At 40.5% G+C, this 109448-nt stretch overlaps 1 protein-coding gene and 1 long non-coding RNA gene across 2 annotated transcripts; both read right to left on the minus strand.

Moving 5' to 3' along the window:
• Positions 1-1330: 1330 nt before the first annotated feature.
• Positions 1331-4163, minus strand: LOC307036785. Its single transcript, XR_013807452.1, has 2 exons — positions 3633-4163; positions 1331-2928 (listed from the first exon to the last, which is right to left on the minus strand). It is a non-coding gene; the product is annotated as an uncharacterized lncRNA (long non-coding RNA).
• A 7182-nt stretch (positions 4164-11345) lies between these two features.
• LOC307035798 (calpain-9) lies at positions 11346-93164 on the minus strand. Its single transcript, XM_079675500.1, has 20 exons — positions 92743-93164; positions 59268-59337; positions 58529-58647; positions 58063-58196; positions 55208-55379; positions 54031-54102; positions 53450-53541; positions 48330-48404; positions 46741-46898; positions 31023-31180; positions 29945-30153; positions 29063-29105; positions 23851-23925; positions 21448-21508; positions 19232-19296; positions 18521-18589; positions 17854-17932; positions 17073-17189; positions 13199-13257; positions 11346-12166 (listed from the first exon to the last, which is right to left on the minus strand). The coding sequence occupies exons 1-20, from the start codon at positions 92989-92991 to the stop codon at positions 12140-12142; spliced, it is 2103 nt and encodes a 700-aa protein (XP_079531626.1). The 5' UTR covers positions 92992-93164; the 3' UTR covers positions 11346-12139.
• Positions 93165-109448: the final 16284 nt, after the last annotated feature.

The raw sequence follows: 109448 nt of genomic DNA on the forward strand, positions 1-109448 counted from the left end.
CGCAGCACACATTTAAATGTAAGTAGTTGTGTAGAACATGTGTTGGTAAATATGTTACTTTGTTACATTTGTTTGTTATCACCAAAAATGTGTTCCGTGAAAGTAAAGCAAGTTCATAATTAGATAGACATCGTGAGGTATTTCTTTTCGGTACAGTTTATGTTGAAACTGTTAGAGAGAGTGGCACACTTGTTAGCCTGTTCCATTCTTCTTCGTTTTCCGAAGCCGTGGCTTGGAAGCATATTTGCTTCGTTTCTGAAGGAAGTGACTTGGAAGTACGCGACTACCAAGCCAGCATCCTTGCGATTGAGAAACGGGCCGTTTCTCAATCGCGAGGATGCTTGCTTGGTAGCACATGGGCCTTTCTCACTTCGGTTAAATGGATTCCTTGCGTCCCTCACTTGCGTCGTTTCCCTGTGACTAGTCCCTCCCACCAGGGAAGCATGGAGGGACGCAAGGAAACCAGCAGGGAAATTAGTTTTAAGAGCAATAGAGAACCGCAGTGACGCGTCGTAAAACCCGGAACTAAACTTCTTCCGGTTCCTTCTTGAAAAACCAATGCAAATTCTCCATAGGATTTTGGAAAATAGCTTGAAATAAGGTCTGTGGTTGACACACATTTAAGAGAGGGATCATGTTTTGTTCAGCCGGATAATCTCCACATGTCAACCCTACTTTTATAATTTCTGAATCATAAATCTAGTCGCCAAAAGCGAAATGCTAACGTTATCCTAAAACACGAACTACAAGCCAGTACAGCAGCAGGGTCGCACAACTTCAACGTCACGCCAACTTAAGATCGTTTCAACTGACTTGCACTGAAATTGCACTTTGAACACTTTAAATTAAATATATTAACATTTTAAACTGTATACCCCGGTTATCTAGGCCCTTTTTGTTTTGTTTAATGTATACCATGTTTATCTAGGCCCTTTTTGTTTTATGTATACATGTCACACTGTGGGAAACGATATTTCTGGATGTATAACACATGTAGAATTTTTGACAATAAAGCTGAATTTGACTTTCGCGTGCTTGCATATTTAAAAAAAAGCTTTTCATTTTAGCCACACTGAATTTATCTAAAAGTCATGGCTGTGTCAATTACCAGTCTGATATCGTTTTACAAAGATGACAAGAAGAGTGTAGACAGAGGAGAGAACCACTACAAGTCAGGACACGTAACAGTGCAGCCTAGATGAAGGTGTGCTTACCGGTGTTGTCAGGGCTAGCATGAGGGACAAGGTTTATAGTGTCGGTGAGCAGTGATAGCAAGAGTACCGTTAACCTAGAGTTAATTTATTCACATTAATTCCCATCAACAAATCAATTGTATGTGTCACATGAAATCTTTATTAGGCAAGGCAAGGCAAGTTTATTTATATAGCACTTTTCAACACAAGGCAATTCAAAGTGCTTTACAAAAAATGAAAGACATTAAGAAAATGGCATTTAAAATCAGTCATTAAAAAGAAAAGCTAATAAAATAAACATTAAAAGAAAAAATACATTGATAAAAGTTACAGTGCAGTCTAAGATATGAATAGTTTAATTAAAAGCAGCGACAAAAAAAAAAGTCTTCAGCCTGGATTTAAAAGTAGTAAGAGTTGCAGCGGACCTGCAGGTTTCTGGGAGTTTGTTCCAGATATTTGGAGCATAATAACTGAACGCTGCTTTACCATGTTTAGTTCTGACTCTGGGGACAGAAAGCTGACCAGTCCCTGAAGACCTGAGAGATCTTGATGGTTCATCATTTAGCAGGAGGTCAGAAATGCATTTCGGTCCTAAACCATTCAGTGCTTTATAAACAGCAGCAGTATTTTGAAATCTATTCTTTGACACACAGGAAGCCAGTGTAAAGACTTCAGAACTGGAGCGATGTGATCCACTTTCTTAGTGTTAGTGAGGACTCGAGCAGCGGTGTTCTGAATCAGCTGCAGCTTTCTAATAGATTTTTTAGTGAGACCTGTGAAGACACCATTGCAGTAGTCCAGTCTACTGAAGATAAAAGCATGGACATATTTTTCCAAATCCTGCTGTGACATTAGTCTTTCAATCCTAGATATGTTCTTTAGGTGATAGTAAGCTGATTTAGGAACTGTTTTAATGTGACTGTTGAAACCAATAACTAATTTAACCCGCTGACAAGAGAGCCCACCTCCGAAGATGGTGACTGGCTGAGGGACAGACTCGGGGGCAGGTTTTCAGGAATTTCTTGGCTTCTCTCCCCCGAGCCAGAAGAGGAACACTATAGCTTGGAAACACTTACTGTTCCTGAAATGATCAAATCTGTTGGACATCAGGGACCTGAGGAAATTGTGGCAAGCATGGCATTGTCTGAAGAGCAACAGAGGACAATTCAGGTGGCTACCACTGGTCAGCGAACCAACCCAAACTGGCATTTGTTCAGGAAAGGAAGGTTGACTGCCAGCAACTTTGGAGCTGTCCTGAGGTCAAAGCGTGTGACTGCTTCCCTTATTGCCAGGGTGCTAGGGAAACAACAGGCCCTTGATGGTGTTTTGTCTGTACAGTGGGGGACTATGAATGAATGTGAGGGCGTCAGGGCATTCACCACTGCAACCCAGATGCAGGTCCATGAGTCAGATTTGTGGCTCTCCCTATCAGGAATGTTGGGGGCATCTCCAGATGGTCTGGTAGGGTCTTCCGCTGTGCTGGAGGTAAAGTGTCCCTACGGAGCCAGGGAAATGACAATTAGTGAAGCATTGCAAATCAAGGGCTTCTGTGTCAGTAAGGAAGGAGAAACATTCAGCCTGCGTGAGGAACATCCTTACTGGCACCAAGTACAAGGTCAGCTTCACCTCACTGCAAGGAAGAAGAAATAAAAAAATTGTGAATTGTTTTTAATTTACATTTACCCGCCTTTGCAATGTTGTGGTTGTTAGAGTGTTAGGTTTCCTGTCAGCTCGTCTGTTGGGAAGATATAAAATATTAGTTTCATGGAAGTCACATATACTGTAAGAGCATTAAGACATACAGTACATAGGCTAAAACAAAACATCTAAGGATATAACCTTGCACTTTGATAAGTCTCGTGAACATTTTCACTATTTTGAAATTTTTATAGATGAAAATTGAACTAAAGAAATAAATGGCAGATTAATCCATATTGAAAATAGGTGTCAGCTGCTACACTAATTATAATAGTTATATTTCTTAATTAATTAAGATAAGATATTACTGTATTGATCCCAATTTGCGAAATGTTTGTGTTGCAGCAGCATAACAAGAAAAACAAAATATAAGTTATTATAAACAAAAGTATTTGAGGGATGGAATATTAAATTGAATATAAATGTAAAATGTACATGTGATTTTACGTCCAAGAGAAGCTATGGAGCCGAGAGTTCTCTGCCAGCCAGAGGTGATTTGTTATTAGTTCAATATGTCAAACTGATTTCCCTGACTACAATCTTTAGTTACATGGTGAAACGTTATGCTGCGTGTACTAATTAGACTTATCATATAAGCCACACAGGTTTTAATAGGATGTATTCATTATCTTTACTTATGTTGCGGTCTTTTCAGCAGCGCCATCTCTAAAACGTCGATACAGTCACTACCGATCATTTACATTTCACCGTGACATGGACAAAAATGTAACGTCAGCTTACCTCATGGCACGAATCCAGACTCTCCTTTGGAAAACATTGGCCGGGAAACGATAGAACAAGCACGTTTCATGCGAAGACCTATGGCTGCAACCCGGAGCAAAGCAACACACCATTAAGCAGCTAACTAGTAGCGCTAGCTTTAGCTAACGTTAGCTAACGAAACGAACTGCCGAGTAAAATTGGAAAACACTGGTAATTAATTATTCTATAATTTGTAAAACTACTGTGTTAAAAAGGACAATTTCAAAAATACAGATTCTAATGGTCAGATATAGATATACAGATACTAAAGATATGCATGTACTTGCTTTCAAGCAGAACACAGGGGAAAACAAACTTAGCGGGAGTGTTTACGTGTTCTGTGTAATGACGTACAACGGCCTCGACCATTTCTGTAGTCTTATTCAGCCACTCGGTAACAACCATCGTTTTTCAGACACGTACTGTAAACTCTTCAACAATCCCCAGTGGGGTCACTGCTGACGTATTTAATGTCGTAGAACAAAACGTGACTTATCTCTTAAATTTGTGTCAACCACAGACCTTATTTCGAGCTATTTTCCAAAACCCTATGGAAAAAATGCATTGCTTTTTGAGGAAGGAACCGGAAGTGCTAAAAATGCTAACGTACTTCCTGGTTTTACGACGCGTTCCTCCGGAGCGTCACGTGAAGGGTTATGGCTAGAAAGGATCCGTCTAATGTAAATATGACGTCACGTTCTCGTTCTAACTCTCGTTGTAATCGGAGCGGCTCGGCTGTAATCGGAAAGGGTCGGGGTGGGCGGGACGCAGGAAGAGACGTCGTTCTAACTCTCGTTGTAATCAGAGCAGTGGTAACCACTCAAAGTCCTCAAGAGATAGGAAACGACAGCAGTGTGGGACCTTATTGTGGGAAATTACTGAGCACACATACCACCTACAGGATGAGACGTTCATGTGTACAGTGATATAAAGACTAAATGTTCTTTTGGAGGACGTAAAGCAACACACCCCACATGACAGTAGTCTTCCTCTCACCTTCACGCCCCCCAAACACAAAAGGCAGAAGAGGACCATAACACCTCTCAGTACCAGCCATCGTAGACACCCTTGTTCAGGCCGGGTGGGTCATAAAGCTGAGGTCATGAGATCCAACTACAGAGTGGACAGCTTGAACAAGATTTTAAAAGCTAAGTCCCCAGAGTCTAATGCGGGAGGAGCAGGCAGGGGTACGAAGAGGAGGATAGATGCTTTAGGTAAGAACAAAGTATATTTACTTTTGCCATCTCCTCTATATTCACAAAACACAGCCAATCATCCATTCCAATCCTATGTGACATGGCACAGTTCATTTCACTCCAATAGAAACTGGTATAAAAGAGACCATTAGTCTTCTCATTGTGCTTATTGCTGTGGATAGGTGTTAACTATTGTTGTTGTATTGTATCATATCAAAAGTTGTTTTCATCCAAGGCACCACCGCCAGGTGAATGTTGGAAGCTTGGAGATGAATGGAGCTGCAAAGAGGTGGTAAGTAAAACAATGTTTTTAATCCATTGCATGTGATTTATGTAGTTATAAAAAGTATATCATAAGCTGTCATTACAGTCTAAATATCTAACAGCAAAAGGAGGAGAGTCTGAGGAGATGAGGAGAACAGAGGAGAGGAGACAGCAAAAGGAGGAGAGTATGAGGAGAGGAGAACAGGAGAGGAGAGGATACAGCAAAAGGAGGATAGTCTGAGGAGAGGAGAACAGAGGAAACAGGGAAAGCAGAGTAAAGAGCAGAGTTGAAAGAGAACTTGAAAGCAGAGCAAACAGTAGCAGGAGAAGTAGAGCAAATGTAAAAGTAACTTTGAAAAGTATCAGCAAGAAGATCCGAGTTGCATAATGTTATTTTGTTTTATTGGTTACTGTTATATTAATGTTGTATGTTAATTTTTGTACATAGGATAATAAAGATGATCTTAATCTTGAACTCGATTCATGACCTCATTTCATTATTAAAACCTTAATATCAAATTACAGACTGGATTCAAATTAGGATCTCCAAATGTGTTGATGTAATGTTTGTGATAAACTGAAGGATAAAGTGTTCCTTTATGTGTTGAGAAGATTCCCCTCCCTCTTAAGCCAAGTAAGGTGTTTAAAAAGCCTCTTGGATCAGCTGGAAAATGCATCATCACAAAACTGAAAACAGCTGTTTCACTTTACTTTTGAAAGATACGACAGAGACAAAGCTACACATATATGATGATATTATAGAATATGATGCATTGCTGAAGATTAAACTACCCAACGGGATATAAAAGAGGTAAACACATCTACAGCAGTAACATGCAACATACATTTTATTGCACCAGGAGCTATCTTGGGACTTTTACTGCAACAACGTTGACTTGCCTGTGAATACAAAATAAACCATAGTGTTGCTGATCTACAGTGTTGTCATTCTTCTTTCAACAGCAAGACCGCTAACAAGTATTTACATACTTAATATAGTTTAGTTTCTCGCCATCCCAAACGTAAACATTCAGCCACGTGACTGCGCTTCCGAGCCGCTCCGATTACAACCGAGCCGCTCCGATTACAACGAGAGTTAGAACGAGAACGTGACGTCATATTTACATTAGACGGACCCTTTCTAGCCATAACCCACGTGAAGCGACGTCCGTTTGTGATACGCTGCTGATCGTCTGACAGCAGCCAGCTCTGTCCCCGTTATTTCCACACACACCCCCGCCTCTGTTAGTACACATTTACTGACACAAACATTTGTATCATCTGTTGTAGACCCAAATAAATAAAATAAGAACTAATTCTCAAAGATAAACGCCATTCTTAAAATGTATAAACGAACAATAGTTGGATTAATATTGATTAGAGTGCACAAAATAAATAAAAATAATTCAGAGAAGAAAAATAGATGTTATATATCAAAACCCAGTTAGATTAACATTCATTGGATTGCACACTTTGTTTGTTTGTTTGGATATGTAGCAAATTAACATTTTAAATAGCACTTAATGACAGACTGAATGGAAATGATAATAAATGAAAATGTAAAACGAAAAAAGCGATCATGAAAATGTTTCCAAAAAATGAATAAAATGATTTTTGACCACTTTGTTGTTCAGATATATCACATATTTGTAACTAAATGATACATTAATTGACACAAAACACAGTATAAACTGAGGAGTGACTCCCGTGAGGTTCATGTATTTTCTTCACTCCGCTGGGAAACTGCTCTCATGTCAAGAAGCATCACATCAGTGCATGCACTGCATCGTCCAATCAGTGAGCGATACACAGTAAGGGGAGGGGCGAGTGTCTGAGGATTTCATCGGAGGGTGGTCTGGTGGTTCCTCGATTATAGCTCCTCCATTATCGCTCCTCGCTCCTCAGACAAAAATAAGGCCATTGGGATGCTACTCAAGATGGCGCAGACAAATCAACTTCCGGTGAGACCGAGTCCGAGGAGCGAGGAAATGAAAAATAAAAGAAGTGAGAAAGGCCCCATGTCTTCCGAGTCACTTGCTTCAGAAGCTAGGCAAGAATCCTTTTTGGCATTCAGAAAACGAAGAGTGGAAAAGGCTAGCAAGTGTGCGTCATATGAGAGGCCCCGCCTTACATTTTCCACCACAGATTTGGGGAAATTGGTCCGTGCGCAAAGCATTGTGGGGATTTTAAGGACGCGAAGTCTACCCATGTGCAGCCTCGAAATTACCCCCAAACCAAGGACGCGGCCTCTGTGGAATTCCAAGTATACTGGAGATTGGAACAGTCCTTCGGCGGCACTCGATGGCGTAGCATCCTTGAAATATTGTCTTGGAAGCCATTTTCCTCGAGATTGAGAAACGGCCACGACCTCCGACTGCACTTTCACTATCCGACGTATTTATGATGCGCCAGCGGACATCATAAATGTGCGTCTGCTGCTGTGGGGAAACTATGGAAACTACAGTTTTCTATACAGCGGACTACAACATGGATGTATAATAAGAACGAGGGACTACTGTAAACTAATCTAGAGACTCTGCACCGTGCTCTGATGCTGTTGTGTTATGCTTCATGAACGTGGACAACAGAGAAACATATTCTTCATGACCAAAGTTGGAATTGAAATAAAAAAGGAAAGTGAAACGTGTGCTCGTCACCCTCTCCCTCCGGTCCACATTAATACAAATGATCCCAATACGTACGATTGTATGAAAATATCTTAAAATAAATACAAATGTATTTATTATAAACGTTAGTCCTTAACATCTATCACTGTGTATATCACCATTCAAACACCTTTTAAAAGTTGAACAAAAACACAGCTCATTAAAGACTGTGAAATGTTGACTTTGTTTGATCATTTCAGTAAAAACTAACGTTCATATTTCTCTTTTTGATTATAAAACTGATGAACGTTCAAAACAAAGCACTTTGGCAACTTACCACATACGTTTTAAAAAGCTTAATAAGCACCGTAACTTTCATGATGTAATTTCTCGGTCATAATCGGTTGTTTCCGTGAACGGCCGACTGTTGTGTGACGGCAAATGCTGCGGCTGCAAGGCATTGTGGGGCAGTATTTTCTCCTTTCGGTGAGGGAGGTCCAGTGGTTCCTAAACTAAGCTAATCATGGCTACCACTGAGGGACTACTGGGTCATTTCACTCCGTTAGGAAGATTCCTAAGCTAAATGGACTATTCAACTTCAGCCCTGGTTTCTCCAAAATTACCTACCCCACCTTTAACATAGAGATGTCTGCCTTCGCTCCAATATAATGGAACCAGATGGCTCACTGCTTGTAGTGCCCAATGCCTCAAAAATATACATTTGAAACACTCAACAACAATGTCTCTTTCAAGGATTCTGAATCTGGTTCGAAAAGATAATCCACACAACTTGAAGTGAGCAGTTTCATGTCGGAACTATTTTTCTTTCTACCGAACCACACCCACAGATTGTATCACATGCGTAGAAGGAAAATATTTGTATTTTTTTTTTCGAGGTGAACTGTCCCTTTAAGGAGGTAGAATATTTATATAAGAATCGACATAGGACAAATATTTTTAAATGTAACTTAGCTGTAAAGAAACCCAGAAACAGACACAATGTAGTAAAGCATGACTCATGGTTTTAAACATCTGTGCATCACCAGATGATGAAGGGGACAGGAAGTGCTTTTCATTTGCCTTTCAATATGTTGATCTTTACTTCGAAACATCTGTAAATGTATCCAGGTTTTGTAAAGAATGAAACCAGCTTAAAAGGAAGATCAATCCTTAGTGGTTGATTAATGTCTGTCTGGCCTTGAACCTTCATCAGGTAGTGATCCAGCGGTAGAGAGCCACTGACCAGGAGCCTGACTCTCATGAAACAGAGCCAGAGCTGCAGCATCCATCACTGGTGTGGAGGGGACCGTCCCGCCTGCAGGACCACCTTCAGAAGTAGGTCATGCTCAGGCTGTCGGCCTCCATTAGCTTCAGCGGCCGAGCAGCATATAGGCCGCAGCTCCATTTGATGATGTCATGTGATGCTGTATAGTGAAGCTCCACCATTCACAGCTCTGTGATTGGTCGGCATGAGTCTGGGCTCATTAAAGAGGGAAAACTTATGAATGGACTGTTTATTTTTCTTTCTAAAGAGGGGCTGAACAAAGAGAAGTCCCAAATATAGATGTTTACTCAGGAGTCACAGAGACCCTATCACTGCTATGTTTGTGTGTGTACATTCTCAGTCATTAGTTCCAGTTTGCATAACTTTTTATGTAGTCTTACTAAAAAGAGACAACAATATATCCCATTAAAATACTACAAATGTTTGTTTTTGTAGAAGAACCAAACAAAACAAAAGCGTATGTTAAAGAGTTGGTTTTTCCCAAAGTAAGAAATATCATAATATCATGATGTTTTGCATGGCAATATTGTATTGATGCAAAGAGGTCAAGGATCAATCTTTTATTGTATTCATTATTAATAATTGCAAATACAATTTCAACTTTTTTGGTAACAATCGTTTTGTGCAGTTTTTACCTGATGAGGTCAGGGGGATTGGCAGGAAGTTAGTCACAAAATAGATGGAGACGTGGGGTAAGAAATCAGAGAGCTGCCAAAACGTTATCTTATTAGATAAAAACAGAAGTTAGCAAACTACATGATTTGCAGTTGAACAGAAGGTAAAATATTGGAATATACGGAAATGTATTATATCGCATTCATTTGTGACTTTAGTGCCCTGATCAAATCGGATCTTGAGCCTCTGCTAGTCAAACCCACAGCTTCTGTATGATGAAAAAAGTATGGGTTTTATTTGGAATCTGTTTCGGTTTTGTGGAGAGATGTTGCAGCTTCAAATATGGGAATGTCAGTTTCAGAGCTGTGAAATTAAATTAATTTGGCCCTTATAGATCTAATGTGGAAGCAGATATTTCAGAGACAGATATCTCAAACCAAAGCTGTCAGCAGGGACAGACACCATGGAGGAACGTGAGAAAATGTGTTGTACTTGCCTTCACCAAGAGTTTAGTAATCTCCCCCTCAATAAAGCTGGTGGCTGGTGTGTGACTGCCACATGCCACACACACACACACACACACACACACACCTCTGGTATTTGTAGCTCTGACTTAAAAGGCTGGTGCTGGAAGACGGATATTTACACATACCAGACATTCTTAAAATGTCCCCTGTGTTTGTGTGTGTCTTCTCTTTGGTCTCCTTCTCAAGTCTGAACACAAACTTCACCTGGTCCAGAACCGCCCACACCATCAGCGGCCCCCCTAGATACTGTATACAAGGCTCACTCCTCTGCACCTCTCCCACCTCGTGCATTTCAACAATGCAAAATATTGTAACCAAAAGTCTGAAAAGTAAAAGTCTTCATCGGGCAGTAAATGTCCCCTGTTAGTGTTTAACTTTTACATCTGGTGTTTCTGGATTCATGACTGCTGCATTCATGTATGTTTCATTTGACCTCTGTAGTTGTTTAAGGTTATGCTCATTGTAACTCCTGTATATGCTGTTGGGTAGTTTATTCATCACATTTGATTATATCCTAATGTTTGTGGCGTCACTGTCCGGTGAGAAAAACGTACCTTCAGCTTTGTGACCTCACTTATGTTTTCAGATGATCGGGTGTCTCATAACATAAAGGAACACTTCATCCTTCAGTTCATCAAAAACATTCAACACATCTTGAAATTCATCAAGTTCACTGGATAGGAAGCGAAAACAAGATCGTCATTTGTAAAGTAGCTAAGTATAAAGTACAATATTGACCACTGGGAGTAGAAAGGAAGCATAAAGTTACTTCACATGGAAACTCCAGCGAAGTACTTCAAGAACTGTCAGTATATATACATGTCGGGAACAAAGCCCAGACAAGTGGAACCGTATCATGTCCATGGCCTGAAGCAACTCTGATCAAAGGGTCACTTAGTGTTCATGTGACATCATTAAAGATGGCAGTTTATTGTGTTTCAATTGATTTCCTCTTTTGAGACAATTTACATGTAAGCATTCAGAATCTTCCATACTAATAATGGGATGAATGATAGGAAAGAGTGGACCTTAGTGTTGGTCATTACTTTACACCGTGTCACCAGCACAATGAATCACACGCCTGCCCTCAGAGCAGCCCACCTGGATGTGTCCGGACTGGAGAGAGTTCTTAGAAATCCAACTAGTGTTGGACAATATGATTAGGGCATTGGAGGGGAAACATCAATGGCATACTATGGTTTAGTTTTTATACTTTTTTATTAACAATGTCATTATGTACTTTCAGTGTAAAATGATCAGCATTGTTATGCAATATGCTATGCAAAATATATTACAAACACAACTCCCCTATTCTTTATCAAACAAGGTGCAGCTGCTAAAACCTTAGCACTCCTGTTGCCTGCAACATGGCAACATCAATCCATGTATATTCTTTGGTTGTCTGATATAGATCTGTTGGGTACAGGTGTCACAATATCATCTTGGAGAGTAGTTGAAAATTCACGGACACAATTATGAAGGCTTAGTTTGCTACATGTTTCTATCTCTGAACTAACCTGTACATTTAGAGTCTTCAAAGAGTTCCCACAGTAAGGCACTTTTTCAACCAGTCTAAAGCCAACTAAGGTATTTTATTCATGGGAATATTACTCAACTGACTGCAAAATAAAAACACTTTAATCTGACACCCACTTCTCATTGGGGGTCCTTTTCCCATGTGTCATTAATCCCATAATTACAGTAAATAAAAACCTCCATGCAGGAGCAGTGCGGGGGTGGGGTCATAAGCACACAGAAAACATTCAACCTTCATTTTTAACCATAGCGCTTTTCTAAAGCATAATTGTACACAACTATATATAAATCATTTAACCTTTGTATACATTTAACAGACTTTCTCCCAAGTTTAAACTATACCCATAGCCCACAACATTTACTTTCATGCATGTGACCATTTTCTGTAAAAAAATAAAGAAATAGAGAAGGATATTTAACAAAGTTATCCCTGATGCTTGCTTCTGATTGGAGCAGCTCAGTTGTACATGGTCATGTGGAGCCACTGGAACCAATCAGAGAAGAGAAAACATTTAGTCCAACACATCTGCTTTAATGATGACACAATCTTTACAGTTGATGTGTCTCCTGCCTCAAAGCTCGACAGGGTTCAGTTACATATCGGAGAGGACTGCTCTTTATACACTCTGTATTAGCTTGTAGAAAGTCCTCTTAACATAGACCTTATTTGTGTGGAGGTTTGACGGTACATGTCAAATGAAACTGACTGACAGTGCAAAGGACAAAAAGAGACAAAAAGCAACATTTCAATAAGAATATAACAACCAGAAAAACAACCCATTTCTACAGATTTTTAAATTTTTTTTCTTTATTTTTTTTGTCTTTTCTTGTTTATCAACATCTTTATTGTACGATTGATTGCTATTTTTGAGTCACTAAAAAAGATTGAACTGTTAACTGAGCAAAATGCAATATAAATACTGTGTGAACCCAAATAAAGCGTTTAACATTATAACACAGTTAGCTTAGCATCAACATGTGTGCAGATTCAAGAGGAACAGCTTCCTGTTTCACTCAAGTATAGAATAATGTCTCTAACAAGCTGGAAGAGGAACAGAAAGAGAATGTTAGTGGATGCACTGTGTGAATATCAGCTGGACATGTGACTGACAGATTACAGTTTAACACTCAGTCTAACACTGAGTGCAGATTCAGCTCAATATTCAGACTAATTTGCAAATTGGTGGTTCAGTAATGATCGATGGTCACGTAGCTTCTTGGAACTAGAAAACAAGTCCAAATATTTGTCATCAGTATTCTTCCCTGTCATACATTGTGGGGACATAAACTAAATGTACATTTGAATCTTTTAATTATTTTTCTATTTCAGATGTAAATAACGTATTTGTCTGAATTATCATTGGGTATTTGATTTACAATCACATTGTAGCTTATATCTATTGTGGGATTTTCCTTCACTATATGATTTGTTCCTGTTGCATGTTAAGCCCTTTTTCTTGTCTGTTAAAGGTACAAAGTCAGAGCAGATGAAGGGGGAGGAGTGTGTTGTTCCTACCTGTCTGTAGCTGATGGATATGTTGCCTATCCCCACCATGTCGTACCCTTGGAATTTATCTGCAGAAGAGAAGAAATGTGAAGAAGTGAGAAACAGTTGAACTGCGCCTTCAATTCAATTAAATCTTTATTTCAGACTCAAGGTCCATATCACATACAAAAGGACAAGATACACATCAATAAATAAGATTAAAAAAATAAACACAAAAGAAATAAAAACAAACAGATAAAAAACATAAAATCAGTCCAATCACAGCTAGCCACACATGCTCACTGTCTGTATAGGCTATTGCGCCAATGTCTCCAAATCATGGAAGAGAACCGAGTAGAACTCTTCACAGGGTTAATTAAAATCGAGATAACACGATTGTCTGAGTCTACTAGGCGACACATGAATTTGTACATTAACTTTCTTAAAAGGGCTTGACAAGTAGGTACCCCCAAGTTAACAAACAGCTGGCTGGCACTGTGCCATCTTGGTACCCTCAGGAGCAACCGTAAAGCATCATTGTATGCAACTTTTAGTTTTTGTATGCTTCTAGCCTTGTAGTTACTCCACAGGTGAGCCGTGTACAATGGTGTACAGAAAGCTTTCAAAAGTGATACCTTGACATCTACAGAGCACTTGTGAAATGTCCGCATGAATATGTTTGCCTGGGCATACAGTTTGCAGCGTTGTCTATGGATGTCTTTGTCATCTGTGAGATCATCAGAAATATAATGACCAAGGTACTTCATCTCACTGCACACAAGTAGAATGTTGCTACTGAGAATACAATTAGGAAATACAGCCTTTTTATCCTCTTTACTTCGCACAATCATGATGCTACTCTTGTTGGCGTTATACTTAATATTAAAATCAATGCCATACTGGGAACAAGTCCTCAGAAGCTGTTGAAAAGATGATTAAATCATCAGCATACATAAGGTGGTTGACAACAGTAGCACCGATGACACAGCCAGTTTTACAAAAGTTCAGTTTCCTAGACAGATCATCCATGTACAGATTAAACAACAAAGGAGATCAAATCCCACCTTGCTTGACCCCATTACCAACATCAAAATGTTCGGACACAGTATTGCCCCACTTCACCTGCATAGTCTGATGTGCATACCAGAAGGCTAAGATCCTTATTATTACTTGGGTACCCTTCTCAAATGCCCTGAAGCATCAATAAAACACAGAAACATGGTGGAATTATGGCTTCTATATTTTGCTATAATGTCTTTTAAAGCAAAAATACACATATCTGTGCCATGTTTTCTTTTAAAACTAAACTGGTTGTCAGCTGTGGTAATATACCTTTCCAGCCTGTCCAACAGAATGTTCTCCAGCACTTTGAGAGAATGCTAGCTAAAGCAATGGGTCTGTAATTATCAATGCCATTAATCTTGCCAGCTTTATCCTTTATGACTGGCACAAGTAGCACAGATAACATGGAATCTGGTAAGACACCATGATTAAGGAAACCAGTGAGACACAGAGCAAGAAGAGGAGCAAGCTTAAGACTGGCATGTTTTAAGTGTTCAGCTGAGATGAGATCAGGGCCACAAGCTTTGTTCTTTTCTAGATTCATTATAGTGTTGTAGACTTCCTCTGATCTGACTGTCACGTTTTCAGTGGAGTCAACCTTTTCAAACACAAATACATCACTCTTAACACAGTTGAACAACTCATAATAGTGTTGTTGCCACAGTTCTGCGATGTTGCCTGACCCACACACTCCTTCAATGGAAGACGGTAAGGGAGTCTTACAGCTGTTTATGACTTTCACCAATTTCCAGAAATCATAGCAACTATTGTTGCGCAGCTTTCTGGCAAGTGAGTCAGCCCTCATTGTGTCCTCATTTTTTTTAATGAAGCGGACAGCATACTTATATTTGGCATTAGTGGACTGTTATTGTTCAAACAAAGACCCCTGTCTCGGCCTTCCTGATTCGGCCCACAATTTAAAAGCATCTCTAGCAGCAGTGTGTAGCTCAGTCGCATGCTCATTCCATCCAGGTTTTATACCATGCTCCTTTTTCTTACTGTTGTAAAAACCCTTACTTGAGGCATTTAACAAATCAATAAAAAGATCATATGTAAAACATAGATCACTACCATGCTGCACATTGTTACAGTTGGTGTCACTGCACAGCATTGCTTCTCTAAGAATTACATCCCAGTCTAATGATTAGTCAGTGAGTGAGGTGTAGTGATTAATATCCTTCTCACTTAACTTTGACCAATCCAGCCTCCCTGGGTACGTTTTATTGTCATCAACAGATAGAACCGGAATATTTTCAACATTTAGGGTCAATACAAAAGGAATATGATCTGTAGTGGCCAACTCATAATGTCAATGTTGTCCAGAGAAGCGTGTGCATCAGCTGTGCACATACAGTGATCTAGCCATGACACAGTATGCCATGCTTCACTAATATATGTAAAGCTTTTCTCAGGTAGAAGAGATTTACTTGACAGTATGAGATTATCATCATTACAAAAATGCAGTAAAGATTTGCCAAACAGAGATTTATCATCCGAAATGTTAGCATTCAAGTCCCCCACTACATACACACAGGTTGTGGCATTATCCTTAATGAATGAATGAATGCCTTCTGTCTGTACGAGAGAATATAAAGATTTACAGAAGCTTTCTAACTATGTTCAGATTTCAAAATGCTGTTTCCAAGTTGAACACAAGTTCGTTTTGGCACATCATTTGTGATAGATTGATCGAGTTTAGCATCATAGCAGAGGGTGTACAATTGTTTGAATTGGGTGCTAACCTGAGCAGGGTTCACAGTAATAATATGCATTATTGTAATGCATAGTTTATAATATTATTTTAACAAAAACAAGGTCAAATTTTTGTATTTCTCTTTATATTTAATATCTGTATCCTCTATTTATCCATCCATCCATCCATCTTCTCCCGCTTATCCGTGGTCGGGTCGCGGAGGTAGCAGTTCCAGCAGAGAGCCCCAAACTTTCTTTTCCCTGGCCACATCAACCAGCTCTGACTGGGGGATCCCAAGGCGCTCCCAGGCCAGCGAAGAGATATAATCCCTCCACCTGATCTCTTCCCAGCTGGACGTGCCTGGGACACCTCCCTAGGGAGGCGCCCAGGTGGCATCCTAACTAGGTGCCCGAACCACCTCAACTGGCTCCTATCGACGCCAAGGAGGAGCGGTTCAACTCCGAGTCCCTCCCGGATGACCGAACTTCTCACCTTATCCCTAAGGGAGACACCAGCCACCCTGCGGAGAAAACCCATCTCGGCCGCTTGTACCCGCGATCTCGTTCTTTCGGTCATGACCCATCCTTCATGACCATAGGTGAGGGTAGGAACGAAAATGGCCCGGTAGACAGAGAGCTTTGCCTTCTGGCTCAGCTCCCTTTTCGTCACAACGGTGCGGTAAAGTGACTGCAGTAACGCGACTGCAGTAACGCTCCCGCTGCTCCGATTCTCCGACCCATCTCACGCTCCATTGTTCCCTCACTCGAGAACAAGACCCCGAGATACTTGAACTCTTTCACTTGGGGTAAGGACTCATTCCCTACTTGGAGTGGACAGTCCATCGGTTTCCTGCTGAGAACCATGGCCTCAGATTTGGAGGTGCTATCCTCTATTTATTCATTTTTATATTTCTACGTTTAAGCATTATCAGATGATTTGTTATGCCTTCCTTATGACTCCATGATGTTTTTGCCAGCGTGAGATATGTTGACGTCACATCACTGCTGTGAAAACTCCCTCTCTACTGGGGACATCTGGGCATGTTGGCAGTGATCAGCAGAAGGACAGGTTGGATTGGATTATTCTGGATCATTTACTTCAAGCGTTAAAGTGTTTGAAACATCATATTGCCCCCCCCACCCCCCTTACGGATCATGGTCTCCAGCTTCATCAGCAGGAACAGGAAGCCGGGGTAGCTGATGGTCATGTCGGGCTCCGTGTACCTGAGGCCAACCAGCTGCATGATCAGGTCGTCCACCTGGATGCCTGCAGCGCTCACAGAACATCACTTTATTAACATTCATATGTTCAGTATGCCTGGGTTTAAATATATATTTCAATCCACATACGAAAAGGTTGAGGTGGAAGAAAGATTACAAATGTTACTCAAGTAAATGTAAGTATTACAAATATAAAAGTATTTAAAGTATAATTTTTTAATGCTACCGTATCAAACACTATAATGAGATTATTATTGTTATTTTAATTACTATAACATTACTTTCCATGTGAATATATAATAATTACATTTTTAACCATGTATTGTTGTAAAAACTCAAATTTCTATGTGCAATTTTAATCGGAACTAAAGCTGATAAATGTAGTGGACTATAATGAACTATTTATCAGATATGTGGAGGAATACAAGTAGAAGTCAGTCTAAAAATGAAAATACAAATAAATGTATTCTGATAATATAATGGAAAATGTAACTTTATGAAGGCGTTGAATGTAGTCAGAGTATATATGAATGATGTACAGTAATGATGCTGAGCAGAGTTGGAGGGGGTTTGTCTCCCTCTGCTGGTCAGGTGTGGAGCCTGAACATTAAACAGCTGCACGGCTTACAAATGGACTGATAGATGCAGCTGAGGGAAGTGCTAAGGTAAATACACTTTTATTGATTTCTTTGATTTGCTGTGAGTCCCACCTGCTGCCTTGAGAGCGGGGGCCACCTCCTGGTACTCCAGACGATTTGTTTTGTTCTTGCCAAACACCAGGAAGATATCCTGAGGTCAGGTGGAAAGCAAGTGAATAACATCATGTCTGTCACAACATTATTATCATCATTCTGATAGCATCATGCAGAATGATCGACCCAGCTCCTTTTCCAAATATTTGATCTTCTGATAAAACATGTTGTTTTTCATGATAAACAACACCTTGATGGTTTTATGTTTTTATCCAGCATGATACTTTTACATTTAAAATGGCAGTGCTGAAATACACTGCACCACAAAGGACTCAGTGTACAAATAAAGAAAGAGAGGGATAAGAAAAGAAAGAACCCCCACAGTGATTTAAGGAAGGATTCTTCAAATCAGCCTGTGGAAGACATCTCCTTTAATCATTACATGTTAGAGTAAATAGACAAGTGATGTGAACTGTCATCAACATTAAGTCATAGAGCACATCTGTGACAGGACTGTGATTGTGTGTGTGTGTGTGTGTGTGTGTGTGTGTGTGTGTGTGTGTGTGTGTGTGTGTGTGTGTGTGTGTGTGTGTGTGTGTGTGTGTGTGTGTGTGTGTGTGCGTGTGTGTGTGTGTGTGTGTGTGTGTGTGTGTGTGTGGTTGTGTGTGTGTGTTGATGATCTCACCGTCCACCTCCTGATTTTGTCCCACAGACTCTTGAACTCTGACCACTCCAAATTAGCGTTGCCTTGAACCTAAAGTGAAGTCAAGTCAAGGAAACACAAACAATGCTTGACAGTGACAACATGATGACTTCACTCAGTGTGAAATATCTATCATTTTGTATTTGATTTAACTCACAATTTAGCTGTCAAGTGTTTTCCTCTTGTTTGTAGTATTTAAAACTTGTCTCGCCCAAACAGGGACTTGAACCCTGGAACCTCAGATTAAAAGTCTGATGCTCTACCGACTGAGATATCCAGGCTCTGGAAGGGGTATTATACATTGTGATAGAGGAAACAAATGTTTCTACTGTGCTATAGTCTACAGATCTTTCTGATCTCACCTGTATTTTAGTGTTTCCCACATGCTCTTTTCTCTGAAGTTGACATCTACATTGTATTAAGAAATAATGTAAGGTAAAAGTATCAAACCTAAGGATCCAGAGAGAAGCAGGACCCATTCAGCTTATGTTGCTGAACTCACTGAGGATCCTGAATGAAGAGTTATTTACTAACTATCCTGGCTCTCATGGCAGTGATTTACATCAAAGAAAATATCACACTATAAATCTCCACGAGGGTCAAAAACGACACCTCTATAAAAACTATCTTCACTAATACTAACAAACTAACAGATATGACAGAGATATAGATAGAAATGACCGATAAGGATACATCCGTGAGGACCACCAGGCTCTTGCAGTGTTCCAGAGCCAGGTACTTCTCACTGCCAGCCAACACTGAGACAGAGAGCACAGAGGGCATTAGCACATGCATTCAGTACACACAAGTATAAACAGTGTGTTAATGAGAGTGAGACAAGTCATCAGAGAAAGTTGCAGGCTGGGCTGTTTGGAGTGGCACAAAATAATTTCTTAAACAAAAAAAAGAAATGTGATATTATACAGAGGTATAATTAAAATGTGGATTTCCTTATTGCTCTTAGAAAGATCAAAGACAAATAAACGTTTGAAAAATGTTATATAAAATGTATTTAAATGCAAATAGTATATGAAATAAGAGAAGAAAAAATATATATATATATACCGGTATATATATATATATTTTATATATATATATATGTATGGGTGTGTTTAAAATATATATACAGTATACATATATATATTGAAATATATATATTGAAATGCTAACAATATTTTATTTATATATTTCTCTATATATTTGCACAATTATTCATTCTTGAATATGAATGTTGTTATGTTAATGACTCTCAACTAGCAGGTCTCAGTAGAGGTACAGTAGGAGTGGATCCCAGTGAAGCCAAACCCATGCCAGTGTGCTTCATAGTTGTTCAGTCATTATACAAATGAAGTAAAAGACACAAATAGACCTATTTTCAATCTTTCTCTTGTTACTGTGCTGTACATCCTCCTTCCTGCCGTGCCATAAGTTCAGATCTGCTCTGATTGCTTAGCTGGCCGTCTCTGTTTTGACCATGTGTTTTGATTGTTCATCTGTTTGCACTGTGACAGGGATGCACTACAAAATCTCATTGTATACAGTATGTTTGTATAATGACAATAAAGGCTTTCTATTCTATCTATTCTTCCTACTAGTAGCTTTTACAGCAGAATTTAGACTGAGGCCTAAATCCTCTTCCATACTCCATGTTAACATGTAGTAGAAAATGACAGAACATTATCAGAAGAGGAGAATTGTATTATTTTATCTCTAACTTCACTACAGCTAGATGGATACACTACACAGTGTTGATCTGATCTGGCTGTGGAAGACGTTATGGAGCTGGATTATGATGGCAACTAGAAGGAAAGCTATTGGTTCCTATCTAACTTTGAAGAGGAAGCCTGATGGAGTGTCTGCAATTTAAAACAAGTCTCGCCTGAACAGGGACTTGAACCCTGGACCATCAGATTAAAAGTCTGTGCTCTACCGACTGAGCTATCCAGGCTGTGATAGCCCAAATCTATAACAAAGAATAAAACCTTGCTATTGTTTAGTGGTCTCAAGTCCTCTACCACTGCTGGGGGTGATTGTGATTCTTCTTATAGCCTGGCTGCAAACTGGGCCATGTTTAAGTGGGATTCAATCCAGGACTTTGGTGTACGAGCCTCACAGATTGAAGACACCAGACAGCTCATCTTGCTGGAATGAAGCGCGAACAGGTCCTTCTTTTTTAATGAAGCTGCGTTGTAGTACAAGCGAATTTAGGATTGGAGTCATGTCAAATATGCAGGGAGGCCCTTATTGAGACATCTCAAAAAGTCAAAAACGTTGCATGAAACACAAGAAAATTGTAAAAAGATCATACTGCACTGGTGCACTTTACCTTTATACTTCTTCTACTACCTGTTTATATCTGCACACACTGCAGTATACTGTACATACGTTTTATCATTTTTTATATTTCCGATATATACACATTTATAAATGTTACTCTGTCCATATTACTAGCATGTTTTACTTTCATACATTTTGTAGTAGCATTGGTAAAGAGAGCCTGGGAACAATGACTATAAGGACCACTCCATGGTAATGGAGCATATGACAAACACAGAGCAGATCTCGAAATAGAGATTTGAAAAGGCATGTTATGAAATACAGCTTTATTCTGAGCTCAGTAGAATACCAACAGGAACTGACTGCAGCAAACCAACAACCTCTGGGTTCCAGGTTCCCCTCAACAAGAACACCAGTTTGTTTTGTCTTTAAAATTAAAGAAGTTAGCCTTATTTTTAACTAATGTACATGCAGGATTCATTCTTTCTTTGATGGAGTGTCTCCATGGTTGGTTGCACTTATTGTAAGTTGCTTTGTATACATACTTCAGATAAATGAAATATAATGGAATTCTTCTTTCAAACAAGAACAACATCAGTGTTGACGTGTAACACAGTCACAAAGCCACTGACCTCCTCCCTGTATGGCCTCCGTCAGCAGCCTGTACAGGTGCAATGGTTTGCAAACGCGTTTCTGGTGACACAAAGCAACAATCACAACACAAAACATAAGGCTCAGTAAAACACACACAGAGATCATCAAAACATACAGCTCTTTACAGCTGAGCTAGTATTAACTGCCGTGAGTGGCAGAATGGCTTACCACACCACATCTGTGCCAAGGAGCTCAGAAAAAACATTTGAATACATCATTGCTATATTCTAAACTGTCAGGGAACAAATGGGGTTTACAAAGTTGAAAACACACTGTGGTACCTTTAAAGTAGACACATTTGTAGATGTTTCTAAAAGGGGAACTATGTTAATCCTCCATTTTGTATAAATGCTACGTTTATGGTGTTCATGGTCTAAGTGCAAAAACATAGGTTAAACTTGAACAATATCTCTAAAATCCCCCAAACTAGAGCGCTAAAACTCAAATGTGTGATGTCATCCAGTATAACGTTTGGAATCTACCCATAGACATCAAACTCTTAAATATGTTAGAGATGACACTTGAGAGTATATTGGAAAAGGTTATGTTTCATAATTGAGAACACTGCAATAGAAAGATCTTAGACCTCTGACCATTGTCAACCTTTTCAACTCCTCCCTGTCCCAAGGAACCGTTCCCTCTGCCTTCAAAACTGCTGTTGTGACTCCCATCCTCAAGAAACCCGGTCTGGATCCCTCCTCCCTCAGTAATTACCGCCCCATCTCCAACCTCCCCTTTCTCTCTAAAATAATAGAACGCATCATCTCCAAACAACTCCACCGCCATCTCCAAAAAAATGACCTTTTTGAACCCCTTCAGTCTGGTTTTCGTCCTCACCACAGCACAGAAACGGCACTCATCAAAGTCCTCAATTCCCTCCTCACCTCTGCTGACACCGGTTCCCTCAACATCCTCAGCCTCCTTGACCTGAGTGCAGCCTTCGATACCGTGAGCCACACCATCCTGCTTACCCGACTCCGGGATATCGGTATCGAAGGTACTGCACTCAGGTGGCTCCAGTCCTACCTCTCCGACAGATCCCACTTCATCTCCCTCAACAATCACTCCTCTACCACAGCTTCAGTCACCCAAGGTGTTCCCCAAGGTTCAGTACTTGGCCCCCTCCTCTTCATCATCTACATCCTCCCCCTTGGTCAGATTCTCCGCCATCACAACCTGGACTTTCACTGCTATGCTGACGACACACAGATCTACCTCAGCACCAAATCCCCCCACAACCCCCCTCTCACACACATCGAATCCTGTCTGACTGCAATAAAATCCTGGATGCAACACAACTTCCTCAAACTCAACAGCAATAAAACTGAACTCCTCCTCATCGGCTCCAAATCCACCCTCAGCAAAACCCCCAACCTGACACTCACCATCGATGGCACCCCTGTTTCCCCCTCCACCCAGGCACGCAACCTTGGCGTGATATTCGACCCCACCCTCTCCCTCGACCCCCACATCCGCCAAGTTGTAAAAACCTCATTTTTCCACCTCCGCAATATCGCCAAGCTCCGTCCCTCTCTCACCCGCCCCGCAGCTGAGCGACTCATTCACGCCTTCATCTCCTCCCGCCTTGACTATTGCAACTCACTCCTCTTCGGCATCAGCACAACATCCCTCAACAGACTCCAGCGTGTCCAGAACGCAGCCGCCAGACTCCTCACCCACACCAAATCATGGCATCACATCACCCCGGTCCTCAAAGAACTCCACTGGCTTCCCGTCTCACACCGCATTCACTACAAACTCCTGGTCCTCACCTATAAAGCCCTCCACCATCTGGCCCCCCCCTACCTCACTGACCTCCTCATCCTCTACCAACCACCCCAGTCCCTCAGATCCACCTCAGCCGGTTTGCTCTCAATCCCCAAGGCCAAACTCCGGAGCTTCGGGGATAGAGCCTTCTCTGTGGCAGCCCCGAAGCTCTGGAACTCCCTCCCCCAAGACCTACGTGAGTCTGATTTCCTCACCCTGTTCCAGTCCCGTCTCAAAACCCACCTCTTCAACTCTGCTTATCCTTAAACCCGCCCCTCCCCCCTCTGAAGCAACATCCTCCTGACTGCTTTTCTGTTTTTGTTTTGTTTTTGTTTGTGTTTTTGTTCTTGTTTTGTTTGTCGACCTGACTCATAATGTAAAGCGTCTTTGGGTCTAGAAAAGCGCTATATAAATCCCATTTATTATTATTATTATTACCTCCTCCTTGATGACATCACAGGATTGAGACTTCATTGCTGTTTTAGTTTTGAGAGACAGTAGCTCAAGTTGACATATTTTGATGAAGGCCATGGAAATAACATATTGGAGTTTTTTTATTTAGATGGTGCTTCCTTTAACCACGCTCAGGTCTGGAGTTCAGCAGAGGATCTCACCTTGTTGCAGTGCTTCATGAATAGTAGTTCGATATCTTTAAGAGAAGGAAGAGCCGCCTGGTGACGGTATGAAGGCTGCAGACAGAAAACACAGCCTTAACTCAGAAACAAAACTTACACAAACACATCACTACTTTATAAATGATTAGCGAGAAATGCAGTTTTTATGGATCTCATTTACTCAGAGAAATTGACTAAATGTACCTCCAGAGTGTCCATATGTTGCATACATCCATCCCTTAGATCAGGTGTTAGGCATTGTTTTTTTTTTTTACAATATATATATTCAAAATATATTTATCGGTTTAGAAATCAACATTTATCCCTCCATTTCTTCTACCCGGTGCATTCTGGTACATATCCCATCATGTTACAGGCCAGTGATAGACTTAACACAATCTGCGTCTCCTAACAACACTGGCACTATAAAGAATGCACTGACAGGTTTTTACAGCCTCACTGTGGCCCAGAATTCCTCCTTAGTCAGGACGCTCAGTGAGATTTGTATTTATTTATTATCATTATTTTTATATTCTAACCATGATTGTACCAAATTCAGAGCCCGGATAGCTCAGTCGGTAGAGCATCAGACTTTTAATCTGAGGGTCCAGGGTTCAAGTCCCTGTTCGGGCGAGAGTTTTAGAATACTACAAGCAGACGGCGGCAACAACATGACAAAGCAATCAGAAGCGAAGAGGTCTAATTACTAACAGTTATGAATGAAACACAGTATGCACTTCACACTAACATTAATAATAAACACATTTAGAAAAGTAACTGAGGAATCAAATGGAAACCTCCTAAATATAAAACAGTGAAATTTAACCTCTCTATTTAGCCCGTCCTACAACAAGGAGCAGTGAGCAGCTAGTGTAAAGGACAGCAGTAGGGGATCCAGGGCCTTGCTCAAGGGAGGAGGCCTAGGAGGTAAACTGAGTATGAGTTGTTTATATTTTTACACTGCATTTTGGGACAGTGGTGTACTGCTATTATTATATCTAATAGTTGGACAGTTGTGATGTAGATCATGTAATCCAGGTTCAGCATCCTCTGTTTGTTAGCTCCAAGGACATTTGAAACTCACCTCATCTGTAAAACCACATGAACCCTCAGATTAACATCTTAATTGCTGTTTTTATTTTGCAACAATTGTTTTGTTGAAATGTTAGTAGAACATGCCTACTGTATATCATATATATATATCATATATATATATATATATATATATACAGTATATATCATTTAGCACTGTATGTAACCAGACCTGATATTGGTTTCTAAATGAATTCCCAATTGTTAATTTCTGCTTTTTGTATTTAAAACATGTCTCATGTGAACAGGGACTTGAACCCTGGACCCTCAGATTAAAAGTCTGATGCTCTACCGACTGAGCTATCCAGGCTCTGTATGCCAGAGTTCACAGTAAAATTCAGTAGTTGGGACTGTATGAAAGGTGATTATCTTAATAGAGGGTCACATTAGTCTCCTAGAGTCTGGGAATGTATTTCCCTGTGAAAACTGTTCCCTGGTATCAATATGTTTAAACACACAGAGCTGCACAACAGCCCAATACATGTGAGGGGGGATTTACACTGTTTCTTTTCACATAACAATAATTTACAGATTATATTAACACTCATATTAATATAATCACTAAATGTACTAATTTCATCATTGTAACTCTCTGTTACGGCCACCGTCTCCCCGGTCCTGTTAACTCTGCTTCGACTGTGTTTTATGTGAATGAGCTGTGCGGCTGCCCTGATGTCCTTGGCTGCTCACCTCCTGGCATGCCTCCGAAGATGTGATTGGAGCATGCCAGGCCCAACACCCTCCAATCGCACATCCAGCGCACACCTTCCGGAGACAACTACAAAGCCTGTGGACAACTATCAGTCGGGAGGCTGATGAACAGACGCCTCTCGGTACTTGCTGTTAAGTGTGCTTAACTCGTGTGGTCCGTATTTAGTTTAGTGTGCCGGGAAAGTCAGGGGGCCGGGCTCGAGGGCGAAGACCGCGGCTGGGGAACTCAGGGGGCCGGGCACAAGGACGGGCAGGAGCTGGTGGAACCCCTGGCGGGTCAGACGTAGACGAGACCCTGGACGGAACCTGGGCTGGTGTCAGTGAGACCCACGACGGAGCAAGGGCTGCTGTCGATGGGACCCGAAACAGGACAGGACACGGTGTTGGCAGGAAACCCGGCGGAGCAGGTGTTGGCGGGACCCCTAACAGGACAGGATATGGTGTTGGCAGGACCCCCGGCAGAAGAGCAGTCGGCGGGACCCCCAACGGGACAGGACATAGGGTTGGCAGGACCCCCGGCAGAAGAGTCGTCGGTGGGACCCCCAACGGGACAGGACACGGAGTTGGCAGGACCCCCCGGCAGAAGAGTAGTTGGCGGGGCTCCGAACGGGACAGGACATCCCCAGCGGAACCTCCAACGGCACTTGAGTAGGGACTTGAGTAGGGACTGGAGAGGGGACTTGAGATGGAACTCGAGAGGGAACTCGAGAGGGGACTCGAGATGGGCATCAAGAGGGGCATCGAGAGAGGGCTTGAGAGGGAATTTGAGAGGGGACTCGAGAGGGGACTCAAGAGGTGACTCGAGAGGGGACTCAAGAGGTGACTCGAGAGGTGACTCAAGAGGGAGCTTGAGAGGTGACTCGAAGGGAGACTCGAGAGGGGACTCGAGAGGGGACTTGAGAGGAGACTTGAGACGGTCGGTTCGTCGACAGAACAAGGGGGGTTGGAGTCGGCCGAAATGCCTACAGGACACGGGGAGCTGGCGTTGGCCGGAGAGCCAGTAGTGGGGCCGAAACCATGGCTGCTGGGGCCGGTTCTGGAGCCGGAAACATGGCAGCTGGGGCCGGAACTGGGACCAGAACCATGGCTGCTGGGGCCAGAACTAAGGCTGGAACCATGGTTGCTGGTGCCAGAACTGGGGCCGGAACCATGGCTGTTGGGAACGGAGCAGAAGCCTGGACCCTGGCTGTGTAAGCCAGGTAATGGAGCACGGAAGCATGGCTGTGTGGGCCGGTACTGGTGCACGGATCCATGGCTTTGTGGGCCGGTTCTGTAGCCGGAACCATGGCTGCTGGGGCCGGAACCATGGCTGCTGGGGCCAGGACTAAGGCTGGAACCATGGCTGCTGGGGCCAGAACTGGGGCCGGAACTATGGCTGCTCGGGCCTGTACTGGAGCCCAAAGCATGGCTTCTGGGGCTCGGGCTGCTAGCCTGGACTTGCGACTCCTTCTCTTAGGAGCCTTTTGGAGGCTCAGTGGACCTCCAAAAGCCAGACGAGTATCCGAGAACGGCTTCTGGACAGGAGCAGGAAATGGGGAAGAAGCAGGGGTTGACTCCAGACGGAACACACAGAGACGTATGGTGTCAGGTTGGGAATTGGGAGGCAGGGAGCTAGCATGCCTGGGGCTAGCAGGCCGGGAATCACTTGTCTGAAGGAAGTCCATAATCCAGACAGGTAAAAACTTTACTAAACATGGTTTCTCTGTTGCCAACCGGTGCGCCTCTACCAGAGCGGCCCTCTTCTGCCGAACACTGGACGCTCCCTTCCACCAATCAAAGCAGCAAGCCAAAAAAAAGGTAAAATTACTTAATTCCACCTCAAATGGATCATCTGCTGGGTCAATTTCTGGTTGGTTCATTCTGTTAGGGTGAGTGAAGCAGGCAGGGACCAAATGCAGAATAAACAGAAAAAATACCTTTACTTCAATGATTTAAGGAACAAAACAGAACACTACCTCGTAAACACAGTCAACGACAAACAATGAACCAACAATGACAGACAGAAAAACCAGAACTTAAATACACACAAGACTAATCACACAAACAAGACACAGGTGAGGAGGGAGGAGAAAACCCAGGGGCACCAGGTGAACACAATCGGGTAATCAGACAGGAGGGAAAACAGACAGAAAGGAACAGGCAGGACAGGGGGTGAACACTCTTCAAAATAAAACATGAAACCAAAGACAGAAAAAGACAAGACAAAACGCAACATAGACAGATCGTGACAATTATCCTGATATTTAATAAACTCTAACTAATTATTACCAATTCCAACTGGTGTATGTTGCTTTTCCTCATCCACTAGTGGGGACGTAACACTCTCTCTAAATATAATATGGTTAGCTTTGAGAATTAAACATGACAAATTTGCTTCTTGAATGTGTCAGCTTGCACCTTTTTTAAATGAATTCATTAAAAACATAGGATTGACAGGGGTATTGGCAGCGAGGCCCACACTGACAGTTCCACATAGGTGCGTCATATTGGGTCACACTGTCAGTACAGGTTATAAATATGAATTGGCTTACTATGCGCAAAAAGTAAGGGCTTTACATATTCCAATTTTAAAACGTTTCTCAAACACTCCGACGGAACATGACATAAGTATAAATATATAAATAAATGCATAAATAAAAGTATGAATAAATACAGTAATAAATGAATAAATACGGAAATAAATAAATACAGGGAATAAATAAATCAAAGATTAAATACATTTTGAAATAGTATACATGTGGAAATACATACAGGAATAAATAAATGCATAAATAAATATGGGAATAAGTAAATTAATGTATAAATAAATAAATAAAAGTTGAGAATAAAACAGAACATATCAATCAATCAATCAATGTTTATTTATATAGCCCAATATCACAAATGTTACATTTATCTCAGTGGACTTCACAGTTTGTACAGAATATCAGTATGACAATACGACACCCTCTGTCCTTAGACCCTCACATCGTACAAGGAAAAACTTCCAGAGAAAACCCCACAGTTTAAAGGGAAAAATGGGAGAAACCTCAGGGAGAGCAACAGAGGAGGGATCCCTCTCCCAGGACGGACAGACGTGCAATAGATGCCGTGTATAAATTGAAAAGATAATACATTTGCAACATAGGTAGTCCAAATAACATACACACCTTTAATGTACTGTATTTCTACATTTATGTTCACTTCTGAATCTGAAGGTCTGATTTTGTTTTTTTTGGATACACAAACTATATTTGACCCTTGTTGACATTGCAACATAGGGCATTTGTTCTGCATTCATGTGGTGTTAGTATAAAGCTGTAGGTCAGGAACACTTCCAAGGTTCACATGAATGCACCACTGGCCTTGGTGGAGTTCTGTGCTCCCTGGGGGTTGTTATATTTTATTTAGTGATGGATTTGTCTCTTACCTCTGTTGCTGGAGAGATTTCTAGTGGTGGTCTGTGGGATGGACTGGGAAGGAAAGATAAAAACAAGAGTAAACTTTGGTGAGTCATCTCTACTGACCTGCATCTGTTTGCACCTAGTTAGTTACACTACTAGTTACATGCCAAATAACAATATAAAGTTAAACCTCATGTTTGCCCAGATTACATTACATGTTTCTTGTTATACGCTTTTATCCAAAGCGACTTACATACTCAATACTGTGGACAATCCCCACAGGAGCAACTTGGGGTGAAGTGTCTTGCCCAGGGACACAACGACATGCTGACTGCAGTGGGGTTTGAACCTGTGACCCCCTGATCCGAACACCAACGAACAACTCCACTGCGCCACACACCTCAACAAACCCATAATCTGATAAGGATAATACTAAAACAGACCTGTTTATCCACGATGTCTGCTGCAACAGGCCTGTGTATCTCTGCTCTGAGACTCTGACACTTCTGCTCCTTCTCCTTAGCCATGAACTCGCAATGTAGCGGATTTATTTTCATGCAGATAGTCGAAGACCTTAAAGTAACGCTACTAACGAGATCATTTCATGCATAGTAACTGCAATGTTATTACTGCTGAATAGACAGTAACGCGTTACACTAATGCGTTACAGACACATCTAATCTGATTACTGTAACGCGTTACTTGGCAGCGTGTCATCCCGAACACTGGTTATGATTACCTGTTGTACATTTTAATATAGCGATTTAAGTGATTCTGTAATACAGCATGTAGTCTAATGATTTTCCTTTACGGCTCTTTGCACTTGTAACACAGCCAGTTGGTGCCTGGTGGTGGGCTTCTTTCTAACTCTCAGAACTCTACTTGCAACAGACTGATGGATGACTCACGTGGCAGCGTTGCCCTTCTCCGTCAGCACCCGCAGCAGGAACGTTCCCTGCTGATTGGCCTCTTGTGTTGAGGGGATGATGATGTAGCGACCCGGGGGGAGGGTGCCTCGAAGGACCACCTCCCTGCGGCGGGAGTAGCTGGGGCTGCAGAGGACCGGGCGCTGGACACTCAGGTCCTCCGGAGACAGATACGTGTTCTTAGGGTGAGCCTGCAGAGACAGCACACTCTTATAATACGTGGATATACAAAATATAATCTAATAACTCTGGTTCCCTACTGAAACCTGGTCTCAACAGAGCGGAGACTTGAACCCTGGACCTTCACATTAACAGAACCATCCTGTTCACTGTGGTGGAAGAAGTATTCAGATATCAAGTATAATAAACAACACAATATTGTAAAAATATATACATGAAAATATTCCTCTCCATGTAAAACCTTACTAAAGTGACAGAACATAAACATTATGATCAACATATGCATAAAGTTGCAAAAGTAAAAGTATAGAAGCGCACCTTATCTCCTAATAATAATACGATTTATTTGTATAGCACTTTTTTTGCACCCGGCGCAGCTCAAGGTTTTAGACATCAGGCCAGACGTTAAAACCTTTCAGTACATATGTAGCATAAGAACACGATATAACAGTTTCACACATCATTGAAAATGTATGATAATAAAAAATGAAACATAATAAAATAAATAGTGATCCCTGTCGATAAAATAAAGGCTGAAAAAATCAGTACAGACATCTTCAACAGGTCCCTGCTGCAGTCTGTAGTCCCCACATGCTTCAAACACTCCATCATCGTTCCTGTCCCTAAAAAGTTTAAAACCACCAGCCTCAACAACTACCTCCCAGTGGCACTGACCATCACATGATAATGTCATGTATTAAAAACATATACGCCCAGTCCACATATGATAGAGTGGATTTGGAGCGGTTTGATAAGCCTGCCAAAGTCAGAGAGACGGTGGAAGAGAGGGAGAAGTGTGTGTGTGTGTGTGTGTGTGTGTGTGTGTGTGTGTGTGTGTGTGTGTGTGTGTGTGTGTGTGTGTGTGTATGTGTGTGTGTACCGGGAATATATGCAGGGCTATATTCAGGTCAACGCCCCTGCGTCTCTGGTGTTTCTGCATCAGAGCCAACACGAAGGAGCATGTTTTCTGAGTGCTGGCTGTGCTGCTGTCCACCTCCGACAGGGTGAAGTAGAACTGAGGGTTCTGCCAGAAGGAACCTAAAAAAACACAAACACACACACACTCACAACGAACTTCTCTGTAATTGTTGTGCACATGAAAAAACCCGAATTGTGTGCAAATGATCCTGTGCCAAGTGATTAGTTACGATGATGGTGAAATCAGACTACACCTACTGAGTCAGTGTTGCATACTGTTGACACATGCTGTAATGGGCACCACTTTGGTTTTTATAGCTGAGAACAAGTAAAACCTGTCTCAACCTGATGTGTTGACAACTAATCCCAATGTAGAACAGAATATTAACATCGTACAAACAGAGATCAGCAGACAGGGCATGAAAAAAGAAGAAGGATGTTCCTGACATCAGGACTTTAACTAAGTTACTCAGAGGAACATTAAACTGTTTCTGAAGCAGGGTCAGTTAATACTAATGCCTTAATACATTAGCCATATAGCCAAACAAGACAATTAACAAGTTGACTGGCTATATGGCAACAAAATAAATTGTACAAGGATTTTATTTTTGTAATGTTAAATTGTTGAAAATCACATAACTGTAGCTCAATTTGCTGGGGTAGTAGCACAAAAAAAAGAAGAAGATGTATAAGGACATTAGAGTCGGGCGATATGATGGTATAGCAAGAAATGTATCCACCAGTAGAGATTTTTTACCAGTAGAGATTATTTTTTCAGTTTCAAATCTTGTTTTTTCAGGTTTCACATTGCTTTTCACCTTCAGATAGTTTTTCACTTTCAGATATTTTTTTTTCGCTTTCAGACTTTTGGCCCTGATGTTGCTTGGGGGGGCGGGGCTTACCAAAGAGTAGTTTGGCATCCTGAGTGGCAGGCCTCCCTCTGTCATGTTGCCTTCACGGATGTTAGGTAGCACGAGAAATATAAGTCAATACTTTCTATACACAATACTCCCGTGATTGGTGGTAAACTGATACCAGCGTCAAAGTTCCGTTAAGCGAGCTATTGAGCATCGTAGTTGGCAACAATCAAGGTTTAAGAGCAATAAACTGTGCTAGAATGTGAAATTAAGTATCCGCAATCAAGCATTGTCCTTCTCCACTTCCACATAGCTCCATGAACGCAGCATAGTATTGGCTTGGTTTTTGCGATCAGAATCAGAATACCTTTATTAGTCCCACAGGGGATACATTTACATTGTTACAGCAGACAAGAGCCAAAGACAGCTTAATGTTACCTAAAGCATGCATACAAAAAGTATTAAAGATTAAAAAAAGAAATTATATATTTTTTTAAAGTTACACATTTTACATAATACACACCCTGTAACAGTTCTGCGGATTTAGCAGCCAGGTATATATTGCACAGTTTTTAACGGCATATATATATTGCTCATATTGCAAATATTGCACATAGTTGTTATTTATCAACAAGAGGTTTTATAGTCTGTGTTGTTTTGTGCGGGGTCTAGGGGCTGTGCTGGTTCTATAGTCTGACCGCTGCAGGAAGGAAGGACCTGCGGTATCTCCGTGAGACAGCGGGGGGTTGGCGTCAGGTCCACCAGAACAACCTACTGGCTCTTTGCGGATACGTAATTTCACATTCTAGCACAGTTTATTGCGCTTATACCTTGATTGTTGCCAACTACGATGCTCAACAGCTCGCTTAACGGAACTTTGACGTTGGTTTCAGTTTTATTTCCCACCAATCATGTGTGTGTAGAAAGTATTGAGTTATATTTCTCGTGCTACCTAACAGCCATGAAGGCAACATGACAGAGGGAGGCCTGCCACTCAGGAAGCCAAACTACTCTTTGCTAAGCCCCGCCCCCCCAAGCAACATCAGGGCCAAAAGTCTGAAAGCGAAAAAAAAGGATCTGAAAGCGGAAAAAAACGATCTGAAAGTGAAAAACGATCTGAAGGTGAAAAGCAATGTGAAACCTGAAAAAACAAGATTTGAAACGGAAAAAATAATTGTTTTGAATCTGAAAACGAAAAATCTGCAACTGAAAAAAATAAGGATTCAAATATCAAAATATGTATAAAAGTGAAATCTGAAAATAAATATTTTATTCAAAAAAATTGCTGAACTGAATCAAAATAATATTCAACCTGAAAAATGATTTCAGATACTTATTTTTATTTTTGAATACATCATTGTATTTTTCAAAGTTCAGGATAAAAACTTGAACTTTCAAATAAATTGTATTTTTTTGAATGATCAAAACTTATGACCCTGAAATAGCTCCATAAAGAACGAGCAAGACCCATTGCTGGTATGATAACAACCTGGTACTAAGCACACAGGCATCTTTTTAAAGTTATCTTAGCTATCTCTTATTTGGTGGAGGAAAACAATATAGTGGCGAAGTCACGCCCATCTACTTCCGGTCCATGGGACCTTATTTCGGAAAATTATGTATTGAAGTCAATGAAGAGACAAAACGTATCTTTCGATCCCGTTTGAATTGTGTCATGCCGTAGTACTGTAAAAAGCACAACCAATGATGTTTGTCAATCTTAACAAAAAAAATTCCATGTAAAAAAAGTCACAGTTTGTCGTAAAACTGTTGAAATATAAATAAGACTATGAAAAATACGCAACTAAAAATACAAAAAATCTACAAATTCCCAAAGAGTACACCCTACAGGGTGTACTTTGAGGGTTTTTGACTCTGCAGACCGTTTACATGCATAAAAACCTTCAAAACACACAAGGGGACAGGTAATAACCAGAAAAGTATGACATGGGACCTTTAAGACAGTAGTGACGGCCATCTTGGTGACGTGTGTTGTTGTGCGAGTCTGCGAGACCAGAGATGTAGTTCATTGAGCTGACAGGCAGGTAGCCCATCCAGTTATTTTAGCCGGGCCGGCTAAAATGATTGGTTGTGCTTTTTACAGTACTACGGCTTCCACAGATGACATTTTTTAATGGATTTTTTGTCAAAGCACTTAAGATATTCATTGCTATCGGGATGTTAAGAGCATTCCATGGAATATAACAAAAAGTGTATCTCGAGCCGGTTTCTCAAACTTGCCTATCCCACCTTTAATGTAGCCTTACTATGAAGGCTAACCTAAATACGGTGCTTTTCTACAGATTACTTGTGCTTTGTAACTTTGACCCGCTTGACTGAATACACAAAAAACAATGTGGCGAGCCGTGACTTTTATACCTAGGTAATACCTCGAAAATAATAAAAGTAGGGTAGACATTTGGATATTATCCGTCTGAACACAACGTGCATTTATCTAACAGGTTCGTTTTCCACAGACCTTATTTCGAGCTATTTTCCAAAATCCTATGGAGAAATCCTATTACTTTTGTGTCGAGGGAACCCGAGCGCAGCTTACTTCGGGTTTTAGGACGCGTCACTGCACCACATGTATAAACCTCACAGCGGGCGGATCTTGTCATAAAGTCCGCGAAAATGAAGCCCACCCATTTAGAGGGAAGGTATGATTGGTCAATTGTACTGTCATTTGACATTACTCTCTCATTGAGTTACTATAGGTGGCCCTCTGTGAATATACAGAGGGACCAACAAGCTCTCCCGTCTTCACATAATTCGCAGAGATGGCATGTAACCCTTCACATTCCAACAGAAACTGAACAGGCAAATTCGAAGGATTTATTTCTTTGGAAATGTTATTTTAAATACATTTAAATCAAGTTATTTTGGTAAAAAATATGTTTTTTTTTTATGTTTTCAAATATTATTTGGAATATCTTAGGCCCTCAGAGAGGGCCTAGAGGGCCCTGACGGCTCGCCACTGCAATGAAGAAAAAGTCGAAATCGAAAAGTTGTAAATGTTGAAGAGATATTCACAGATCTTTTTTTTATTTGTGAAAATATTTTGCGTATTTGCAGATCCGTTTTACATTTGCAAATGTATTTGTGAGTTTGCAAATCATTTGTGGATGGTGTCTTACATTTACAAACACATATTTACACACAAATTATTTTTATCTTCACACAAATAATTATGAGACAAATCTATGCCCATAGAAGTTCATACTGTGCACCATTTAGAACTGTTAGCATTTAGACCTCCATTTTAGCTAATATATACTTTTCATGTTGTTGCTGAGTGCTTGTAGTTTTTAAAACTTGTCTCGCCTGAACAGGGACTTGAACCCTTGAACCTTAGATTAAAAGTCTTATGCTCTACCGACTGAGCTAAGCACATAGCGCGTTAGTCTATGTTTGATAACCGTCAAGTAGCCGAAATAGACCCTGCGAGCAGGTTTCGAATCCTGCTCAATCCCTTGTATGTCAGAACATGCATAAATGTAAAGGTGGAGCTTATTTATTATTTTACCACACTTTTGGGTAGGTTGTGTATAAAATCAATGGATCATTTAAGTTATTTTCCATAATCATTCGTGATTCATTGTCTGTTTATATTATTGTACTTTGTAACAGAATCTAAATCTTCAAAGTAACTCATGTTATCAAATCAATGAGGTTCAGAGTCAAATCTTTGCCTCTGAAATGTAGTGAAGTATTAAGGAGCATGCAAGGAAGTACATCATTGTACAGTACTTCTATAGATGTACTTAATATAGAATAGTACTGAGAATATAAGTAATATGACAAATATGTACGAGGATTATAGTTATTTTGTGCATTTATTATTATAATTACAACTTTCGATAAATGTATTAAAACTTAAGAACAAAGTATTAATTAAATATAACAATAATGAAAGTGAAACATGATGATAAAATATTCGAAACAGAAACATCCAGTGAAAAGTGAAAAAGTTGCACCGGCTCACAACATTTGGTGATTTAAGGTGCATCCCCTCTCTTTTTTTCCCATACCCTCTTTGCTCCAGCACAGCCCTCCATTCCTCATAGGACTGGGTCTCTGATTCTTTACAGTACCAATTGCCAAAGTACTGTAAGTGGGCTGGTGGCTTCCTGTCTTTGTCGCATTTTTTGCAAATGATGGCGTCTGTCTTTTTGACATATTTTATTTGGCCTGATCCAGATTGCTCCCTCTTTTCTTTTCCTGTACTGCTGTGTGGTGTACGGCACGTTACTATGACCGGATGTTAGTGCCTGAGTAGCTGATGGCAATGGCATGTTGAGAAGAATCATCTGAGAGCTTCCAGGCACAACCTGTGAGGGTCCAGGCACTTGAGGAAGCTGCACAGATGGTACCATGTATGGTGTTGAGAAGGGTGGAGTCGGTGCAAGGAGGGGAAGAGCATAGTATGGAGGTGGTGGTGGGACCTGTGAGATGGCCACTAGTTGTGATCTCTTCTGGAGCTTTGCCTCACCAGCAGTGTTTGGTGGCAGAACAAAGGTGTGAGGCTCAGCCAAACTGCCAGGAAACAGAGATGTCCCTTTCTGCATTGCCACAAGAAGCTTCTCAGGTCCTGCCATGGGAGCGTCAGGAGCGGGGATACCCCTCTTCAGGATCTGCTCTTCCTGAGACCTACAGCGCCTGCTGACCCTGCGAAAACATGAAATAATCAATATGAATAAACAAAAGGGAATATTTGTAATGAAAAAGAGTTGGGATTATTTTGAACAGTAAATCATTTTATTGGGTAAGTATTACAGTGTAAGTATACATGTTTTGCAGTATATATAGTATGCTTATTTACTCACCATTGTGTGACAGTTGCAACATTCAGTTCTGGGAGCTGGATGGTGGTCTCACTCATCACCTTGGCATTGGTGATCACGCACTCTCGGATGTGCTTATAAGAAGAGTTGGGTGTAATGCGTTACTTTTATAATTCAGTAATCACACTACAGTTACTAACATTGCCCCGACACGCGTTACTTCGTTACTTTTATAAAATCAGTAATCACACTGACAGAAAAGAGGGGTTTCCGCCGCAGGTTTATATCTGCGCGATTTGCGCATCCACATCTCCACGTGCAGTGCTGCATAAACATGGCTGAGTCAGCGATAACTTTCGAGGGGTGGAGGTATGCCCATTATTTTGAGTTCGCCCGAAGAATAGACAGGAATGTGACGGTGAGGTGCAAACTGTGTCCAGGCCAGAAGCTGTTATCCACTGCTGCAGGGACGTGCACAGGTACGGGCTAAAGTTGCCCGGGCAACGGCCCGTTTGGCCTTTTTGGCTGACCTGCCCCTCTGGAGAGAGGGAGAGTTTGTTTTTCTTTTTTCTGTTGTGGCCGAATCAACATGATAAACCCACAATTAGTATTGTAGCGTCTCGCTGCGCGAAACACACTTTGTCAGCGCTGTCATCTGCCGGTGTGTTAAAACCACCTCTGTGTTGTATTTTGGAAACTTGATTTTAAGTTGTCTCATGGCAGTTAGGGTATAAGAGACAAACCAGGGGACTTTACTTCCTCTTGATACCGTCGGTTATTTACAAAAAGACACCTAAATATAGCCTACTTGTTATTGTGCTTCTGTCTTTCTGTGTCTTTTCATCTGTAAACTCCCTCAACGGGGCCGCTCGCTCTCTTTCCTTGATCGCCCTCTCACGGGTGAACAGTTCAATGTCCCGCTTCATTGTAGGATTTCTGCCATGTCTCTACCACTTTAGTTTGACCATCTCTGTAACTAAGTTATGGAATACTAAATAAATAAGTAATTAGATACCTTACCGTTACTGCGCTCATAAAGAATGATAAGAATAATGCGTCTTGAACTGGTTTTATTAATTAGTGTCTTTACGTTTCAAAGACTGTTAGCTTGTTGTGGTAGGCTGGTAGCCTATTTTATTAAAGAGCATATCAAAAGAAAGACTTGTGTTATGTCTTCCTTAATGCAATAGTAATTGGGGGTGCAAGTGGAGTCTCGCAGAGGCAAAACTGTGGCGCGCTTACACTGTAGGTGCGCCGCAGTCTGCGTGATCTGCCTGTAGGGAGGGGCGGGCCGGCCCTGAGAGTAAAGTAATGAGTAAAGTAACGAGTAAAGTAACGAGTAAAGTAACGAGTAAAGTAACAAGTTACTTTATGTAGGGAGCGAAGTAGTTTAATATATTATTTTTAAATGTTGTACTTAATGTAACAAACCTTTTAGTGCTCTCCACACCTGGTGCCACAATCTTTTTTGTTGCCCTGAATTGCCCCTGCTTCAGTGTGTTTTTGTGACGGGGTGGAAAGCTGGTCTTCTTTTTGGCGGTGCCCTCCTTTCACACTGGAGCCAGTTTGTGCGTAGAACTTCTTGACCTTTGTTGCTTCCAAAGTGTCTGTCAAGTTAAGGATACGTCCCGTTTTCGAAAGTGTGGTTCCATCTAGAGAATAAGAAAATAGCCATATTTAAAAAAACGAAATGTATAAATAGCCTATATTTTGTATGAAAAACTCGACCTTCATACTAAGTATTTAATAATTTCCTCTCAATTATAGTGTATTAAAGTACCTTACAATGGAAACAGGCCTGCCTACTCAAGTACAAGTATTTCATAATAAAAGGTGTTAACTGCATTGTAACTTCCCTTCACTGTCCCCCCCGGACTCTCATTGTTTACAATTGAGGTTTAGTATTTCAATTAATGGTAAAATACTGGTGTCCGGTTACAGTCAAGGGCAAGATTTGTTTTGCTCTTGTTTTATTTGTATACCATATTATGCTGTTAAAGCTTGCTTAAAGACTAAATTCACATTTAAAACACGTCGGACGGAGAAAAAAAAGACAATAAAAGAAGCTCCGTTCGCTCCCGCCCGGTCCCGTCCGAGATTCTCTCTAGCTTGTAGTTATGTTAGTCCTTAACTTAAGCTGGGTAATGTCATAAACAGGCATGTTATTTAGCCAGATATGTCAACATTAAATTGACGATACATGTAGGCCTACATAATAATCCGATACCGGTAAACACATGGAACGGTTACAGCGTAACATGTCCGGTTCGCTAGTCATTAGTAAAATGTCCCTGTGCAACATGTTGTTTAGTTAATATATCTATACATCTAATATGATAGTTTATAAGTATTGACAACATAGTTAAAGGATGATGTACTTACTTTCGTGATGTTGGGAAAAAGAGAATCTCTTGCTCGCGGCGTCCGCAGAGTAGCCCGCCTGCGGAGACGCTGATTGGTCAATTCTTGGTTGCTGCGGGAGCAATTCTTGGTAGCAATACGGGCGCTGATTGGCCAGAGCTCTTAATTCTTGCTAGAATATTGGTAGCAGACATGAACGTGATTGGCTGTCGCTACCAAGAATGAGCTCGACTCACAGGCGACAGGGAGCGCCATCCAGGCCCTGATCACTTCTATATTGCAGTAATAACAAGGCACTGTGAAACGTTACTTTTTCTGGTTTGTTCCTCATTGTAAGTTGAATCTCCGATGTAAACTAAAGGTGAGATACACATAAACTTGATTGAAATTAAACTGATACATAATGACCGGAAGTCTGTTTGAACAAAAAACAATTAGCTGAACTAAAACCTTATTTCTGTAATGTGTAAATGTGGTGGAGTTAGTTTTTTTGTTGTTGTCAAAAATCCATATTTAAACATACAAGTCAGCGGATATGATGGATTAACTATTTAGGTTAGAGACATGTGTCTGACGGAGGAGATCTGGCAGTACCTCTACCTATGGGATGTCATGTTTGTTTGTGTGATTTTAGTGACCATCCAGGGCTCGACAGTAATGGTTGCCAGGTTGCCATTGGCAACCATTCAGAAAAAATGTCAACCACTTCTTGGCCTTTGGTTGCCATAAATCAATCAATCAATCAATGTTTATTTATATAGCCCAATATCACAAATGTTACATTTGTCTCAGTGGACTTCACAGTTTGTACAGAATATCAGTAGGACAATACGACACCCTCTGTCCTTAGACCCTCATATCGTACAAGGAAAAACTTCCGGAGAAAACCCACAGTTTAAAGGGAAAAGCAACAGGGAGAGGGAGAGCAACAGAGGAGGGATCCCTCTCCCAGGACGGACAGACGTGCAATAGATGTCGTGTGTAAAGTGGCAACCAGTTTTTAACATAAAGAAACAAGGACAGCAAACAGCAAAATGTGCACCCCAAAATAGATAAATGTTAATTATTTGTTGTATTAAGAGTGATATTTAATTATTGTTGTGACCACTCGGAACCTGATAGCCGACTTAAAGATCAACTTGCAGGTTAGAGACACCAGTGAATAAATGTGTAGGAAAATGATGAATACACTAGATTTTCCAAAAAATATACAGAAATATACACTACAGTGACATCTGGCGTCGTTTTAGTAAGACATTTTCAATTCCGCATAAAAAAGCCTCCGCACGTGACCTCCCGCGTGTGACGTAACATGGGGGAGACAAGGGGGAGAGCGGCCGGTCTAACGTATGAATAAACATGGAATCCCAATGCTAGTTTTGATACAGAAGAGGTTGAAAATATATATTCGAATGCATATGATTATAATTATGAGCCTGCTAGGCGTCCAAGAGACCAGGAGCAGCCAAGGATTAGAAAAAATAACAGCCATCCGAGAGAAATGGAGCTTTGGTGTGTGGAGAACCAGTGGAGAACAGATCAGCTGTCTTGGTGAGTGACCGGCGTTAGCATGTTAGCTAACGTTAGTCACATCACTGTAAAGTTAGCAATCATATATCAGGCTATAACTAAAATAGTATTGATAATATAGTAACGTTACTGGCAGGACTGTTGATACTGATCCATAACAGAAACTAATGCGCAAGTATCAGCCGTATCTCGCGGTACTTAATGCAACTCCAAACTACGGTGCTGACCGGAGGGGAGACGCGAGATACAGCTGATACTTGACGATCTGGCGGAGAAAGGTTGTGGAGCCTCCGTTGATATGCCGTTCTAAATGGCTTGATGGAAAGCAGGTGTGTAGTCGGGGAGGGTGCACAGCTGATTGCAGCAGGTGAGTGGAGGTTGAGCCGGGAGCCAGGAGTGACAGCCACCACGCACACACAAACAACACAGACAGGGGGAAACAAACAAACACAAAGGAGACGGCTGGAGCAGTACAGCCACCACATCGTTACCTAATGCAACTCCACACTACGTCTTACGGTGCCATGTAACGGAGGGGAGAGAGAGCAGCGAAGGGGGGAGAGAGAAAGCAGCGAAGGGGGGGAGAGAGATGTAATACGGTTTCTTGATAAAGCTGTGGAGACGGAGTATGTGCTGCAGGGAGGTGGATGCACAACGCACCCAGGAACAAACGCTAGCTCCGGTCCTTTTCCTGTGAGGGAAACTGTGGACTCGATACCCTGACAGGCTTGAGTTTGTGCAACCTGCACACACACAAGCTCACCATGATTACAAATGGTGAAATGCAATGTAAAATTACCGAAAAAATACCAGCTCACTAAATCACAACCGCTCAAACCAACTACAAACTACTACCGCGGATTGGGCAGAGAACGAGTCCGAGAAAGTTAACTCCCCCATGTGACGTAATATGACGCGTTTGACGTATGACGTTAAAAAAAAGCAGTTTTTAGGAGCAGAGCTCAAAACGGCTCCTTTTCCTTTGAATTCCTGCCCTTATGTCTTGTAAAACATATCAAATCCTGCATTAACATTTTTAATTGTAATTTTCAGGCAAGGTTAAGCATAAATGTAGTAAAAAAAAAAAACCCTGCAAGTTGCTCTTTAAGTTGCACGTGAATTGGTGTGATTACGGAGCCAGAAAGTGATGCACCTTTACTGAGATGGGTCTGGATGCAGACCGCATAACCCTTTAGGAAACGCCTCCGATAGGATCCGCCCCCTTTAGGATCCGCCTCCTTGCTGTGGTCTGCATACAGACGATACAGACTCTATTGTTAACTGCTGCCATCGTGTGTTCAGAAATTGTGTAGAAGCCTTAATGTTTAAAATTCAAAGCCCTATTTCAAAGCTCTATACCAAAAATGAGAGGCTTTATTTAAACTAAATATGTGTTTACTTGAGAGTTCCTAGTCACGTCTGTTCTGTCTGTTAATAATAATAATTTATTTGTTGTCGAGAGGGTAATGGCCTCGCTCGTTTTAATCATACTTATGTTTAAGTCCTGCATCCTCCACAACTGCACAGTGCTGCATATGTTTTCCTATAAACAGACCAATGCTTAACTTATGGAACGCTGCGGGGAAAAGGAGTTACGCCTTCCTAACCAGCTCTCTCCTTCCGCTGTCATCGGACACAATGGGCTGATGTCTTTATACTTGAGTAATTTGTGCATACAAATATTGTGTTTCTAGGCTTTACATGTTATACAAAATAAACTTTTATACTTCTCTCATATATTTGTCCTTTTTTCAACAGTGCTAACTGCTCTTTGCGCAGCCCAGGATGCTGATGAAAATCGTATGGTCTGATTCTATTACACTGTTGAAAATTAAATAACCTTGTATTTTAATGTTTCAGATAGCAATGATTTTTAATAGCAATCATTGATGTAAGATTCAGAAAACTGTCTTGCCTGCCACATTTTGAAGGGACACATCATCCGCCTAGACAAGTACACAAAAACAGATACAGGTCAAGCTGTTCACTTAAACATTTGTACCGGGCAGATATGTAACTGTGCTAAAGGACAGACTATTACTACTTTAACACAGAATAACAGACAAGAGGAGTCAAAGAATAGGCAAACATTTCGCACTGTCATACACGGGAGCGTACCTACAGTCAGCCCTATGTTCCCTCAAAACTATCTTTACCCCAAGCCTAACCCTAATTAACCCAATAAGGGACACTGATCTGTGTCTCTTGTTTTAACACACTGGAGGCCAGTCTAAGTGAGTGATTGTAAAATGCTTGTATGTGTTTTAGTCCTACACCATGGGTTCTGAAATCTTCCTTAAAACACTTCCTATTCAGAGCGAACTCTGGTCCTTCTGTATAACTGTATAGCCGATTCTAAAAACGTCTTCTAAATCCTACATAGGTTTTCAGAACAAGAGCATGGAGACACTTGAATCCTACTACTGCTGAATCCCACATCAACTGCTTCATTTATGAGCATCAATGAGTTCCTATAACAATAATTATAGTGTTATAAGCTGATTATAATACATTATAAGTATGATGCATAGCCAGTATTACCGCTTCATTTATTATGCTCTAATTCTTCCTTTGAATAAGATGAAGGTTTAAGGGGAATTTGTGTTATGCAATTATCTTATGTGTGTTGATGTAACTTCCTTTCCATATATGCGTTGATGAAAAACACAGCTTTTCTCTCCTCATAAACAATATGTATTTATTAAAGCCATGTGGTGTACGGTACAGTATTTTTTCTTATTTATAGGCTCAACTTATCCAAAGCCAAGTTATTCATCTTACCCCTAGACTATTTGGTCTGCAAAGAGGCATACAATTGAAAAAGATCAGTTATCACTGGAGATTATGAGACAGGGTTTAAAATGCTATATATTTTTATCTCACAGAGAAGCACTTCATTATGGTTGGTTGAAGCGTATTATGGATCAATCACCCAACATCAGGGGACTGGAAGCTATTGCCTAAACTATTTCTCAATTGATTCGGAAAAGACCTTGATTTTAACAGGGATTCCTTTTTTCTATCAATGTGTCATTCAAAGATGGGTTAGCTGGCAGAAAGCAGGGGGTGGAACACTAAAGGAGCTGTACAGGAGATGAGGTTGGAAACCAGACCATTTGGGGATCTAAGTATATAACGGATCTTAGAGGAAATTCATTAATGTATCAACATTGGATTGACTCAGGTATAATTTGCATTAAAGATATGCCATAAGCTTCAGGATAAAAGGAATTGGGTAAGTGAATTATTCATTATTAGAAAGGCAATCCCTAAAAAATGGCTCCTGCTTCGAAATAATAGAAGCAAAACCCAAAGACTACATTGACAATGTACACATGGCTCTGACAGGATGTAATTGTAAAACAATATACAAGCAGACATCATACTGTACATACAGACATACTGGGAAGCTGTGCTTCATAGTCCTGTTCAGTAAAGCAAGCTCACACCCTACATAAGAGAATGGAGACACTTGAGTCCTACTATTGTTGAATCCCACATCAACTAGTTCATTTATGAGCATTAATGAGTTCTTATAACTATAATTATACAGTGTATCAGTGTCATAAGCTGATTATAATACATTATAAGAATGTTCATAATGCATCAGACATTGGGTGCATAGCAAGTATTAGTGTATTACCGCTTCATTTATTATGCTCTGATTCTTCCTTTGAATAAGGTTACATTGACAATGTACACATGGTTCTGACAGGATATAATTGTAAAACAATATAAGCAGACATCATACATACAGACGTACTGGGAAGCTGTGGTTGAATGATGTCAAATAAATAAATAAAGTCAAATAATGTATGGCAGCTACAGACAATTTCTCCAGAGGGTCAATTGCCAGAATTCAATTTTCAAATATTACATGACATTCTTCCAAATATGTAAAACCTGTACAAATGGAAGCTTGTCCCTACTCCTATATGTGCCGTTTGTTTGGTCACAGAGGAGACAGACCATTATGTTTGTTTCATGTCAATGCTTGGGCAACTCAAGTTGCTGCCCTTATCTTGTCTCTGTTCAAAGTGGAATTTACACAGAAATAGCCAAATATCATTCTGGGTCTTAACACACCCCATAGTGAAATATATAGCCTAGTGTAAACCTTATACTAATAATAGCAAAGTTGTCCATCTACAAAACTTGGATGATATTCAAAGATGACCAACAAAAGTTGTATAAGGCAGACAGTCTGTTTTTCTTTCTGAGTTCATGTTAAATATCAAAATGGATATTTTGGTTGATGAAGCCAGAGATAATGAAATCTGGGCACATATTTTGTGGTTGCTGAATTAGAACACCCAATAAAATGTTTATGTTTAATGAAGACTTTCCTCTTTGTATATATTTTCCTTTGTATAATGTATTGGTATGTACTATACATTTCATGTTTAGTATTTGATGTGTATTGTAATGTTTCAAAAATAATAAATACGTTAATTAATTAATCTTACCACCAGACAAAACATGAACAAATGAATGATACACATCAGGACAGTAACTTCAACTTCAGTATTTAGAAACCTACTCATGTTGTTAAATGATATACAGCAATATCTTCCATAAAACGTAGTTGATTGATTTGAATAATAATTACTACCACTGCACAAACAGTAAAAAATGATATGCCTACAATTTGTGAGTTTAATGTATCCTATGTTATGATAAACTATCAAATTGACTCGGTATTCATTATGATCTGTCAATAGATCAATTAATTTGTCTTCTCTGTGGGTTGTATACTCTTCATTCTTTATGCAAATTAATTATAATTATTATTTTTCAAAGTTCCTTTATGATTCATTCATAGCATTAAAATAAATGAGAAACAGAGCGTCATATACCTTTAAGAAATCCATGGGGGCAGGGCTCATAACCCATTAGGAAACGCCCCCTATAGGATCCACCCCCTTTAGGATCCGCCTCCTTGCTGTGGTCTGCATACAGACTCTAGTCTATTGCCTTTACTCGCGTGCGAGGTGCGCCATGTGTTTGTTTTACAAAAAATGGAGAAGCAAATTAAGTTGTTAGACTGTGGGGTAAAAAGTTCAGCCAACCCGTCAACATCTCAAACGAATGTTCAAAGTGATTCAACTGAAAAAGCGCAAGGTGAATCCGAACCTTATCTGAACTAAAAGCAAAGAGGAATGTTGTCCATTCACTTCCGGTAAAAGTTCCTTCAAAATAAGAGTCCCGATCATATTAATACCTAAATAAAAGTGCAAAACGAAACTTTACCATAGGAAAATATTGGCATACAAATATAATCACTTCTATAAAAAGGTAACACATTTTAAATATAGTTAGACATATTAAAGGTAATTTACAGCATTAATAATTAATATCTAATTCTTAACTGTGAATGTTTTTCATTTATTTAACATTAGAAATGTATTAGTCTGGCCAATGACAGAACCACAATCAATGGTGAAGGGCCAATGGATCTATGGTGGGGGTCAGCACAAAGGTCAAGAAAACCCACATTTGAAAGGAAGACAACGGATGACCAAGAAACTAGTGACTTGCTCAATTCCTTTTTGGGGGATCTGTGAAGAACATGACAACAGCTGCACTACTGGTGTTTTGTATACCAGCAATTGAGGGTGGACAAGTTTACTACCACTTTAGTTTCAAATAAGTGTGTTAATTACTTATTGTAAAGCATTTGAACATTCTTTTGTGTCACATGTTCATTATTAAGTTGATGTATAACTGTATAGTATCTTAATTATTTAAAATATAAGGTGACTAAAAATGGCAACCATATTTTCAGTTTTGGCAACCAAAAGCTGATGCCTGGCAACCACTTTTAAAAGTTAGCGTTGAGTCCTGCAGCTTTGTCACTCATTTGGTTAGATATTCAAGTCTTTTTAACCTTTTTTAGTCTAAAATATACATTTGAGTTTTTACATTTTGCGAAATTTATATTTTGAACTTTAGGGCTCCCATGCAATTGTGATGTAAGTATTTAAAATCAATTCCCAATTGAATTGACAGAAAAGTTACATGATATTTACTGTTACCTTGATGTTAGTAAGAATGTGTTATTTATTATTTCGATTGGAAATTCTTTGGTACAAACACCCAGAACAATAAAACCCAGACACGTTGCATCATTGATCACCACATGTCTTACCTTCTTTGGCAGAGCCTCCTGCTGAGATGTAAGGCACCCAGTTCCCATGATGCATTATGCTGCACCACGGCACGCTGGATCCCCGTTCATCTATAGGTTCAGTCAGGTGACACACCTCCAGCGTCTCAAAGTTCTGCTGGAAGTCCGACACCAACATCCTGAGGGAGAGGAGAAAGATCCAGGTGAGTTACAAACAAGCTAAAATGTATGGCTGCCATGAAATCTCAATACGTTGAAGAAAGAGAGAGAAAACACAGAATACAGAAACTGCAGCGAGAAGCTCACACCACAACAGAAAATCTTTTCCAAGTGATGCACATGCCTGGGACACACGTGTTGTCGCCATGGTCTGGGGTATGCTGTTTTGCTTATAATTAGCCTGCTTAGTCACTTAACCTGATGACATACACACATTTAATTTTGAAACAGGCTAACATCAGCTGAACGTAGATACGTTTTCAACAGTCACTAAGTAACAATAAGGGTTGAATAATTCAATTGTTGTAGGTAAATATGTTTCACTTTGACAGTTTAATTTCCACAGCCAGTTTCACAGATTATTATTATTTGAATTGGTAGGCTTATGATAAGTAAAAGGTTAATGCTTAATTTCATTAATTAATTTCACCATTAAGCTCTCAGGGCCACCGTACAAATATGTGGTTTGATCTTTTAAAACTTGAAGGACACACCCCTCCAGACATACAGAATATAAATAAACCAGAAAAGTTATATTTGTTAAACTAATTCTTCATTTTTATTATATCTACTTGGACAGCAGTAGTGTAGTTCACCTACAATATAACTGAAGTTCAACCGCAGTTAGAAATGTTAAACTCATCTCACCTGAGCAGGGACTTGAACACTGGCTGTACCCTCAGAATAGTAGCGCATTGGTCTATATATTTTTAGTTATGAATGATAGTGTAAACTACATGTTAGTAGCTTAATCCCTCTGCTGTTGATACTATCTACATCTAGTCATTTAAAACTTGTCTCGCCTGAACAGGGACTTGAACCCTGGACCCTCAGATTAAAAGTCTGATGCTCTAGCTATCCAGGCTTTATTACTGAAATGTTGTAGTAACTTAAAGAGTTCACATTACTAAATTACTTTGCTATAGTCATCAAATGTATGTATTGGGAACAGGGTCTGAACACTGAGCTATCCAGACTGTCAAAACCCTGGGAGAGTAAAGGTAAATTATTAAAGTGTCCCATCAATCTTGTAAGTGTGATTCTGGCCACATCAAATTAAATCATGCAGATTCAGCAGAAACTTTTTCTGGTCAGTTCCTCATAGAAAGTTGAGTCTCTAAGTGAAAAAAGGTGAAATAAAAACAGTTTTGTAAATAATGACATAGGGTCTGTTTGAACAAAAAGCAAGTGCCACAATAACCTGGATCAAACCTTATATGTACTCTCTTAAACAGAGGGGAATAAGCAGCATATAACGTCATGGAAAAGCCCAATTGTGTTCCTTGTTGATCTTCTTGTGGTTGGGCCTCACATGTCAGGGCGTTTTGTTTCATGTTTGCAGAAGGCGGACAGTCAGAATCAGCAGTGTGTGTTCAGAAGCACACACTCACCAGAACTCCCCGTCCTCCCGCCTCACTCTCTGCAGCCTGCTCTGCTCCTCCACGCTCACTGATTTCCACTCAGGACTGCACAGATCGATCACAAACAGAGAGGGGAGATATTTATCTATATGTACAGAATATACAGCAGTAAAATATGTATTTCCAATTAGAGGTGTTGATAAATGAAGTTAAAATGTACACACGCCTGTCTGCTGCTTGGCGTCCTTATCATGATTGTGTGAAATATATGTATTTATATTCAGATGTTTACCTTACTGTGAGTTATTGTGTGCATTACAAAGCATAACTTTAACTTATACCTCGGGAAGACTGAGGCAGGCAGAGAGACACAAATGTACAGCAGCTATCAATTCCATGTAGCTTAAGATGGAGACATTCTATTAAAGAAGCCCAATTATGCTTTTTGGCGTTTTCCCTCTCCTGTAGTGTGTTATATAGGTTTTTGTGCTTGTACTGTATGTGTGCTCTGGTTTCAGACAGAGGGTGAAAAGAGGTGCTGCAGCACAGGCAGTATGAGAAAAATAAAGAGCTTTTTAAACATTAAAGCATGGAGACATGTCACAGTAGAGACACTGAATACTGATATACTCTTTAAAGTAGAGAGACTACATACTGATATACACCTGAACATCAGCAGGAGAGGACTCTTTAAAGTAGAGACACTACATACTGATATACACCTGGGGCCATATTCACAAAGGATCTTACGGCTAAAAGTAGCTCCTAACTGGCGAATTTAGGAGAAACTCCTAAACATAATGGGCGTGTCAGTCTTAAATTTAGGACTCCTAATTTTATTCACTAAGAGCAATTCACAAAGTATTTTAGGCCTAAAAGTAGCACCTAAGTTTAGGAGAGCTTAAAAGTCCTCGAGAGGACTCCTAACTCAGTAAGACCTATTCACAAAGAATCTGAAAATGGCTGCGAGACTAAATGTTTTGGAGACAATGGAAGACTGTGAATTGATCAAGAGATATAGGCTAAATCGTGAGGGTATCAAACTTGTTGTGGAATTAGTGCGGGATGCAATGACATCCCCGACTAACAGGAATAACCCGATTAGTCCGGAAATAAAATGTTTGGCAACACTGCGATATTTAGCAACAGGGAAAATGCAACTTTGCAATGCCGACGATTTAGGAATATCGCAACCATCAGTCAGCCGTGCCATAAACCAAACCATCAACGCGCTCTCAAGACCACATATCATCCAACAGTTTATCCGGTTTCCTTTGGACAATCAACAACTACACAGGATCAAAGCCAACTTCATGGCAATTGCAGGTATGCCCGGTGTGGTCGGTGCTATTGACGGGACGCACATAAAAATAATTGCGCCATCAAAAGATGAGGACGTGTTCGTCAATAGAAAGAAAGTACATTCCATCAACACGCAGATTGTTTTCATTCATCATGATAGGGGGACTTGAACGGCGGTATAGGCTGTTATTGAAAGTGTTTAAGTGCTGGAAATATGCTCATTGGATAATAGTTTGCAGGGTGCTTTTAATTGCCTCCTTGATTTAATGCAATTTACGTATTTTTATTGTTTGCTCCTCTCTCTTTAACGTGCATATACAACGTCATTATCGTGGTCTGCACAAACTTGTCAACATGCGTGTATTCTGCTAACTGCACTGTCCATAACTATTTGATAGGAATACATTTCTAGCCTAGGCTATTTCCTTGTTTTAGTGGGCTCGTTTGTGGGATGTTGCGGATGAGTTTCACCGAGACCGCCTGCTCTGAACAACCAATCACCGTACTGACCGCTTCTAAACTCATGCACGAGAATCGACGTAATCCATAGCAACGGCGCGTCACTCTTAGTTCACTCTTAGTGATTTATCCTTAGTATGAGTAGGTCTCAGCGGCTTTGTGAATAACTTTTAAGAAAAAACTCCTACGTAAAATGTTTTAGCGCGAGTTAGGAGCACTCCTAGTGGTAAGATAAAATGCTTTGTGAATACGGCCCCTGAACATCAGCAGGAGAGGACTCTTTAAAGGAGAGACACTACATACTGATATACACCTGAACATCAGCAGGAGAGGACTCTTTAAAGTAGAGAGATTACATACTGATATACACCTGAACATATGCAGGAGAGGACTCTTTAAATTAGAGACACTACATACTGATATACACCTGGGGCCGTATTCACAAAGGATCTTAGGGCTAAAAGTAGCTCCTACTGGCGAATTTAGGAGAAACTCCTAAACATAATGGGCGTGTCAGTCTTAAATTTAGGACTCCTAATTTTATTCACTAAGAGCAATTCACAAAGTATTTTAGGCCTAAAAGTAGCACCTAAGTTTAGGAGAGCTTAAAAGTCCTCGAGAGGACTCCTAACTCAGTAAGACCTATTCACAAAGAATCTGAAAATGGCTGCGAGACTAAATGTTTTGGAGACAATGGAAAACTGTGAATTGATCAAGAGATATAGGCTAAATCGTGAGGGTATCAAACTTGTTGTGGAATTAGTGCGGGATGCAATGACATCCCCGACTAACAGGAATAACCCGATTAGTCCGGAAATAAAATGTTTGGCAACACTGCGATATTTAGCAACAGGGAAAATGCAACTTTGCAATGCCGACGATTTAGGAATATCGCAACCATCAGTCAGCCGTGCCATAAACCAAACCATCAACGCGCTCTCAAGACCACATATCATCCAACAGTTTATCCGGTTTCCTTTGGACAATCAACAACTACACAGGATCAAAGCCAACTTCATGGCAATTGCAGGTATGCCCGGTGTGGTCGGTGCTATTGACGGGACGCACATAAAAATAATTGCGCCATCAAAAGATGAGGACGTGTTCGTCAATAGAAAGAAAGTACATTCCATCAACACGCAGATTGTTTTCATTCATCATGATAGGGGGACTTGAACGGCGGTATAGGCTGTTATTGAAAGTGTTTAAGTGCTGGAAATATGCTCATTGGATAATAGTTTGCAGGGTGCTTTTAATTGCTTCCTTGATTTAATGCAATTTACGTATTTTTATTGTTTGCTCTCTCTCTTTAACGTGCATATACAACGTCATTATCGTGGTCTGCACAAACTTGTCAACATGCGTGTATTCTGCTAACTGCACTGTCCATAACTATTTGATAGGAATACATTTCTAGCCTAGGCTATTTCCTTGTTTTAGTGGGCTCGTTTGTGGGATGTTGCGGATGAGTTTCACCGAGACCGCCTGCTCTGAACAACCAATCACCGTACTGACCGCTTCTAAACTCATGCACGAGAATCGACGTAATCCATAGCAACGGCGCGTCACTCTTAGTTCACTCTTAGTGATTTATCCTTAGTATGAGTAGGTCTCAGCGGCTTTGTGAATAACTTTTAAGAAAAAACTCCTACGTAAAATGTTTTAGCGCGAGTTAGGAGCACTCCTAGTGGTAAGATAAAATGCTTTGTGAATACGGCCCCTGAACATCAGCAGGAGAGGACTCTTTAAAGGAGAGACACTACATACTGATATACACCTGAACATCAGCAGGAGAGGACTCTTTAAAGTAGAGAGATTACATACTGATATACACCTGAACATATGCAGGAGAGGACTCTTTAAATTAAAGACACTACATACTGATATACACCTGGGACCGTATTCACAAAGGATCTTAGGGCTAAAAGTAGCTCCTACTGGCAAATTTAGGAGAAACTCCTAAACATAATGGGCGTGTCAGTCTTAAATTTAGGACTCCTAATTGTATTCACTAAGAGCAATTCACAAAGTATTTTAGGCCTAAAAGTAGCACCTAAGTTTAGGAGAGCTTAAAAGTCCTCGAGAGGACTCCTAACTCAGTAAGACCTATTCACAAAGAATCTGAAAATGGCTGCGAGACGAAATGTTTTGGAGACAATGGAAGACTGTGAATTGATCAAGAGATATAGGCTAAATCGTGAGGGTATCAAACTTGTTGTGGAATTAGTGCAGGATGCAATAACATCCCCGACTAACAGGAATAACCCGATTAGTCCGGAAATAAAATGTTTGGCAACACTAAAATATTTAGCAACAGGGAAAATGCAACTTTGCAATGCCGACGATTTAGGGATATCGCAACCATCAGTCAGCCGTGCCATAAACCAAACCATCAACGCGCTCTCTTGACCACATATCATCCAACAGTTTATCCGGTTTCTTTTGGACAATCAACAACTACACAGGATCAAAGCCAACTTCATGGCAATTGCAGGTATGCCCGGTGCGGTCGGTGCTATTGACGGGACGCACATAAAAATAATTGCGCCATCAAAAGATGAGGACGTGTTCGTCAATAGAAAGAAAGTACATTCCATCAACACGCAGATTGTTTTCATTCATCATGATAGGGGGACTTGAACGGAGGTATGGGCTGTTATTGAAAGTGTTTAAGTGCTGGAAATATGCTCATTGGATAATAGTTTGCAGGGTGCTTTTAATTGCCTCCTTGATTTAATGCAATTTACGTATTTGTATTGTTTGCTCTCTCTCTTTAATGTGCATATACAACGTCATTATCGTTTGTCTGCACAAACTTGTCATCATGCGTGTATTCTGCTAACTGCACTGTCCATAACTATTTGATAGGAATACATTTCTAGCCTAGGCTATTTCCTTGTTTTAGTGGGCTCGTTTGTGGGATGTTGCTGATGAGTTTCACCGAGACCGCCTGCTCTGAACAACCAATCACCGTACTGACCGCTTCTAAACTCATGCACGAGAATCGACGTAATCCATAGCAACGGCGCGTCACTCTTAGTTCACTTAGTGATAAGTATGAGTAGGTCTCAGCGGCTTGGTGAATAACTTTTAAGAAAAAACTCCTACGTAAAATGTTTTAGCGCGAGTTAGGAGCACTCCTAGCGGTAAGATAAAATGCTTTGTGAAAATACGGCCCCTGAACATCAGCAGGAGAGGACTCTTTAAAGTAGAGACACTACATACTGATATACACCTGGAAATCAGCAGGAGAGGACTCTTTAAAGTAGAGACACTACACACTGATATTGACCTGAAAATCAGCAGCAGAATAGGGCTCCTTAAATGCTGCATGTTGACTCCTTCATTAACACGTTTTACTTGACAGCTGTAAACCTGTATGTACCAACCCTTGCATGTCACTCCAGGGCCCCTCCCACTCGGTGTTGCCCCAGGGGTTGAGGAGTCTTACTAAATCTACTGTGCCGTGTGCTGTCTGGACCTGGCAGAGGAGGAGGGAAACAGACAGAGAATGTTGAGAGCAGTGGGAGGAACATGACGCTCCAATCACCCTCACAACTCTTTAAAGGAGCTGGACCCAGATTCAGAGCATAGCTTGAACAAGGACCACACACACACACACACACACACACACACACACACACACACACACACACACACACACACACACACACACACACACACACACACACACACACACACACACACACACACACACACACACACACACACACACACACACACACACACACACACACACACACACACACACACACACACACACACACACACAGAGTGTGACTTCACTCTCTGCTCAGGGCGTTGGTACATTACTACACTAAATATAGTGTTTTGTAGAGAGTATAATAAGAGTTCTTAAGACCTGAATGTTTGTAGCAACAATTATTATTGATGGTTATACTATTTAACGTAGAGTTAAGATGATCTAAATGTTCTCATCTTCTCTTACCCTCTCTACTGCAGTCAGAGAGTAGGCATGTCTGAACATGATGCCTAGTTCATTCTTCTGCTCCAAAGGACCCTGCAGAGAAACACACATCCGCCCACAGGAGAACAAGGCATTACACTCAGTGACTCACAGTAAACCTTCAATAGAAACATGTTGCGCTGCAGTGTGTCCCGGCCAGTGCTGGGGTTGATACTAAACAAAAAGTAATGCATTAGACATGACTAATTACTTTAAAAAAAACTACTACTAAGTTACTCACTGCTGAAAGTAATTAGTTACACTACAACTTAAATTCATTTAGGACTACTCTGTAACATCATCTGAGATGCACCATAAATCACAGGACAAATAACAGTATAAAGTTAAACCTAATTTAATCCCGGATCAGCACAAATCCTAAATCTGATAAGGACAACACTGAACACAGACCTCTGTTTCTGCTCTCTGTTTGAACATCAGCCTTAACATAACTTCACAGAAAAATGTCTGTCATACACCAACATCACTTAAAATAAGTTTTCCTTTCAACCATCTACCGCAAACATTAATTTGCTCAAAATATCAATAAATAAAATAAGAGTTTGGCCCGCATCAGAATATCAGATGGACAATGTCATTAACAGAGCAAACAGACTCACTTAGCTCACACTGCCAAACTGTGGCTTTACACTAGCTGTATCCCTCTTACTGGTCATGCTTATCAAAGAAGTGGTTAAACCCTTTATGTATACAGTCTATGGTTATATGGTTATACCTCATGAGGAGGAGTCTCTCAAATAGTTAGTCTGACAATCTGTTCCTCCTCGGGTCCAACACAAGACGGCGCAGGCTGAAGAGACTCTAAACTGGTGCCCTACAGGGTGTCGCTGTATCAAATCTAACTGCTATAGTATACATTTGGGGTTCTGCGGTTTTCCTCATCTTTGAACCTTTGCACTTAGTAAACTCCCGTCATGTCAGACGAGTGAAGCGCTAGCACGCATGAAAAGGGACGTTTGATTTGTTTTTCTGTCCTCCCATTATGCAGACAGTTGAGGACCTTAAAAGTAATGCGAGTACGGTAACAAGATTGTTTCGTGCTTAGTAAATGTAATGTGATTACAGCAACGTCTTACTCTGTAGCGGGTTCCCCCCAACACTGGTCTGACAGATTAAACTAGCCCCCACGCTCTCGTACCTGGCAGTTGGCGCAGTTGATGAGCGCTCCTTTAGCCAGCAGCTGGCTGAGGAAGGCCGGGGGGTCTCTGGTCAGATGGGAAGCGGTCAAAGTCTCAGTCACCCCCCCCGTCATGTCCACCATTGCCTCATGAGGGAAGCCCATGTCCAGAGCTCTGTAGCCCCCTTTCACCCTGGGACACACACAGGTCAGACAAGCTACTGGACAAACAACGTCGGAATCAGCATTAAACAGGTCTTGCAAGAATGTGTTTCCTAAGAAAACCTGCCAATACATGAACACATAAATGAGTAAATCTGTTCCATCATTGAGGAATTACTTTTGAGTATGTATGATGTATGGTGGTGTATATAAGGTCTGTAGTCATTTTAAGGCCCTGACACACCAAACTGACACCAAAGAACACATCCCGACGAACACGACTGTTGTGTCGCCTCACGTCTCCTGCTTCTTGGCCAACAGTCGCACTGGAACACACCACAAAGACTTTAGCCGACGGCCAAGTAGCACGTGCGAACTGCGCATGCGTGAGTGGCAATAACTCTCCTTACCAGCAGGCGGCGGTAGTGTGTATTCGTCATTCAAAAGAGGCAACAACCGGAAGACAGAGAAGAAGAACAGACTCCGTGATATAAACAAACAACAAATAGCGTGTGCGTTCCATTTTCCCTCTCGTCCATCGAAAACATGTCTCGTGCGGTACTGGAGCTATCAGCCATTGAAGTGTTGCTTGCGGAAGACATTCTTCGTGCCTTCTTAAAGCGTTTGTTTACGTCCCTCACTTCCGTTGCGCTTCTCATGCATTGATTCGCTAGCTGAACAGCCAATCAAAGTGATTTCTTTGGCCCGACTGCCCGACCCGACGCATAGAATCGGCCATGAAAGGCCAAATAAGGTGTGTCACGGCCGACGGTGCGGGACACACCAAATTGAGTTTGGGCGACAGGGCACGCTTCGTCGTCCGACTAACGAAAACGGCTAAAATCGGCTTGGTGTGTCCGGGCCTTTAGAGAGGAACAGTATTTAGAGATGTAAGGAGATGTCACATGTTTAAACCTGCTTACTCTACAGCCCTGGAGAAGACACCTGATAAACATCTGATTTTTGTGACTACTAGGCTTAGTTTTGGCAATTCTAATATAACTGATAACTTTTCAATTGTGAAACCTGAAAGTCAAAATCATTAATTAATGAGAAAAGTTGAAAGACAGGAAAATGATCCAAGTGCTGGGTCAGATAGTAGCTACAGTTCTGCTGGTTGATAACGTTTAGGAAAATGTCAAGGCATTTAATGGCGCATTCACACTACAGCGCGGAGCTCGCTTTAAGCGTGCCGAGCCGTGCGGGGCCTGTTTTTGGTTGCGCTTACACTTGGCCTAGTTCCGGCCCGGGGCTACTTTTTCACCTTTTTTCTGGCCCGACTACAACAAGATGAACATATTTTACCGTGATTTAATTGTAATACACGTTTCAAAATGATGCCGAAGTAACAACATACTGATACCGGTTAGTAAAAACCATGAATTAATGCTTTGACAAGTCTGCAGACAGACAGCAGGCGAAAAATCTTTTAAAATGCGTGTTCTCTAAATGGAGCTTGGCTAAGCTAACGTTATATATGCTCCGACCGTCCACACTCACAACAACGGCCTATACAGACATAAATAAACCAGCGACTGTATTCGCCATGACACAGACAGTCTGTGGTTTGTACTTGTTTAACTTTTGTCTAGTTTCTGAACAGATATGAAGAGCTGTGAGCTCTGAGTGCTAAGAGCTAACGGCTGTGTTGTTTTTCTGGGGCGCTCATTGAAGATGACGTCACGGCTCCGCCTACACTGCGTTACTATAGATACTACCCCAGTTCCTAAACTGTAATGTGAGCGCAGCATTAAAGTGAGCCGGGCTTAATAAGGCCTAACCAAACCGAGCGAGGCCGAGTGAGGCCGAGCGAGGCCTGCAGTGTAAATGCGCCATAAGAGACAGATCAACAGGGAGATAATTAGAAGGTTTTCAATTACAGACAGGTGAAAGGGCTGTGCACAATATAAAATAAATGTTCCACACCATCTGCATTTCTTAGACCTCTTTGCTGTTTTTCTGTTGGGGAACAAGCAAGTGTGTGCAGGTAATATCAAGTCAGCAGCAAAGTATCTGTGCAAAGAGTGGTCAGGATAGCCCTTAAGATAATGCTAGCTGAAGTTGGACCATATTTAATGTCGACTTGCAGAAATTCATCTTTAAAAACATCCTTATTGGTGATCTAACTGGTACCTGTTGGATGGACCTTTAATCATTTTAAATAACTATGTGACTCCTTCAAACTTGTGCCAAATCCTGAATCCCAAAATGAATCTACCTTGAGTTATTTGCTTATGGAATTAATTACACTCTTGGAGGGAATGGGCTAGAGCAACAACATGCTACACAAACTGGCTTTTGTGAATAAACACAATTTAGGAAACATGTAAAATGCAGATTACAGTAAAGCTTTGCCCCTCGGGCTGCAGTGAGCAAAACTATTGAGCCAAACAGACAGCATGCTGATGGATACGCTTCATAACGTTTATTCTGAGGTCGTCCACTGAGACGTGTCATTAGCTGTGTTTACCATGTGAGACGTTTCGCAGAGTAGATTTTAATATGACTTGATTACAACTTAATATCTGGCCTGTCGCGGTGCCATAGCAGCCTTTATTACATCTTTCCTTAATAAAAAAGGTGTCTTCAAATGCACATCTGAAAATGCTTCACAACCCAAGGGGTGTTATTAGCCTCACTTTTCAATTAAGTAAGGGTTGATCATATTTAGCAGATTATTCCCCCCCACACACACACTGGTTCCAGGGACTCACTTGGCGTAGGCCTTCTCCAGCAGGGAGCTCCAGAACTCGTGTCTCTCTGGAGAGCTGAGGTAGATCAGACTGTTGTCCTGAGTGGGCAACCGGTCGTCTACCTTCACCTCCTCCCACTGACCATACTGCCAGAACTGAACAGGGGGGGGTATTTAGTCTTGTCATTGCAATGTGTGTAATTCACATTTAAATAATAAATACAAAATGTTAGGTTGAACTTAATATTATTACTTTCTACTAACTTAATACAGTTATGTGAAATGTGTTGATATTGTTTTCAGTGTAGCCTGCATACATCAACCTTTTCAGGTCCATTTGAAATCTAATTTGTCAGTTTATTTTTGTCATTGTCTTTGATTATTTTAAACTGTTTCTAAATCTAACTGTAGGTAAACATTGTTCTTGAGAATAGGAGTTCTTCAGTCCTGCACTGACAGCAGGATGCCAGGTTAACGTTTGTGATTACCTTGAAGGTGAAGCAGCCGCTGTATCCTTCTTGGAAGCTCTGTTCTAGAGGCATGACCTTTTTGAGCAGGGAGCGGTGCACGGAGAGAGAGGCGATGGCAGAAAGTAACCAGCAGTCATCTGAGGACAGGAGGTCAGGTTTTGTCAACAAAGATTGTCTGAACCTGTTCATAAGCCCTGTGGATCCTCCTTATAAAAAGTTGTCTCTTTAGCTTCCTGTTTCCCATAATCCATTGTGCACTGGCAAACCTTTGAAATAACGTAGTTACAACACTCAACTAAATTAATAACATATATTTCTAGTCTTTTACATTTCAATGACGAAATGTTACATATAATACTTTTAAATCTATTGCAACGTAATTGTCACAATGTCACACATGTAATGCAACAAAACATAATCCAGTATCCTGGTTTGATAATACACCAATGGTGTATTTGTATAATGCTTCCTGCAGCAGACTCACAACTTTCTCTATTTCTTTCTTATTCAGTTTCTGTTATGACAAGGGCATTTCACTATGGGGATGAATAAAGGTCCATCTTATCTTATCTCATCTTATATCAAATGAACCCACCTCAATTAACAAAAATACGAATGAATACAGAATTATAACTGTTTTAATGGGCTAGGGTTAGGGTTAGGGTTTCCCTTTGTGTTATGGGAAAGCCTTCCCTCATGCGTTGTGTGCTCTGGATGAAGTCTCCTGTGTGTTGTGTTCCCCTGCAGCTCTACTCACTGAGTTTTCCCTGGCGGAAGTCCAGGCGCGTAGCTCCGTTAACAATGAACTGCGGAGACGCACAGAGCTCCTGCAGAGCGACAGGCGATTGGTTGATCATTAAGAGGAGGAGGAGAGAGAGGAAACGAAAGAGAAGAGATTAGAGTGGGTGGAGAGGGACAGACAAATTATGCAAATAAAACAGGACCTATATAGCGTGTCAGAACAGCACCACAGTTAGCAGCAGATTATCTTTCAGAGCAATGAGGCAGAAACCTGGCCCACTACCTGACGTCTGGAGAAACTCAGCAGAGTCAGGGCTGAAAGTTTATGATTATTCCAAATGTTGAACGATTTGAACTTTTCAACCCATAAACAACCTATACAACAAAGGGTCCATCTAATAATGCCACATTACCCATCAATATACGTATCTATATACAGATACAATGCATTTTTATTTATATAAGCACCGCCGTGTGTTTTATGAGACCAGCGCTTAGAGAAATCCCTCAAACTGATGCTCAGAAAGTTGTTCACTGGTTCCCCTGCAGAGTGAAACCTTCAAAGTATTCCCCATTTATTATTTATTTATCTTACCAGGCTCCAAAATACTTCAGGTTCAAAAAGCTGCCAAAACTGCCCATTGCCGAATACAAGTCGATGAACTGTCATTTAAGTCATTCAGACCAAAAAATGCCCTTAGCATTTTCTTTGTAAAAAGCTTTTAAAAAAGTTAAACAGCAGCAGCAAGAGACCTAGAAAAAGGTTCATTATTGTTGATATTATCATTACTATTCCAGTTCAGCAGGATTGGCATCAACTGTTCCTGGAGAAGAGTGGTGCTGTCTAACAAAAACTTACAGCACCATATTTAACATTCCTGCCTGCGACCAAGATAGTTATATAGTGTCTTTAAGGTTCACTTTATGTTGGGTAATCCGATTACTGCTACTACTGCTGTGTCCTGGTTTTAACTGGAGTGTGTGTTGGTGAAAAGTGGCATTAAACGAGCTTGTTGAATAATAATAATAATAATAATAATAATACATGACATTTATAAAGCCAAGGACACCATTACACAACCTTCTTTATAAACGGTAAAACATGTATTTGTTTGTCTTTTTGTTGACAATTCATCGAGAGGCATCAGTCACTTTACCTTCATACTAGGACAGCTACCTGAACACACTGCAGTTTACACAAACATATTTGTTAGTGCATTTATTTGATTGAATCCCCACTGTACATCAGTCCACAGTATTGTACTGCATTTCTTTCAGTTATAAATATATCTATCTTATTCCTAAACTTTAACTTCTTCTTATTGTGATATTTTTACCCAAGATGCTTTTCTTTTTAAATCTGATTTTACATTGGAGAAAGAGACCCAAACTATCCAACTGCAATATTGGGTTGTGTATATGACACATTTAGACAAATAGCCAGGACCACATACACGTTTTGTTTTCTTAAATAAAATAAAATAATTTCCTACCAGAAAAAAAGAAATAGCAAACTTTATTTGTTTTCAAAATGATATTTGGTTTACACTATATTCATCAAACAAGTGGCTGTGTGATGGTATGGTAGCACCTGAAGGCAGAGCTCGGATCTTGGATAATGTTTTATAATAAAATAATTTGAATTCATTCTTTGTAAAAGAAAAAAGGATTGAGGTTCCTGCTTGTACACCATGATCGCCTCCGTTGAAGATCCCCCAAAGGTTTCAAGTATAATGTTTCAGGTCAGATTATACTTTCTATTATTGTAGTGACCACGATATCCATTTGTTTTTTGTCCTTTGTTTGTAATTCACTCGTGGGGCTGACCGACAAATAGACGCTTGTAATTTGAGAGAAAAAATATAAATGTCCAGATGCGATTGAAAAGTAAGATAATTAGTAAATAAACGTTTTTTAAAGAAACTATTTTTCATATAAACTGATATTTCAATGTTAAAGCACAATAAAGAACCAAGCTGTGACGCTCCCAACCAGCAAGGTCTAAAAACTGTTTGCTTCAGTCAGCCACACCAGTAGGCTGCAGCACCTCTCCTTTTATGCTGCAGCATCTCGACCTGCAGAGTAACGCACTCAAATAATAAATAAATAATATACACCACAGAATCTCAGGTTATACTCTAAAAATATAAGATACTATAATCTAAGGAAATGGCTCCTATATAACCGGCCTCTAATTGTATTTTGGAGTACCACAATTTTTTTAATCAAATATACAAAAAAAAGGAGCCTATACAGATTTCTATTCATTTCATGAATCCAGTCATCTATCAATATGAGTTGTGTGGTGTTGCTCATCCTGTCTACATGATATCATCGTGCCATCAGCGGAAGAAGACTCTTTGCTGCCGTCACTCTTCACATTCTAACAGCAGACGGATCTTGGTAATTGGTGTCTCCAGCACACTGGTCTGTGTTTTAACTTTGACAGCTCGAACTAGTCATTTAGTGTCTGCCATAGCTTCTAGAACTCTTCCCAGGATCCACGAGCTACGGGGAGCAGTAGGGTTGACTGCCATTACTACATCTCCAGGTTTAAAGCTTCTCTTCTCCTTGCACCATTTCTGTCTTTCTTGCATGAGGGGTAAGTATTCCCGGCACCAGCGTTTCCAGAATAAGTCTGCCATGTATTGCACCTGTTTCCATCGGCGTCTTACGTACAGGTCCTTCTTGTCAAAAACTCCAGGGGGCAGAATTGGCTTGGTTTTTAATAGCAAGATGTGATTTGGGGTTAGAGGCTCCAGGTCTTGAGGGTCATTTGAGACTGTTGTGATTGGTCGACTGTTCAAAATTGCCTCTACCTCACATAAAAGGGTTTGTAGCCCTTCTTCATCCAAAGTCTGCTGCTTCAAAACAGAATAGAGAACCTGCCTCACAGACTTTATCAGACGCTCCCATACTCCTCCATGGTGGGATGCTCCTGGGGGGTTGAAACTCCACTTTATGCCCTTTTGCAGCAGAGTTTCCTGAATTCTGTGCTGGTTCAGAATGGAGAGGGCTCCCTTTAACTCTCTCTGAGCTCCAACAAAATTGGTCCCATTGTCAGATCTTATATGTTTCACTTGACCTCTTCTGCATATGAATCTTCTCAAAGCGTCGATACATGAGTCTGTATCAAGTGAGCTGGTGACCTTAATATGCACAGCTCTGCTTGTCATGCACGTGAACAGCATTCCGTACCTATTTAATGTGGTACTTCCTCTTTTGACTTGAATAAGGCCAAAGTGGTCCACACCAACATTGGTAAATGGAGGCATGTCTGGCTCAAGCCTTTCCTGTGGCAAGTCAGCCATCTTCTGCTCTCCAACTTTGGCTCTTTGTCGACTGCACAAAACATAATCTCCCAATATTTTTCTTACAGCAGAGTTGGCTTTGATGATCCAATACCTCTTCCTAACTTCAGAGAGGATGTGGTTTCTTCCTCCATGTCCAGTTCTTTCATGCATGTGCCTTAATATGAGAGTTGACACATGACAGTGTTTTAGCAGTATTACAGGGAACTTAGTTTCTTCTGGCATAGCTGCCCTCCTCAGTCGTCCTCCCACTCTTAGCACTCCATCCTTTAACACTGGATCAAGCTTGTAGAGGCTGCTTGTCCTTTTGACACAACGTTTTGTTGTTTGCAGTGCTGTCATTTCCTCTGGAAAATACTGTCTTTGGGTTTGGCATATGATGGAGTTTTCTGCCTTCTCAAGATCTTCCAGAGTAATGGTCTGTCCACCCAGTGTGGCCTTCATGTTTTCTATTTTCTGCTCAACATTGCTTTGTTTTGAGCATCTGTGTTGGAGTCATTTAAAGTGGAAATAAGCTCTTTTCTCCTTTGAGCGAGCTGTTTCAAGCCTTCTTTGAACTTCAGGATCCATGCTACTGAAACTTTCAGTTTTCTCCAGCTGGAGAAATGCATGAGTAGCTTGCCTGTAGGATTTTCTGTGACTATAACTGTGTTGACAATAGCATTTCTTTTGACCTATAAATCATCGCAGGAGAGAGAGATGGATTCCAGGGGGAACGGCGGCCAGTCCTTTTCTGACTTCCAGAGCATTTCTGGGCCATGGATCCATGTTCTCCATAAATGTGTTGGCCTTTTGTCCTCTAGAGGCGACATCAGCAGGATTGATCTTTGTGTTCACATAGTGCCATTGGGTTATCTCTGTGGACTCCCTGATGATCGAGATCCTGTTTGCAACAAATGTGTGAAACCTTGTGTGTTGGTTTGCAATGTATTTTAGCACAGATTGGCTATCAGTCCAAAAACATAGAGCTTTCCAACTGTAGTTGTAACTCTGTTCTGAGTAATGTGTCCACTCTTTAGCCAGCACTGCAGCAGCAAGCTCCATCCTGGGGATTGTGATCTTCTTGAGAGGAGCTACTCTTGCCTTTCCCATCATGAATGCCACGTGAATGTTGTTATTTTGGTTTACCAGTCTCAAGTAGCTCACTGTGTCGTACCCCTGCTCACTTGCATCCGAGAAATGGTGTAGTTGTGCTTGGATCTGTTGGCCAAAGTCATTGGGCTTGATGCACCTTTTTACCTTGAAGTCAGTCATCTTCTGAAGATCTAGCTTCCATATAACCCACTGCTTAGAAAACTTCTCAGGTATGTTCTCATCCCAACCGTAGCTAGTGCTACACAGCTCTTGTAATAGCAACTTGGCAGGCAGAGTGAAGGGTGCAAGGAACCCAAGAGGATCATAGATGGAGCTCACCATAGATAATATTCCTCTCCTTGTGTGTGGTTGTGGCTTGATGTTGACATTGAATGTAAAATGGTCCTCTTCCACACACCATTGCACTCCAAGTGCTCTCTCAGTTGGGAGTGGATCTCTGTCCAGGTTCAGCTCCTTCACTTCTTTAGCTCTGTCAGCTTCGGGAATTGAGGACAGAACCCTGCGACTGTTGCTTATCCATTTAGAGAAGTGGAAACCTCCCGTCTGACATGCAGCTGTGAGCTCTTTGGCCAGCAGGATAGCTTCTTCCTCTGTAGCAACAGACTTTAGGTAGTCATCGACATATATGGTTTTCAGTATTGTGTCAATCACTTCAGGTCTGAAGTACTCCCTATTATCCATTGCTGTTATTTTTAATGCGTAGCTAGCGCAGCTGGGTGATGACACAGCGCCAAAGAGATGCACAGTAAATTCGGTACTCAGAAGGGGGAAGGCTTGTGTCCCCACCAGGCCACCACAAGAATCTTAAAAAGTCTGTATCTTTTGCGTATACCTTGACTTGGTGAAACATCGCTTGGATGTCCCCCATCATTCCCATTGGCTCCTGGCGGAATCTGGTTAGTACTCCTAAAAGGCTGTTAGTAAGATCAGGACCCTGCAGCAGTTCTGAGTTTAAGGATGTGCCTTTGAATGATGCTCCACAGTCAAAGATCACTATGAGTTTTCTTTTCTTGGGGTTGTAGACCCCATGGTGAGGTATATACCAGACTTTACCCTCCTTTTGCTTCAGCTGCCCCTGTGGCACTTCTTCAGCATAACCTTTGTCAATGACATCACTGAGAAATCTGGTATATTCCTCATGAAATGAAGCATTCCTACGAAGCTTTCTTTGCAGGCTGGAGAGACGTTGCTTAGCAACGTGGCGATTATCTGGCATTGAAACATCATTCCTCCTGAAAGGTAATCTTAGACTGTTGTGTCCATCCACAATGTTTGATGAGTCTGTTGCTATTTGCATGAATTGCTTGTCCTCTGCGGACATTTCCTTTGTGTCCTGATAGGCCTTTTCACTGAAGTCTGTGTTGTATTGTGTGATCAGTAACTCCTGTAAATTGACCAAAGAAATTCTGTTCACGGAGACGGTATTGCTGTCCTTTGCGATTCTTCCTCTCAACGGGCCATTGACCACCCATCCCAGTAAAGTCCTGCATGCGTATGGGCCTTCTCCTTGACTATTTATCATTTCTAGCGGTTCCATAACTTTGGGTGCATTGGTACCAATCAACATGCCGATTTCTGCATCAATGGTAGGGACTTTGATTTGACTGAGGTATGGCCACTTTGATAGATCCTTTTGATTGGGAATGTTATGTTTGGTGACAGGCATGATTTTCTGGGTGTAGATTTCTGGGAGAGGGATGAACCTGTTGCCATGTAGCTCACTCACTTCCAGTTCTGTGATGATATGACTGCTCACAGTCTTTTCTTAGCCCATGGTGCGAAGAAGGATGTTTGTTTTCTTTCCTGACATGTTGAGCTGGTTCATGAGCTTGCTTGTGCAGAATGAAGCTGTACTTCCAGGGTCAAGGAATGCATACGTTTGAATAATTTGATTTCCTTTGTTAGATTTTACATTAACAGGCACAATAGATAACACACACTCCTCTTCCACTTCACCGGCCCCAATATGCCCACATGCTTTTAGAATAGCCTTCTCTCCGGTCCTTGAGGTTTCAGACCTTTCACCTCTTTCCAATTGTCTTTCCTTTTCTTTTCCTATATGGAGCGCAGTAGGGTGAGATTGGTTGCACACTTTACATTACGTTAAGCGGTTATTGCAGTTTTTGCTCATGTGACCTGGTACAAGACAACCAAAACAGATTCCTCTTTCCTTTATGAAGCCTATCTTTTCTTTGTGCATTTTCATTTTGAGTGAGAAGGTCTGTCCACCTGAACAGTACAAACAGGAAGCTTGGGAGGTGCTGCTGTGAGGCTGGGGAGATGTGGACTGGCAGTCAATGTTTGTAATACTGGTGGCAAAGCTGCTGCTAGTGGATTTTGGCCTCTTGTTAAAACTTGTTTTGAAGCCCAGCTTTTCTGTGTTGACAGTTTGGTCCTGTATACAGCCAAAGACAGGGTCTATTAATATCTTTACATGATGCTCAATGAACTTGACAAGGTTGCTGAATTTGACCTTGCGGTGCCGTCTTTCCATTAGCCTGCCCTGTAGGCTTCTGATCGCGACCTCTCTCTGAGTTTGTATGGTAACTTTGTAAGCAAGGATTTAACCTGTTAAACCCCGAGCCTGTTTTTCAGGTCTCAGGCTCGAAAATGACATTCCCAGAACAAATGACCATATTCAAAATTAAATTAAATTAATAATATTTTTTCTCAAAGCAAGGTTACAACTGTGAGTTGGATGTAGAAGTGTCAGAATCAATATCGATGTTTTTATTTTAAAAGTAAATTCAGATTGAACACAGTAAAAAAATGCAAATGATTGTGTCCGTCCAAAAAAAAAAATTACTTATAGTGAAAACCACCCCTGAATGATGGGATGGTAGACTAAAAGCTTTAGGAATCCAAACATATAATAAGTACCTTGTATATAGATTGATGCAAAACAAGTGAAATTTGACCTTTTTAAGAGATATTTAGCAAAAATAAAACCACTTCTGGGGTCATTTGGGTGGATTTGACCTATCTCTGGCCACCCTTGGTCGATTCTGCTGATTGACATCTCTTTCTAACCGTCAGAGCCAATGGAATCGAGTGGAACTCCCACATACTCCTTATTTGGTAATGTGTGTGTGTGAGACTGCCGCATAGCCAAGACCGGAAGCTGCGATAACTCTGGTGGCTACCATTAGCAGCTAACTTTTACCCTCCGATTTTTACATAAAAATTGAATTATGGATTATAAATTAAAATCATTATTACCCAGAAACATTATCAACCTATGGATTAACCGATTCAGCCGCGTTTTTTCTCGTTTTAATGCCATTGAACAAGTCTTTTGATAAGATTGACAGCTACGGTGAGAGGATCTCCCCTAAAAGCTACGTAAAGGTACGTGTTGTGATGTCTGAATTTGCTTCCCCTGTCGCAAGTTCGGATCACATAGTGATGATATATATACCTAAATAATCTGTGGAACCTCAGCTTTAATCGGATATATTGTATGTGCAGCTACGATAAGTAACAAGGGTATCTTTTATCTTGAGTTCTGTGCCAAAGTGCGTTAGCATTTTTTGCTCAGGGGTCATTTAGATGCTTCTTATGAGGCTTGTGTTTTGTTTTGGGAAAAATGGTTTGTATCGTGAGTTAGCTGAGATTATTCCGTTAATCTGGTATAACACATTAATAGGTTCTTAAATATTAAGATCCCCTGAGACACAGTGTCGTGAAAAAAAAAGGACCCGCCGAGGGGGTCCTTGGGGTTTAACAGGTTAAGATTTGAAGAAAGATCCAATTCCTCCATGTAGGTGATTTCCTCCATTGCATTACAGCAGCGTTTCTCAAAGTGTGGGGCGCGCCCCACTGGTGGGGCGCAGAGATGTGATAGGTGGGTTGCGAAATACAACATTTAAATCTTTTTTTTTTTTTTATTTAAATCTTTTTTTTTTTCACACTGGTGGAATATAAAAACAACGGCCCGCCCGGGGTGCAAAATGCATCAATGAAAGCGACCCTCTACCACACAAAACAACACCTGTAAATAACCCAATTTGTGTTCTTTGAAATTGAAAAGCAGCCTTTCCCAAACTCAGGGTCGCGACCGGACCCCTTTTGATTGGCTCGCCAGTTAAATGCATTGCTACACAAACGCAACGTCAGAGCTGATGGCTGCGTTGCAAATAATTTGTTTGAATAATTTTTGTATTTTATTTTTTATTTTGAAAATGAAATTATGCAATATAGCATTGTATATTGAATAGGGATGTAACGATATACCGAATATCGCGGTATCGCGGTAAATAAACTTCCCAATACCGTTGCGAGACTAACAAAATCTACCGCGATTTTTTAAAAAAAAAAAAAAAAAAAAAAATGTAAACACTTTTTTTTTTTAAACCTTTATTTAACCAGGTGGTCCCATTGAGATCATCGATCTCTTTTTCAAGAGAGACCTGTCCAACATGGCAGCAAGTAGGTTACAACATGAAAATAAAACAACAGATAACACAAAAGGACATCGTATTTACAGGGCTACATTTACACACCTAGAGACATTGACAAGTACCAACCATATATTTATATCTCGCCATGTCAATAAGCCTGGCGTTAGACTTTTTCGCTGTCCGTCATTTTGACAGACAGGATCGTAAAATATCCGTCATAATCCCTTATTACCCATCGGGTCTGAACAGTTCACGATAGAGCATGCTCGTGAACTGTCAACCGGGGGGGGGGGCGGTGTTATGCCGTGTGTGCATGCACCTCGCGGAACGCGCACAGCGTGAAGCAAAACCTCCCTGACATGTATTGATCTGTACGGCAAAGTACGGTTTGGGAACTATATCATTTCCTTTTGGAGGGCATGCATAACACGGCATAACACCAGAGCCTCGCTGCGGGGAAACGTTGGCGCTGTTCCGATTTTGTTCTAATCTGTCAAAATGGCAGACTGCTTTCAGATTTTTCCGTCATTGTTAAATAAAATATTCGGTTAACGCGACCACTGGTGTCCCAGCAACATCAGTACCAAGCGAGAGAGTTGTTTCCAGAGCAGGGGATATTGTAAATGCCCAAACACCCCAGCTTATAAATACCTGGAAATGTGGACATTCTCATATTCCTAAAAACCTGTCTGATGATGCTGAGTGAGTGACTAGTGAGTTTGAGTTGAGTTACTTGAAAAACTAAAGTGAAACTTGATTTATTTTATTGCAGGGTCTGATTATTAAATGTCCTTGTTTATTTGTGAGATGCAGTGGCATAAAGAAAATGCTTACTTTGTTTGGTAGTACCAGTAGGTACAAAAACACTGGTTTTCTTGTTCCAGTCTGTTACTGTCACTTTGTTTTTGACACTTTAAAATACTGCTATCCTACAAAAAGGCTGTAAAAATCAGATGTATTATGTAATAAAGAAACATTTTCCGAGTAAAAAAATGTTTTATTGAAAAAACAATTTATGAAAAAAAATTTCTTCCCTTTATTATTCAATATTGCGATAAATACTGTACCGTGGACTTGTTATCGCGATATTATCGTACCGTGAGTTTTTGGTATCGTTACATCCCTAATATTGAATGATTACATTTTCTATATACAAATAAACTAAAAATAAAAGATTGTATTTGTATCAGCTCTGACGCGTCCCCCACGAAAGTTTTCGCGCTGTCCGTTTATTGTCTGTTGATTAATCCTGATCGTACATGATGGCAAAAAGATGATACAAAGAGGAGTTTTTAAATGTTGGCTTCACAAAAGCTGTTAGAAATGGAGAGGAGCGGCCTCAGTGTGTTTTATGTGGAGAGGTGCTCAGTAACGAAAGCTTGAAAATGAATAAATTGGACCTGCATCTCCAAACAAAACATCCTCTGCAGGGACAAATCGAAGGATTTTTTCATCTGCAAAGAAGAGTCTTTCAAGAAGCAGTGTTTTGACGGCGGAAAAGTAAGTCACTTATTTTAATCATTTGTTTTGTGTTTTTGTGAGTTTGTTAGGGTCTGTTGCGAAATTGTTTCGTTAATGCAAAGTTGGATGAAATGCAGACTGAGCCCCGGAGCGGACCGCCAGCTGAGCGGACCGCCAGCTGAGCGGACCGCCAGCTGCGCGCTCTCGCGCGTCCTCTACTCGATCCCGCGAGTCCACTACATTCTGCAGCGACACAGAGCGGTGTTTCAAAAACAATAACCACAGGAAGATTAGAGAGAAAGTATCAGCTGCACGGACGTGACTGCTGCAGTGTGATGCACATAGGAATACATATGGGGGTTATTCCCTATCTTTATTCAAGAGCGTGGTCTTTAAATTTGAGAGCATACTTTATTGATTTCACGTTCAGAGTATGTATTTCTTTCCCTCAAACCCTGTCCTCACACTCAAATAGTGCCTGCTTGCGCTTAGATTTGCTCTGCTTCTGCTCAAACTGTACGCTTGCACTCAGATATATTGCTGCGCTTACAGGTTTCCTGTGTTCCAGTTTAAAACCTTCTCCTTGCACTCAGGCTGTTTCTGTGCGCTCGTGAAATGTCTGCTCTCAGATTTCTTCTGTGCGCGCCTGGGTCTTTTGTGCAACAACCCTGTCAAAATCCCTCCGTGGGGATTCCCCACAGTAGCCTATTGAGTATGTAGTAGCTTTGGATAAAAGCGTCTAACAAGTAACATGTAATGTAATGCGCTATAAATGCGGTTGCCAGGTCCACATTGGGTATATCTGCGTACGCCTAAAAATCACCCAATAACCCAGCAATGTTAATGATAATATCTTCTCTGTTATTTTCAGGAATTCAAAGGGAACAGAGGGGCACTGAGGGCATCCTATCAAGTCAGCCTCCACAAAAAAAAAGTTGATCAGTTGCCAAGTGTTGGAGTTTCTTTGTCTCTCAGTGTTTTAAAACAGCTCTGTTCATTTACAAGTGTTTAAAAAATGTGTGTACATAGTTTTTGATCTAGTGACAAACTTAATGTTGCACTTCTGATAATTTAAATTTGGTTTCACCTGTGATTAACTGAATACACTTCACTGCACTTCAGTTCGTGTTTGTCCCTTTCTGTTTACAACATGTTTGTTCTTTGTTCATTTAAAATAGTTTAAAATGGTGTGTACATAGTTTTTGAGCTAGCGACAAACTTAATATTGCACTTTTGATAATTGAAATGTGTACTGTATATACTTGACTGCACGTCCCATGTTTTGTCTTTCTGCTTTGATCCTTATTTTTTTCTGGGCAAGCTCAAAGGGAAGGTTGTTATAGTGAGAAACTTAATTGCTGCGATGCACTTTTATAATTAAATAAATATTTTCATTTACATTTTAAATTTATGGTGCGTTGCATTCTTTGTTTATAACTGTAGATATTATGGAAAATCATGACATTTTTTGAGCTTGGGTCCCTTAGGACCACAACATTTCTGTTTTGGGTCTCATGCTGAAAAAGTTTGGGAACCCCTGTTGAAAAGGATATTGCATTGTGTTTATTACTTTCGTTGCAGTTTTATGTCTTAAGTGTAGTTTGGCATGCTTTTATTTTGAAGGCGAGTTTACGCTGTTGACAGCTGTTGTTGCTATGGAAACAAGAAACGTTTCACAGCGGGCGGAACTTGTCATAAAGTCCGCGATAATAAAGCCCACCCATTTAGAGGGAAGATATGATTGGTCAATTGTACTGTCATTTGACATTACTCTCTCGTTCAATTACTATAGCTGGCCCTCTGTGAATTCATTCTTTATTTTAAATACAATTTAATCAAGTTATTTTTGGTAAAACTAATGACAAATATTACTAAAAACATATTTTAAAAAAATATATAAAGAAAAATATAATTTGTTTTAATGTTTTTAAATATTATTTTGTAAAATATCTTAGGCCCTCAGAGACAGGCTCTGGTAAAAATCTCTCATACACACATTTGAAACGCTCTCACAGACACACACAACAGCGTTGCAGTCGGGAAGAAAAGCAATGTGGAGCGAGGGAGAGAGCGAGAGAGCAAGAAAGAGAGCACACCTTTATCTATTTAATAAAGTTGTACAAAATAAAGTAAGAAATCATTCCAATGTGTACTATAGGACAGTAAAAAGTTTAAAAGGGGAGGGATTAGTCAATTATGCATAAATAAAACAAAAGAATGCTAACTAGGTAACATAAGATAAGAATAAACAAGTTTAAATGATTTGTTGTGATCATATTCTATTCTAGATGTTTGGATTATTGAAAAGTATACAGATGTAGCGATTCATTTCAGACAGTTTGAAACGCGAGGGCCGTGATTGGTACGTGATCTGCCCTCGCTCAAGGGAAAACCTCCAGCTTGACTTGAGACCGCCCCCGTGATAGATAAATGTAATTATAATGAAGCCAGCTGCAATGGATCATTGATCCACCAGGGGGTGCAGTGGGGTTCCACACTGGAGCTCATGTGAAATAAAGTCAGATACAGTACGCTGGATGTACAGCGGAACTTTGTTAAGATCCATATGTCACGGATATCATACTACTGTGCTAAATAAGAGACATGTAATCATTTACAAAACATCACCATGTTGTTATTTAACAAAATATTTTTTTTATTCGAAAAAAACGAACGGGAGGAAATGCAGCCCGGCTCTCGATTTTTAATCCTGATTTAATCATCATCTTCACCACGATCATTTATGTTTATGTTCGCCGAATTGACATGAAATCCCTGACACATATGAATATACTGCATTCGACTTCATTAAAACGTTAAACTCAGTAATTCACCAAAAATATGTATATTTGAATGGATTTTCGGCGGTCGATCTGGATCCCAAAGCGTAGCGGAAGGGTGTTATTTTCCCCATAAGGAACAAGTCGCTGCAAATTATCCCGCTTATTACACGGCCACATTTTCAACAAAGTAACGACATGACTCCCAATATTAATTTAAATGCTTTTATGGATTTAGAAAATGTTTTTATTGATTTAAAAAATAGTTGTATGTATTGATTTAAATTGACATGCATCCGCTAAGAAAAATAGTCCGTTGTTACCGTTTTTTAAACAGTCTGAATGAAACGGCAGCTCTCAGCTGTGTATTTACACAACTAATGGCCAATCAACCACAGCTCTCCCCCCCCCCTGATCTTTCTTCTCCAGCAGCTAAATTAACAGTAGGTTACTCTGAGTGACCATAGACTGTATGTGACAAGCTTACAGTTAGTGACGTAACAACACCATAAAAGCTGGTGGGTTGAAAGCAATACGGGAAGTAAAAATAACTAGAATAATTGTGATTTATTTATTGTGGCTTTTATGTTTTTAGGTATAAAATGTTATGTGATTCAGGCTTATAGTTCACCCTTCTCTAAAAGCCTTCAACAATGACAATATTCATTGTCATTTAATAAATCCTTCCAACACACATTGTAAAAAATAGCCTACTGTATGTTAAGAAATCATTCCAATATGTACATCTTCTGATGTAACAACAATAACATTATACATAGCAACATAGCTGAACATGGTATTGCACATTTAGCTTTGAGTGTTACTGACCTGAGATGTTTTTATTACATTAATTAAGGTGACTGAGGCTTTTTAACATACAGGGATGCAAACTCATCAGGTATGAAAAAGGTGACAAGGATCCGAGCCCCCGGCTCCCCCACCCCACGGAATAACAGAGGATTTCAGCAGTCAGAACAACTAAAGCAGCAGTGTTAATAATAACAGAAACGCCAAAGAGTCACATCTAATAGAAATATATAAAAGCATTTATTTTAAATTGTGTAGCAGTCAGTTTATAATTTTGGCAGCACTGTTGAGCATTTTGAAAATGTATTTTCATGCCTCTGTGCAAGGCTTAAGTCTTTTTATCTTTATAGCCACATGGTGTAAAGTAACTAAGTTCATAAACTCAACAAGTGCTATACTTGGGCACAATTTTGAGATACTTGTACTTTATTTAAGTATTTCAATGTTTTGCTACTTTGTTCTTCTACTTCACTGCAATTCAGAGCTACATGCTGTACTTTTCCTCCACTCCATGTATGTAATACCTTTAGTTATTTTACAGATGTGGATGAATGATGTGAAATATAATCAAGTGTTAATTCCGACTTTAGTTCCACCTGGAGTAAATCCACAAGCTACCCTGCAGTATACAAAGTCATTCAAACTAGCTGCACCTTTACCAGCTTTGAGAACACTTTCATGATCAATCATTATAAAACATATCATATATATTATTCTGAAATGGACCAATCTGCACAATGACTACTTTTACTGTTGCTACTTTCACTATATTTTGATGATAATACTTTTCTACTTTTACTTGAGGAACATTTTGAATGCAGGACTTTTACTGTAACAGAGTATTCCTACACTCTGGGACTATTACTTTTACTCAAGTACGAGATCTGAGTACTTCTACTTTTACTCAAGTACAAGACCTGAGTACTTCTACTTTTACTCAAGTACAAGATCTGAGTACTTCTACTTTTACTCAAGTACAATATATATATACTTATACCACCTCTGTTTATAGACTATGAAAAAAACTATTAGAAATAGAAGGCTAAAGCTAACGTTAGCAGATAGTGACAATGTATGCTAGCTAGCTAGCTCAACGATTCCTTAAATAATATTGCCACAGAAAAATGTTTCAGTTCACATCACGCTCTGCCGCTCCGACAGGGAGCTCTGCTCTGAACACCTGAACGGCCCGTTCTAACAGCTGTTCACCAGCGGTCCAGTCTGTGCCACAGTGACTCCGGACGCACAGCTAATATTAACGAACGCACCCGTAGGTAATGTAGCTGCTGAAGCTAGACCATCATCTCGGAGCAGCAGAGCCTTATTATCAGGGGCGCCGTACGGGGGTGAAAGGTTAGGACGATTCTAAGGGCCCGTGACTAGCAGGGGGCCCCAAAATGTTTAAAACATTAAGAAAAAAAATGTAAGTACCCTTTCATCAATAATTAACATTAATATAACGTTATAGTGCGTAGTAGGCTACTCACTAAACTTACGATTCATTTAACTTATTTTCTTCCAAAAGTTAATTATCCAAAGCCTCTGTACACCCCCCTCTATTTACATGTAATGGTTTGGTCCTGCGACTCCTGCCTCCAAACGCAGAAACGGCACTTTCTGGCAGAGTGAAAGCATGTGAGGAGGGATGCTAGTAGCCTACGTAGTGTACGTGTGTTGTAATCTATGGTTGTAACCTATGGTTGTAACATGTCTCAACGACTCACAAGGTCAGGCTCTAAGAAAAGAACAGAAAGGAGAGAAAGACAGGAGAGAGGGACTAAAGAGCGACAGTATGTAACCCAGTTTTTCACAAGAAAAGGTGGGTGTGGTCCATTAGCTAAGCGTAGTCCATTGTAAATTGTAATGTTTTTTTTTACTAAGCTGACATTAAGTAGGCTACTGTTAATATATTCACAGAAAATTCAGAGGTTTTTCATTTCACTGCTCTTTTAGCTGACATTAAATGCAGGCACATGTTTATCAGCTATTCAAACTAAATCAGTTGTCCCTGCCCCTGGTGCCAGGACCAACAGATCCATCTTCAGGCTCAGCAGCCCTGTCCCCCCCATAAGGCTGAACCTGAACCAGCTTTTCTCCCAACTGAAGGAGGTGAGCAGCATTGTGTTGAATGACATGCCACTTAACATATCTGAAGGGAGAATGGAATACAACACATATATATTTATATATTTATATATATATATATCAAAACAAAAAACTAACATCTAATTTAAATTATACATTTCAAACACAGTATTTTCCCACATAGCCAATGATCTATATAAAAAAAAAACTGCTTTAGTCTATTAAGGATGTTTGAAGCGTTGAGTGATCAGTCTGTATTAGGTAAATAAAATGTTAATCACCGACATTTTGGTTATGATATTAATACTAATATTATTTTATTATCATATGTGTCATGTACACTCTACAGAGCCAGGGCCCTCTTCAGTTTTGTCAGGAAGGTCTGTGGAAGTGGAGGAAGAGGTGAAGGACAGTGACAGTGCCAGTGGCAGTACCAGTGTAGATGATGAGGATGAAGGCTCCAGTAAAGACAAGAGAAGGTGCACAGAAAGGGACAGACAAAGTGAGGAAAGAGACAGACAAAGTGAGGAAGCTGTAAATGACAAGTTATGCAACACAGATTCTGTGGAAGAAAATCTTCTGTCAAATGACCCAGCTTTGTGGCCAGCAAATATGACTAATATGGACAGGGAGTCTATAGTTAGGAAATTGGCCACAACAAGAGATGAAGACCAACACATGCTACAGGATTCTGAAGGAAAGGCATTCCCAGAATACTTGCAGTGTATTAAGGCAGCCAATGGAAGAGAAAAGGTGAAAAGAGACTGGGTGATTCACAGCAAAAGCACTAATGCACTATATTGCATCCCATGTGTGCTTTTCTCCCATGAACAAAAAAGACCTTCCCTTAGTGTACTGAACAGTCAACATGGATATAAAATGTCTGATGTGAAGTGGCGCTGTATGTATGATAAGTTCCCGGCCCATGAGAAGAATAAGGCACACAGAGACTGCTACTTAAAGTGGAAGAATTTGCATCAATCTGTAATGGAAGTTAGCGGCATTGACTGTCAGTTGCAGAAGCAGATACAAATAGAAACTGAGAAAAATAGAGCTCTCTTGAAGAGAATCCTGGATGTAACACTGCACTTGGCATCAAGGAATTTACCTTTCAGGGGTAAAACCAAAGATCTGAATGACATTCACAATGGCAATTTCCTAGGCACACTAGAGCTATTAGCTCATTACGACCCACTGTTGAATGAACACTTACAAAAAGTTAAGGACAAAAAGAAAGTAACCAGGCTGACACATTATTTGAGCTCTGACATTCAAAATGAATTCATTGAGTTATGTGGCAGAAGAATTTTGAAGACAATTCTAAAGGAAAGGGAGGATTCTATTTATTATTCAGTCATCTGTGATGCTACACCAGACACTTCACATACTGAGCAGAATGTTGTGCTCATAAGATATGTGAATTATTGTAACAAAGAAACTGATGACTGGGAGATCACTGAACGGTTCCTTGAATTCAAGGACTTCCACAAAAAGACAGGGAGTGAGATAGCCGAGATGATTGAAGATGTGCTTCAAGAATAAGGGATAGACATTGCAGATTGCAGAGGGCAGGGATATGACAATGGGGCAAACATGTCAGGAAAAGTCAAGGGAGTCCAAACCCAAATACTGAAAAAGAAAATCTGGCTACATTTTCACCTTGTGCCTCCCACACCCTAAATCTTGTAGGTATGCATGCTGCAGAATCAAGCACAGAAGTGTCATTTTTTTTGGCTGCATCAATCGCCTTTACACACTTGTTAGTGCCAGTACAGCGCGAAGGGCCATCTACAAAGAGAAAACAGGTTGCTCTTTGCATCGCCTCTCCGATACCCGCTGGAGTTCAAGGATCCACGCTGTTAAACCTGTAGCAAGACACCTACCTGATGTCATTGAGGCCCTTGATAGCATACTCATGACATGCAGTCTCACGAGTGAGGCCAGATCAGATGCTAGTGGGCTGAAGACCTACTTCATGTCATTCAATGCTATTGTCCTCCTCACTGTCTGGCTAAAAGTACTGCAATGCATTGAGGACAGGAATACAATTCTCCAGTCTGGGAAGATCTCACTCGATATAGAGACAGCCAATATCAGAGACTTAAAGGAAGAGATACAGGCTCTTAGAGATGCATGGGAGTCACTCCTGTCTGAGGCAACACTGATTGCTGCTCAAATGGATGTTGCACCTGAATTTAGCATGGAACACTGTCGCAAGAGGAAAAGGAAGAGATTCCATGATGAGACCTCTCAAGAGAAGACAGATCAGGACAGTGCAGCAACGGTGTTCCGCAACACAGTGTTTTTTACTGCAATGGACAAGATCATATGCGACTTAGACACTAGGTTCCGCACCAATCAATGTATTGTGGAAGAATTTTGTTGTTCTGAAAGTTGGGCAGATTGCTGAGGATAAAGTCCCTTCTGTTTGCCAACCACTGATCAGGAAGTATTCAAGAGATCTTACACCTGAGTTTGAAAATGAAGTAAGACACCTGAACACTGTGTATGCTGCCACTTTCCACACTAACTTGTCCCCTCTTGGTCTCCTGAATGCAATTCACAAGATGCAGCTGCAAAGCATTTTTGGAGAAGTGTGCATTGTTTTACGTATATTTTGCACACTGCCTGTGACTGTTGCAGGAGGTGAGAGAGCTTTCAGTAAGCTAAAATTGATAAAAAACTATTTGATGTCCACTATGTCTCAGGACAGGCTTTGCAGTCTTGCCATGCTGTCCATTGAAAGCCAGTTGGCTAGAAAGCTGGACTTCAAGGACTTAATCAGTGACTTTGCCTGTAAGAAGGCTAGGCGCTGGGCTCTTGGTGATTAAGGCTGAGCAAGGACTCAGATGCATGTTGAGAAAAAGACTAAGAACAGGTAATAGGCTCTGATTTGGCACCACCATAAGGCCTTTTCATTTCCATTTCCGTTGTGTTCCACTTTAATACCTGCTTATTTTGTAGTTGGTATGTATATTTAATTTTAAAATCTGCTGCTTATGTTATTTTTTGTGTTATAGCATTTTATAAATGATTTTGTTGGTGGTAATGTTCACTTTATTTTAATTTAAGAGGTCATGTTATATTTATTTGGATTTATGCATTCATGTTGAGAATGTTCCATTCATAAATGTTATTATTAAAAAGGCATTTACACCATAAAAGATGACTATTGACAGGGGTGCACATAACTTTCTCAGTGAGGTACTCAGATGAGTACCTGGAGTCAGTGTGTGGTACTCCAACTTCTGGCTCCACTCAAAGTTATTTGATGAAGCCCTCTGTATCACGAACGTCAACGGGGGGGCGGTGGTTGTGGAGTACTTCAGGAAAGTTGACGGGGAAGGGGGGGCTAGTACTCTGTGACCACAGAGTGTGACCGTTGTGATCAGCTGTTTTAGCGCAGTTCTCCAGTGAAGGGGGGGAGTCTCCCTCCACAGCCGGTTGGCGTAGTTTTGGCACAATTCCGTTGTACAGACCAACGTTAACAGCAGCTCTGTCTGTGAACACGGAGACCGACTCTGTCGTCCGGTGATCTAACCGCCTTCTGGAAAAGCTTCACAAGTACGTCGGTACGCAAATGCGCTTTGTGACACAAGAGACGGTACGCATTTCGGATTGTTGCCGCTCATGCGTACCTGCGTACCAGTTATGTGCACCCCTGACTATTGAGGTCTATTGTCAGGAATGTTAGTCTTATATCAAATGGTGAATTATACTGCAGCAGAATGTTGCACGTCTGCACAGTGTTATATTTTCACAGCTCACTGTCAGTAAATATTGTGCGGTTAGTATTGGACTACAAGATAGATGCAAGCTGGAATTATTTAAAGCATAAATGAGTGGGTTGGGTTCTGGAGGTGTGGTTAGCAATTGTGCTTGGTTGGCGTGGCCTGGGCCTGGTGGTGGGGGGGCCCAATTTGATATATTTTTATGGGGCCCAAAATCTCTGGCGGCGCCCCTGCTTATTATACATCCATGAGCAGAGCCGACAGGCAGGAAGACTCGAGCACACAGCTCGTACTTCATTATAATATATAAAAAAAGAACACCATGCGCATCATGATGGCACATAACAGCTCACGGCCGCAGATTACTCCGGGTCCCAGACCCCCCCATACCCCAAAAATATTTTTATTGCAGATCTACATAAATCACACAAACGACTTATTTTGGATTCAAAACGGCGAATTTTGCCGAAAGGTGACAAAGTTTGCATCACTGAACATAGACAGAGCACAACTGAAACATAACATCTGAGATGTAACAACATAATACACTTTTTGGGGATGTGAGGAGTGAGGGACACGGCTTAGAACGGGCGTGTCGCCTGGCAGGACAGGAGAGTGTGTGCACCAGTCAGTCCTTGATCTATGAATTCATGTCCGTGACACTAGGCTTGTTTGAGACAAGCGAGACCTGCGCAATTTCGATCAACGTCTTGCTCGTGCGTTGCATGATGGTTAGTCATTTTGTCCGACTTGTTCTGGAGGCTCGCTCACATGAGACGTTGAAATCTCGCGGGACAAAGACGCCTGCAGCCTTGAGAGCGAGGCGCGGCGAGACGGCGCAGTTCCTCTCCACGGGCTGCGGAGGCGAAATGCTTGATGGGAAAAGACTCGCTGGTATCTCGAGCTGAGTGCTCATTGGTGGTTTTTACCCCGTGCTGCTGATGAAGCTCTCCATTGGCTCGGCAAAAGTTTGTTGTTGTTTTGTGTCAGTTTTACGTGGCCACTTCCAGTCACATTTTTCATCATTGTTCCACAATGTTTATCATCATGAAATTAATATCTATATATGTTATACTATACTTGCACTGCTTACCGTTTTCATACTTTATATATCTTAGCATATTCATACACACTGTTCATACTGCTCACAGGCTGCTGTGTATATCTAGTGTATTCATACCCCTCACTGTTTATTCATCATTCAATTCATTCTATATTTTATCCTGTAGATTGTGTACATTACTTTTCACTTTACTGCTTGTTGCACTCCTGGTTGGAAGCTAAACTGCATTTCGTTGTCTCAGTACCTGTAATATGTGCAATAACAATAAAGTTGAATCTAATCTTGAGCAGGAACAAATGTATTTACTTAGTACATATCTGACATTAACGATTAAACACATGTGTGCATTCTTAATAATGCAAACCGAGTCAAGCCGACTCCGGAGGTGGCGGTATGCACCTTAAAGTGGTTTGCAATCCGCCAAAAAACCGAGAGAAGAAGAAGAAGAAGGCGAAGAAGTAGAAGAAGAAGAAGAAGCCAACTCGGAGCTGTCCGACTTCAGGCGAGCTTTTTGAGACCTCCCCCGGCTGCAATCGGCTATTCTCGTCTACTTTCGAGGCGAGCCGCAACGCGTCTCAAACAAGCCTAACTGCTGCCCACAGCTGTTTTTAAGAAGGAAAACCTCCTTCACTTCATGAAAGTGTTTTAACCACACACACCTCTACACACACATGACGGGTGTTATTTTCCCCATAAGGAACAAGTCGCTGCAAATTATCCCGCTTATTACACGGCCACATTCTCAACAAAGTAACGACATGACTCCCAATATTAATTTAAATGATTTTATGGATTTAGAAAATGTTTTTATTGATTTAAAAAATAGTTGTATGTATTGATTTAAATTGACATGCATCCACTAAGAAAAATAGTCCGTTGTTACCGTTTTTTAAACAGTCTGAATGAAACGGCAGCTCTCAGCTGTGTATTTACATAACTAATGGCCCATCAACCACAGCTCTCTCCCCCCCTCCCCCCTTGATCTTTCTTCTCCAGCAGCTAAATTAACGGTAGGTTACTCTGAGTGACAAGCTTACAGTTAGACACAACACTGTCATTGCAAGTGACCCTCAGTTAGTTGACTTTTATGTTCAACTGCTAAATTCGTTACTGATAAAAAAGGGCTTCTACTGTACCTAATTACCTTAACACTAGAACCGCCAGAGGTTTTTGTATAGGCCTACCTAAACCCGTCAAATCCCGCTATTAGAATGCAATTTTTAACAACATAGGGTGCTACATAACACACTTTCAGGAAAAGTCATTGACTGGGAGACTTTAATATTTTATTGAAAAAAAGTTACATTGCACATACACAACACACATCACACAAATTGACCCGATTGGCGGTTCTAGTGTTAAATAAACTCACTAATGAATTAAACCAGTTCTATACGCATTATTCTTATTCTTATCATTCTTTATGAGCGCAGAAATAGTCTTAAAATCAGATCTGTTTTTTAAATGAAATCTGACGGCAGGCAGTTAGCTCTGATCACCTATGATAAATGCGCCGCACCTAATCGCTGGCCATTCAGCCACAGACACTGTTCGAAATGGGGGGGAGCTAGGGGGAGCTTGGCTCCCCCGAAGAGGGAGGGAGCTCCCCTGAAGGCTGACTTTGAGATAAATAGGGGGAGCCCAAAACAATCGTGCATATTTGTGTCACACAGATTAGAAATGTTGAGTTTCTGTAAATAACAGTTCTTGAAATAAATAATAGTTATTGTTCATTACAGTTTCTGAATATTTGTTTTATATTTGTGAATATGTCTGGGTGTTGCCATCTGTACGTGGCGGCGCTGCATTCTTACTAGTTGCTAAGGTTATGGCGGTGATGCCGGCGCGGTATTTGAAATGTTCATATTGATATTTTTTTAACTCTGGCTTTGTAATAAAAAATATGGCAAAACAAAAACAGCCAAGCGTCACAGCTTTTGGATTCACAAGCAAAGAAGCGAAGGAGTCTAAAAATGACAACGTGAACGGAAAACAACTTTTAGTTGGCCGGTTGTAAGCGGCGTTAGGGTCAAGCTTGACAGCTCCACACCGAGGGAGAGGCCTGCCGATGCGGAGCCTGAAGAGGCTTCAACAACGGCCACATCTGCCGGCATAGTGACACCGTCTGTATTAGTAGAAGAGTGTTTTATAGCAATTGATCGCATCCGCGCTGCTGCGCCAGTCAACAGAGCGTGCGTGTGACATATTTAGTAGCAGGATGTGCTCTGAAAAATAGGGCTCCCCAAAAAGCAAATGGGTAATTCGAAAACTGACAGAGCTCCCTCTATACAAATCAAACTGTAGACGGTGTGAAAGCACCTATTGTTTTAAATAATGGTCGGAATGTGACCAGTGAGCCTTCTGAATTACCGTGGGACAGCACATTCTAAACTAAAATGTTCAATCAATAAAGTAACATCTCATCTTATCTTAAAAATATCTTCATATTAATAATAATAATAAATCATACAGTATGTGTCCGAAAGGGAGCAGGAGGAAGCAAACACAAAAATATACAAAAAAAAATATACTGCATGTTAAAGCAAACGATTGTAAAGGTAAAAGTATGAGCATAACAAATAAAGAAGTGTAATGTAAACATTTACATTATAATTATTTAATATATAAAGACTATATATTATTGAATTACAAGATTAGATATACTTTAGTGGATCTAAAATATTGATGTGTTCAAATGCTCTTCAAAACACAACTGAAAGTCCATGAAACTTGTCTTTCTGTATTTGTGAATGAAGTGCCATCTCCTGGTTAAAACCTGAAATTGAAAATCTGGCAACGCCCTCTTGGAAAATAGTGGGAGGGCTTAACATTCCTCTATACTGGTCTTTGGCAGGTCGTAGGCAGGAAGCTGTAAGCTGGAGTCTGAAATTCAGTGCTACATCTGTACAGCTCCCTTACATCTGAGTGTTGTGAGCTGTATCCATGAATTCATGTTGGGCTCAAAGTAGGGCTGCTCAATTATGGCAAAAATCATAATCTCGATTTTGTGGGTCAAAAATTGATATCACGATTATTAAAAACGATTAACCATTTACTTTGAAAACATCAATTTATTGAAGAAAATTATTTGAAAAGTATATTTTTAACAGTTGATTACCCTGAACTGTAAGTATAATTCAACTGAATAAAATAAAATCGTTTTATTTCGATTATGTTATTTTCATAATCGTTACAAGCCAAAATCGTAATTGCGATTAAAATACGATTAATTGAGCAGCCCTAGCTCAAAGTGCACCAGATTGATGCATTTAACTTCAACATTTAAAAAACATCTTCCTGGGGGTGCATGCCCCCGGACCCTAGACTTGAGGATGTGACGTCCACCACCAAATAAAGCAGGTTAAAATAATTAAATTGCATACATTTTATTTGAGTAAACACTGAAAACGGGTCCCACAGACCCAAACAGCACACAAAGGTTAAAGATAGCATATAATAATGTTAAAATGTGCTAAATATATACACTGCAAAAAAACCAAAAAGAGGAGTAAAAGTAGCTCACGACTTGTTTTATTTTTTGAAAGTAGCTCTCATCCTAAAAAAGGTTGGAGACCCCTGTTATAGAACGATACATTTGACAATTTTAAGCTTGGCCTACCATTTTATTGGAGCAATGAGGAACAGGTGGGGCTTGAAAAGGCCCACCTGTTCAAAGTGGGGAATGACGTAAAAGTTTGAGAACCACTGCATTACAGCATCCTCTTAAGTACAATGCAAAAGCCTGTAAAGCCTTGGGGTCCTCAGGTTTAATTTGAGACCATGATAGGGCTTTTTCAATGTATGCGTTAGCAATTTTAAACTCATTGCCATAATGTTCTTGAAGAAGTTCTTTAGCCTTTTGGTATCCCCTTTCTGGATCCATGTATAGGCAGGTTCTGACCAGTTCACGACACTGCCCCCTGGTGTACTGTTCCAAATAGTACAGCCGGTCTTTACCACAGAGAGTCTTAGCTTCAATTGCATGCTCAAAGGCCCTTAGAAAGGATCGGTATTCAACTGGATCTCCTTCAAAGACCTTGATGTCCTTTTGGGGTAACAAGGAATGGTGTTGTTGCAGAACTAGAGAGGCAGTAATGTCATTCTGTTTTTGTAATGTGCTGTACAGAGTTGTGTCTCTTATGGAGTTTTCTTGAGTTGTTGGCTCACCTTTTCCATGTGGTTGTGTTGGTTTCAAAGTGGGGTTTTGTGATGCCTTTGACTTCCCTCGAGCAGGATGGTGCAGTGAGTATCCATACTGGAGTCTTTCCTTTGTCCGCACACCTTGTATATCCACTCTTTCATCCTTTGTGTACTCCTCCTCCTTTGCAGAGATTACATCCTTTTGTTTTGTTTGTTCATAATATTCGTTCATTCCATCCATTGTTGGCTGTTTGTCTTGAGTGTCCAGAATGTTGAATACAGAGATTTTAGCATCAGTAGCTTCTAACTGGGATTGCAGCTCCAAAGTTTCCTTTATTTTCCTTAGTTGCTCCCTTCTTCTATCTAGCTCCTGCTCCTCCTCCTCCAAAGCATGCCTGGTCCTTAATGAAGTTAGTGTTGCCATTACACAGCTTTCTCTGCTTCTGCTCAGATGCGAGCAGATGAACTTGATGAACGTTCACTTCTTTGAGATCTTTTGGAGACTCCAGACGCACTTTCCCAAAGAGAATCCTCCTTTCCTGTTTTACACTCAGACAGCCATCTTGTCACAAAAATGATAAACTCTTCAATGCTAGTCAATTTTGATTGAAACCAAGCTTCACTCTCACGTTTTTGTTCTTCCTCGTTTAAAAGTATGTGATATGACAAGTGTGAGTCTTTAAAACTTTCCGTCAAAGCATCATATTCGACCATATTCTCCTGCACTTCCTCTGCATTCATGCGGTCCTCCAACCCAGTCTCACAAAAAAACGTGTAATAACTACGTTGGTCCACAACGTAGGACGTAGTATTTCTACAAAAACGCCTCTGAAATTGTAAGATCCCTACGTTTTTTTTCACCATTCATTCCAATGGCTGGCGTCTGTCACGTGATCTTCAAATTTCTCCCTGCAGAAAATAAAAAACATGGCCGAACTTTGTTTTATTCTCGGTGTAAAATGCCTATTTTAAAGTTAGTTTGGCCATTAAAATGCGTTTTGATGTCATTTGATGCGAGAAATATGAGTTGTTATTTCAGATTATGTGTGCAGTGGATATACATGATCTTTAGTTTGCTAGTTATTACGAAGATTACTTCAGGAAATTGTGTCTATACAACGTTTTCATTGTTACCAAGGTGGTTGCTAGGGACGCTGCTATCGATATTATTTCTGTTATGTTGTGTAAAATGGTGTTATCTTTATTGCTACCCCCTTCCCCGTCAATGTATAGTGTTGGTCCACAGCGCAAACGTATTAGTTTAACAAAATCCGCATCTAAAATTGTGGCATAGTCTGGAGCCGAGAGATGGGAGCCGGAGGCGGGGTATCAAAGGTACAAGCTAGACTTTTATTTAGCATCTCAAAACACATGTAAACAGCTTCATGCCCGGGAAGCGAAGACCGGCGGAGACAGGAAGTCCGGCTCACTAAAATGTCTGTGCAGAACAATACCCTAACCCATAGATCCGTGGGTGAATAATGTCAATCACCACAATAGATACGTTATTTTCCCCTGTGCAATTCTCCATTTACTCAACAATAACACATAATTATCCTTGTGTTTATTTATTTGTTTGAATAATAAACACAAGTTGGAGTCCGTCAGGACCGAGGGTCGGAGCAGCTCATTTGCTTTAGAGAATATTACACCTGGAAGTAAGTATTCTCTCCGCTTCGCTTGACAAACCCCGTGATAGTCCGCAAGCTCTGTGATTGGAGAGTGTGCTCCGAGGGTTACGCCGAGCGTCGAAAAGCAATTAAAATGGGATGGAACCACGGCAGACTGTCCAAAACTGGATTTGAACGGGTCTACCCCGTCCACCCCTCCCCGAACCCCGTCCCCAGAACTACAAATGCTGGCTATTGTGTTTCGCAACATGTTCTCTATCTATGGCACGTCTCTACTGGGAGTTGTAGTTTTAAAAGACGTTTTCATATTTCCCATAATAAGAAGTTGCCAGTATTAAACTGTGTACATCCCTGGAGGTTTAGGGGATAGGAAACACTCAAATTGAAAACATATAATTAATAAATGGGTGGAAATTGCTTGTGACGATAGGACCAAATGTGTATGACACATTTAGACAAATAGCCAGGACCACATGCACATTTCATTTTCTTAAATAAAATAAAATAATTTCCTACCAGAAAAAAAGAAATAGCAAACTTTATTTGTTTTCAAAATGATATTTGGTTTACACTATATTCATCAAACAAGTGGCTGTGTGATGGTATGGTAGCACCTGAAGGCATAGCTCGGATCTTGGATAATGTTTTATAATAAAATAATTTAAATTCATTCTTTGTAAAAGAAAAAAGGATTGTGGTTCCTGTTTGTACACCATGATCGCCTCCGTTGAAGATCCCCCAAAGGTGTCAAGTATAATGTTTCAGGTCAGATTATACTTTCTATTATTGTAGTGACCACGATATCCATTTGTTTTTTGTCCTTTGTTTGTGATTCACTCGTGGGGCTGACCGACGAATAGACGCTTGTAGAATATAAATGTCCAGATGTGGTTGAAAAGTAAGGTAGTTTATTCCAAAAAAGGCAAAAATAAATAAACGTTTTTAAAGAAACTATTTTTCATATAAACTGATATTTCAATGTTAAAGCACAATAAAGAACCAAGCTGTGACGCTCCCAACCAGCAAGGTCTAAAAACTGTTTGCTTCAGTCAGCCACACCAGTAGGCTGCAGCACCTCTCCTTTTATGCTGCAGCATCTCGACCTGCAGAGTAACGCACTCAAATAATAAATAAATAATATACACCACAGAATCTCAGGTTATACTCTAAAAAGATAAGATACTATAATCTAAGGAAATGGCTCCTACAATTATCTTTGAGCAAACACCTATTTGTAAAGCTGTTCCTGCTGGTCTGCGCTCCTCTCAGCCTCTCGGCTGTCTCAACAGGAATAAGATGGCCTAAAGAGAGTAGCTGTCCCATGTTAGGAAGGTAAACACACCTCTGTTATCCACTGACACCATTCACTGACCTCTGTCTCGTGAAACCAAACATACTTCCATAATATTATTATGTTATCATCTGCATACGACGTTATGTGTCTTCTTTGTGAGCATTCACATTTCATGTTTCATTGTCTGGAGGAAATTATGTAGGGAAATGTGAGAGAATATGAGGTGAAGGGGTTTCATAACTACAGCATGAGAGTTTTCAAAGCCTGTATGTTGTAATTGTTTTTTTACAGACACATCTTACTAGTTATTACTGATAGATTGCATCATACTATCATGTAACACATTTTTGTTGTTTGGTCCCCTCTCAGCAACAACAATATCTACTTTATGAAATGTTAACACAATAATAGACAGTGACATTGACACTGACAACATGTATGATCACTAGGGATGCACCGAATATTCGGCCGCCGAAAATTATCGGCCGAAAATGGTTAAAAAGGCCCTTTCGGCTTTCGGCCGAAAGGGTTCTAGCACCGAAAAAATATCACCGAATGTCAGAGAACAGGGTTACGTTGGTAAGCTAATGTGTTGTTGTGATGACGTAATCAAAACGCGGCGACAAGCACGGCGCGCGACCATGCTCGCGGCTGGCTCACAGCCAACATGTCTGCCGCTTGGAGATATTTAAAGATATCAGAGAAAGAGGCGCGGATTGCGATTTGTAAAACGTGTTCAGCTGACATTTCTCAAGGGGGTGTAACTGCAAAGACTTTCACCACTTCGGGATTACTCCACCACTTGAAATCAAAACACCCGGACAAATATGCGTAGTAAGATCAAATCACAAGCACTGACAGCGAGAGACTGTTCAGCGCTGCCTCTCATGTGCTTTATGAGAAGAGGAACAGATTTATGGGTGATAAAGCAGAGAAGCTAATGTTCATTAAAAAGAACCTCCCACTTTTCCTTAATAAGTAGACAAGGCTGGCTTATCATAAGCTTATCTAGTTCTACATGTCTACTCTATACCCACTTTCCTGAACAATTTTCATTGTGAGTTATAATTCACCATCTCAGGTTATCATTAGGGGGAAATGACAGCAGCACAGTGTTCAATATATTGTACTTTCGGTATCTAAATGATACAATGTTGTTTACATTGCTCATGAGGACAGACCACCTTATTTGCAGATTCTTGAAATTGTAATTTAATTTGTAATTGATTGTGGATTTTGTATCCAGTTTTCACTTTATGTATCTTTATACAATGTCTACTACTTTGCTTATGAGGACAGACAGCCTTATTTACAGATTCTTGAAATTCAATTGTAATTTCATTTGTAAATAGTGTGGATTTATCCAGTTTGCACATTTGTATGCATGCACTTATAGGTGCATTTGTTGTTGTTGTTGAAGGCCTGGCTGTTAAAGTCTTTATTTACACTATTTTGTTGTAGGCCTACTGGCCTAGATGTTTATTTTAAAGCACCTTGGCTTTGTTCTGAATGCACTTTGTTGTAGTTATCCTACAGAGAAAAGAAAATGCACTTGACTTCGAATTAATGTACTGTGTGCATTCAAAAGTGCTGAATAAATGTTTTATGGACCCATAATAGTGATTATTATTTAAGTTAAGTTTTGCCATAATCATGTATTTTTCCATAATCAGGCAGCTGAACAACATTGGTAAAAAATGTATACATTATATATATATATATATATATATATATTTCTATCAATCATTTTCGGCCTTTCGGCATTCGGTTTTCGGCCAACTGTTTCCTATTTTCGGTATCGGTTTCGGCCAAGAATTTCCCATTCGGTGCACCCCTAATGATCACCACTACACAGGGGTTGATGTATCGATAGGAACCTTTTATATGTCATATTTACTCAACAAAGATCCTGTACAAACAGGTCACATATACATTTCCTGTTATTACAACCGCAGGTTTTATCTTATCCGACCTGCCCTGCCCTCCTTTGTTAGAAAAGAAGACTCTCTTAAATGCTTTGAAGTGTGACAGGAGAAAGCTGTTGCAAATGCTGGAACAGCAACTTTTTATTGCACGATAGTTAAAAGGGCATGCAAGGATTTATACTTCCTGATTTACAAACAAGCATTTTTGTATCAGCTGTAAAATGCATGGTCAGAAAGCTGAACACTGAGAAACCCAGGATAAGTCAACTCTTTAGGCATGTGGTTCAAACAGGACAGCAGCACTACAAACAGAAAATGATCTGATAGAATATGATGCATTGCTGCAGATTAAACTACTGAATAGTATAAACGAGTTCAAATGAGCCCAACCAACAGCAGTAACATACAACATACAAACTAATAAGCAGTACTGTTTGTACAGAAACAACAACGGCCGCTGGCGACCGGCTCGGTTCGCTGACGGGCGGACGTACTATGATTCTCCAGAACACACAGATGGCCAGTCCGCCCCTGTGTAGCATATTATTTTCGATGACAGATGAGCAGATCGCCACTGGGCTTTCAACTAAAGACACAGCCACGCAAAAACGGCATGTACAGCTCCTTATGGGTACTGCAATGTGTGAAGTGCGCTACACCCTTGGTCGTTTCACCACGGAGGAAGGCAGCAGAAAGTCGACTGGAGTTAAAGAGAGCGGGGCCAAGAAGCTATCCTTATGCGCTGCGCTGCGTGCATGGCTTCCTTCTACAGGGGGAGACGTGCTCTGCTGGCGGTCTCGTTCAGGATCCGAAAATACAATTTAAATATTTTGCACACTTATTCCTCGTGGTTACGGCCCCCCAGGGGTTGCCGACCCCTGCTCTAGGATAACCTCCTGTTTTCTCTTTTTTCTATTCAACTTAATATGAATAAAATGAAAATACAGGTGAACTGAGGGTTCAGTGTCTTCTTCAAGGAGACTTCAACATGGAGGAGGCGGGTATCAAACAGCAAACCTGTGATTAGGGGAAGAGCTGCTCCACCCCTGAGCCGCAGCAGGCCCAATACAAGTGAGTCAGACTGATCTGTGTGTGACTCACTGACTGTAAATTATGAGTCTGTTATATAACTTTTTAGTATTGAAAACTTCATGTAAAACCCCCATGACTCTCTCAATATTTGAATTCAGGAGTCAATATTTAATATGCGGCAATTCCTTAAAAAGTGTGTCTAATGATTTAATACAGTGTTAGTGTTATATTGCTGTCAGGACTCAAAAGAAGGCACATGTTTATCAGAAGTGATCTGGTTCCATTGCATTTCTAAAAGTTTAACAGGTCGGAAATAAAATATAAATTCTTCCTTAATGTTGCAATGGATAAACAGACCAAAAATGAGCACTGTTAGTTGAGTACTTGATCATTTATGGAAAAGTCATTTAAACACCTCTTATAAAGGAATGATTATGTCACTGCAGTATGGTAGTGAAAGTAGCATAACCACTGTAAACATACTCTAATGCTTAACTCTAATTAAGATTTTATATTTTAAAGTCCAGCCATTTTCTCAATTATTTACTCAAGTAAAAACAATGTGGGCAGTGTATTATTATGTATTATTTTATATATTATATAATTGGAGTAATAACACTATTCATTATATGTGAAACGTGTAACGACATGCAACAGTATCTGTTAAACAATTATCAATTATCAAAAGTCAACAGCACTCTTGTGCAGAATGGGCTGTTTCAGAATAGTGTACAATATATAACTACATGAATAGCCTAGTGATTAGGGATGTAACGATACCAAAAACTCACGGTACGATAATATCGCGATAACAAGTCCACGGTACGGTATTTATCGCGATATTGAATAATAAAGGGAAGAAAAAAAAAATCATACATTTTTTTTTCAATAAAACATTTTTTTACTCGGAAAATGTTTCTTTATTACATAATAAATCTGATTTTTACAGCCTTTTTGTAGGATAGCAGTATTTTAAAGTGTCAAAAACAAAGTGACAGTAACAGACTGGAACAAGAAAACCAGTGTTTTTGTACCTACTGGTACTACCAAACAAAGTAAGCATTTTCTTTATGCCACTGCATCTCACAAATAAACAAGGACATTTAATAATCAGATCCTGCAATAAAATAAATCAAGTTTCACTTTAGTTTTTCAAGTAACTCAACTCAAACTCACTAGTCACTCACTCAGCATCATCAGACAGGTTTTTAGGAATATGAGAATGTCCACATTTCCAGGTATTTATAAGCTGGGGTGTTTGGGCATTTACAATATCCCCTGCTCTGGAAACAACTCTCTCGCTTGGTACTGATGTTGCTGGGACACCAGTGGTCGCGGGTCTGAAAGCAGCCTGTCATTTTGACAGATTAGAACAAACTCGGAACAGCGCCAACGTTTCCCCGCAGCGAGGCTCTGGTGTTATGCCGTGTTATGGATGCCCTCCAAAAGGAAATGATATAGTTCCCAAACCGTACTTTGCCGTACAGATCAATACATGTCTGGGAGGTTTTGTTTCACGCTGTGCGCGTCCCGCGAGGTGCATGCACACACGGCATAACACCGCCCCCCCCCCCCGTTGACAGTTCACGAGCATGCTCTATCGTGAACTGTTCAGACCCGACGGGTAATAAGGGATTATGACGGATATTTTACGATCCTGTCTGTCAAAATGACGGACAGCGAAAAAGTCTAACGCCAGGCTTATTGACAGGGCGAGATATAAATATATGGTTGGTACTTGTCAATGTCTCTAGGTGTGTAAATGTAGCCCTGTAAATACGATGTCCTTTTGTGTTATCTGTTGTTTTATTTTCATGTTGTAACCTACTTGCTGCCATGTTGGACAGGTCTCTCTTGAAAAAGAGATCGATGATCTCAATGGGACCACCTGGTTAAATAAAGGTTTAAAAAAAAAAAAGTGTTTAAAAAAAAAATATATTTTTTAAAAAATATTTTTTTTTTAAATCGCGGTAGATTTTGTCAGTCTCACGACGGTATTGGGAAGTTTATTTACCGCGATACCGCGATATTCGGTATATCGTTACATCCCTACTAGTGATACATTCATTAGTTTATAACTTTAATATAACAGCTATCACCAGGGAGGAGCTCATTTCAACTCCTTATTGGGCAGCTTGGGAATTCCCCCCTAGGATTGATTGTAATTTTATGTGACTATGATGTTGCATCATCATTTATTTAACTCTATTTCCGTTATATTAATAGCCTTATCTGCAACTCAAAGTATCAGATAAATGTAATGGATATTTTGAGGTAGGCTACTTGTACTTGATACTTTCCATGTTATGCTCCTTTGTACTTGTACCCCAATACAATTCAGAGGTCAATTTTGTACAACTCCACTATAGTTATTTAATAACTTTACAGATATGGGTAAATTATGTGAAATATAATCAAGTGTTGAATCAGACTTTAGTTCCACCTGGAGTAAAACCACAAGCTACCCTGCAGTATACGTCATTCAAACTAGCTGCCCCTTTACCAGCTTTGAGAACACTTTCATGATCAATCATTATAAAACATATCATAGATATTATTCTGAAATGGACCAATCTGCACAAGGACTACTTTTACTTTTGGTACCTTAAGTATGTTGATGTTCTACTTTTACTTTTTTAATTACAAGAGCTGATTACTTCTCCCACCTTTGGTTACATGTATAGGCTACCCCCAGCAGAGAATGAATACAGGTTTAACTGTGGATCTTTTCTTTACCACTGGTCGCTTCCACTTGACCACGGCCTGCAGCTCCAGCTCTCCCAGGGGGAAGTGGTAGTCCACGAAAAGCCCGTTCCGGCCGACGAGCTTCACTACCTCGTTCTCCGCGGGCAGGTCCCCGGTCAGGAGGTCCGCCAGCCAGCGGCGGGACTGAGAGCCCAGCAGCTCGTCGGAGCACACCGAGTCCGAGTCATCCTCCGGGGAGGGCAGCGAGGATTCGGACGACAAACTCAGTGACTTTATCATGTCGAAAACACCGCGTGCTCTGAACACTGCTCCAAAGAGAATGCTACTTCTGTCTGTCACTCAGAGCAGAACTGCACAGAGCCCCGCCCCGTGGGAGAGGCGCAGGTACATACTACATGCTAACCTCTATGATGCTAACTGATAGCTGCTAACTGATAGCTGCTGACTATGTGTTCAGTGAGTGAAGCTAACCTGAGCTCAGGTGAGGGTGCTGCTATCACTGCTGCAGGGCTTTCTCTGACAGGCACTTCCAAAAAAAAGGTGTGGTTTAGTTCAAGTGTAGTTTCCAATAATAGTTTACAGTTATGTACCTAAGTAGATACTCAGCACTTGGTACTAATACTCAAGTGCTTTACTTAAGTATTTTGAGAGACTTGTACTTTACAATTTTGTTGTAATTCTACCATACTACAATTCAGAGGTTAATCGTTTAATATTTTTCCACTACATGTATTTAATACCTTTAGTTACTTTACAGATGTGGATGAATGACGTGAAATATAATCAAGTGTTGAATCAGACTTTAGTTCCACCTGGAGTAAAGTCCCAAGCTACCCTGCAGTATACAAAGTCATTCAAACTAGCTGCACCTTTACCAGCTTTGAGAACACTTTCATGATCAATCATTATAAAACACATCATATATATATTATTCTGAAATGGACCAATCTGCACGACGACTACTTTAAGTAAATTTCGATGCTTAAACTTCTGTACTTTTACTTGAGTGACATTTTGAATGCAGGATTTACAGTAAGGCCAAAATATTAAATTATAGTTTGAGGTAGTTTTACTCAAAATGTCCATTTTAAGTTTCAACTAATATAGTATGACATACTATTTAAATGAGCCCAGAAGTATTTTCTTTTAATATTTAAATTAGCCCCAATTTTAGCTCTGCAACATTACAGCTCTGAACACATCAATGCGGCAATAATTATGTATGATTCTGAAATGGGCCATCCTGTATGACAAATACCTGTGCATTTTGGTACTTATTTTGATGGTGATAGGCTACTAATGTGCTTTTATTTGGGGTATATTGAGGTATTTATTAATGCTTGTACATTTGTACTATTAAAGTGGACCTATCATGCTATATTTGAATAATATAGTGTAGGACCATACCTATATAAGGCATATTTATACTTTTTATTTTTCAAAATACCAAACAGATCATGCATTTTAGCCATTCCTCATTTCGCTCAATTTAACACTGTCTTTTCATGGGCTGATTCTGTGAGAACAGCACCATCTACAGGCCTGGCATATGTACTACAGCGTCTCCAGCGCTTTCGAACGGCAATGTCCGTGGCTGTCTCCTCCTGATTGGTGGAGTTGGCCCAATAGCCGTGGCGTCATAGAAGTGTTCAAATCTGGATCAGTCTGTATCAGATCCGTTGCAGCCCCTTTTTAAGAGATTTGGGTATGGAGGAAAATAGAGAGGGTTGTGTTTTCTGACACTTGGTGAGTTCCCTGGAACACCGGGTACACATATTCATGTATAAAAGACGTACAAAAAGTGCCTTTTGCATGATAGGTCACCTTTAAGTAAGATTTAAAGGCTTTAACTTGTACCAGAAAGCTCTAGGTAAAGTACATTTGCTACCTTTACTTGTGTAAAGACAAAGCCAGATAAGATAAATATGGTTTGTTATCTTTTAATGTCAAGTTCACCTTGATGAGACTTTATATTAGATGCATTTAATAAAGCTTTAAATACCTAAAACATACAACAGGGGCATTGGTGGAAAATCACCAAGTGCATTACTCAAGAAATGCAGTTTAATAAGTATATTGACTTACAAGATCTAACAGCAGGTGACAAAACGTCTTCGGTTGAGGAGCTAACAATTAAATGTTTTTGATTAAAGATGAATGCTTTTGCCATTTCAATTAATTAAAATAGATTAAACCTAACATGACTAAGCAGCAGCTTTAAGCCCAGCTGCTGCTTCATGACAGGTCATTTGTTTTGATTATTAACAGTGTGCAGTAGGGATGTGCATCTCCATCACTGAGGCCGATGCGATGTGCATCTCGATACGCTGCCAACGATACATTAACGATACATTTGAAACACCAGGCGATGTGATACGATACGATTCACCCCTGTTGCGATACGATTTGATTCAACATTATGCGATTCGGGGCAAAATAATGTTACAATTCAATGTGGTACCGCAGAGGATTTTTGTTTTATTCCTTATATGCAGCAAATCATAAATCATCAAAAAAGTGCTTTACATATTTGGTTCTCTCTACTAGTCCTGCGCATTATGCTGTTTCTTTTTTACCTTAAAAAAACAAAAACACCTGGACCTTTCAAAAACAGGCCTTTTCACAAGTCCTTTGTAGTAGTGTTTCTGTCTCCAGTAGGGATGTGTATCTCCATCACTGAGGCCGATGAGATGCGCATCTCGATCAAGCGGCAAACTCTGGGGGAGACCAGTAAACTAAGAAACTACTTTTATTGTAAAAACAGTCAGCTGATCGAATGCACCTATTTCCACATCTACACTCCATCAGCTGATTATTTCTATTTGCCTCGCTTTATGAGCTTCACATCACTTGTGCCTTGTACCGCAGCATTTGCAACGTCACAAATAAATGGGGCCAATCTTCAGTCAGATGTGAATGTGTAATCTAACATTTTCAGTAAGAATAATGGACAAAAGGAGTGCAAATACAATTTATTGAAATGTGAACCAAAAGTTAATCAAACATGTTTTAAATAAAACGCACATATGGACAGAAGGTGTAAACCTATTAAATGTATAAGTAAACACATTTAGTCAAATAAAGTGACAGACTAGGCCTGTGCAGTCGGTATCAGCTTTGCCCAGCATGGGCTCCTCCATCAGGCCTAGTCCTCCTCGCTGAGGAAAGACCCTCAGTCCTCTCCAAACCAACAGACAGGACGTCCATCACACAGAGGTTTCTCCCTGAAGTCTCTGCAGCTTTCTGGACACCACGCTGTCTCAATCTGTCCACACTGAATATGAGAGGGGGAAAATAAAAATAACAAATGCTTTAGACCAGGGGTGGGCAAACTTTTTGGCTCGGGGGCCACTATGAGTTTTAAATTTGACAGACGGGCCGGGCCAGTAGCAGATCGGTGAAAAGATATTTAGCTGTCCAATCCTCATTATACACTCGGCACTCAATGTTGACTTTTCTTTTCTTTGGTCCACTCATTGTTACAGATGCAGGTTCAAAAGTGAATTAGGTTCAAAGGTTAATTATTGCGTCATTGCGTCATCGTTTGCGTCATGACGTAACCGTTTACGTGCCTTCTTATGACCCACAAAGCTTTTTACGTCGCTGATTTTCTCCGCAACACCGCTCACAACAACATCAATAGAGGACTGCGTCGGGTATTTTTTAATTATACGAAGCCAGATTAAATTAAAGAACTACTTCTCCTACCTTGTACCTTTCTCCAGAGTGCCGTGGTGTATCGTTTATTAATGTGGTTCAGCTGCATTACCGCCCGCTGCAGTGCTGCTCGCCTACCGTAGTTTATTCTCCCGTTAACTCGCGGCAGCGGCCGCTGTAAAGTTTTCATTGTCTGACTGTCACAAGCAGCTGATAAATATCCTCCATCCCCATAAGTGAATGTGTTTTAGTCTGAAAGCTGTTTGGCATCACAACGCTGTTATGAAAGTTTCTTTGGCATTCTACAGGTGATGTTAGCATAGCAACCGAAGCTAATCAGACTATCTTGACTAATTGTTGCTATCATATTGTGGCATAAGCCGTTTTCTACACGCATATTTTTCCGGCTTAGTTTTCGTTATGATTTTATTTGTGATGGCCACATGTAGCCCATGTATTGATTCCATCCGATGGTTGCAATAATACAAAACAAAAGGAAAACGTCTGCCTCTTCACAATGGTCAATAACAGTGAACGGATGGTTATTAAAGTAAGTTAAAATAAACAGAATCACACTAAGCCTGGTTAGTGTTGCCTGACTTTATTTAAGTGTTTTTATAAGTGTGTGGTCGCGTTCTAGTCACTTTGCTCAGCGCTACTGCTTGTTACAACTTATATTTGCCGATCTTGCCGGGTTGCCGAGTGGGGCCAGCTGAGAGAATAGACCAGACTACAGCAAAGGTAAATTATGTCTAGTGCGCCATCTAGTGGGATCAACTGAAATGCCGGGTATTGCAGGAAAAAGGCAAAATGAATGCGGTCTTTACTATAATTTGGACAATTTTGTACCAATATTCGGCGGGCCAGATTCAAAAGCCCAATGGGCCGTATATGGCCCGCGGGCCTTAGTTTGCACATGCCTGCTTTAGACAATAAGAAACATAAAGTTGACTGTTGAGTTGCTCAGTTTTTTTAGATTGTCAATACTATGACTGTATAACTAATATTTCAGGTTAAGAGGCACATTCAAATAAAGATTGGTCTTTAAATACATGTTGTCTTTTGAATTGTTTGTCTAAAGTCAAGGATCTAGAACTGGTAATTAGTTTTAATGATACAGTCTGGTTATTATGCTGTTTGGAGGAGGCCTCACAGGTAAGAGCACTAACTAGCTACCATCACATGTACCTGAGCTTGACTTAAATGTAGCCTATTAAACGTATAATTAAGTGATATAAAAATATAAATAACTAATGTCATGCAAACATATTAATATTTGCTTGATTCCAGTGTTGAATTTAGCACAATTGCATACAAACGTTAATGGATTTTAAGATTCTGAAGTATTATGCTAAAAACTCAATAACTTAGATTATTATTTATAGTTTTGTTGAATAGTTTCATGTCCGCTTACCTTAGAAACGTAAAATGCCACGGCAGTGCGCAGATGGGGAGCATGTTAGCTTAGCTTGGTAGCTTCAGCTAGCTCTGGAACTTTCAGCTCGGTGGCAGCAGGTCCCGCCTCGGCTCCGCCTCTTTGCCCTTATTTGGAGTAGGCGGGAGTTGAACTCTGACGTCACTGTCGAGCCGTTAGTGGCCGACTCCGCCTACTAAGGGCTTCTCGGCAACTCTGCAGAATCCTATGGGTGACGTCACGGACCCTACGCCAATTTATATATACAATCTATGATCTCGATACGTTGCCACGATACGATACATTAACGATACATTTGAAACACCAGGCGATGCGATGCGATACACCCCTGTTGCGATACAGTTCGATACGATTTTATTCAACATTATGCGATTCGGGGCGATACGATGCGATTCAACACGATCCAAAAATAATGATACTTCAATATGGTACAGAGGATTTTTGTTTTATTCCTTATATCAGTGATGCAAACACAGGTATGGTGAAAAAAGAGAGAACTATTCGAGGCAGGAAAAAAAACAGCGTAATATACCATCTGACAAAGGCCTGTGCTATAATGCTTCAATTAACTGGCTATTCTTTATAATATACTCAGATCAATAGGAGACAGAGATGTTAAAGAGCATCTTGCAGGTTTTTATTTATTCTACTTTTATGCTTAAACTTGCTTGGAAATTACAATTAAAAAAGTGAATCCAGGATTTGATATGTTTTACGAGACATAATGGCAGGAATTCAGAGGGAAAAGAGCAATTTTGAGCTCTGCTCTTAAAAACGGCTTTTTTTAAGGTCATACGTCAAACGCGTGATATTACATCACGCAGGGGACACAACTCCGCTCTCTGACCGCGGGTATAGTAGAGTTGCGTTGAGTAGAGCGGTTGTGTTTTAAGGAGCTGGTATTTTTCGGTAGTTTTACATTGTATTTCACCATTTGTCATCATGGTGCAGTATTGTGTTTGTGCAGGTGGCACAAATACCAGCCTGTCAGGACATCGAGTCCACAGTAAAAAGGACCGGAGCTAGCGTTCGTTCCTGGGTGCGTTGTGCATCCACCTCCCTGCAGCATATACTCTCCACAGCTTTATCAGGAAACCGTATTACTTCTCTCTCCCCCCCCCCCCCCCCCCCCCCTTTGCTGCTCTCTCTCTCTCTCCTCTGGTACACGGCACCGTAAGAAATTGCATTAGGTAACGCTGTGGTGGCTGTACTGCTCCAGCCGTCTCCTTTGTGTTTGTTTGTTTCCCCCTGTCTGTGTTGTTTGTGTGTGCGTGGTGGCTGTCACTCCTGGCTCCCGGCTCAACCTCCACTCACCTGCTGCAATCAGCTGTGCACCATCCCCGACTACACACCTGCTTTCCATCAAGCCATTTACAACGACATATCAACGGAGGCTCCACAACCTTTCTCCGCCAGATCGTCAAGTATCAGCCGTATCTCGCGTCTCTCCTCCGGTACACAGCACCGTAGTGTGGAGTTGCATTAGGTAACGCGAGATACGGCTGATACTTGCGCATTAGTTTCTGTTATGGATCAGTATCAACAGTCCTGCCAGTAACGTTACTATATTTCAATGCTACTTTAGTTATAGCCTGATATATGATAGCTAACTTTACAATGTTGTGATGTGACGTTAGCTAACATTCTGTAGCTAACGCCGGTCACTCACCAAGATAGCTGCCCAGTTCTCCACTGGTTCTCCTCACACCACAGCTCCATTTCTCTCCGATGGCCGTTATTTCTTCTAATCCTTGGCTACTCCTGGTCTCTTGGACGCCTAGCAGGCTCATAATTATAAGGTTGTGGTCCGTCATATGCATTCGAATATTCATGTTCAACTTCTTCTGTGTCGAAACTAGCATTGGGATTGTTAGAAATTAAAATCAATGTTTTGATGGTATAATGTAGCTTAAACATACCGTCAGTTTAAACGCTCTTTTATACTGAAAAACCAGAAATTCTTGTGCACAAGCAGTTAAGCTTTTATTCTGAAAATCCTTCATCTACGGTTAGCATTTAGCATGTGGCTAATATACGATTTCCTAAAGAGGTGAATTGACCTTTCGCAAAGCCACGCCCCCCCTTGGTTACTGTTGCTAGTCCGACAAGCTGAGAGCCAGATGCGTTAAACAAAGCCATAATGGAGGGTCTCCGTAACGTCGGAGTCGCCTTAACAGACTCATTTTGGAGCAATAACGCAGCAATATCCTCCAGGTCCCGACAAAAGGGGCTACAATACGCTATGGAGGGTTATATCCACAGTATAAACATTAGAAAAGAGGGGGGCACAACATCAATAGAGGCACTTGCATACAGGTCGCAGTGCAAGAGTGAAAAACCACATGAGCTGTATGTCAAATTCGACGGAATTATTATTATTATTATTATTTTTGGAATAAAACAAAACAATCACAAGAGGCATTAAATGTTGTAGTTTGTCTAAAGTTAACTACCGTTTCCTTGGTGGCTTTCTGCATCCACCTTGTTGTTCCTTTGTGGGGGTCGGGGTGCCCACTTGTGCAGCAGGATTAGGGAAGTTGGCAGTAGGCTTTCCATTAACAAAATGCTACAAAGATTAAAGCAAAATATAAATTAATGATTGCCTGTTGGCTTTCTTGTTTGTACTTTGACCACAGGTAGACTAATAACGGAGCTCAGCTGTTCAGACATTATTATGCATCAAGTGATATACATGGTCAAAACGACCTATAAGCACACAGCTTACAGCTGTAGTCGTGTGACTTTAGCTAACGTTAGTTAGTGAAATTAGTTAATTAAATTAGTTAGTTAATTTGTGAATGTAATCTTTGCTAGCTAGCTAGCTAAGTTAGCACGTATTTACCTTGGAGCAAACGTATTTGTGTTTGTTGATATTCGCCATATTCAGCTGGGCATGGGGCCTGCCGCATTTCTTTATCCACTGGCGGCATCTCGCCTCTCGGGTTTTGGGTTTAGGAAACGGGTAAAATATCACCCCCCCTCTAAGCTTATGGGATATCTGCTATCCGATTTGCAAAGACCATAAGCACAACGCTTCACCATTTTCGCAATGAATTTGAACGCTAAGCTTGTCGGACTTCCACAGGGAGCCGCGCACGTGATCGAATGTGATTGGACAACGGGCATTTAGGGGCGTGGCTTTGCGAAAGGTCAATTGAGTAGCGAAATGACATGGAGTGGTGCAAACCAAAACCTACTGATTTAACACTACAACTATAGATGTCGAGATACTACCATGCTGAATATTAAATGAAAGTAAAGTTTATTTGAATACATTATTGTTTACAGACGAGAGTAGCATGTGACAATATCCGGAAACCAAACCAGCCGTGAAGTATTTTCTGTATGTTTTAGAGTATTGATTACAGCGTTTAGAATGTGTTACATGAAAAGTGATGAAAGAGAATATGAGGAGAAAAGGCGTGTTAAGCATATGTTGAAGGTGAAAAGTACCAATCCTCTGTTTAAATGCAACAACGGACATTAGAGGCGAGGCGAGCCGGCTGGCGGGGAGGAGCCAGCAGAGGATATATAACGGCACCGAACGGGGGATGGGCCTTCTCTTCTTGCTCAGGAGAGCCAGATCACAGCTGTTTTCTGCCGGAACAATATTCTGTCTGTAATACTACCGCGCCTTTTTTAATTAAAGTATCCCATTTGAATCTTTTCAGAGACTCCATTTAGTCTCATTTTAAAGCTTCTCTCCTGGACGCGAGAATAAAGAACATATTTAACAATTGGGACCCGGACGTGATCTCGTTTCAGCGGGAGAGCAGTTGCAGTTTTCAAAGGAGCTTGAACAATGCTGGCAGACATACACTCGGGCCCATACAGAAAGGTAAAGAAGTACCTGTTTATTCAAAATCTTCAATAGATTACATTGTGAACAATAGGAGTGTGTGTCTGTCTGGTAAGTTGGACACCTGAGAAAGACTGCCTAAATTTAAGTTAAAACAAGCCTAAATTGATAAACATTGGTATCCTACCACGTGGCGTTGCTTTGTTACAGGCAGGGTGATTTCAATTTCTTTTTTTCTATTTAACCCTGCATGCTATTCATTTGTCTGTTATTACATGTCGGCTAGAGGCCAATCACTTATATAGGTGTCTTTTGTTGCGTTTTACGTTTTACGTGAATGGTTTTAGGCCATTAAGCAGTCGGGACTGCTTGAGGCAAAGACACAGCCAAAGTTTGAAGCTAAGGTTATTGGAGTGAGTGTTTTGTGTTAACAACAGTGTGAGGCTGTTTTAAAAAAGTCCTTTTTCAAGGAAAAGGCCTGAAGAGTTTGAAGCTTTCAGTGGTTACTTTATTTCTGTTTTCAAATAGACATTGCGTTGTGGATTACGGCAGGAAGTGCGACATTCGTGCGTTAGATTGACGATATTCTTCTGATTGTGTTTGGATAGCGTCCCATTTTGTCCCATAAATAGCGTGTTTAAACAGAAGAGATGACCATACTGGCTCTTAAAGTCAAAACATTTACGTACATGGGTAGAGGGCTATGACGTAAGGGTATAAGGCCCATTTATCATTGTAAACTAAATAGAAATGTTATTTTAAACTACAGTGTTGTGTGTTGAATTTACTAGACAAAATATCACCTCACCATTATTTCAACTCCAGGTGTTTTCTCAAATCCCTTTGTTCTTCAGGTCAAAGGTTGGAAAACCAGTTGCCATCTTGTCTTGACCTCATGTTCACAGAGAGCCACACGGCAGTCGCCATTTCATGAAATGCTAATTGAAGTACTCTGTTTGCTTTAACACACTGAGGCTAGGCATTCCATCTTCTAAAGAACATCATACTTCTTGTTAGAGTTAGAACTATTGGAAGTACTTCTGCTGGTAAATGTGTATTGGCGGTTTTGTGAATATTCTTGTTTGCAAATGTGTTTTGGCGGTTATGTGCTGTGTTGTTTAACCATAGTGTAATGTTCTTCCTATTTTAAAGATATTTTTAAGGAAACTAAGTTTCTCCTTGTTAAAAACGAGTCAGTTTTGCAACAGCTATTCCCTAGTGGATTAAGCTGGAAATTAAAATAGCGCACTCTGGTGGTAGTACAGAATTATTACCCAAATAGAAGAAACACCATAACATTGTGAAGTATAATTTTAAGTGTTATAAATAAACACATGCTTGATCGCCAAGACAGATTTGCAAGTGGTTTCTAATTATAAGAGAAGAAACTTTACATAATACTTTTTCAAACACCAATTTATTGAAGCTAACACAAGTGGTGACATTAGCATAATTTCATACATTTCGGTATGCACTGTACACAGGAGATTTGGATTTGAACCAAATTCATATTTCAAAGTCAAAACCATACACGGTACAACTTTATTTTAACATTTCATATTTAAATTTTGCATATTTTTTATATATTAATTAACTTTATTAATATTTTACTTTAAACTTAAAAAAAAAAAAAATCTATAATAAAAAAATAATAATAAAACCCTGAGCAAAAAAAAAAAAAAGATTTAAAGTTCGGACGAACAGCAACGAAGGTGCTAGTCAGAAGATTAGTGCTTCATCTTTGATAAGTTCATAAATAATTAGAGAACATGTCACAAAAACAAACTAAGTTGAGACTAGGGCCAGGCTCAACAGCAGATATCAAGGGAAGGATACAAATCAGATCAGATGCTTAACAGTTCCAAATCTTAGACAAAAGACATGGAACCACATGGAGAAACTGTTGGAACAATGGCAAACGAGAGGACTGTATCCAGCTGATGATCAACCAACACCAACGAAGGCCCATAGAAAAGCAGTAATTGACCATGAAAATTGAAAATACCTGCGAGAACAACAAGCATGGATCAAAGCCGGACAACCCCCTTGGTATGGACCTGCTAAAAGCGCTATAAACAGAGCTGAAAAAAGAATATCTAGAGTTACAAGTCTGGTACTCCATCTAAAATATGTCAGCCAAGAATCAACGAACGGCATGTATGTGGCTCAAGGAGCAGTGCTCACAGCAAAGGAAGATAAGAAAGAAAAGACAGAAGAAGCTACAGTAATCCAACCTTCAAAGCTCCTTCCAAGCATGACAGATGCGCCTCCTCCCTACATGACAGAAGAATACAGTTTCTTTCAACCCCCAATACAAGCTCCAACTCTAGGTGTTTTAGGAGGAGTATTGGAGTTGGACGGTCTCCCCACAGCTACACGTGTCAAAGACTTGGAGTATGAGGTAAGACTCCTATCTGGTGAGCTCAACAGAAGATTGGAAGAACTAGGCATAAGAATGGAAGAGGAGCTCAACAGAAAGATGGAAGAACTCAGCAAACGTATGGAAGCACAACTCAAGAGAAGAGAAGGCGAAGGTTCTCCAGACACCACAACCGTAACTGAAGCTGGAAGACTCAAGAACTGCTCAACACTCACGCTACCGGTGATAGCGGCTGGAGAAGGAGGATTGAAATACCAATCATGGACTCACAGAGACATGGAAGCATTAGCGGCAAAACTACCTCCACTTAAACAAGGAGGTCAGAAGTGGGTGAATGATCTGGAGAAATACACAGTCCAAGACCACCTGTGCTTGGGAGACATGAGGGCACTGCTTGGACGGATAGAAGGAAGACTAGAGGCAAGAGCAGTGGATTCCAAGGCCAAATGCACCAACTCTCCAGATTACATTTTCTTCAACAAAGTCAGGTCGAGTTATTGGGCTGCCATTCGTCAAATCTACCCAACAACACGGAGTTTACATGCCCTCAACAGCCTGAGAAAAGAACCGGGGGAAGACATGTATGCCTTCCTGAAGAGATGTGAAGGAGTGTGGGAGGACTGCACTGGAGAACGACATGACGTTTCACCGTCTGTCGTAATGCTGTGGAAGAACGCGGTCATTAACGCCCTTCCCCAATCAGTGCAGGCAAGCCTGGGAGATGTGGTGGCATTAGACGCTATACCCATTGAAGAATGGAGACAACATCTCATTTACCACGATATGAAATACCAAGCAACCCAGAGATGTCAAAGACGTACAGGATTTCCAAACATGAACCAAATGCCACAGACAGCCTGGTATCAACCACAACAATGAGGAAGCTTAGAGGACCAGACCATCAGGTGATGCATCTTCAGCACTAGAGTATTTTGAAATCCAGCTACATAGAGCCACATATGTCACCACAGGAGGGAGAGGTTGAATGTTATTTAAAAGATAGTGAGTAGAATATTGCATTTACACAGAGCATCCACAGATTAGAAGTAGCAGAGTAGAACATTTAGCAGACTATTTTTGTAATTATGAGAAGGAAAATACATTACGAGTGATGTTGTTCCCCCACACAGAAAACTATTGTGTCCACACAACTAGTGAGGTCAAGAAGACGGGCTTCCACCCAAAATATGCAAGGGGCGGCGATACACCTGACGTGAAGCTGTCCAGACCTGAAAACAGAAACTCGATTCTGCTGTGGTGAAGTCTGGCTACAAAGGGAGGTGTCCGATAGGGTCGCTTGTCTCAAACCAGTGAAGAAGTCAACAAGAACCCAGCTGAACTAGAGAGTGACTGTTAGCGCGAGAACAGTGACGGAGCGACAGAGACTGGCCCGACATTTTCCAGCCAGTACATAGATAGACCCCGTCAGAAGACCGGGGCTGTGTTTAAAGGGGAACTTCATTTATTGTTAGCCAGAAGTGCAGTTTTTAATCAAACAATTATGTGATTTATGGAGTCAGATTACATTTTTCTCATAAACACAATTTTATAATCGGTCTGAAGTATCTGTTTTAAGGCGTGAGCTGCAGATTAAATAACATAACACTGATTGAGAGCTTGGATGAAGAAGTTGTAGGGTTTTTACAACAGTTTCAAGAATCAGTCTTTATTTAGTTATTCTTGAGTAACTTTACTGATTTATAGTGTAGTGTGTAAGGCAATATCTCATTTGAGTGAGGGGCACCAGCCCTTCATGCAAGTCACTCTCTGTGAGAATAGTTCATATTTTCCCTCCAGTTTGGAGAAATATTATTATGTTAGTTCAGCAGTGTCAACCAATCCTCTAATCCTAGAATTATTGAGACGCATTAGCGACACCAGGGGTATTGTTTTTCGCAGCAACCATGATGCATAATACCATTACAAAAGCCATTATTGAAACAATTAAACTATTAGAAGTGCTAATTGCTGATTTTTTTGAGTGAATATGCATTTATACCATCAGAAAACCATAAATCATACGATATTTTTGTACCCCTTGTGGGTACACGGAGAAGTTATATTTATTTAATGCAACGTTATGGGTTTTACATGTCCTGTTCAGAATAGGGTAATCATTGCAATATTAATTGAGCATTTTATGCTCAAAGGAGGGAGTGTCATGATTATACAGATATGTTGATTTCAGTGACGTTGTAGTTAATAAATAATAACATGTAGTCAACAATAGGTCTCATAACAACAAGAGGTATGCCGAAGCTTGGGCCTTCTCCAAGGAGGGAGTGGTCCAGTTTTAGATATTAGACAAATAGAAGTGGATGAATATGTCAGAACTCTGAGTAATATTATGCAAGTTTTGTCTACACAGCAGGCTAGGAAAACTACAGAGATACCAGACGAGACACCAGAAGAGACTCCTGTTCGGCCAGGTGATTGGGTGAGGGTGAAAGTTCACAAAAGACAGTGGGCTCATCCCCGGTGGACGGAAGCGTGAAAAGTTGTAACAAACTTCACACGCGCTCCGGTTTAAAGGTAAAGAAAAAGGAGCAAATTGACACCACCTCACACATTGTCACCCTTCACTGGCAACTTCCAGAACATTATTGGGAGTTAGGACTGATTTGGCAGAGCTGGAACAAAACAATAAATAGAAATAAGATAAAGATAGAAACAGCTCAAAAGACAAATTGTCTATAGATTTTTATAGATTGTACATTAATGTGAAAACCTATTTTTTGTTTTACATCTGAAAAAGAGTCCAATTTTTTATGTTATTTTTGTACTCATTATTTAAATTCTGTAACGGACACAACCAGGGATAAAATAGAGATGATGACAAGAACAAAGCCAAACCAATTGTGGGGTCCCCTAGGGATATAAGAGTCAGAATAGCATTGTTGATTGTGCTCATTACACTTGGCACCTTTCTGGTTGGCAGGGGAGTACAATATCAAGTAAAACATGGAACCATTAGTTCACTCATAGAGAATGCCCACATCACTAACAAGACTCCAGCTGTGTTTCACAGACTTTCACTTATCCCCAGAGCCAAAAGATCAGCTGAGCAACAAGAGGAGGAGTTAGAAATACTCGGTCCCAAACAAGAGGCGGTTATAATCAAGATGATTCACCCCCCTATATGCAGTTCTTGTATCAAATGATGAGATGGGTTTAAGTGATCGGGATATGTAAGTGATGGGGATTTACAGATTAGGGGAATCTCTAAATACACTGGATCCATGTTTTAGTCCGTACCAGAAACACCCCCTGTTAAGCTATGAACAACCGATCGGTGACCTGAGCACAATTATTGAAAATGATTGTTAGACACAGGCTACTAACCCACAAGTACAGGTTTGTACGTACAAACTCTATGAACAAGATTCCCCAGCAGATAGTGGCGACATTGCAGATATGTCCAGTCACAAAAGTTACTACGGTTCTAGATAACAGTGAGATTTAAAGTGATGGAGAAAATATGGAGACGTTCTTTTATAGTGTGTGAAATATGTGGTGTTTGAAACATGTAGGTATTTAAATTTATAGAAGAAAATGGTTTCTTGAAAGAGTTAATTGGAGTAAACATGTTACAGTGGGTGAAAGCAATGTTTAGGGATATGGTAAAATTATTAGTAGACATGAATTGTGTTTAGATGACATTTAACAACTAAGATAGATAGTATGATTAGGAAAATAGAGTGGAAAAGGTTGGATTTATTTTACCTCAAGTGTGTTAGAATTAACTATAGATAATGCGTCCCGAGATCTCTCTCTCTCTATCTCTCCGCCTGTCAGACCGCTACGACCCCAACTTCCAAGCAGACAAAAGACCTCACCACGGAAGACTCCTCCTTCTCCATCGAACAGACAGAGAAGCAGAGCTGAACCATCTCCACCTGAGGCATCCAGAACTACAGGTGACATAAAAAGGCACACTCTCATCGGTCCCCCACAGGACATGAAGTTCCAAGCTGAGCCACAAGATTTGGGCACAAGAGCAGAGTGTGGGACATGAGAGCGGAATACGCCCTCCATGCAACCAGTAGAGACTGTAAAGGAGGAGAAATGCAAAGCAGTTGGGCCACTCAAAAGAGTTACAGCGGAAGGATCTAAGAGCAGATGGACTGAGGAGAAGGTGGACGGAGGAGAGGAAAGGACGGAAGAGTTGGCATGGTACGGCAGAACGTGAGGGGGTCGTGGCTTGACAACCAGAGGGGGAGAGAAGGAAAACGGGAGTGAGTGAGTTTACAGATAAACACACTTATTCACCAACGAGAAATACGTAAAGAAAAATATTTATTAGCCATGAATTAATCAATTGGTGAATTTATAAAGAAAGAAAGAGGAAACTATTAAATAACCCTAAAAACACACTGAGGGTAGAACATATTATTCAATCTTTTCATCATATGAACAAATTATTCTTTAAGAGATTTGTATTCATGTTTGAATTTGGGGAAGATTGAATTTGTTACAGTATAGACCTACAGTTTAAAGGGATGGTTTTAGTAACCACTCTATAAAAGCAGACAAATCTTTATTTGTATGGAAAATGTTAAAGGTAGAGCTAGTACCAAGCCAAAGATAGTATTCCAATCTAGAGTATTGATTTCTCCATTGTAGCATGGTTATTACCTCCGGAGGGAAGATTAAGGTGGAAATAACATTTGTTTTCCGTCCAAGATGTAGAGTTTTAAAAAGACACTGGGCAAAGAGAGATTGCTCATTTTAATTTAAAAAAAACTAATATAATTGGGAGTAATACATGCGGGGCCTTGGATCACTCATTGTGATGGTGCATATTTTACAACAAATATCGTTCAGGGAGAAGTGGTCGCTTGACCCACCCTGCAGATGTTTTAAATCTTACTTGCAGCTTCAGAGGGAGCGCACGGCACCAGAGTATGAGTTTTAAAAGACAAGCGCCACCAGCTCCTAAAGGTCCTCCATTCAATCAGTGATGACCTGACATTCAGAGATGTTATTTAAAGGAGAAACATATCTGCCATAAGTGAAAATTCCTGAATTGAACTACAAACCATTAAATAAAATGACTTCTGTTTTAAATTCCTTGTTAAAAGAGGGAGTAATTATCACATGCTCGGGCACCCAAGGTTCCACACACTGTAAAAGGGGTTAGCATAGCTATTTAAGTAGACCAGAATTGAAAATAAATTAGTATAATGTGTTATTGATATTCCACCGGTTCTCACACCATTTCAAGGACTTTATCACTGCATTAGAACAGACCACCCAAAGTTACTGAGTAGGAACTTTTAAGTGATGAAATTCTACAACTGGTGTAACTGACCAAAATCTTCTCCCAGAAATTTGACTGTCTAGAAAGCCGTACCCCAGAGTATAACGCACAACGGCCCCTTCTAGAGAACATATTACTTTCATACCTTAAATGGTATGAAAGGAGGGAGGGTACATTTCTCATGAGGAGACAGTTACAAATGCTA

The sequence above is a fragment of the Notothenia rossii genome (genome assembly GCF_949606895.1).
Source record: "Notothenia rossii genome assembly, chromosome: 4".
NCBI classification, from domain to species: Eukaryota; Metazoa; Chordata; class Actinopteri; order Perciformes; family Nototheniidae; genus Notothenia; species Notothenia rossii.

Bases quoted from the DNA above. Each gene is read 5' to 3' on its own strand.
- LOC307035798 (XM_079675500.1), bottom strand. From the start codon at position 92,991: ATGATAAAGTCACTGAGTTTGTCGTCCGAATCCTCGCTGCCCTCCCCG. The intron at 48,405-53,449 runs GTTGGTACATAC...CGATCTGTGCAG, and splicing joins CCCTGGAGTGACATGCAAGG to TCCTGAGTGGAAATCAGTGA. The intron at 17,933-18,520 runs GTGAGATCATCA...ACCTGACCTCAG, and splicing joins ACAAAATCAGGAGGTGGACG to GATATCTTCCTGGTGTTTGG.